The 144,179-nt window shown below is 43.1% G+C and overlaps 2 protein-coding genes across 4 annotated transcripts; both read left to right on the forward strand.

The window, feature by feature from the left end:
* The first annotated feature begins 1,358 nt into the window (after positions 1–1,358).
* On the forward strand, positions 1,359–89,161 carry MAN1B1 (mannosidase alpha class 1B member 1). 3 transcript variants are annotated; one of them, XM_077477262.1, is made up of 14 exons: positions 1,359–1,619; positions 26,111–26,219; positions 39,429–39,562; positions 49,767–49,888; positions 51,435–51,544; positions 53,041–53,121; positions 56,456–56,641; positions 57,733–57,881; positions 58,565–58,753; positions 58,842–59,032; positions 60,138–60,258; positions 71,029–71,226; positions 76,529–76,660; positions 83,372–89,161. In XM_077477262.1, the coding sequence occupies exons 1-14, from the start codon at positions 1,509–1,511 to the stop codon at positions 83,570–83,572; spliced, it is 2,034 nt and encodes a 677-aa protein (XP_077333388.1). In that variant the 5' UTR covers positions 1,359–1,508; the 3' UTR covers positions 83,573–89,161. The 3 variants fall into 3 exon arrangements, with proteins under 3 accessions (XP_077333388.1, XP_077333398.1, XP_077333407.1); XM_077477272.1 differs by lacking the exon at positions 53,041–53,121; XM_077477281.1 differs by lacking the exons at positions 1,359–1,619; positions 26,111–26,219; positions 39,429–39,562 and adding an exon at positions 41,848–41,995.
* Positions 89,162–104,105: 14,944 nt separating this feature from the next.
* Positions 104,106–119,567, forward strand: LOC143975186 (kelch-like protein 9). The gene is made up of 4 exons (XM_077477293.1): positions 104,106–105,345; positions 110,334–110,586; positions 110,955–111,115; positions 117,396–119,567. The coding sequence occupies exons 1-4, from the start codon at positions 104,308–104,310 to the stop codon at positions 117,771–117,773; spliced, it is 1,830 nt and encodes a 609-aa protein (XP_077333419.1). The 5' UTR covers positions 104,106–104,307; the 3' UTR covers positions 117,774–119,567.
* The last annotated feature ends 24,612 nt before the right edge of the window (positions 119,568–144,179 follow it).

A 144,179-nucleotide genomic window follows, 5' to 3' on the forward strand; every position in this document is an offset into this window, starting at 1 on the left:
GTGGCTATTTTTTTAGCTCTGATCGTTGTATAAATGTCAGTGGTCGCAAAAAAGTGTAAAAAAATGTCAGTTAGGTGTGCGATCTGTCTGCCGCAATGTCACAGTCCTGATAAAAATCGCGAATCGCCTCCATTACTAGTAAAAAAAAAAATAATAATAAAAATACCATAAATCTATCCCTTATTGTGTAGATGCCATAACTTTTACGCAAACCAATCAATATACGCTTATTGCAATTTTTTTTGCCAAAAATATGTAAAAAAAATATATATCGGCCTAAACTGAGGAAGACATTTTTTTCTAATTTTTTTTTTTTAATTTGGGATATTTATTTTAGCAAAAAGTATAAAATATTGTTTTTTTTTCCAAAATTGTTGTTCTTTTATTGTTTATAGCACAAAAAAATAAAAACCGCAGAGGTGATTAAATGCCACCAAAAAAGAAAGCTCTATTTGTGGGGGGAAAAAAAGAACGTCAATTTTGTTTGGGTACAATGTCGCACAACCGCACCATTGTCAGTTAACAGCGACGCAGTGCCGTATCGCAAAAAATGGCCTGGTCATTGAGGGGGCAGATCCTTCCGGGGCTGAAGTGGTAAGGTAACTTGGACTATGATGATGTAGAACTTTACAATCTAGGACAGTCCTAGAAATCAGGAGAAGCTGATCAAATTTACAGTGAAACTTCACTCCCTCAATCAACATGGACTATTTTTCATCTATATGCTGCCAGCATTAGTAAATAGATAGGAAAATATATCATATTTACTTGATTTATACTTTTTTTTTTTACTTTCCTTCAGTTACTTCCTGTTTTCCTGCCTAGGCAAATGATGTCATACATCCCAGTAGTCTTCAGGAGGAGAGAGGAGAGTTTTTTTTTAGCTAAGCACACCCTCCTCCCTGCGTGCCTGAGATAAGGGCAGATGGATTCCAGGAATTAATTGCTACATGAATCATTTGCCCTTCCTCAAGATTTCATTTCAAAGTGATTTCTCATCAAAATAAAGCAGGGTGACATGGAAGGATCGGGGAGTTTGCTTTGAGTATTAAAAATAAATTAAATCATTTTTTCAGTTTGTGCCACTCCGATGCAGTGTAGTTCTACTTTAAGTTCAACAGAGAAAAAAAAATCATGTTTTTTTTTTTTCTTAACAGTTATTGAGAATATAATAATTATTTTTATCCATTCTAATATAAACAACTTGTATTTCCCATCATTATTATAGCTGTCACCAAGGCTGAGTCAGCACCAAGCTCTCTTGTAAATGATGATGAGTACTGAGGGCGGGCGCCCTTACGAAAGATGGCGGCGCGGGAGCTCTGACAGCCCTACCTCGGCTTCTCCGAGCCACTGAGTATGCGCAGTGTCCCCCGCGTGGCAGCGCTTGTTTACAGCCAGGGGTAGGCCGCAGCCCCGGGCTGTAGTTCCCGCTCCGCCCTTTCCTCCTCGCTCCTCCTTTGTGGGGGAGGACTGGCATGGGGACCAGATAGAACACAGTGCCGGCCATGTACTCGCCGCAGCGCCGGGACTTTATGTCCGTCACCCTCATCCAGCCGGAGGGGCCCGGGGGAGGATACAACAACAGCAAGAGCTGGAGGAGGCGGTCCTGCTGGAGGGTGAGCGGGGGGGGGGGGGGGTAATGTCATCTGTCACCTCACACCCCCACCACCTGGAGGGGGACACCGGACGAGGGACCCCCCCAAATCGGACCCCAAATATCTGCTAGGACCCCCTACTACCTGAACCCCCCCCCACCTGTAGGATGACACCACAGGAGAGACCCCAAATATCTGCAAGGGACCCCCTACTACCTGAACTCCCCCCACCTGTAGGATGACATCCTAAAGAGGACCCCAAATATCTGCCAGGGACCCTACTACCTGAACTCCCCCCCCCCCCCCACCTGTAGGGTGATGTCCTAAAGAGGGACCCCAAATATCTGCTAGGACCCCCCTACTACCTGAACCCCCCCCCCCCACCTGTAGGGTGACACCACAGGAGAGACCCCAAATATCTGCAAGGGACCCCCCCACTACCTGAACTCCCCCCACCTGTAGGATGACATCCTAAAGAGGACCCCAAATATCTGCCAGGGACCCTACTACCTAAACTCCCCCCCCCCCCACCTGTAGGGTGATGTCCTAAAGGGGACCCCAAATATGTGCCAGGGGCCGCTACTACCTAAACTCCCCACACCTGCAGGGTGACATCCTAAAGGGGACCCCAAATATCTGCCAGGGGCCGTTACTACCTGAACTCCCCCCACCTGTAGGGTGACGTCCTAAAGGGGGGGCCCAAATATCTGCCAGAGACCCCTACTACCTGAGTCTCTCACCCACATGTGGTGTACCTGAACCCCCACATGTGGTGTAAAACCAGAGGAGGGACTCCCAGACTTCTGCCAGGGACCCCCCCACTGCTGGAACTCCTCCCCCACCTGAAGGTGGGACACCAGAGGAGGGACCCCTAAATATCTGCTAGGGACCCCCCACTACTTGAGCCGCTCCCCACCTGTAGTGTCACATTCTGAAGGACCCCAAATAGCTGCCAGGGACCACCCTAATAACTGATCCCCTCCCCACCATATGTAGTGTGACACCAGAGGAGGGACCCCAGATATTCAGGAACCCCCCTACTATAACCTGACCCCTTCCCTAACTCCACTGACATTGCACTCCAAACTTCCCTCAGGTGGGACAATAGACCCCACTCCTCCTGGTACCACAATCTGTAGGGAGACCCCAGACATCTGCCAGAGCCCCTCCTACTACCCGATCCTCTCCACCCCACCTGAGGCCACTTTCTGTAATGACACCCCTAGGGGTCTTATCTAGGGACCCTCATAGTGCCTAAGACCTCCAAGGAGTGATCCCAGGTGTGTCAGAGACCAACCTACTACCTGAGTAATTTGTCCCAGAAGGAACAATACACTTCTCATTGGTCAGCACAGTCATGTGATCACATCACCCATTGGGAGCATTCTAGTGAATCCCTACTCTGAGGCTGTGCATTTTGTGGTACGGTTTACATGCCCCTAATGAGGCAGCATGGCCGCTATGTAGGGCTGCAACTAACGATTATTTTCATAATCGATTAGTTGGGCGATGATTGTTTCCATTAATCGGATAATAACCTTAAAAAAAGTGTGGTGTATAATTTAATTAATATGTAAAGTTTAATAAAAAAGGAAAATTTTGTTCTTGAATATATCTATGCAGTGGTACTGTAAATATAAATAACCAACTATATATAATCTCTAATCCTCTCTGAGAATAACAGACAGAAGAGATATACTGCATATACTAGAGCTGCATGATTAAAGTGGTTGTAAACCCTTACAACCAACTTTGACTTACAGGTAAGCCTAGATTAAGGCTTACCTGTAGGTCCAAGAAATATCTCCTAAACCTACACGGTTTAGGAGATATTTGGCAAAAGACAGGCACCGCTGTCTACGGCGCATGCGCCGTAGACAGCGGCACGCAGGCACTCTGAGCGTGCCGCGGTCAACGGCGATATGCCACGAGTGGCGGCTCGCATGCGCGGGAGTGACGTCATTACGGCTTCGCCGAATGACAGTGGCGGAGCAGCGAGACCCACCGGGAAGATGGATGCGCCGGACTACAGGGGACAGCGGTGACTTTGCTGGCTCCTGTGTCAGGTAAGTGACACTTAATGGGCTACTATGCGATGCATAGTAGTCCATTATGCTTTACCTTTGCAGGGAATGAAAGAGGAAGTAAACCCATCAGGGTTTACTTCCTCTTTAATCGTCAAGAATAGTTATCTTGACTAAATCTTGATCTTGACTAAAGTGTTTCACAGTTCTTTCTATGCAAAGAATTCTCTTTCCTCTTCTGAAGCCACAGCTTCAAAAGAAAGGTAGAGAAAAACTGGGCAGTCTGCCTACAATTAAAACGGAGTTCCCCTTAAAAAAAATAAAAAATAATTAAAAGTCAGCAGCTACAAATACTGCAGCTGCTGACTTTTAACCCCTTCCTGCTGAGCATACGCAGATGTGCGTACTCAGTTTTCGGGGGGGGGGGGGGTTATACTGGGATGATGCCCGCAGCTGCAGGCATCATCCCAGTACCGTTGTTTAGAGCGGGCGATCGGCTTTCCGGGCATAACAACCGATGCGGCTAAAAGCCGTTCGATTGTTATCCCGGAGGAGCTGGAGGGGATGTGCCCCCCCCTCCTCCCGCCGCTCTTCCCGGGCCTCCCGTCCCACCAGAAGGCCCAATCAAACATCCGCCGCTTCTGGCGGCTAGAGACAGAGTGGAATGACGCTGGAAACGCCTTTGTTCCAGTCTCCTGGATGTAAACGCAGAAGCAACGTCACAACGTCACTTCCTGTTTATTCGGCTGCCAATGGCGCCGGCTTTTAAAAAGTATACAATATTCAGAATCACTGTTTTCAGTGATCTGAATACTTTGAAGTGCACAGGAGGGATTGGAGGTCTTTTAGACCCCCTATCCCTCCATAAAGAGGACCTGTCACCACCTATTACTGTCACAAGGGATGTTTACATTCCTTGTGAAAGCAATAAAAGTGATCAATTTTTATTTATTTTTTTAAACGCAATTTAATAATATAAAATGAGAAAAAAAAAAATTCAAATCGCCCCCGTCCCTGCGAGCCCACACAGCAAAGAAAACGCATATGGAAGTTGCGCCCGCATATGTAAACATTGTTAAAATCACACATGTTAGCTATCTCCGCGATCGTCAGAGTGAGAGCAATAATTCTAGCATTAGAACTCCTCTAACTCTAACCCGGTAACCGGAAAAAAATGAAACCGTCGCCTATGGAGATTTTTAGGTACCAAAGTTTGTCGCCATTGCACGAGTGCGTGCAATTATAAAGCGTGACATGTTTGGTATCTAACTCGGCGTAACATCTTCTTTCACATTGCATAAAAAAATTGGGATAACTGTACTGTTTTTTTTTAATTAATTAAAGTGTCCCTTTTCCAAAAAAGTTGCGTTTAAAACACTGCTGCACAAATACCGTGTGACATAAATTATTGCAACAATCGCCATTTTATTCTCTGCTAAAAATATATGTATAATGTTTATATTATAAAATGTTTGGGGGTTCTAAGGAATTTTCTAGCAAAAAATAAGGATTTTAACTTGTAAACACCAAATGTCAGAAATAGGCTTAGTCATGAAAGGGTTAATAATCGGACACTTACCTGTCCCAGGGTCCAGCGATGCAGGGGAATGAAGCCTCGCTCGTCTCCCCCTCCGCTTGGCGGCGCCGGCATTTTAACTGTGGGCGCCCGGCTGTGGCTTCACAGCCGGGCACCCACTGCATGCGCGAGCTGCGCCGCAAGCCGCGACTGGCCGCGCAATCATCTGGGACCTGTCACGTGTCCCAGATGATTGACAGAGTGGGGGGGGGGGGGGGGGAGAGGCGCACTCTCTTCCTGCCCGAGGGAAATTGCATCATGCGCTGAAGGAGGCAGACTATAAGGGACCACATGGCAACAAGCATTATAAGGTAAGTAAAAAAAAAAAAAGTTTCCAAATTTTTTTTTTCCCCAAGCACATTAATGTCATTTTTATTTATTTTTTTGGGGGATGGAACTCCACTTTAAGTATAAATATTGTAACAATTTGTCAATGGAATAGACTTGGTGTGTAAGTGACAAAAGTTTACCCACTTAACCACTTCCCGACCAGCGCACGACGATGTACGTCGACAGAATGGCACGGGCAGGCATATTGGCGTACAGGTACGTCCAATATTCAATGCCGCCCTGCCATCGGGAGCGCGCCGCCGGCGGCGCGCTCCCGCGCTGGTCGGGACCCCCGTGAGTCCGGTCGCGGGACCCGGGGACTCGATCGCCGCTGGCATCCCCGCGATCGTCTCACGGAGCGGCCGAATGGAGGAAATGCCATGTAAACAGCATTTTTCCATTCTGCCTAGCAACTAGTGATGCTGATCTCTGCTCCATGTGATTGGAGCAGAGATCAGTGTTCACTAAATGAAAGCCCAACCCCCCCCACAGTTAGTAACACGCCCCTAGGAACACTTAACCCCTACACTGCCACCCAGTGGTTAACCCCTTCACTGCCAGTGTCATTTACACAGGAATCACTGCATATAGCAGTGATTACTGTATAAATGACAATGGTCCCAAAAATGTGTCAAAAATGTCCGATGGGTCCCCCACAATGTCGCAGTCACAATAAAAAATCGCTGATCGCCGCTATTACTAGTAAAAAAAAAAAATAATAAAAAATTATAAATAAAAATGCTATAAAACTATCCCTATTTTGTAAACGCTATAATTTTTGCGCAAACCAATCAATAATCGCTTATTGCGATTTTTTTTTTTTTTTTTTTTTTTTTTTTTTTTTACCAAAAATATGTAGAAGAATACGTATCGGCCTAAACTGAGGAAAAAAAAGTTTTTTTTTTATATAGTTTTGGGGGATATTTATTATAACAAAAAGTAAAAAATAATGCGTTTTTTTCAAAATTGTCGCTCTATTTTTGTTTATAGCGCAAAAAATAAAAACCGCAGGGGTGATCAAATACCACCAAAAAGCTCTATTTGTAGGAAAAAAAGGACGTAAATTTTGTTTGGGAGCCACGTCGCACGACCGCGCAATTGTCAGTTAAAGCGACGCAGTGCCGAATCGCAAAAAGTGGTCTGGTCTTTGACCAGCAAAATGGTCCGGTCTGCAAGTGGTTAAACACTAAACCTTTTTCTGACATTTGTTGGTTTCAAGTTAAAATATTTTTTTTTTTTGCTAGAAAATTACTTAGAACCCCAAAAATTTTTTATATATTTTAGTAGACATCCTAGAGAATAAAATGGTGGTTGTTGCAATATTTTATGTCACACTGTATTTGCGCAGTGGTCTTTCAAATGCAATTAAAAAAAAAAGAAACGAACCAATAAAGTTAGGGCATTTTTTATATTTATTTTTTTGTATAATGTGAAAGATTTTATGTCACGAGAATCGTAAGAGAATCGTGATCCTTTTTTATTCTAAGTAAAAAAAATTGTGATTCTCGTTTTGGCCACAATATTGCAGCTCTAGTATATACTATTAGAGGTTGAATTTGGTAAATATCATCCGATTCCAAGATCACATTTTTTATTTGAATGAAAAAAAATGGAAAGCCGATTTCCAGACAGAACTGTAAATATATCATGTATGACAGACTCCCTTGTCATAGGCAGGTGGCTTGATAAAAGCTCCCTGCGCTTGCTGTCACTTATGCCGGTCATACAAAAGCGATGTCTTCCTTCAAAAAAATAAAAATAAAAAATAAAATCATTAAGAACGTTGGTTTGATTTTCTAATCGTTAGTGGGGTCAAATCGACGCTCATTCTTTGACCACGGTGACAGGAAAATTTGAAGGAACAGAACAGGAAACTTCTTGGTCAAATGAATCTTCAGACAGTGTATATGGTTTTCGTTCAGAAATTACATTCATTTTAAAACTGAAAGTTAAAAGCAAGTGAATATTTCAAATGACATTCTTTCACTCAGCGAATGTACAAAGATTTTTCGTGTGAATATTCTTGTCTGAAAATCGATAAGTTTATGGCCATCGTAAGGCTTGCTTCACACCTATGCTATTCACACCTATGCTGCAATTTGTGTTTTGCTTTTTTCTTGCCAAATTGTTGATTTAAAAAAAATATGTAATGGGTTTGCACAGAGCAGCCCTGATTCTTCTGGGGTCTCCCACTGACGCTTCTGGCTCCTCCTGCCTTCAGAGTGCCCCAATAGCAAGCTGCAAAGTATAGTATAGAGTTCCCCCTATAGCAAGGTAAAAAAAAACTTCTGCCTTTAGAACTACTCATGTCCTGCCCAGGACTACATGTCCCTTGAGGCATTGCTTCTCACACATTACCATTTACACGTTCTCAGGCACTTACTGAAATGTATGGATGATGTACTGAGCTGTATGTGTGCTTCACTGTATTTCCTGATATGTAAACAAATGCATTCTGTATGCAGGCCGAATAATCGGTTAATCGATTATGAAAATAGTTGGATGTGGGATATTTGGGTCATTGTTTATTAAAAGGCAAACCTGCCCTTTGGTGACAGAAATCCTGGGAAAAGTTTGTATTCCCTGTATTTATAAAATGTTTTATTTTTTTATTTTGCTTTCGATATACACTTTAATTTATTGGATCAGAAAAATAATAATGTAATATGGGAATTGGTCCAGCCCTGCCCCCACCTCTGTGTGAACACAGGGCTCATTGTCTTTGTTCCCAGGGGCTGAATGGAGCAGAAGGGGAGCACATAGCTTGTCCCTGGAACAGAAATAGAGAGGAATCTTTCAATGGGGACACCTGTGACAAATAGATTTTCTCTTTCGTTCACTGACACAGCTCCATTATTCTTGACCATAGGGTTGTTACGCCACCATCAGGAGAGGACTAGGCAAAACATGTTATACATGTGAAAAAAACAGAACTTTCTCGTTTTTGACCAGGGTGCGGTCCCTCTAGTAATAACCCCTCAGCTTGCTTCCTGTAGCTTCAGTTTTTTTTTCTGCCTAGTGAAGAAGATGGCCCTAGGAACCCTACGGGATTGTCAGTCCTGGGATTTTTTTTGCAGAAGTTTGCCTTTTGCGCAAGATTTTTGGATCCTGTGATCTGCTATCAACATCCGGCTGGGTGACAGGCTGAATACCCTTATCCTTGTAGCCTTCCCAGCTTGGCCATCTAGCACGGTGATGACGAACCTTGGCACCCCAGATGTTTTGGAACTACATTTCCCATGATGCTCATGCATTCTTCAGTGTGGCTGAGCATTATGGGAAATGTAGTTCCAAAACATCTGGGGTGTCAAGGTTCGCTTTCACTGATCTAGCGTGTACAGACCATAGCTACGCGCTGGGTCGGCCACGACGTGCCCCTCAGGCTCCAGGAGCGGCCGGTGAGCGCAACGCTCCGGGGCAGACATATGATCGGGCTACTGATGTCCTTGTCACAGTGTGCCGTGGCCAGGAGGCCAGAAGCCACCCCCTACTGATCGGAGAGTGGGTCTGTGATGGGATGTGCCCAGCTCATCTGGATGGTAAGTACAGCTCTCCCTGCCTCGGCGGGGTTGAGCAGCTGGGCATTCCCTGGGAGGTCGATTCGGGGGTCCCTCTCCTTCCTCTCTTCTCTCCCTGTCTCTCCCCCCCCCCCGTGGGGATGCTGAGCGGTGTGTGTGTGCCTATAGCCAGGGGTTCCCCGGGGGGGTTTTGCTGGGTGGCTGTGGCTGTGAATGAATGAAATACACAATGCGAACTGAATCGCCTCTAGGCGCTGTGGCAAGCTTTGATCATCTGCTAAAAGAGGAAGGTCTTGAGTTTTTTCCTAAAAGCCAGGTGATTTTCTTCCAGGCGGATGTTGATTGGTAGAGCATTCCATAGCCTAGGCCCTTGGACAGCGAATCTCCGATCCCCCTTGGATTTGTACCAGGCTTTGGGCACGAGGAGGTTTTTTTTGGCTGATCGAAGACTGCGGTTTGGTGTGTAATGATTTATTTTCTCCATTAGGTATTGCGGAGCTTCTCTATGCACGCATTTGTGGGTGAGGCAAAGGGTCTTGAACGTGATCCGATTTTTTTTTTTTTTTTTTTTTTTTTTTTTTTTTTTACGTTTAGCCAATGTAAGCTCCTCAGCGAAGGAGAGATGGATTCCCAGGGTTTTTTTCCCTTTATCAGCCTTGCCGCCGTGTTTTGGATCAGTTGTAATCGCACAAGTTGATATTGTGGTAATCCTATGTAAAGCAAATTTGCGTAGTCCAGTCGTGAATTAATGATTGTTCCAACTACCACTGCTTTGTCATTCTTTGGGATAAAAGGGATGAGTCTGCGAAGCATGCGCAGCAGATGGTGAGATCCACTGACTACAGATCCTATTCGCGCATCCATTGGCATTTGTGCATCTAAAATAACCCCGAGACTCTTCGCTTTGGTCTTTGGGGAGATAGTCTGCCCAAAGACGGTAGGTGGAGACCAGGAGGTTTTGGTTGCAGACTTATGATTTGGGTGTAAGATAAGAAGCTCTGTCTTTGATTCGTTCAGCTGGAGGGAGTTAGTGGTCATCCAGTCTTCTATTGATTTGAGGCAGTTTTCAAGTTGTTGTTGGTAAACTTTTTTTCCCATTGATCCGGAAATAAAGTTGCGTGTCGTCAGTGTAAGAGTGGAAGCAGAGATCTGATGATTTGAAGGAGTGGGCAAATGTAAATGTTGAAGAGAACGGGTGACAAAGGAGAGCCTTGAGGGACTCTGCAGGTGACTGCCCGAGTTTCGTAAAGGAATTTTCCTAGTTTCACTGTCTGTGACCGATTTTCCTAGGAAGGACGCGAACCATTGGAGATCTATGTCTTGGACTCCGGCTACTTCTGTGAGGCGGACGAGTAGAGTATTGTGATCTACTGTATCAAACGCTGCACTTAGGTCTAGCAGTACGAGGAGACACGGCTCTCCGTCATCTGCTGCTTCGAGGGCGTCGCCCCAAATCTTGAGGAGAGCTGTTTTTGTTCCATGACTCGGGCGGAAGCCTGATTGCAGCGGGTCCAGGAGTTTGTGAGTATCCAGGTGAAGTTGTAGCTGATGTACTACAGCTTTCTCCATGATCTTAGAAATGGTGTTGAGGCCTGTAATTGGCCTACGGTTGTTTGGATCCTGAGGGTCCAGGTTTGGTTTCTTGAGTAGAGGTTTGACGATGCCTTGTTTGAGGATGCTGGGAACAATCCCTTCGTGGAATGATCTGTTTATGAGGTGGGTTATGGTTGGAGCCACGATGTTGGAGCATTCTTTCAGTAGTTTTGTGGGGATGATGTCAATAGGTGAGGTACTGTCACGCAGTTTATTAATGATGTTTTTTGCGGTGTATACGGTAATTGGAGATAGTGAAAATTTCGGCGGTTGCGGTATGTTGGTGCAGACATCCTCTTTATGTATTTGCTGGCTGAGGTTGGATGTTTTCTTCTGACAAATTGTTTCCCTGATGGTTTTGACTTTATCGATGGGAAAAATCTGACAGTTTGTCACAGTAATCCTGGGATTCACTTTCTGGGGGTTCTAGGCACACCGGATTCATTGATTAACCAGTTTAAACAGTTCCCGTGGTTGGTTTGCGGCCGTTGAGATTGTATATGAGAAGTGGTCCTTTTTGGCTTTGAAGATTGCTTTCCGATAATTCTCTGTGAGACCTTTTGTAGTTAAAGTGGTTTTCCTCGGTGGTATTTCTTCTGCGTTCTTGCTTTAGTACGGCGAGGGAGCTATTAAACCATCCAGAGTTTTTCTTCCTGATGAGAGGCCCTGCATTTTGGTGCTACCGAGCCTGCTGATTGCAGCAATGCCCTGTTCAGGGAGTTGAATGTTTCCTCCGTAGAGTGGTTTAAGGTTATTGTAGTTATCTTGTTGGACAGAGTGGATTTGAAGGATTCGGAGTACAGTGTTTTTTTATTCGATCTGGTCCAGTGCGTTGTTACAGTATTCCGTTTTACATTGGTGATGTTGGTAGCTATTTTGAATTTGATGGTGTGGTGATCCGTCCATGGCAATGTTATGTTGACGTCAATGTTCTGTTTGAAAATGAGGTCCAGGGTGTGTCCTGACCCATGCGTGGGAGTCTTTATCTGTGGTCTCCCCGCTTGGTGTCTGGAGGTCTGCATATGCTGATTGCCTTAGCGCTGTTCTGCCTCCGTTTTCACTGTCCTTTCTCTGTGTACAGTTTTTTTTGGCCATGTTTGGTGTGCCTCAACGGAAAGCATGGTCAGGGGCCATTTTGCTGTGATTATGTCCCTTATATTGGGCGGCCGGCGGCTATTTTGTTGTAGCCCAGCACGGTTTTTATGCTCAGCGCTGGTCCCTGCTCCCCAGAACAGCGCAGTTTCTCACTCAGGACACCTGGGAGCTGACACAGGCACTTGTAGCTGAAATGCGCAGAACTCAGTCAGGATGTTGAGTCCTGCGGTGGGGGCCCTTCAGTAGAGGTCGACCGATATATCGGCCGGCCGATATATCGGCCGATATTTGCAGTTTTTTAAATAATCGGCATCGGCAGATTGTGCTGATAAAAAGCCGATTTAGAACTACAGTGGGACTTTGAAATGACTTCTGTATAGAAGTCAGTGTAAGTTGCTGAGTCATCATAGCAACACTTTCCTCCTCTCTGGGCAGACTGCCAAGAAAAGAACAAAATGATACAATGTTTACACTTGAATGAATGAAGTCATCTCTGTGTGTAGAAGTTCTCAGTTTAACCATTTAAAGACTAAATCTTTTCTGACACTTGTTGCTTACAAGTAAAAATCCTGTATTTTCTGCCAGAAAATCACTTAGACCCCCCAAAAATTATATATATTTTTTTAGCAGAGATCCTAGGGAATAAAATAGCGGTTGTTGCAATATTTTATGTCACACGGCATTTGCACAGAGGTCTTTCAAATGCATTTTTTTGGGGAAAAAATACACTATTTAAAAATAAAATAAAAAACAGTAAAGTTAGCCCTTTTTTTTTTTCGTCCAAAAGTTTTGACTACCTGTTTTTATTTAATACATAGGTTTTTTTTTTTTTTTTTTTTTTTTTATCTAAATCATACATACAAGTAAACTGATTGGAGGTTTGTTTTGTTTAATAAATGTTTAAATGTAAGAAATTTTCTGTATCACTTATGAAGGCTGCTTTCACACTGGAGCGTTGATGGTAAAACGCAAGTTTTAGCGTCTCTTTACCATCATTTTAGCGGTGCTATTTGGCTGCTAGTGGGGCACATATAACCCAGCTAGCGGCCAAGGAAGAGGTTAAATGCGCCCATGTAGCACTGCTGCCAAATCGCATTGCATGCGCTTCGGCAGTGGGGCCCATTCATATCAATGGGCAGGAGTGGTGGAGGAGCGGTATACACCACTCCAAACGTGCTGCTTGCAGGACTTTTTTTTAAGATCCTGCCAGCGCATCGCCTCAGTGTGAAAGCACTCTGTCTTTCACACAGACTGCAGGGGAGCCATTTTGCAGGCACTTTACAGGCGCTATTTTTAGCCCAAAAGCGCCTGAAAAATGCCCCAATAGGAAAGGTGTGTTAGATCAAGGGGGATTAAAAAAATAATAATAATAATAAATAAAAAAGGAAAAAAATAAATAAAATAAAAATCGGCCTAACATATCGGCCCAAAAAAATCGGCATCATATATCGGCTATCGGCCGCCATGATTTCTAAATATCGGCATGGGCCAGAGAAAAACCCATATCGGTCGACCTCTACCCTTCAGTCTGCAGCAGCTAGGACAGGTGCACGGTCCCACCCTCCTAAGTCCCTGAGCGTGGCAGACAGGGTGGGTCAGCATGGCTTCAGAAACTGCTGTTTCTTCCCCCGAATTCCCGGCAATTGCAACTGGCTCATCTGCAAACAGTGCAGTGCCTTTGGACACTTTGTAGCCAGTCCTTGATACGTTCATTGCCAAGATGGAGGCGTCCTCTGGGGAGAGCTCTGATGCAGACTTGGACCCCGCTGAGACTGGCAGCCCCTGCTCTGTCATTTCAGATGATGCTGACCAGGTCCGATCGGACATTGAGGATGAGTCCCCGTCCGGGTCCGTGCAAGACAAAGCGCTAGTTGGAGCACTTATCACAGCTGTGCATGATACCCTGAAAATTCAGGATACAGCAGATCCTTCTGCTGAAGTTGCGGTCGCTTTTGGGTCCCGTAAGCCAACCCGTGCACCTAAGGTGTTTTCGTATCTGACTTATTTCGATAAGTTCATATACAAGGGATGGGAAAGACCGGAACTGACCTTTTTGGTCCCAAAAAGAATGGCGGTGCGTTACCCCTTTGAGGAGAGCCTTCTTAAAAAATGGTCGGCTCCTCCGGTCGTGGACCCCCCCCCCCCCCCCCAGTATCCAGGTTAAATAAAGTTACTACGATCCCGGTAGAGGGGACTCCTGCATTCAAGAACCCCAAGGACAGGAAGGCAGAGACATTGGCCTGTTCCTTGTTTACGATTGTGGGGTCAGCAATGCGACCAGTACTGGCCTCAGCACTTGTGTTGCAGACACTTAATAAGTGGGAAAAACGTTTGCACCGTGAGTTGGGGAAGCAACAGGCCTCTCCTTGCAGCACAGTGGTGTAGGGTTGCTGGTTCAAATCCCGATCATGACACTATCTGCCTGGAGTTTGCATGTTCTCCCCGTGCCTGCGTGGGTTTCCTCCGGGTACTCCGGTTTCCTCCCACACTCCAAAGACATGCTGGTAGGTTAATTAGACCCTGTCCAAAAAATTGGCCATAATATGTGTATGTGTATGTCAATGTTGTAAGTGTGTCGGGACTCTACAGGTTATAGAACCATATAAATAGCTGCACATGGACACCGGTGGCAAGAAAAGCGCCCTGAGGCGATTGAGTTCGTATAGGTAGCGCTATACAAGTCATTCATTCATTCTCCTGTCTGCATGGAACTAGCAGACCAGTTAGTGCAAGGCCTTAAGTACGTTTGACGCGGCCCTGAATATGCTTCCTCTCTTATCCATGGCTTCAGTGTCAGCAGTGGTGCTGAGGCGCCTGATTTGGCTGACATGCTGGTCTGCGGACCAAGCATCTAAAAAAAAAGCCCTGACTAATATACCCCTTGGTGAGTGGCTCTTTGGAGCCTTGTTGGATGACATCATTAAGAATGCCCCAGGGGGGAAGAATACCTTACTCCCACAGACCAGGAAGACTAAGGAGCCACGCCGCAGGCAAGGGCCCTCGTTTTCCGCTCAAGAGGCTTTTTCACCCGCTCAGGGCTTTGGCTAAACGCTCTTAGCCCGACTGAACGGCCTCTGAGGGACAAAAGCGTCCCTGGAACTGCAAGCCTGCGAGCAAATGTGCTACAACATGAAGGTTTGCCCCCGCCCATCTCTCAGGTGGGGGGTCGCCTTCGGTAGTTTTCAGACTGGTGGGCGCCTCGGCTGTCCGACCAATGGGTCTGCAAACTGATTTCCTCTGGCTACAAGTAGAGTTCCTCCCTTGGCCACAAAACAGATTCTTCCCCTCCGGCATACCCTTCTCCCAGCTCGCCGGGAGGCCCTAATGGGGGCGGTAAGGGACCTGCTAAGTTGCGGGGTGATGGTGCCTGTTTGGAGTAGAACCCTGGAACCTTTCCGACTCCAGATCTGTTTGTAGTCTCCAAAAAGGAAGGGGTACGTCCAATCTTGGACCTGAAAGCCCTCAATTGCTTTGTAAAAGTACAGAGGTTCAGAATGGAATCAGTTCGCTCACTCCATCAAGGGGACTCCCTGGCATCTTTGGATATCCAGGATATGTACCTGCATATACCCATATGCCTCTGGAATCGGAGGTTTCTGCGATTTGCAGTTGGGGAAGCCCACTACCAGTTTGTGGCTTGGCATCAGCTCCCCGTGTCTTTACCAAGGTATTGATTCCTATTTTGGCGTTGTTGCGACAATGAGGGTTTGCAATCGTAGGCTATGTAGACTATCTCCTCCTGAGAGCATCTTCCGCCTTAAAGGAGGATGTGGTGATCACCATGCAAACCCTGCAAGAATTTGGGTGGCTTTTGAACCTAAAGAAGTCGGTGCTTATACCGACTCAGCGCTTGGAGTACCTAGGCCTACTGCTGGACTCCATGGAAGGGAGAGTTTTTCCCTTCAAACTGCAGACTCTCAGAGCCGTGGTAAAACTATTGATGAACCGTAGGTGGTCGTCGCTACGCTTCTGCATGCGAGTCCTGTGGCTCATGGTGGCCTCCTTCGAGGCAGTGCCGTACGCCCAGTTTCATACCAGAGTCTTGCAGAAGGAGATCTTGACGAAATGGGACAAATCTCAGTTTTATCCCTGGATCGACGGATTCGGGTGAGACAGTCAGGGACTCCCTGCTTTGGTGGCTGAGGTCCCCGGCACTTCGGTCTGGGAAGTTGTTCCTACCTCTACATTGGACGGTGATCACAACGGATACCAGTCTGACCGGCTGGGGTGGAATACTGGGAATACAGTCGACCCAGGGCCTCTGGTAGGGGAAGGAATCCAAGTTGCCGATCAATGTGCTCGAGCTTCGAGCGATCAGACTATGCCTCTTGTGGCAGCAGGCAGGTAAAATCACCTGGTTGTATCCAGGATGGAAAATATGTATGCCCTAGATTCAGGCTTTATGCAGACTTGTACAACTAGAGGGGAATGCTGGGAGTCCTATAGGGGAAGAGTTAATGAGCCCAGCTGAAGTAAGTGGGCTCATTAAGACCTCTACAAAAAACCCCAGCATGCTTAGGGAGATGCTCCATCCTGGAACCAGTTTTGGTGTTTGTATAGACTGGGGAGTGTGACACCTGTTCTGTGTGGTGAGTTAACGCCTGTGTGGCAAACCTCTACAACAGAGACAGACAGGGACTGGTGCAGCACAAGGCTGCACTCAGTTGTTAGACAGGGAATCTGTGTGTAATTGGAGGTCAAGCTGACCAGGATTTATTTTCATGTTTTTTTTTTTTGTTTGGCTGTTATATTTTTCACTGCATGTAGCATAAATAAACCGCACCTTTTGTTTTTTCCACCTACAACGCTGTCTGCTGTGCCTGATTTTGTGTTGTGAACCCATCCAGGGGATCTGAACCTGGTCTTATCGGAACATCGAGGGAAATTCCCTTGTTGACTCTTTCCCAGAAAGTGGTCTTTCTAGTGGCCATTACATCGGCCAGGAGGGTTTCGGAACTGGCAGCCTTGTCTTGTTAGTCGGCCTATCTGGTTATCCATAAGGATAAGGTGGTGTTGCAACCTTCTTTACGAAGGTGGTTTCAGCGTTTCACATCAATGAGGACATTGTGTTACCATCTCTGTGTCCTAAACTGACACATCCTAAGGAGGTGGCCCTCCATTCCCTGGATGTGATCGGGGCTCTAAGGGTGTATTTGTCTGCCATGGCTCCCTTTCGGAAGTCAGACTCTGTTCGTTTCAGTAGCTGGTCCGAAAAAAGGTATGGCGGTCTTGTCGGCCACCATTTCCAGGTGGATCAGACAGATTGTGGTACAGGCCTATGCCTTGAAGGGGCAGATGCCCCCCTTTCCTGTCACGGCCCATTCCAACAGGACAATTGGAACCTCTTGGGCTTTTCGACACCTTTGCCAAATTCTACAAAGTGGATGTAAGCGCATCGTCTGCTGCCTGCTTTGGCCGCAAAGTTTTGCAGCAGGCCGTGTAATGTTGCAATTTGCACTTCTTTAAAAAAAAATAGTTCAAGTATAATGCACTGTTGCATTGTTAACAGCAAGTTCTGATGCGGCTAGATAAGGTGGTGACTCCCCTGATAGGGAGCACTTCTGTTTGTGTGTGTGTGTGTGTGTGTGTGTGTGTGTGTTTTTTTTTTTCCCACCCCTTGTTATGACACTGCTTGGGGGCGTCCCTATGGCCAAGAATAATCGAACTGTGTCAGTTGGTGAACGAAAGAGAAAATAGGATTTTTGTGACACAGCACCCTCACCTCTTATTGATTACATTATACTGCTTGTTGACGTACTAAAGCTGCAGGAAGCAGGCTGAGGGGATGTTATTGAAGAGACTGCCCCTTGGGTGGAACTATAAAGTTATGTCTTTTTCATGTGTGTAACATGTTCTGCCTAGTCCTCCTCCTGAAGGTGGCGTAACAACCCTATGGTCAAGAATAATGGAGCTCTGTCAGTCAGTGAACTACAGAGAAAAGGATTTTACAGTGAGTACAAAAATCCTATTTTTGTCACCTCCTGTTGTCTCTAGGACAGGAAATGAGGGGAAGTCTCAGAAAACAGCAGATATCACTAGAGGTGGGGGGGGAGGGGCACATCCTGCTGGCCCAGCTAGTGAGGGAGTGATTCCATAACTTGCAGGCTGTATCCTAATGATCCTGACACTGGGGATTTGTCACCAATGTTCAGATCACATGTGTGACATCAACCTTCGGGTACATTTACATACCTGTGTCTTCATTTTACATGCATTAACCAGACACCCCGGTGGAAAATGTGCTTTGCTTGAACAATGGAGGCAGGTGAATTTTTATTAAAGACTTTCTTCGCACGGGGTGTACTAAAGTATAGGCCTGTGGAGGGCGGTATTTATCCACACAGGAGTACAGGGCATCCCTTGCACACAGTCCCATTGATGTCATTTAGGATGCAGAGGTGCAGGAACGCAGCCGCTGTTTCCAGTGTGACATCTGTACTAGTACTTTTATTTTTAAGTACAGTGGAACCTCGGATTGCGAGTAATGCGTTTTGCAATACAGGCTTTCTTTTTTTCTTTTTTTTCTTTTAGGCTTGATTCACATCTAAACCAGCCACGGATCGCACTGCAACACTGTGCGTCCCTGTTCTGCATTTCAGTGATGAATCGGGGCAGAATCTGTAAATTTGGCCCTGAAACTGAGTCAAAGACGATGCAGTGCGCTCCGCAGCTGCCCCGGAGCTGAGTAAACCAGCTCCACAGAGAGCCAGCCACGTTCTGCTATCCATATCAAATAGGTGTGAGCCTAAATCCTGACCCACATTGTGAGCGTACTCTCGCAAGACCAGCAGGATTCAAGCAGTTCCGGTTTTGGCCAGAGGTGTGGGGGCGCCTGTGACGCTCAGAAATACTCCATTTACGAGTTGTCTGAGTGTCTCTGGCGCCCCTGTACCTCTGGCCACATGCAGTACTGCATAGACAAGCAGAGGCTGTGGAACAAATTATAATGGTAAATCACGAATGTGCTGTTCATGCACTCTACCCTCGAGTGGTAGCAGCTCATGTGTTGGTGACCAAAGGTCCGGGTACACTGGGATCCAAGAGCTTGCTGGTAAACTCAGACACTCTGGGGCACTGGTAAAGTACCTGGAAGTGATGTCATCGGTGCACCCGAGTGTCTCCAATTTTACTAGGAAGTGCTGGGAGCTACCAGTGCCCCCGGACCTCTGGCCATCAACACACCAGCGGCTACCACGCGAGAGTAGAGCGGATGAACACCACATTCATCGCTTTATGCTGTAATTGTTTTTAACCTTGAGTGTATTTCTTACCTTTTTATACATTAAATTGAGGTCATACTGTACTTAGATGGTGCTGCTCTCACTGTCCTTCAAGACAGGAGGGTAACAGCTGGCGGAAGGGGAAACGTCATTGGTTGTTAAAAACATGGCGACCCCGCGTCCTAACAACCAATATTTGTCGGCATTCCTTTCTTTACATCCCGCTGACAGCTGAAAGAATCGAGGCAGAAGGTATTGGGTATCGGTGCATTTGCACAATTACTGATACTCATGAAAATGGCTAGTATCTGCACTAATACCGCTATCTGTGCAACCCTAGTGCTGATGTTGGTCCCTGAACTCACTGTCTTTATTTGGGTCCATGCACCTGCACCCACATGGATGTCATATTGGGAGCAACAGCTAAGTTCTTGCACCCGCTGCATCCCAATTGACATCTGTGCACCTCTGTGGGTAAACACAGGCATATGCCATAGTACACTCCGTGAGAATGAGATCTAAATCGTGGCATATTTGTGAATGTTGCTTTCTATACTTGTTAGTGAAATGTATTGCTAGTTGAATTCTGACACTTCTGACGCACATGTAAAATTCCACAAATTTTTTTTACTAGAAATGTACTTGGAACCCCCAAGCATCATATATATAATTTTTTTTTTTTTTTAAAGAACAGGCCCTAGGGAATGGTGGGTGTTGCAATTTTTTATTTTACACAGTATTTGCACAGCGGTTTTTCAAATGTAAATTTTTGGTAAAACATACACTTTAATGAATTTCAGTGCACACAAACACCATATAATACCCAATGTGTTGGTAAACGATAATGTTATGCTGAGTAGATACACAACATGACACCTTTTAAAATTGAGCACGCCCATGGAATGACAACAAACGACGATGAGTGAATTATTGCTTTGTTCTGACATTCATGGGGATATCTCACATGTGTGGTGTGATTGCTGTTTACGTTTGCGTGTAGGACCAACTGTACATTTGCCTCTTGCGTGAGTACGGAGGACGGGAGTACTTTTAAATTAAATTGTAATTTCATTTAAAAAAAATTTTTTCACTGTCTCTTTAAAAAAAAAAATGTATTTACTTTATTGCTATCACAATGGATGAACGTGATAGCATGGGCAGTGACAGGTTCTTGTGACCAAGAGATCTGGGGTCTATTAGACCCTAGATCTCTCCTCTGCCCTTTAAAATCATCAGATCGAACCAAGATCTGTTTGATCTGATGCTTTCCCAAAACCGAAAGTGATGAAATATTACTTTTTTTTTAGACTATAGAGATGATTGGTAACGTTCTGGTCCTTGGTCATCTCTATGGTCAGCCTGCGGAACTGCCAGCTTCAATCCTAGCTCCCTGGTAGGATAGGAGAGCCTGGAAAGGAGGAGGAAGGTGTCAGGAGGTGAAGGGGACCCTATAAAAGTGATCCAGTGGCTAATTAGCTGCTAGGATTGCTTTTCATGAAAGCCTATCGCTGGCTGATGAAAAAGATACTGTGATGGTTCCGGTAGCTGCAAGCTGATAATGTACAGGTAAGCCGCGAAGGCTGAAGTGGTTTAACCACATCCCGCACGGACTATAGCAAAATGATGGCCAGGCGGTGGCTCTCCCGTTCTGACTGGACGTCATGATGTTTAGCAGAACTAGCCACTCGTGCACGCCCCCGGGGGGGGGGTGTGCGTGTGCATCGTGGCGATTGGAACAACATGCCTAATCTCCGACCATTGTAAAGAGCCTATTACGTAGGCTTTTTTTTTTTTTTGTAATTGTTTATTTTAAATTTTCAACATCATACAGAAGAAAATATACATGAAATATTAATATTAACATAACGAGATTGCAGGTATACTTTGATTACAAGGCATACAAACTCTAAACATATAGAGGCATAGCGATGTGATTAAAGTAGTGATCTTCTACCGTATCTTTAAGGGGGGTTATAGACAGAAACTGTAAACAGACTATGTAACTTCAAAGAGAGCTGTAAGGAGAAAAAAAAAATAGATTTCAGACCTTCTCTCGGGGACATGTATGTATCCAGGTTTAACTAAATAGGAGCAATCCCATCAGAGCCATATGTAGACTCATCCCATGTTGACCAAATTTTAGAAAATTTCTGCATCTTACCCTCCACTACGGCCGTCAAGTGTTCCATTCTGCGTATGTCAGCTACAGTGGTGATCAATTGCGGAAGTGTAGGTGGAGAGGTGGACAACCATAACCTGGGTATGACCCTTTTAGCAGCCAATAAGATGAAGGACAACAATCTGCGCAAGGCCTTAGAAATACCAGAGAAAGGGAGGCCTAGCAGATAATGCATGGGCGTCAGGGGAATAGGAGTGCCAGCCAGTGTTTCTAACAGATTTTGGACTTGGAGCCAGAACTGGTGGACTAGGGGGCAGTCCCAAAAAATATGGTAGTGAGAGCCGACTTCCCCACCACATCGCCAGCATTGCTTCGAAATTAACCTGTTACGGGCATGTAGAATATCTGGAGTCCTATACCAGTGCATTAGAACTTTGTATGCTGTTTCCTTGTGGGTCACACATCGAGATATTCTGGAAGTGTGCTCCCATATGTTCCCCCAGTCCACCAGGGAAATATCGTGTTGTAGAAGCTGAGACCATTTCCTCATGTAGTGGTGGGTGTTCACCGTCATAGGTATGGCGTCATTTAATATCGTGTAAATAGTAGAGATCAGTCTGGGTTCGTAAGGACCCTTGGCACATAGGCTCTCAAAGTCTGTGGGTTTGTCCAGAGTCAGAGAAGGGGACCTGATAGAGAAAAAGTGTCTGATCTGCAAGTATGAATGTAGAAGCCTTTGGGGGATCTGGTGTTGCTTTTGCAAGGTGGGAAAAGTCAATAAATGGCGTGTCGCCGGGTTAACAAAGTGTCGGAGTTGAAAGAGTCCCGCTTGGGTCCATGGTAGCATACGATCATAGGACAGGCTATCTGGGATGTCTGGGTTAAATAGGATATTTAGAAGCGGTGGACACGGTGAGGATAGGGAAAAGCGGTCATTGCACCTTTTCCAGATATTCAACGTGAACAACATGGGAGCTAGGCATATGCGCCGTAATTGGGGCATATGAAGGGCAGTAGAAGGCCAAAGTATTACGTAGGCTTTTTACCATGTGATCAGCTGTATCTGATCATAGCTTTACCAGGAATTACCGGTTATCGTGGCATTCCTCTATTTACTGCTGACAGTGCAGTGATTATCAGTGATGCCCACCTCCTAGTGCCTGTCAGTGAAGGAGAAAACTTGCTCATTTACAAGATTTTATAACCAAAACCAGGAAAAACTTCTCCCCACAAAATTCTTCTCCCCACTTCTCAAAATTTTCAGTCTATTTTTTGCTAAACAAGAAGAAAAAAACCCCGGTGGTGATCAAATGGCACCAAAATAAAGCTCTATTTGTGGGGAAAAAATGATAAAAATGTCATTTGGGTACAGTGTTGCATGACTGTGCAATTTGTAATTCAAGTGTGACAGCGCTGAAAGCTGTAAATTAGCCTGGGAAAGAAGGGGGTATAAGTGTTTAGTATTGAAGTGGTTAGGGCTAAACTCCAGTGACAAAAAAAACATTCATTTTAATATTCAGTAATCCTTAAAGTGATTGTAAAGTCTGTTTGTTTTTTTTGTTTTTTCATTAAAAATAACAAACATGTTATACTTGCCTCCTCTGTTGCAGTGGATTTGCACAGGGCACCCCAGATCCTCCTCTTCTCGGGTCCCTCTTCTGTGATCCTGGCCCCTCCCTCCTGTTCAGTGCCCCCACAGCAAGCAGCTTGCTATGGGGGCACCCGAGTGGAGTCACAGCTCGCTGTGTCTATTCAGACATGGTGCCCCGCCCCCACACTCCCCTGATTGGCTCATGCTGCTGTCAAAGTAAGTTAGCCAATGGCACTGCTGCTGTGCAGGCAATCAGGAAGGAGAGTCTTGGACGGCTGAGACATCGTTGGTCAGAGAGGGACTTCAGGAAAGTGTGAAGGTGGTTGCTGCACACAAAAGGCATTTTATCTTCATGCATAGAATGCATGAAGATAAACTTTCTGCCTTTTACAAGCCCTTGAATGACCACAAAGGAGTGACATCAGTGGGTTGTACATAGCCTGAGCAGAGCTGTGGGAGGGACCCAGCAGGCTCCACCTACTACAGGCTACCTGCAGGAAACTACAGCAGGGGGCGGAGATGTGACCGATCACTCTGCACAAGGAGAGAGCAGCAGTGGCCGGTCTTTATTACAGGAAGCTCCTACACAGAGACAAAGTACAGGAGTTGTTTCAAGGCAGATTACTGCACATATGTGGAGGAAATACACAAGGGTTACAAACTGACAATACACATGATCTCTTATGCATAAAAATGGCCTCTCGTATCTGGCTGCAACTTTGTTTTGCGCCTGTTGTGATCTATAAAATGTATGAATGTGGGTGAGTCTGCACAGATAAACTTGGGAACTGAACATATTTATTCTCCACACTACTATTACTGTCACTGCAGGCTTAAAGTGTACACAGGCATTACATCATGTGTGACATGGCCCAGTGTGTAATTCATCCCTCCGGTGGGGTTTCCTGAAGCCCAGGCACAGAAGCGGGGAATTTGCATTGGGGGTATAATGTTACCTGTCAGAGCAGGGAGTCTCAGCAGGGAGGGGATTGCAATATATAGAATATATGATTCATTGCTGTCTGCTGGAAGACCGTTCCAGGCTTGTGGTGTTTATCAGCCGATCATATGAATTGATAATGGAGAAGGTAACTCAATTATTGATTTTAAAAGCTCTGTGGGGATTTCATTATTGAAAAGTACTTTTGAATGCTAAAACAAATGCTGAAAATAATTAGTCAGGATGTCCCTGAACATCCTAGAAGCACTTCAGTCTTAACTGGCTGCACCCTCCTTGGTTTGTGTGAGGACGGGGAAAGTAAAACAACTTGGCGTTAGATTGTGGGGGGGTCTTCAATGGTAAATAAAGAAACTTGCTGACACCGTGGGGTTGATTTACTAAACCAGGAGAGTGCAAAATCTGGTGCAACTATGCATGGTATCCAATCATCTTCTAACTTCAGCTTTGACAATAAAACCTGGAAGCTGATTGGTTTTTATGCAGAGCGGCACCAGATTTTTCACTCTTTACCCCATTGTGTAAAGTAAACCCGAGACACCAAAAATATATACATTTTATTTATATAATGTGTGTGTGTGTGTGTATACAATATAATATCTCGATCTCAATCTCGAGTACACCCCTCACGTTTTTGTAAATATTGTATTATATCTTTTCATGTGACAACACTTTGCTACAATGTAAAGTAGTGAGTGTACAGCTTGTATAACAGTGTAATTTGATGTCCCCTCAAAATAACTCAACAACCATTAATGCCGATCAACGGCTCTTCCTGTTTATATCGTGATCAGCTGTGAACACGGCTCATCACGTGGTAAAGAGCCTCCGTTCGAGGCTCTTTACTGAGATTGGTGTAGAGGTGTGTCAGACTGACAACCCCACACCACCGATCAGCACGGGCACGCGTTGGCTGTTATCCTTCTGGATGTCATATGACTCCCAGCCAGGAAAACTGAACCACCACCCAGCCGTCATTCTTCTATAGACCGGGCAGGAAGTGGTTAAAATGAATCGTGGATCGTGAGGGGGGTTGTATCGAGAACTATATATATATATATATATATATATATATATATATATATATATATATATATATATATATATATATATATATATATATATATATATATATATATATATATTATAAAAATTTTTCAGTATCTAGGCGTTTGTTCATAATATTATGGCTGATCAGTGTGTGTGAGAGATATACACCAATGAAAGCGTTTTGTTCAAAAAGTGCAAAAATTATCTGTTGATCCTGCCAGAAATCCAGTAAGCTGAAAATGTTGCACTGAAATTTCAAAGATTGCTGTCAGCCCTATAAAAGTTATTTCTGGACTACAGAACACCTCCCCCACATGTGAAAAAGAAGCAGTGTTCTACAGTCCTAACATGCTTTCCTGTCTTATACCCCTTTCACACTGGAGCATTTTTCTTGCGCTTTTCAGGCCCTTTAGCGTTAAAAAAAGCGCATGTAAAGCGCCTGAAGCCTCATCTGCAATCCCAGTGTGAAAGCCTGAGTGCCCTTTCACACTGCCAGTGCCCGAAAAACGCTGGTAAAGCACCGCTTAAACTAGCGGTGCTTTATGAGTGCTAGCGGGGTGCTTTTAACCCCCGCTAGTGGCCGAATAAAGGGTTAAAAGCGCCTTGCAGTCGCTTCCCATTGATTTCAATGGCAAGGGGCGCTTTAGGAGCTGTTTATTCACCGCTGCAAAGAAGCTGCTTGCAGGACTTTTTTTGACGCCCTGCCAGCGCAGAGCTTCAGTGGGAAAGCACTCGGGCTTTCACATTGGGATTGCAGATGAGGCTTCTTTCAGGTGCTTTACATGCGCTTTTTTTAACACTAAAGCTCCTGATAACACCCCAGTGTGAAAGGGGTCTTAAGGTGACAACACTGATCCACCACAGGTACAGTACAGATGGTGTCCCTGTAGAACACGTTGTGTTTGCAGAATCACCAATTTCACAAATTCTCTAACCTCTACTTATGCATTCCTGTTCATCCTATGCTCAGTTTAGGTTTCTCCGGTTTACTTTAAGCTGCCCAGAGACATGAAAGGGCAGGGTGACCATCTATAATACCAGCAAGTCCCTGCTGGCTGAGACTTTTGGGTTGGATCAGTGAGGTTAGAAAATTGTCCCCTCAATGACACATACATGATAGGAAATGACAGGTGCTCTTTAAGCATTTTATAATCTCATCTAGTAAGCCCTTTACTTAAAGTACTTTTAAACTTGTACATAGTAATTTTTTTTCAAAGAACTGAAAAAAGTTTGTGCAGAAAATCACACCTTTTGTATGTATGTTTATAGCTGACAACCTCTGCTGTGCTCTTGAGGCTAAAAGTTTGTATAAAAGAGTAATTTGTTGTTCCCTAAGCAGGAAGAGCTGGGAATGTCGGAGCCGATATATATGATGACTGTGTGTCTTCTTTTTCCGGTGAATATTTTAGTAATCTGTGTTTCCTGTTTTATCTTATAGAAATGGAAACAGCTTTCCAGGCTGCAGCGCAGTGTCATCCTCTTCCTATGCGCCCTGCTGGCGGTTTGTGGCGTCGTCTCTTTCTCTAACCTGGGAGAGCACTGGAGAAGTATAATGGATTTTTACATTTCATAGTTAATTATAAATCCCTTCTGGGCAAGGTGTGCTGATTGCAGCTGTATGATACATGGCTGTAAGCCCTTGGGGAGGCTTAGAACTATCTGTATCATATGTACTGTGCTCATTATATACCTATAGGAAACCTGTGCATTTTCCTTTTAAAGGATAATTCTACCCTTTGCAAAATAAATAAATGCACCCACATTGATTAAGAAAATAATTGTGCATTATTATTTATTTTTTTGCATTTGAGCCTGTAAAGCATTGCTTCAAGAGCAGTGGATCACTGGTGCAATGCTCCTGCAGACTATTTTTCCAGCCATCTCCATTCTGAGGTATGGACCTTTGGTTGCAAGGCAGAAGGATTTTTTTCAGTGAACTGTAGGTGTGATGTTACTGCACTTGTGCTCCTTTGGGATTAACAAGGTTCCTCTTTTGCAGTGGTAGATGGATGTTTTGGCATTTTCATTCGCAGACCCTGTGAATAACTGATGTGACTGGGCACAGGGCACTCCAGGGAAGGGAGCTCTGAGTTCCGTAAGGTGGATTTGGCCGTATAAAGGAGAAGTATATCCAGTATATCCAAAGTTATTTTGGCTGTACTTTTCCTATGGATCACAGGAGTGCAGTTAGTTCTGTACTCCTGTGACCTGCTTTCAGCCTACCTTAGGCTAAAGCCTGCTATTGGCTGATGTCACAGAACCAGTCCAGGCTCTAAAAAGATCAGGATCCACACACAACCTTGGATCGGCAGATGGCTCAGCCTCTCGGCCAGCCGCTCCCCTCGACAGCTCAGCGTTCCAGTAACAGTTCCAGGCTCCCTGCTCGCAGAATGATGGGAAATGAGAGATCAGCAGTGTTTGATCACTCCGTTCTCAGTGCAGAGTTGGTGGGGGACAGATGCAGCATTGATTGATCCAAAGAAATTTTTTTTATTTTTTCTCTCTACAACTTTTAGGGTTCTTAAAGTGATACTAAAGTCTCCCAATTATTATTTTTTTTTTTTGTTTAAAAATAACACGTTCTTACTTTTCTGTGTAATGGTTTTGCACAGAGCAGCCCAGATCTTCCTCTTCTCTGGTCCCTTTTCAGTGCTCCTGGCCCCTCCCTCCTATTGAGTGCCACCACAGCAAGCAGCTTGCTGTTGGGACACCCGAGCCAAGCTACAGCTCCCTGTGTCTGTTCAGGCACAGAGCCGCAGCCCCGCCTTCCCTTTCTCCTCATTGGTTCACTGACTTTGACAGAAGCAGGAGCCAATGGCGCTTTGCTGATGTCTAATCCAATAAGGCGTGAGAGTCCCCGGCAGCCCAGTCTCCTGCAACATTGCTGGATCGAGAGGGGGCTCAGGTAAGTATTAGAGGGGCTGCTCCACACAGAAGGCATTTTTATCTTAATGCATAGAATGCATTAAGATAAATGTCTGCCTTTACAATCACCTTTTAAGTACTGACTGCTGAACTTAGGCTGGGTACACACTGAAATTTTTTTTTTTTTTTTTTTTTGGATTCAGCCAGCAGGTTGAATGGAAAAAAACTGTCTTATCTCTGTTCCAACACAAGATATGTAGAAGGGATGCTCTCCCCTGTTTGAATTCTGACAGCAGGGAGGTTCTCTTGACCCAGCAAAGGCTTCTCCCTGTGCGTCAGAATTCACAGATCAGCACTTGCAGCCATTGACTGCAAGTGCTGATCAAATGCCGGTGTTATGACATGTTGGCCTGGCTTCTGTCAAAGAGCAGGCGGTATACATGTACTGAAATTCGTCTGGGTTTCGGCCTGTGTGTATTCACTTTAAGGCATATATTTTACGTTATCATTAACTGAAAGCTGTTGGCAGACATGAAACCTGTGACTATTTGAGTTATGTGTTCTTTAAAAAAAAAAAAAAAAAAAAAAGCTTTAAAATACTTTTCAATCATTTCTGCAAAGTATGGGCTTGTTGGCTTGCCTTTTTAAGGCCTCATGCACACTGGGCATAATAAATGCTGCTTATACAGGCTTTAGGCGTTTCTTTTCTTTCTTTTTTTTATTTTTTATTTTTTTCAGCCTGTAGCAGCAACTCCATATTAGCCTATGGGTCCATGCACATTTAGGCGTTTACAGGCATATTTGTAGAGTATCGTTTACAAGCTAAATAATAATAAAAAAAAAAGTCAACAAGTGCATGTTTGTGTGGCGCATTTGGGCAGAAAAAAACGCTTGGCACGCCTAAACGCTGTGTTTAGGTGTACATTGATCTACTGTTTCGGGGGAGAAACACTTAAAAATGCAAACGCACCTAATGGGAATGTTTTTGTGCTATCTGCCAGCAGTTGTGAATTTTTTCCGCTGCCCAGGGTGCATGGACCCTAAATCTACATCTAAATCTATATCTGCTTACCTGGAAATGATGTCTGCACTGTGCGTTTGGTTGCTCATTGTATGCACACATTTGATGTTTATTCATAATGCTCAGAACTCTTCTTCTCTACCTCCTCTCTACTCCCCCTTTCTCTTCTCTTTACCCTATTCTAACTCTTTCCTCACCTGTGTTTGATTTACTGATATCCATTTAATGCTGGCACTCTCATGTGTTGAGATTCACTATGATATCTTGAATATAGCACTTTGGCATTGCACCTTTTTAAACCACTGGTATGCTCCCTTTGATCTCTTTAGCTGGAAAAATGTGCTCACTAAGCAATTTTTATTAAGATCACTCGAATACTAATAATGGGTAGGGTCTCTCTTGCATAGAACTTCAATTCTTTCTGCCATGGATTCCGCAAATCTTCCTGGGGGGGTTTATGCTCACATAATTGTATGACACAATTTCTGCAGATTTGAGCTACACATTCATGCTGCAAAACCCTGTTTCTCCAGTCATCTTCCAGGACGGCACACCTGAGATGACTGGTCTCACCTGACAGTAAACACAATAAACAGTGTTTAAAAGGCCACACCCTTCCCTCTGTCCCTCCAGTTATTGATTGTGTTTCCCACAAAGATGCAGCAAAACCTTTTTTTTTTTTTCCCTCCGGGCCGAGGCCTGGGGCTGAGGTCCCAGGTATGGAGCAGGAGGACAGGCCGAGTGTGGCCACAGAGCCAGAGGAGACCACAGGGGGTGAGTCTACCCGGCTATTGTGGGGGGTAAGGTTAGGGGTGGTCATATTCCCTCAGACCAGTGGTGAATGCAGGGTCTGGTGGGGCTTTGCTTTTCCCAGGGACGATATTGTCCCCAAAGTGTACTCGGGGAGCAGCAGCTAACAGAAGAGTCCCCCTGAGAGCTGGAGTCCCCTGGACACAGTGAAGGTGTGTTCAGAACTCCAGGGACCTCATTCCCACTCTCTCTCCTTACCTGATTAGTGGTGGATGAGATGGAGAAGTAGATCTGCACACCCCTTCTGCCTGGGGGGCGAGAAGCTCCTGGAGGACGAGCCAAACGTGGGTTTCCTGGCATGGCGTCTCCTGGCACTACTGCACAGGTCCGGATGCCGGGCAGAGGGACGGAGCGCTCGCACGGCGTCCACTTCCGCCAGGTCATTTTCGCGGACGGAGGCTCAGGCAAGATGGTGGTGATCGGTGCTGTTAAACAAGCAATCAAGAGGCAGTGGAGTGGGGGGTCCAAGGTCCTGGTACCTTCTAAAGCATACTTCCCCGTGGAAAGCCTAGGAGGGATGGAGGAGGATGGGCTGAGTGTGGCCACAGAGCCTGAGGAGACCGGGGTGGGGGGGGGGGTGTCTACCTGGCTTTTGTTGGGGTAAGGTTAGGGGTGGTCCTATTCCCTCGCCCCCGCAGAACACCTTAAAGAGGCTGACTAAGGGGTAATTATTCTTTGTGTTTCCACAGAAACTGAATGCCCTGCCCAGGGGTCTGCTGGTAGATCCAAGTCCAAGGGCCCTTTAGGTCAAAACGTTGTGGATACTGCAATGAGGAACTCCCGCAGGACCACATCAAGCCCTTTTGCTTTAAGTGCATTCATAAATTAGCTGGCAAGGAAACGCCACAGGCCATGAAAGAGTGCCTTGCTCTGCAATTCGAGATGCTAGCAACTCTCCAGTCATTTAAAGCTACAGTCAGGGCCAGTCGGCAGCCGGAGGCCCCTTCCTGTAGGGAGGACTCCCCCTCTCAGGAGGGAACCTCGAGTAACGCAGGGGGTTCCAAGGAGCACCTGCAGCTTGTTACTCTGATGAGCAGGAAGCAGAGGCCTCAGAGCACAGCTCTCCAGCTCACAGCTCTCCAGAAGAGCGGGACCAGGATAGTCAGAGTGAGGAAGCTAGGCCTGGAAGGCACCTCTTCTCTGCAGATGACATGGAGAGCCTCTTCAAAGCAATTTATGCGTCTGAGGATATTCAACAGCCATCCACGCAGGTCTCAGCTCAGGATAGATTGTATAGAGGGCTGGGCAGACCTCAGGCTAAGTCCTTTCTGGTCCACCAATATCTCAAGGACGTAATCCTGAGAGATCGGAAGGAACCCTAGCGAAAGGTACTTGGGCTCAAGATGTGGGAGCGTAGATGTCCCTTCAGGGAGGAGGAAGAGGAAAGGTTCTTTAAGGTACTGCAGCTGGAAACTTTCCTAGCTCAGGTATCCAAGCACTAGGACCTCTCCTTTTGAAGATTCTGGCAACATCTGGGATCAAATGCATAGGAGATCAGAAACCCTGCTGTGCAGGGCCTGGGACGCCAATACAGCAACTATGGGGCCTGCAATGGCTTTCTCCTGTGTTGCTAGGAATGCAGACGCATGGGTCAGTAAGTTGGTAGACCATGTCTCGTGTGGGTCCAGATCCAAGTAGGTATTGGATTCCTTGGAGGTGATCAGAAAGGCGGTAGCCTATCTGGCAGACGCAGCAGTAGAAACTGTAAGAACAACCACAAAATCTGCAGCCCTCTTGAACTCTGCTAGGAGAGCTCTTTGGGTGAAAACGTGGGATGGAGATTATACCTCTAAGTCCCGTCTTTGTGGTATACCCTTTGAGGGCACTCTGCTCTTTGGAATCGGCTTGGAGCAAATCCTATCCCGGTCGACCGGGAAGGGCAAAAAGTTCCCAGCCAAACCCAAAAAAGATAAGGTTTAAAAAAAAATTGAGGCCCTCCTTCAAAAGACCCTTTTAAGGGTAAGGGAGATGGGTAGGAAGTAGGGGTTTGGGAAGGGCAAAAAAAAGGAGGAATCCTTTTTTCTGGCCCGGACCTTCCAACAAAGAAACAAAATGACACCAGCCTAAAGGTTGGTGGAAGGCTCTCGTGGTTTCTCCCGCAATGGGAGAAGATTACTCAGAGCCCATACATTTATACCTCGTAAAGGAGGGTTACAGTTTGGAATTCCTGTCTATCCCTCCTCCGAGCTTTGTGCTTACTTATCTCCCCAAAGACCCACAAAAAGCAAGGGGCCTGTTGGAGAGCGTCCGGGAGCTGGCGAAACAGGAGGTCATCATCCCTGTTCCAGCAAATCATGTTGGCAGGGGGTTTTATTCCCACATTTGTGGTTCTGAAGTCCTCAGGCAAATTTCGACTGATTATAAACTTATGGAAACTGAACAGGTACTTACAGTACAAGTAATTCCGTATGGAAAGCATTTACACGCTCAGGAGGCATCTCTAAGCGGGGGTCTTCATGGTCACGCTAGATCTGAAGGATGCGTATCTCCATGTCCCCATTGCCCAGAAACACCAGAAGTTTCTTCGGTTCGCGGTTCATTCAGGGCAGGGCGTCCAACACTGGCAATTCAGGGCACTCCCCTTCGGCCTTACCGCCTTTTCAAGAATCTTTACGATTTGGACAATATGCTTATTTACAATCCGGTCCTGCAACAGCTTCAGGCAGACTGGTACAAGATGATGGCCACCCTAGAATCCCTAGGTTGGATGATCAGCCGGGAGAAGTGCTCCCTGGACCCTTCGCAGTCCAAGGTGTACTTGGGGTACCTAGTGAACTTGGTAACTCAAAAGATGTTCCTTCCCCAGGAAAAAATCATAAGGGTGTGGGGGGCTGTGTCCACTCTCCACGAACCCGATGTGTCTTTGAGGTGCATCATATAAATTCTGGGGGTAATGACATCATGCATCCCAGCGGTACCCTGGGCCCAACTCCATTCTCGTGTTCTCCAGGAATTCCTTCTCTCCTGAGATGGGAGAAGGGAGTCCCTGGATGTAAGGGTTTCCTTCCTAGGGGAGGTAAGAGACTCCCTGGATTGTTGGCTCAATCTGAACCGCCTGTCAGGTGGGTCGATCCTGGGCCCAACAAGATCTGTTGAGCATGACAGCCGACGCGAGTGCCTGATGATGGGGAGCTCACTTAGGTGATCTCTGTGCCCAGGGTCCTTGGGACCAAAGTCAGAGCAGGGCCTCTTCCAATTTCAGGGAACTCTTGGCGGTCAAAAGCCTAAGCCCTTGTACACACGGTCGGACATTCTGACAACCAAATCCGTTGGATTTTGTCCGACGGATTTAGTCCGAAACTGTTGCATACGCACGGTCGGACAAATTTGTCGCAAAATCCGATTGTACATAACGTGATGACGTTATTTTGTTACGATGGGGCTACGTTCAGGCTAGTAGCCAATAGCTTTGGTCTAGGAATTTGATCTGAGCATGCGTGGCACTTTGTCCGTCGGAGCATGTTGTCGGAAAATTTTATAGACAAGTTGGAGAACTTGGTCCGTCGTATATTCCGACGGAAACAGTCCGATGGAGACCACACACAGTCGGATTATCCGTCAATACGGTCCGATCGGACACATTCTGTCGGAATCTCCGACCATGTGTACAAGGACTTAGAGGTTTTCGGGGACCAGATCCGAAGGAGAGAAGTACAGGTCTTCTCGGACAGTTCGGTAGTAGTGTCTTACTTAAGCCGCCAGGGAGGAACAAGGTCCCGGGGGCTAATGAGTTTAACCCAGGAGATCCTGGAGGAGGCAGAGAGGGGAATCTCCTCAATTTCAGCGGTCCATATAAGAGGGACCCTCAATATACAGGCGGACTTCCTCAGCAGGCAGCCCATTCATTAGGGAGAGTGGAAACTAAACACCAAGATGTTTTCGCTGGTGAGCGAACACTTTGGCAGACTGGAGATAGGTCTGTTTGCTTGCAGGCAGAACAGAAAGGTCTAGAAGTTCTTCTCTTGCCAGGGAACTGGGCTTCCAGGGGGTGGATGCTTTAGCCCAGAGCTGGAGGTTCGGCCTGGCATACGCGTTCCCTCAATTGGTACTCATCCCCCGGGTGTTACAAAAATTGTCTCAGACAGACTGTTGTCTCATTCTAATCGCATCCTGGTGGCCAAGGAGGGCATGGTTCCCCACCCTAGTGAGGTGGTTGATCGCCCCTCCGTTGCATCTCCTGTCCAAACGTGATCTCCTCTGTCAGGGACCAGGTCTACATCCCGAACCAGGGTTCCTTTCCTCGACAGGCTGGTGCTTGAGAGGGAGATGCTCAGGAATAGGAGGTGTTCGGAAAAGGTGATTGATGCCCTCCTGCTGGGTAGGAAGCCTGTCGCCATGCAGATTTACGCTAAAATTTGGATGGTCATCTCTCGTTGGACTCAAGCTAGAGAAGGCACTCTTCAAGCGATACTGATAGTCCCGGACTTCCTCCAGCATGGAGTTGACCAGGGCTTGGCAGTCAATACTCTCAGGGTTCAGGGCTATCTGTGTTTTTGGATAGTAGACTCGCTCTGTACCCTCTCATTAAAATATTTTTGTTAGCCAGGGAAAAAGAGTAACCCTAGTAAGAACAAACCGGTTTCCACCGTGGGACTTGTCCCTGGTACTGGATGCCCTAACTAAAGCTCCTTTTTAGCCGGTGGCTCAGATTTCATTTAAATTCCTTTGCCTTAAAATGGCCTTCCTTCTGGCAATTACGACAGCCAGGAGGGATGGTGACTTACAGGCTTCTGACAATTAAAGAGCCAATTTGTTGCTCCTAGTGGATAGGGTAATTCTCAGAATCCCTTGTACCTGCCTAAAGTGACCTCAAATTTCCAGGGGTCACAGGAGATTGTACATCCCTCAGTTTGTGAGAACCCCAGGAATGAGAGAGAGAAGGAATTTCATCTGCTAGACGTCAAACGATGTCTATTTGTCTATCTGGAAAGAGTTGAGGCCTTTAGAAGATTCAATCATCTACTGGTTAGCTTCTGTGGCCAGAGAAAGGGTCTGCAGGCCTCCAAGCCGATTATAGCAAGGTGGATAAAACAGGCTATCTCGGTGTTCTACAAGTACTTGGGTAAGCCAATTCCAGCTCACCTTAAAGCTCACTGGAATAGATCACTGGCGACCTCCTGGGCAGAGAGGGCAGGTGCATCAATTGACCAGATCTGCCACATGGGCGAGCCAAAACACCTTTCTGAGGCACTGCAGGGTGGAGCTGTTGTCACCTGTCATTTGGCAGGAAAGTCCTGCAGGCGGTGGTTCCACCCTAAGATAGGCCTGAGCTTCTTGTCCATCCTCTCAGGTGTGCCGTCCTGGAAGATGACGGGGGAAAATTACCAGTTCCACTTACCGGTAAGGCGGCGTACACACGCGGGGACTGTCTGCCGAAACTAAGTTCGTCAAACAGTCCGCTCAAACTTTTGAATGAACGAACACGCCCACACACGGCACTTTTTGAGCGGACAAATACGGCAAACTTTGTTCGTCGTACTAAGCCCGCGCAACTTTTGAAATGAGCGGACTCGCCCACACACGAGGCAACAGTCCACTCATTTCGAGCGCGTGTCAAGGTAGGCGGGGCCCGCGACGGAGACGTCGCGGGCTCCGCCGCCTGGAATGGACTTAAAGGGGAACCCCAACGCCGAAAAAAATCGGCGTGGGGGTCCCCCCAAAGTCCACAACAGACCCTTTTCCGAGCACGCTACCCGGCCGGCCAGGAAAGGGGGGCGAGCGAGCGCGCCCCCCCTCCTGAGCCGTACCAGGCTGCGTGCCCTCAACATGGGGGGTGCCTTGGGGAAGGGGGGGGCCGCGCGCCCCCCCACCCCAAAGCACCTTGTCCCCATGTTGATGAGGACAAGGGCCTCTTCCCGACAACCCTGGCCGTTGGTTGTCGGGGTCTGCGGGCGGGGGGCTTATCGGAATCCGGGAGCCCCCTTTAATAAGGGGGCCCCCGGATAACAGCCCCCCACCCTATGTGAATGAGTATGGGGTACAATGTACCCCTACCCATTCACCTGTAAAATAAAAGTACCCAAAAAAAAACACAACACACGAGATAAAATATTTTATTGCACAGCTCCGGGGGTCTTCCGTCTTCGGGGTTCTTGTCCCCCTCTTCGGTTCTTCTGCCGGGCCACCGCGCCTTCTTATAGCTCTTTTGCAGGCGGTGGCCCGGTCTTCTGTCGCCACCTTCCGTTCTTCTGTCGCCGCCTTCCGTTCTTCTGCCGGGCCACCGCGCCTTCTTATAGCTCTTTTAGAGGCGGTGGCCCGGTCTTCTGTCGCCGCCGCCTTCCGTTCTTGTTCTTCTTCTTGTTCTTCTTGTTCTTCTCCAGGAGATGTTGACACGTCGCTCTCTCCGGCCGCAATGGCAGAGCCGCGCTGAGCGGCCACTTATATAGTGACAATGGGGCGGTGTCACATGGTATATGTCACATGGGTTGGTCACATGGTGACCCCGCCCCCTTACGATGTCATAGTCCCCATGTGACATCAACCCATGTGACCAACCCATGTGACATATACCATGTGACACCGCCCCATTGTCACTATATAAGTGGCCGCACAGCGCGGCTCTGGCATTCCGGCCGGAGAGAGCGACGTGTCAACATCTCCTGGAGAAGAACAAGAAGAACAAGAAGAAGAACAAGAACGGAAGGCGGCGGCGACATCGGCGACAGAAGACCGGGCCACCGCCTGCAAAAGAGCTATAAGAAGGCGCGGTGGCCCGGCAGAAGAACCGAAGAGGGGGACAAGACCCCCGAAGTCGGGAGAAGAGGCCGGCGGCGGGGAGGAAGAAAGCCGGACTCCTCCGCTAGCAAAAGAGCTACAAGAAGATAGCGGAGGAGTCCGGCGAGAAGACCCCCGAAGACGGAAGACCCCCGGAGCTGTGCAATAAAATATTTTATCTCGTGTGTTGTGTTTTTTTTGGGTACTTTTATTTTACAGGTGAATGGGTAGGGGTACATTGTACCCCATACTCATTCACATAGGGTGGGGGGCCGTTATCCGGGGGCCCCCTTATTAAAGGGGGCTCCCGGATTCCGATAAGCCTCCCGCCCGCAGACCCCGACAACCAACGGCCATTGTTGTCGGGAAGAGGCCCTTGTCCTCATCAACATGGGGACAAGGTGCTTTGGGGTGGGGGGGCCGCGCCCCATGTTGAGGGCACGCGGCCTGGTACGGCTCAGGAGGGGGGGCGCGCTCGCTCGCCCCCCTTTCCTGGCCGGCCGGGTAGCGTGCTCGGACAAGGGTCTGTTGTGGACTTTGGGGGGACCCCCACGCCGATTTTTTTCGGCGTTGGGGTTCCCCTTTAAGTCCATTCCAGGCGGCGGAGCCCGCGACGTCTCCGTCGCGGGCCCCGCCTACCTGCACACGCGCTCGAAATGAGCAGACTTCCCTCCGAGCGGGAACAGTTTGCTCATTTCGAAAGTAGCCTACACACGGGCGGACTGTTCGCTCAAACCAAGTTTCAGCGGACAGTTTTTCGGAATTTCCGAAAAACTTTGTTCGTCAAACTGTCCGCTGAAACTGTCCGCTGAAGCCCCACACGCGAGCGGACTGTCCGCTGAAACACTGTTCAGCGGACAAAGTTGAGCCAACAGTCCGCCCGTGTGTACGCGGCCTAACAGTGTTTCTAGGAAATCTTCCAGGATGGTAGGCCTACCTCCCTACCCTTAATTGTTGGTGATGTTCAATTCTCACAGAATGTACCCTCTTGTACTGGTGTGGACTAATACTTTGTCATAACTGAGGGACAGAGGGAAGGGTGGGGCCTTTTAAACTCTGTTGTTTGTGTTTCCTGTCGGGTGAGACCAGTCATCTCAGGTGTGCCGTCCTGGAAGATTTCCTAGAAACACTGTTACCGGTAAGTGAAACTGGTAATTTTTTACCATATCCCAAAAGTGTTCCATGGGATTCAGTTTCTGTGACTGGCTTACCATCTGTACCTCAGCAGAAAATTAGATTCATCAGACCAATCTACATTTTCCAGCCTACAGCTCTCAGGATTTGGTGAGCCTGTACCCACTGCTGGCTCGGTTTTCTAGCTCCTAGTGAACAGGAGTGGAACTTGGTGTGGTCTTCTGCTGTAACCCATTAAAGTGTTGTGCATCAGGAGATGCTTTTCCACTCACGTATACAGAGTGCTTATCTGAGTTCTTGTATTTCTGTGAGCGCCAAATGCTATGGCTATGGCCATTCTCCTGTCTCATCGAGGCATTTCCTTCTGCAGAACTCACTGGATATATTTTGTTTTCCGCATCATTCTTGGTAAATTCAGGAGAATGTCTTGCATGAAAATGCTAAATTTCAAAAATGGCAGAAATACAAAAATACCGCCAACCCATCTGACGCCAACAATCATGCCACAGTCCTAATCGCCAAGATCAGTTTTCCCCATTCTAACTTTGAACCTCCTGACTGGTATCTGCATGATATTATGCTGCTTTCACATGATTGGTTGAGTGGATAATTTGTATGATAAGCAAGTGATCTAATTGCTTGCTGGGTGTATATCGATGTTATATAATCCCCTGTCATACTGTATTTAGTGTAGGACACTTGTAATTACAAGCTTCCAACTTTTATTTTCTACATGAACGGCCCCACAAGTGGTAATTACAAGTCAGATAATTAGGGCTGTAATATGCCAGAAAAGGGCTATGAATGGAACCAGGTAGAACCTTCAGCGCCACATACAACAATCTCATCAATTTGACATCATGTGAATGCATCCTCAAGTCTGGTACACACCATGAGTTGAACGAAAAAAAAAAAAAACTGCTCCATGCAGAGCCACTGTACTAACTATGCAAAGTCAGTACAGCAATCTCTCCTGCTATGCTATTGTGGTCTGATAGGGGGACGGCCCTTGCCAGAACATTCCGATCAGCTGAGTACGCTGATCGGGAGTCGGCCAGTTTGTCAGACAGGGTGGCATACACATGGCATTCAGCCCGTGTATAGTGCTTTACACGGGGAAAGGGCTTTCTCTGCTGGCTAATCAAGCTCTTTCACAGTCACTTACATTGAAAATGTTTGCGTTCCTGACATCTCTGTGTGGTTTCTTGACTTATCTGTATTATTGACCCACAGAAGGAGATTTATCTAAGGCTAGGTTCACATCTGTGCAGGTGGTGCCACTGTGGGACCTGCACAAATACCAGCAGCCGCAACCACCCACGCGAGAAATCCTAATGGCACGCCGCCCGCACTTGAAATCACACCTGTACTGAGAACCTCCGTTCCCGTGCGAGCTGCAATTTAAAAAATAGTGTAGGGACTTCCTTCTAGCGTGTCGCAGGGCACGGCAGCCCATTCAGATGAATCGGGGCTCGTGCCTGCCAAACCGTGCCCTGCACAGGTATGAACCTAGCCTAAAATCTGGTACAGCTGTGCATGTTGGCCAATTGGCTCCTAACTTGAGCTTGTTCAGTTTAAGCTTTGACAATAAAACCTGGAAGCTGATTGGTTTCTATGCAGAGCTGTACCAGTTTTTTAGTAAATCTAAAACCAGAGTTTTAGTAAATCTCACCAAGTACTTAATGTGGAGGAAGAACAACAGATGGCATTTGCAAGCTGGAGATCAGATACATCGGCCCAACTATTTTTATCTATACAAGCTCTCTTGTAGGGTCCTAGAGAATGGTGCTTCCAGTGTGTCAGAGAGGCTTGTAGCACCTGTAGTCCATTGACATTTCCCCCAGCTCTCTCTGAAAGCCCGAAACTGTTTATGGGCAGAGAGGTGGAAGAAGAGTCTGCAGGAGCCTGGCATTGGACTCGCCAGCTATATAACAAAGAATATTTTATTTTAAGCTCTAGATGTATAGCAGGCCACAAAGCATGACATGTTGACCCTTCAGTTGTGCTGTCTCTTGGGGACAAACAGCAGAAGTAACCTACATTCATATATTTGGAAATTGGCCTGTGAGCTTTGGAAAATGTCTGCCCCACCATAGTGTATTCATGGCCACTATTAAATGTTGCTAAGCCACCAAACAAAAATATGGCTTGGGTAAATGGGTTACAAATACTTTATTCTACCTCTGTTTCTTTGCAATTCTTGCTTTTTTAGGTTTTACCAGCCAGTTGGATGGGAATTATGAAGGCCAAGATATACCCGGATTTCATCAAGTACCTCCTGTAGGATTACCGGCTCCCAAAGAAGCTGAGGAACCAGATCTCAAGCTACCAAAGCCCCCTCTGCAGGTGCAGTGACAGCTTTTGGAGGGTGGGATTTTGTTTCAAGAGAATACATTTGCTATATACTGTAAGGCAAGGTTCACATTAATATCAATTTGCATGCGGTTTTAATGTGGCTCTGTGCGGTGTGATTTGAAGGCCATTCATTTTTAATGTCCTTAAGTTGCACTGAACTGCGCCAAAAGTAGTGCATACACTACTTTTAAAACGCACTGTAACAAGATCACATAGTATAAAAGTACCATGCGATCTGGTGTGGGCAAATGCACTTAGTTTGGGGTATCGTTGGCATTTTGACACTCACGGTAATCACAAAAGCAGTGCGTTTTGCATATGGGTTGAATCGCACAGAAACACAGCGTGTTCCTGTACGATTCTAGTGTGGGCATGGTGTGAGCGGGTGCAGACTTTTCGTAGACCAGTCTGTATTTAAAGCCCAATTGATTTCACAGATATAGATATTCGGTTAAATAAACTCTGTACTCATAACCACAACTTCTACATTCCTGTTATAGCAGTTGTGCATAAGGTCTAATTATGACAGTAACTGTATATTGAGCGCTTTTAGGTTGCCATATTGCATTGAATTTTACAGAAAATTTTAGCGCTGAAAAAGAAGTCTGTTTATAAAAAAAAAAAAAAAAAAATTCTTTTACAATATGTAGCAATGGTATACTCTATTGAAAAGTGGAAAGTGAATCTACCCTTAAAGGGAGTAAAAATAAGGCACTTCAATTGGGTTTAACCACTTAACAACTGGCCCATAGCCAAATGACGGCTACAGGGCGGTTGCTTAACTCTGGGAGGCCATCATATGACGTCCTCCCAGAATTCCACTCTCGTGCACCCCCTGGGGCACGCACTCGAGAGCATCCGTGGCCGCCAGGTCCACAGGACCCCGCGCATCACGGTAAACGGCCGCTCATCGTGGCTATTTACCATGTGATCGCTCTGTCAAATGACGGAGCGATCACTTGTAAACAAACTGGCGTCATATTATGACGCCGGTTCCTCCCTCCCCTCTCTGTACCGATCTGTACAGCAGAGGGGGAGAGATCGGTGTCGGCAGCGCTGTGGGCTAGATCTGCAGTGCCCACAGTGCTGCTCACCGACAATTAACCCCTCAATTCCTTGCCAATACTCTGCAATGGCCTGCCAATGCTCTGCAATACCCAGCAATGGCCTGGCAATACTCTGCCGATGATCTGCTAATACTCTGCCATACCCAGCCATAGTCGGTGATACCCTGCAATACCCAGCCATAGTCGGTGATACCCTGCAATACTCAGCCATACTTTGTGATACCCTGAAATACCCAGTGTAGAGGGTCAGCCTGAGGCAGGGTTAGGAGGGGGTTAATTGAAGAAGGCAGGTACTTCCCCTTCAGACCTGCTAATGGTCAGGTGTGCTGAAAGTGTCGGTGTGGAGCTGTTGAGTAGGAGAGAGAGACACAGCAGCACGCTGTGTGGAAACGTCTATTGCTGGATGGTGTACCTGCTGGGTGAGCTTAAACCACAAAAAGACTAGCTCTGTTTGGAGCCATGAACTGTTACCTCTAAGGCCGCGTACACACGGGCGGACTGTTCGCCCAACTAAGTTCGTCAAACAATCCGACAAACAGTCCGTTCAAAATTAGCATGAACGGACTTGACCACACACGATGAACGAACAGTCCGCTGAAAATGTGCGTGATGATGTGTACAGCACGTACGACGGGACTAGAAAAACGACGTCCTATACACTGCAATGCAACCTTCAGCCGTGTAAACCCTTTCTGAGCATGCGCGATACTTAGTCCGTCCAACTTGCCTACACACGAGCGGACTGTCCGCTGAAACCAAGTTTGGACGGACAAAACCAAGTTTGAACGGACTGTCTTACGGAAATTCCGTAAGACTTTGTTCGTCAGACTGTCCGCTGAAACAGTCCGCTGAAGCCCACACACGAGCGGACTGTCCGCTGAAACACTGTTCAGCGGACTAAGTTGGGCGAACAGTCCGCCCGTGTGTACGCGGCCTTAGCCTGTGAGCTGAGGAACTGTGAGCTGTACCTGTGTGCACATCCGTGTGATAAGACAAGTCTGTCTGGTCTTATGTTTTTGTTTTTTTTGCTAAATAAAAGACAATTTTTTATTTTACTGGACTGCCTCTGAGCCAGCTCTTCTTCCCTCTGATCCCCTACACCAGCCATAGTCGGTGATACCCTGCAATACCCAGCCATACTCGGTGATGCTCTGCAATACTCGGCCATGCTCGGCCATACTCGGTGATACCCTGCAATACCCAGCCATACTCGGCGATACCCTGCAATACTCGGTGATACCCAGCCATGCTCGGCTGTACTCAGCCTCTGTATGTTGCCAGGCTATGGAAGTCTCACACACATATTATCGCCGTACTCGGGAGGAGTAGGAGAATCTATTTTGGGGTGTCATTTTTGGTATGTACATGCTATGTGTTAGAAATATTGTATAAATGGACAACTTTGTGTTAAAAAAAATGCATTTTAACCACTTCCTGCCCGCCGGCCATCATATGATGTCCTTGACTTTGTGCGGGGATATCTGAATGATGCCTGTAGCTACAGGCATCATTGAGATATCAGCTTTTTCAGCCGGCGATTCCCTACACCATAAGAACAATCATAGGGGCTGTTCCGCTGCTTGATCGTTCTTACAGGAGGCGAGAGGGGACGTTCCCCCCCCCCCCGCCCTCTGGTGCGTCTAACGTCTCGCCAATACGATCAAAGGCAGAATCGTGTGTGTGTATATATATATATATATATATATATATATATATATATATATAAATTATATACATTTTTTTTTTTTTATTTATTTTATTAATATCTCACTGTAAAAGGGACCTGTCGTGTTATATTCCTATTACAAAGGATGTTTACATTCCTTGTAATAGGAATAAAAGCGATCAAAAAAAAGATTTTTGGTGAAAAAAATATCAAACTAAAGTAAATCTAATAAAAAAAAAATTTAAAGCGCCCCTGTCCCCATGTGCTCGCATGCAGAAGCGAACGCATACGTAAGTCCGGCCCACATATGAAAACGGTGTTTTAAACCACACATGTGAGGTATCGCCGTGAACGTTAGAGCGAGAGCAATAATTCTGGCCCTGGACCTCCTCTGTAACTCAAAACATGTAACCAGTAAAAAATATTAAAGCGTCGCCTATGGGGATTTTTAAGTAGCGACGTTTGGCGCCATTCCACGAGCGTGTGCAGTTTTAAAGGGTGACATGTTGGTTATCTATTTACTCTGTGTAATTTAATCTTTCACATTCTGCAAAAACATTGGGCTAACTTTACTGTTGTGCTTAAAAAAAAACAAAAAAAACACTTTTCTTTCCAAAAAAAATACTGTGCGAGATAAAAAGTTGCAACGTCCACCATTGTATTCTCTAGGGTCTTTGCTAAAAAAAAATATATATAGTGTGTTTTGGGGTTCTATGTAATTTTCTAGCAAATAAATGATGATTTTTACATGTAGGAGAGAAATGTCAGAATTGTCCTGGGTGCTCCAGAACGCATGATGGTGTTCCCTGCGTGTTGGGCCTCTGTATGTGACCGCGCTGTGTAAAAGTCTCACACATGTGGTATCGCCATACTCGGGAGTAATAGCAGAATGTGTTTTGGGGTATAATTTGTGTTATGCATATGCTGTGTGTGAGAAATGACCCGATAATATGAAAATTTTGTGTAAAAAAAAAAAAAAGGAAAAAAAAATCTTGATTTTGCAAAGAATTGTGGGAAAAAATGACAACTTCAAAAAACTCACCATAGCTCTTACTAAATACTTTTGGAATGTCTTCTTTCCAAAAAGGGGTCATTGGGGGGGGGGGGGGGGGATTTATTTGTACTTTTCTGGCATGTTAGGGTCTCATGTTAGGCTGTCAGTCCTTCCGGTGTGATCAATTTTCAGATATTGGCACCATAGCTTGTGGACTCTAGAACTTTCACAAAGACCAAATAATATCCACCAATTTGTACTTATTTTTACCAAAGATATGTAATGGTATACATTTTGGCCAAAATTTATGAAGAAAAATGACTAATCTACTAAATTTTATAACAGAAAGAAAAAATCATTTTTTTATAGCACAAAAAATAAAAAACCCAGCGGTGATTAACCACTTGCCGACCGCCGCACGACGATATACGTCGACAGAATGGCACGGGCAGGCATATGGGCGTACCTGTACGTCCCTGCCTTCCCGCGGGTGGGGGGCCCGATCGGGCCCCCCCCGGTGCCAGCGGCGGTCGGTATCCGTGCAGGGGCGATCCGGGATGAGGGGGCGGCCATTCATTCATGGCCACCCCCTTGCGATCGCTCCTGACGAATGGAAGTGAAGCGTTGCATCACTTCCTCTCCTGTAATGTAAACACAGGCAGAGGAAGTGATGTAATCTCTCCTCCGTGTCGGTATTTTTCGTTCCGGCACCGAGGAGAGAGGATCGGTGAGTTGCACCAACACGACACTACACAGTAGAACATGCCAGGCACACTCACACCCCCCGATCACCCCCCCAATTACCACTGCCCCCCCAGTCACAGTGACACCAATTGCATTTTTTTTTTTTTTTTTTTGCATTGGTGTCATTTGTGACTGTAATAACTGTTAGGGAAGTTAGGGTTAGCCCCCTTTAGTTCTAATGTACCCCCTAACCCCCAATAAAGGTTTAACCCCGTGATCACCCCCCGTCGCCAGTGTCACTAAGGCTGGGTTCACATTGCAGCGGTTTATGAGAACGGATGTGATTCGCACCGCACTGCAGTGCAAATCACATCCGATCTCTGTGCGATTCGAGTTCAGCCATACAGATAGTATGGCTGTATTCGCGCCACACCCACCGCAAATTCGCACGGGACCCTTTTTTTGGTCCGCAGCAGAATCGGATCGCATGGGTGTTCACACCATGCGATCCGAGTTTGCAGATCGCACTGCGATATGCGAACTGATCTGGGGGTGTCATTAACATTTCACTGACACTCCCAGCAGTTCGCATAGGGCAGTTTGAACTGCCGCCGGGAGGCATGCGATGCGGGAACCCGCCGCGGATTCGTGGCATTCCCGCATCGCTCCAGTGTGAACCCAGCCTAATAAGCGATCGTTTTTCTGATCGCTGTATTAGTCTCACAGGTGACGCTAGTTAGGCAGGTAGGTATTTAGGTTCGCCGCAGCTTTTTATAGCGCCAGGGACCCCCATATACTACCGCATAAAGCCCCCTGATTGCCCCCTAGTTAACCCTTTCACCAGTGATCACCATATAACTGTTACAGGTGACGCTGGTTGGTTAGTTATTTTTTTATCGTTTCAGGGCACCCGCCATTTATTACCTAGTCTCACTAGTGTACCCCTAAATTTAGGGGTGTCTACTTTCCAAAATGGGGTAATTTGAGGGGGGTTTGTGCCATCTTGGCATTTTATGGCCTTCAAAACTGTAACGCCCTTAGAAAGCCTGAAGGCGGTGCTTGGTTTTCGGGGCCCCGTACGTGGCTAGGCTCCCAAAAAGTCCCACATATGTGGTATCCCCGTACTCAGGAGAAGCAGCAGAATTATAATAAAAATATTTTGGGGTGTCATTTCACATATGCCCATAGCATGTGTGAGCAATATATCATTTAGTGACAACTTTGTGAAAAAATAAAAATAAAAAGTTTGTAATTTTCCCGCAACTTGTGGCAAAATATAAAATATTCCATGGACTCAACATGCCTCTCAGCAAATAGCTTGGGGTGTCTACTTTCTAAAATGGGGTAATTTGTGGGGGTTTTGTGCCATATTGGCATTTTATGGCCTTCAAAACTGTGATAGGTAGTGAGGAGTGAAATTACAAATGTATGCCCTTAGAAATCCTGAAGGCGGTGTTTGGCTTTCGGGGCCCCGTGCGCGGCTAGGCTTCCAAAAAGTCAACCACATGTGGTATCCCCGTACTCAGGAGAAGCAGCAGAATGTATTTTGGGGTACAATTCCACATATAACCATGGCATGTGTGAGCAATATATCATTTAGTGACAACTTTGTGTAAAAAAAAAAAAAAATATATATATTTTTTGTCATTATTCAATCGCTTGAGGCAAAAAAATAAAATATTCAATGGGCTCAACATGCCTCTTATCAATTTCCTTAGGGTATCTACTTTCCAAAATGGGGTCATTTGGGGGGGTTTTGTACTGCCCTGCCATTTTAGCACCTCAAGAAATGAGATAGGCAGTCATAAACTAAAAGCTGCGTAAATTCCAGAAAACGTACCTTAGTTTGTAGATGTGACGCAAATTTTGTTTGGGTACAACATTGCATGACCGCGCAATTACCAGTTAAAGCAGCGCAGTGCCAAATTGTAAAAAGACCTCTGGTCATTGACCAGCAAAATGGTCCGGTCTGAAAGTGGTTAAATACCACCAAAAGAAAGCTCCATTTGTGTGAAAAAGACAAAAAATTCACATGGGTGCAGTGTTGCATGACTGAGTAATTGTCATTCAAAATGTGAGAGCACCGAAAGCTGAAAATTGCTCTGGTTATTAAGGGGGTTTAAGTGCCCAGTGGTCAAAGAAAATGGGTGTCTTTTTAAGAAAGTGTATTATCTATTCACAAGCAATGATGTCACAAATTTCTTACTGGGTTATATACTGACTTGGCTGACAATTGGAAGTTTCTAATTTATGGAGGCAATAAACAAATATTATTGACTAGGGTTAGAAGCTGGGTAGTTATATTTAACCTGCTTGCTGACCCCCACCATACATATACTGCAGCAGGGTGGCCACTGCGCTTAATCGGGCACCTATTACATGATCCATGTGCCGGGGTAGAGAGCGCACTGAGAGCCTCAGCTGTGCTGACATTCGCTGCAGCACAAGCCAATTAGCAGGTGCCGGCTGTTGACTGGTCTCCGGCACCCGCATTGCCGAAGAGAGCTCTGTTCTTGTAAAGAAACCCGGGGCTCTCTTCTGACGGCAGCAATGTGCTCTTTTTTTTTTTTTTTTTTTTTTTTTTTCTCCCTGTGAAAGCAGGGAGTAAAAAAACAGGACATTGCTTTCTAAACGCAGCACACACATTAACACATTTAACCCCTTGATCAACATTAGATGTTAAACCCTTCCCAGGCAGTGTCATTATTTTATATTATATTATATATTATTATAATATAAAATAATATATAATATTATATATTATATTAATATTATTAGCACTGATGTCAGTGAGTACCCCCCGCTGCACTATCACAGTCCCACTATAAGTCGCTGATCACTTCCATTCCTAGTATAAAAAAATAAAATAAAAATTTGTGTATGTATATGACATATATAATATACACTTTTTTTGAAGACGCTATAACTTTCACGCAAACAAAACCGCATGCAATCATTTGGATTTTTTTTTACCAAAGACATGTAGCAGAATACCATTAGGCCAGGATGTTTGAAAAAAATTAGATTTTTATTTTTTAACAAAATTTTTATTGGATGTTTTAAAGCAGATAGAGTAGTAAAAAAAAATCATGATTTTTTTTTTTTTTCAAAATAGGTATTTTTCCATTGCAAAAATTGTAAAACCCCAGAGGTCATCATCCAGATGTGTTTTTTTTTTTTTTTTTTTCAGCCAGCGATTCCCTCACATTTAAAAGCCATCTTTAGCAGCTTTGCTTGATTGCTTTTACAGGCGAGAGGGGACATCCACACCCCCCCCTCTTGCCGCCTTTCTGTGCTTCTCCAATCTCTCCCCAGCAATTGGGGAGCCAGAGAATGAATCAGCTGCCGGCGGCGGTTTACCATAGAGCTGGTCGTGGACCAGATGGTCCCCAGTGATTGACCCTTGGAGGCCGGAAGCAACCTTGCCCCCGCGCCGACAGATGTAAACACTGTCGGTTTTTTAGCTGGAAAGCCTGAGAACTATTTTTTTTTTCTTAGGCTTTCCAGCATAGAGGAGAAATGCCAGGACTTCTAGATCCCAGATCTTTCTCCATAAAGAGGACCTGTCATGCACTATTCCTATTACAGGGGATGTTATCAATCCTTATAATAGGAATAAAAGTGATCAAAAAATGAAAGGGAAGGTGTTAAAATTGAAAAGAATTTAATAAAGAAAAAATGTTTCTTTAATCGCGCCTCATCCCCCACCCGGTAGAGAGAGCATACATAGGTTGCTCTTGCGTATGTAAATGGCCTTCAAATGACACGTGAGGTATCACCAAGATTGTTCGAGCGAGAGCAATAATTCTAGCACAAGACCTCCTCTGGAACTATGAACTGATTTTTAAAGTGATTTGTAAAGCCTTTGTTTATTTTCATAAAAAAAAAAAAAAAGTTTATACTGCCAAGAGGGGGCGTTTGGGACTTTAAATGAGGCACAAAAAAAAATGTTATACCTACCTGCCTTGTTGCAGTGGATTTCACAGAGCAGCCCAGATCTACCTCTTCTTGGGTCCCTCTTCTGTGCTCCTTGCCCATCCCTTTTTATTGAGCCCCCCGCAGCAAGCGGCTTTCTATGGGGGCACCCAAGCTGAGCTGCATCTCCCTATGTTCTTTCAGACACGGAGCTGTGGTTAGCGCCACCCCCTCTATCTCCTGATTGGCTAACTGTCTGACAGTAACGGGAGCCAATGGCGCCACTGCTCTCAGCCAATCAGGAGGGAGAGTCTGGGACGGCCAAGGCACTGGTGGACGTCACTGGACAGAGATGGGGCTCAGGTAAGTATTAGGGGGTCTGAGGAGGGGCTGCTGCACACAGAAGGCTTTTTATCTTAATGCATAGAATGCATTAAGATAAAAAAAAACTTCTGATTTTACAATTTTGTAGTAAAAAAAGTGTGTATGTGCTAGAATTGGCTTGGACTGGAAGTGGTTAAATGAAAGCCTGCACTTATCTCCTTATCATACACGGAAAGAGATCAGATGACTCCAAACTTGCTTTTCTTATTAACTCAATTTAAATGTAATGTAGAAAAATATTTCCAGTGTGACAAGAATACATACATGGGTTATATATGGTATTAACAATCACAAAATCTGTGTATTTATGTCTGGGAGCCATGTTGGTGCAAGTGCCTCATCATGCTGCACACAGGCTGTTTTCTTACAAAACTTGAAACTACACCTAACGTGGCACTACGGTAAATTCACATTATGGCAGATGGTCTTTATCCATAATGTGCAAGTATGCACAGCTTATTTTCACATTATGGAAGCCTTACCTGCCAAAGAATCCATATAGTGCTGTGGCAGTAGATGGTAGAATTCAAAACCGAAATCTATATGCATCGTTAATACACTGTACAGCGCTGCATTGTTATATTTTATAGTAGATAGAAGAGACTGGGAGTTGCCTTTCTCAGCTGAGTCACTGTGCTGAGTACAGAAAGCTCTGCCGCTCATATGGACACGTATGTGTGAGTGTTAAAGTCCATCTTCTTTGCCGCCACACATATTAACGTGGGGGGGGGGGGGGGGGGGGCTGATTACTTCATGGTACAAGCAACTTTAGAGGTCAGCGGGGGCTTGTTTTAAGTTATATTACTGCTTGTTATGAATATATAAAACTTTTTAATTTTCATAGTTCTGGCACAGGTGCACTTAGCGGACACCATATGATTCCTGCTTTCACCATTTATAAGACAGAAATGTTCTTTGCCCCTCTCTGATTTTGTTTTTACGTTGTTACCAGGGCATGATTTTGCCATGCTTTCCATTTGCCCTCGTGGTCTGCCAGTGTGTGCCACATTTGTATGTGGTTTGGACACATTACAGACAAAAAAAATTGGAAATGCCTGTGTGGAAGTCCGATATCAATTCCAGACTTCTTGAGGTGGAGCACCCCACTCTCCACCAGTACTTCATTATCAGTGTCCACCAGTAAGTAGTTATAGGAGGAGCCCCTTTTATAGTACAGTAAAGCAGGGGAATCTGCAGATAGCACACTTCTCCCATGGTTAAGAAAAGTGGGATTTATCTTTCTATGAATATTGTAGGACCCACTGAAAATGGGGTACTTTGATGCAGTGGTGGGCTTAAGCACAGTATGGCCATATGGTGTGACTAAATCCCCATATTTACTTATTAAGATCATGTGTTTCTAAGTGGCCATGTAAGATTTGAAAGTACCTTTTTTTTTTTTTTTGGTATTTTGTGTGCGCTATTCTCTGTGGTTCTTTTATTTTTATTTGGACACTAAAATGTTAATTATGTTCCTTCATCTAGAAAAATAAGAGACCAAACAAGCGCGGACCACCAATTTTACGTCCACCTCCTACAAAGAGCCAAACACTTGAAGATAATGAGCAGAGACCGGCGGAGGTTGAAAACAAGGAACCTGTCATCAGGTAGACAAGAAGGGTGTGAACTAAAGGCACTGCTGAAATCCAGTTGTGTAGGGGGGGTTTTCCAAACAATCATCTGCTCAGCTCATAACAGACAGTGAGACATCTGTGGGTCTTGTATCTTGGCAGGCAGCAAGACCTGTTGGTGTTATAGTGTGACAGACGGTGAGAACCGTGCTGTTTCTGTATTGCAACAGTTGATGAGACAACTGCTGGTCATGTATTGTGATAGGCAGTGAGACCTCTACTGGTCCAGTATGGCAATGGGTGGGGAGACCTCTGCCGGTGGTGTATGGTGACGGGTGGGGAAACCTTTGGAGGTGGTGTTTTGATCAAAGATTGTATGGCTCAGAGCAATGGGAAACTAAGTCTTACTTTGGAAGTTTGCAGTCAGGGTGTCCAAGCTGAGGTGTCCTCCCACACACCACTAGACAAACGGTCATCGAATAAAAGCAGCCGGAAACTCCATAACATCAAGCGTATTTATTTTCAAGCCTTCACGTTGAGTTCAGTCAGCAGCAGACTAGTTTCGGCGATCGAACAAGGCTTCTCGCCAAAACTATTCTGCTGCTGACTGTACTCACTGTGAAGGCTTGAAAATAAATACGCTTGATGTTATGGAGTTTCCGGCTGCTTTTATTCGATGACCCTATCGAGGTGGTGCATGGCGACGGGCAGGGAGACCTCTGCCCGGGGGGGTGCATGGCGACGGGCGGGGAGACCTCTGCCGGTGGGGTTTTACATTACGCCAATGCTCAAGGGAAAGAATCATTCACTTCAAAAGAGATTTGCCAAGAGATGTCATCTTTTATGGCCATAGAAACAGATTTTATGTTTATGTCTGAAAAGGCATCACATTGAGTTCTTGAACTGGAAGTACCACATGCCAAACTTTAAAATGAACAGGCAGTGAGAGAGGTGCCAGCCCTTACTGGATTCACCAGAACCTGTTCCAGTAATCTGCTCAGTTCTAAATGGAAGCATTGCACAAGCATTGACCTATTGCCTTTGTTTATTTATGACAGAGTTATAATTAACATAATGGATGAAATTTGTGAAGATATGCTTGCTAACCTGTTTTAAACCTGAAGAGCCTGTAATATCAGTCAGCACTTGTGCGGATGAAGCTTGCTTTCTGTTTGATGCACTTTTTAATCACAGTTCTGATGATTTTAGTTTAATTGTGTGGTGTAGGTGACTGTTCTTGGGCTGCATTTGACTTTTTTTCTTTTTTTGAGACATAACTGGTTCCATTGGAATCTGTTTCTGACACTTCAAAAGTTTGTCACTCACCAAAAAACCGGTTGGACACTGCTCCGGTGCTGCGATTTGCTACTGTCACTGCCTGTGGTCGAGTAGTGCTGCATTCCAGCACATGTTCAGAAACATAGTAAATCTACATGAGAAAAGAAAACACTTGATCGAGTTCTGTTACTACTATTGTTCATTGCTGTATTTGTTCTACATGAAGGATTATTTTCTTCTCGGGAATGTTAGGCTTATATGACCAATATGTATTTCTCAGCTTCATGTTTGTGTTTGTATACAGCTGGAGGGGAGCCGTGATTGAACCAGTCCAGACCTCGGCACCGACTCCAAACAAAGCTCCAGAACCCACTAAACCTCCTCCTCAAGACGTAGTAGATCAGAAGGAACCAGGTATTGTCTATGTGAGATACAAGATCACCATTTAGAGCAGAACTTGTGCTAGCCGTGTTTTGTTCAGCTGTGATAGAACTACCAGTCTCAGCATGCCTTACTACTGTCTGAGAACTTAAAGTATAACTAAAAGCAATTTTTTTTTTTTTCGTTTTTAGATTTGGATAACATGGAGAGGGATTAGAACACCTGTAAAGTTTTTATTGCTGTCTGTGTCCCCCATTAGGGAGATTCCACCTTTCTATTGGTCCTTTTTACCAATATCTGTGAAAGTTGGGGGGGGGGGGAAGAGATGTTTTGGGTTAGTACCAGAACAGGAGTAGAGGGGAAATCCTCCAACGGGAGCACTAGTTCTGAAGGCCCTGGTGACAACCTGGGATTCCTTCATTTTGGAGGGATTTCTCACTTCCTGTTTTGGCTATTAGACAGGAAGTGAAGGAAAGTCTCCTGAATGGGGAAACAGTTGGCAAAAATAAAACTGACAGGGGTTATAACAATCCCTTACTCTATCTGAAATGAAAAATAAAAATGGCCTTTAGTTCTAATTTTAAAGGATAGGTTCACTTTTTACCAAAAAATAAAGGCACATTTTTTTACAGATTAAAAAAAAAGTGCATTTAATATGTTTTGTTGCAGGAGCCTGTATAGCATTGTAGATTGCTTGTGCCATGCAGATCTTTCAGTGTATCGGCTTCCTCGTATGAGGACACCGATATATTCTGACAGAATCAATGAACTACAACAGTGCTCACAGCGCCATGGCAATTCGTTGAAGACTACAAGCCAACAGCCGCAAAGGCTGCCTGACCTTGTCTTCCATTCAGAGAACTGTAAAAAGATGCGGGGCTCCGCCCACATTTTTTTTTAATTCTGCTAGCAGGCAAGGGGAGAATATCCCCAGTCTGCTTTCACAGCTGGGATTGAGGGGGTGCGGGGGCCAGTGCATTCATTACATGTTACATCCTGAATATGGGTGTAGCATGTTGTGGAAGTATCCTTTAACTCCTCTGCAGCTGAATGATTGGCACCGTTTGCTGCACATTTTTGTCCTTTAGTAGCTGAAGTTCTTTGCACTGAGGTTTGTGTACCTAATGTAGGCTGTTGATTATATACAGTGGAGAGCTGTGATGTAAGGCAGCAACCAATCAGATTTTTGCTTTGTGTAGTTATTCAGGCTTACTTTTAAGAAAAAAAAAAAAGTGATAGCTGTGAATTCTCTATGCTTTCATCTTTACCTTAGTAGGCAATTGTGTGTTGCTAGGAACTGCCTAGTGATCTTAATGTGAAACATTGGTGCAGAAAAAAAGAATTTGTAGTGAAAGGGCTTTTATTGCTGAAGAGTATCTGTATGTATGTCTCTTTTGCAGTTGTTTCCACCTGCCTGCATACAATTATTATTTTTTTTTTTTAATTGTGCACTGAACTGCGCATAAGGTCTTTACTATGGAACCGTTATGCATTAGCAGGCCATACATTGTGCAATTTTCTTTCCACAGGACGAAGGAAAGAAAATTGCACCAGTTGCACAGCTCCTGATGTACACAGGACAATGTCTTTTGGCAAACTGACTTACAAAGGTTGGTGCTCCCTGTGACTGTGCATGCAGCCTTCTGCTCTCATCTGTTGGCGTGCTACAAAACTGGTCTCAAAACATTTTGATATCACCTCGTACTGCTCAAATGTTTGCTCTTTAATCAGCCGGTTTAAAAAGAAATATACAAAGCATTTATGAATTTCAGACTTTTGTCTTATTCATCATTTTGTTATATATACAGTGGTGTGAAAAAGTGTTTGCCCCCTTCCTCATTTCCTGTTCCTTTGCATGTTTGTCACACTTAAGTGTTTCGGAACATCAAACCAATTTAAACAATAGTCAAGGACAACACAAGTAAACACAAAATGCAATTTGTAAATGAAGGTGTTTGTTATTAAAGGTGAAAAAAAATCCAAACCATCATGGCCCTGTGTGAAAAAGTGATTGCCCCCTAAACCTAATAACTGGTTGGGCCACCCTTAGCAGCAACAACTGCAACCAAGCGTTTGCGATAACGTGCAATGAGGCTTTTACAGCGTCCTGGAGGAATTTTGGCCCACTCATCTTTGCAGAATTGTCCTAATTCAGTTACATTAGAGGGTTTTCGAGCATGAATGGCCTTTTTAAGGTCATACCACAACATCTCAATAGGATTCAGGTCAGGACTTTGGCTAGGCCACTCCAAAGTCTTCATTTTGTTTTTCTTCAGCCATTCGGTGGTGGACTTGCTGGTGTGTTTAGGATCATTGTCCTGCTGCAGAACCCAAGTTCGTTTCAGCTTGAGTACACGAACAGATGGTCGGACATTCTCCTTCAGGATCTCTTGGTAGACAGCAGAATTCATAGTTCCTTTTATCACGGCAAGTCTTCCAGGTCCTGAAGCAGCAAAACAGCCCCAGACCATCACACTACCACCACCATATTTTACTGTTGGTATAATGTTCTTTTTATGAAATGCAGTGTTCCTTCTACGCCAGATATACTTGGACACACACCTTCCAAAGAGTTCCACTTTTGTCTCATCGGTCCACAGAATGTTGTCCCAAAAGTCTTGGGGATCATCAAGATGTGTTGTGGAGAAATTGAGACGAGCTTTGATGTTCTTTTTGCTCAGCAGTGGTTTTCTCCTTGGAACTCTGCCATGCAGGCCATTTTTGCCCAGTCTTTTCCTGATGGTGGAGGCATGAACGCTGACCTTAACTGAGGCAAGTGAGGCCTGCAGTTCCTTGGACGTTGTTGTGGGGTCTTTTGTGACCTCTTGGATGAGTCGTCGCTGCGCTCTTGGGGTAATTTTGGGCGGCCGGCCACTCCTGGGAAGGTTCACCACTGTTCCATGTCTTCGCCATTTGTGGATAATGGCTCTCACTGTGGTTCGCTGGATTCCCAAAGCTTTGGAAATGGCTTTACAACCCTTTCCAGACTGATAGATCTCAATTACTTTCTTTCTCAATTGTTCCTGAATTTCTTTGGGTCTCGGCATGATGTGTAGCTTTTAAGGATCTTCTGGTGGACCTTACTGTGTCAAGCAGCTCCTATTTAAGTGATGCCTTGATTGTGAACAGGTGTGGCAATAATCAGGCCTGGGTGTGGCTAGAGAAATTGAACTCAGGTGTGGACAACCACAGTTATGGTATGTTTTAACAAGGGGGGCAATCACTTTTTCACACAGGGCCATGATGGTTTGGATTTTTTTTCACCTTTAATAATCACCTTCATTTACAAATTGCATTTTGTGTTTACTTGTGTTGTCCTTGACTATTGTTTAAATTGGTTTGATGTTCCGAAACACTTAAGTGTGACAAACATGCAAAGGAACAGGAAATGAGGAAGGGGGCAAACACTTTTTCACACCACTGTATCTGTAGTAAAAATACGAAATAATAATAAAAATTACATCTAAGGACCGCCTGTTCTAATATATAGTAACTATACAATGTTGAATTTCCCTCCCCAAAAAATAAAACAAATTTGTAGTGTGCTAAGGGTTTTTTTTTATTTTTTTCCATCAGTGCCCTACTGAAAAGATTTCCCTTCCCTTCCTGCCCCATGACCAAAACAGGAATTGAGAAGAAATCTCTCCAAATTGAGGGAATACCTGTGTGTCACCAGAACTAGTGTCCCCATTGGAAGATTTCCCCTCTTGCTGTTCACGTTAACCCAAAATTTGTGATTTTTCTTTTACTTTCACATTAGATATTAATGGTAAATGGGACAATTGGGAGAAGGTTATTATCCCTACAAGGGACACAGACCACAATAAAACCTGACCTGTGCTCTAATCCCGCTACGCTCTATCCAAAACAAACAAACAAAAAAAAGTTTTGCCTTTAGTGACACCTTTAAAGTGGTTGCAAAAAAAAAAAAAAAAAACCTGCAAGACAAAGGCATAATGAGTATGCACAGCATACTAGCCCATTATGTATTACTTACCTTAGATCAAAGCCCCTGCAGCGATCCTCGTTTACCACTTCGGCTTGCAAAATCTCTCCCAGATTTACTTCCGGGTATTGCGGGCTCCAGTGCTGTGATTGGCCGGATCCACGATGAATTCACTCCGGCGTGTGTGTCCACGGGAGCCGCCGGTAACGGCACAGTCTGATACGTGCCGTTGCTTCAGTGCGCATGTGCCAATGACATTGGCACATGGAAATACAGGCGATATCTCCAAAACAGTTTAGGAGATATCCAGGGTAGCTACAGGTAAGCTTTTTTATAGGTCTACCTGTAGCAAAAAGTATGTTGTAACGGTTTACAACCACTTAAAGTGGTTGTAAACCCTTACAAACCACTTTGACCTACAGATAAGCCTAGATTAAGGCTTACCTGTAGGTCCAAGAAATATCTCCCAAACCTATACGGTTTAGGAGATATTTGCCCGAAGACGGGCACCGCTGTCTGCGGCGCATGCGCCGTAGACAGCGGTGCGCAGGCGCACTGTGCGTGGCATTCTCGATAACGAAGATACCGCGCGTCTCGGCTCCTGTGCGCATGCGCGGGAGTGACGTCATCGCGGCTTCGGCGAATGACAGCGGCGGAACTGCGAGACCCACCGAGAAGATGGATGCGCCAGACTACAGGGGACAGCAGTGACTTCGCTGGCTCCTGTGTCAGGTAAGTGACACATAATGGGCTACTATGCGATGCATAGTAGTCCATTATGCTTTGCCTTTGCAGGGAATGAAAGAGGAAGTAAACTCATCAGGGTTTACTTCCTCTTTAAAGTGCATTGCAATTATTGCTTTAGTTGGACACACACAATATAAAATATTTTGTACTGAATTGTTCTGCTCCAAAAAAAAAAAATCATACTAATAAACGCCTTAGGAATGTAGATGTAAATGTGACCAGTGAATTGCTAACTTGTTATCTCCTTCTAGTTCCCATCAGTGAGCGCCAGGAGGCAGTGATCGAAGCATTCCAACATGCCTGGAAGGGTTACAAGCAGTTTGCGTGGGGTCATGACGAACTGAAGCCGATATCCAAGGCGTACAGTGAATGGTTTGGACTTGGGCTCACTCTCATAGATGCTCTTGACACCATGTGGATATTAGGGCTAAAAGAAGGTGAGTGCAGTCAGTGATTGTTGGATAGCCAGAGTGCCAAAATTTCTCTTTTATTTTCCTTACCGGGGCAACGTTTTGTGCAATATTTTTTTTATTTTATTTTGCGAAGTAGAGAAGACTCCTCACTCCTGTCTTAGAATTACAATGGGTTACCTGATGAGTTTTTCCCAACCCAACTGATAGCTTTTTGTTTGGTGTAAGTCCGTCTTTGTTATACCACGTGGACACCCCTATTATTTTCTTATTCTGACAAATCTGCAGGGCTTGGGAAATAGTCATCTACCTTTACTTTGTAGAAATGGGATGTTTTTTGACTGTAGTTGGGGATAAGCTGACCACACACTGATTATACAACCATTGTTTTGATAAATCTATGTAGTAGAAGCCCAATGTACACAATCCATTTGTGACCAGTCAGGCAGACTTTCATACTACATGTTGGTAAATCTAAAGGAGATCATACCACATTGGATCTTAAAAGAAAGAAGCTTAGAGCTTCCGTGCTGGTCACCCTTTCTGGACATACTCATTTTGGCCCTTTTAAGTAAAATGTCTTAAGACACCCACAGTTGTTGCTGCTTTGCAGAATGTTGGTTGCCTGGCTGTTATGTTGACCCGCTGTCTGTCTAGGAGTTACTGACCTGGAGCAAGTAAATTAAAGCAAATTGAGCAAGTCGGTGAAAGTGTGTCAGTGTGGCAGCCAAGACTACATGTTTTTTGAAATAACGGTGTTTTAAATAAACCCTTAAGCCGGCCATAGACTGTTCAAATCTCGATTTGAACCAATAATGGGCAGGCTGAATGTACCCAAGTTGATCGCTCAATCAACTTGGGTACACCCAGCCTGCCAGATTTTACATGTGATTATTGCTAGCAACAGGATCGGTTCCCCAGCTGTGAGAACACGATGGCTTCGCAGGAGGGATTCCCCTGTCAACACTGTCTGTATTATAGTTAAAATCGCTCCATCTATGGCCGGCCTGGTACACTACCTTGTTTGGAAGCAATGCATTACTGAATGTTTGTATCATATTTTGGGTACTGTTTGAGATCAGTGTACTGTTAGCTTTACTGGTTTTCTGTGGTCTCAGAGTTTCAGGAAGCCCGAGCATGGGTGGCCAGCGAGCTGACGTTTGATAAGAATGTTGATGTCAATCTGTTCGAGAGTACGATTCGGATTTTGGGAGGACTGCTGAGCACTTATCACTTGACCCAGGACCCTCTTTTCCTGGATAAAGCGGTACTGTTCTATTCCATTGCTTGTCACATTTTTCCTAAATTGTCATGATGTCTGTGTCAGGTCAGTGTCTAGTACAGTGTAATGATATACTTTTGTGTTTGCCCCCTGGCCCATTTCCTTTCACCTTTCTAGCTTTCCACCAAATGCAATGAATGGCCTTGTGGGTCAATAGGAAGCACAGAGTTTGGAAGGAAGCAGGCCAGAGTGTAACCACAGGGGTTGTAAAGGTATCTGCAGAGGGAGGTGCGAACCAGCACTTGAGATGCCCGCTGTTGATGAAGGGAACACTTTAAGACGTGAAAACTCCCAACTTGTTCACTTTAAATACCTGTTTACAGGGTATGTCTCTTTATTATATCTGCATGCTGGGCTTTCTGTTCAGAAAGCACAGCAGTTCCTGCAAGTTTGGAGGTAACCACTTCTGGTAGCTATTAGCAAGTTGGGTTAAATCTGTGGGCTTTTGTGAGAAGAGACCCGAGAAATGTTTTTGAGACTGCAGGCAATTCATTTCTGGTGAGACTTGCCACTTTCGGGTGATTGTAGGTATATATGGAACATTAGATTTAAAGGGGTCCTAAATAGATGCAGATTTATGCTCAGCATTTCAGAATGAGCAAAAAGTCTTAATATGTTCAGACTTCTTCACCTATTCTCATTATAATCCATCTTCTGTGTAATTTTAGAAAGACATTGGCACACGCCTGCTGCCAGCTTTTAACACCCCATCCAAGGTGCCTTACTCTGACGTGAACATTGGGAAAGGAACCGCCCATCCACCACGTTGGACCTCGGACAGCACAGTGGCTGAAGTCACCAGTGTGCAGCTGGAGTTTCGAGAGTTGTCCCGACTGACAGGAGATGAAACATTTAAGGTACATTTTGCATTTTTATTTTTTTTAAAGCGATCATCTTTTTTCGGTGATGGTTTAAAGTGGTATCTAATATGCATTTCATCTCTAGAAAGTGGTGGACCATGTCACCCAGCATGTTCATACTCTCTCTGGAAAACGGGAAGGTCTGGTACCCATGTTTATTAACACAAACAGTGGGCAGTTCAGCCACCTTGGAGTCTTTACTTTGGGAGCCCGAGCTGACAGCTATTATGAGTACTTATTGAAGCAGTGGCTCCAGAGTGGGAAGAAGGAGACGACGTAAGCATCCTATAGAAAGAAAGCTAACAATTATGTTGTCTTGCTATGTTTATTGGGGACAGCACAGTAAATGTTCTCACCTCAGATGGGAATACAGGTTATCCTTTTTGCTTAGTGTCTATTAGGAGACGACCTTGGGCATAGAGCCCGTCAAACTTTGTAAACAAAGGACAAAATGTCCCTGTATCATTAGGGGTAAACATGCCCATGCTTTGAGAGTAAATCATACCCTTCACACTGGAAATAAAAAATAAAAAAATACCCCACTGTCAGTTGAGGGAAAAAATATAGGCTCCTGTATTGTTTGTCAGTGGCAGTAAAAAACAAAACAAAAAACACTCCATTGTCAGTGGGAGGGATGGTACCCCTCTTGAATACGGGGCTTTCTCACTGCAGGTGCCAGTTTACAGCAAGCTGCAGACCATAACCAGCCAGTGGGCTGTAGTCTGAGGACTGCTGCTGTAGACATGGTATACCTCCTATGACCAACACACTCCACTCCTCACACACAGAAATGTGAATGTAGCCTTAAAGTGTCAGATTAATAAAGGAACCCCAGCCGTTAATTTGTTTGTTTGGGGGACATGATAATTCACTGTATTAAATCTCCAAAGGCTGTCTTTGAGACAGTTGAAAAATTAATTGGGCATCAACCATGGTCCACCAAAAGCTCACATCCGTACTTACACCCTTGGCAAATTTCTAAAGATTTGGCATTCTTGGATAGCCTAGATTCCCCCTTCTCTCTTTTTTGCTTCTCTTTGCTGTCTGCTTTATTCTTCTCTCCCACCTTTCAGCCCCTCTTAGCTTCTACAATGCCCCATTCCTTCTACTGCTCCCGCCTGTGTGTGCCCCCCATATGTAGTAGTGTTACTGATAGAGCTTACAGTCTCCATTTAAGTTGTGTACCGTTCACTGTGACTTTACAGTTTGTGGTGTCACTTGCACTTTTTTGTGCAATAAAACATTGGGCATCATGTCATATTGCTGTCTTGTCTAGCCTTTTAAAATAACGATGTAAGGCATCTCTATCATGGTTAGTCTGTGTTTCTGGTAAGATTATAATTCCTTTACATCTGTTTACAGTCTGGGTATTTATTTGCAGGTTCTTGGAGGACTATATGCAGGCCATTGAGGGGGTTAAGAAGAATTTGCTCCGGAAGTCGCAGCCCAGCGGATTGACTTTTGTGGGCGAACTGTCTCATGGCCACTTCAGCCCGAAAATGGTATGTTCTTGTGTTTATGTAAATCGCTTGTTTGAGTCGCTACCTTTTTTTTTTTAAGTTCTGGGAACTATAGGTATTATACAGGAAGAACTACAGTACTGCTCCTATTTTGATCCTTACAATTAATGAGCTATATATATATCACTGTTGGGGGTGTATTTTTTTTCCCCAGTCAACACTATTCTTAATGTTTTCTTCATTGGAACGGACATTGTGAGGATAGCCTGGAAATGACCTTACAGGTACTGAGTTCTGCATAGGGCAATTTCCAGACTCCATTCCGGTAAATGTTAGCTTTCTAGGTCCAGTGACAATTGCCATGACTTAGAATTTGCAAGAAAAAAATGTGGGGGACTTAATGGACTTTATAGGCACTAAGAGGAAGTCAAATATTTCATTAATAATTTTATTACAAACAAACAATACAAAATTATGTTAAACACGCATAGAAGAAAATACTTCAGAGCACCATAAACAGCATATCAAGTCCATAAATGCAAGCACAAGATACCAGGCCTTGACTAATTAACCATAGTCATATTATAAGTTGGAATATGGTGTGTATCCAAGTCGATAAGAGGCTGTTATTAATCCTGTGCCCGACATGTTTCGCGTCAGATGAACACTTCTTCAGGGGCTTAATGAAATTGATTCTTAAGAGAAAATATACATAATTATACAAAACATATAAAACAATTACAGATGGTATATAAAAAAAGACACATCAGCCTGGAAATTGAGACCAAGGGGGAGTTAGGTGAAAGATACACCATAGGGATGGTCATATGAAACACTGTGGGGACACATAGCCATATAGTAAGAGAAAAGAAGAAACATTCATAATATATGTATAATAGTAATAATAAATTTACCCTTTCTGTATGGAGTGTACGAGCGAATAAATGAATGTAGAGAGCTCAGACAATGTATAAAAATTGTATAAAATCTGTACATAACTGCGAAGGAGGAAATAAAAATATTCAGAATGCTGTGTATATATAATATGCGGGAAAAAACAAAACAAACAAAAAAAAAAAGGGAAAGGCTCACCAAGATTACTTGTTTTGGCAAAATTCACAGAAAGGGTAGCTGATGACAAAGGTAATATACAATCAATCCTTCCATAAGGGATACTTTGAGGGTACAGGCAGGTAAATGAAATCATGCCAAGCCTTATTGTTAAGAAGAGTCTAAAAGGAAGAGTCAATGGGATATCCATTGTAAAGTAGCATGGATAAAGAAGGTAGAAGCTAGGGCTCCAACAACATGTATTGAATTGGCTGGGCATGGCCTTACCTGTTGAAAGTAGAATGTCAAATGGAGGTATTTCAGGAAGTATCTCGGCGGAAGGAAGGGAGCAGTATGCCGGTACTCCAACAATGAGGGGACGCCAGTATGCCACTTAGTGTTTGCTGATATCCCTCCCTCCAATCCCTATTTTCAATGACTTAGAATTTGTCTTGTATCTGAAGTAAGATTGGACCAAGCACCAGGGGGTGCTTTTTTTTTTTTTTTTTTTTGGTCTTGATGTTTTAAGGCTATGGAACGGGTTAATGCTGTGGGACAGAGTGCTGACATTGTCCTTGGTGTCATACAGCATTAAGGAATCATCTGATTTTATACATATGGGTGAAACTGTCCTGCCGTTTCAGGTGCCCCCACCTCATCTTATACTAATCGCACCAGATCTGCTTGCAGCATACAGCATTGCCCTCTACTTACATAGTCTACTCTGTCCTTAGAGTCCTCTTCTTTTGTCAGGTGTGGCTTGGTCCTCTGCACATTCTGCTTAGGTCTTCACAATGGTTATTGCCCAAATAACCCAGTTATATGCAGATTCTTATTGCAGAGGCCACGAACATGCTCCCATGCCTTCTCCAGAATCTATTTCTGATTTACCCGTGGCTCTATTGGCTTCTAAACCATTTGATGCAGAGGCAGTCTGATTCTGAGTTGTTCCTGCTCTTGACTGAGCTTGTCCCAGAGAAGTCGCAGTCTATTGCAATTGTAGTGTGCAGTTGTGCACCACTCGAGTATCAGCCTGTTGCTTCTACCAGTGCTGTCTCCAGCTTCAAATCTGCAAAGCCTTTCTCTGTCTACTTTTCCAACTATTCTTTATAGAAGCATCCTGGTCAGTAATTTGCTCCCCTCAGTCACTTAGTCTTGTATATGTGTGTGTTTGAGGATTTCCCACTGTGGATCCAGACTTGTCCTATCCTAACAAGATGCTTACGAAACCAGCGGAGAATGTACTTGTCTTAAAGCATTTGTTAAACCAAATAAAAAAATAATAATCCTGTCCTGTACAGTCCGATTCTGCCTGGCTAGCCCTTCCCCCCTGTAAACTGACTACGATAATCAGGGCTGCTGAGCCCTGAAACCGTGGTCAGTTTACATACCTCCGTCATCTGCAGCCTGCTATCTGTAGCTCTCCTCTCTGCTCCTGTGTCCTCCTTCTCCCCCCTCCCCTCTCTCCCTGTCAGCGCTGTGTGTGATTGTGAGCCACCCCTCCCCTTCTATCACTGTCCTGAGTAGCTCACACATTACTGCTCCTAATCACTGCCAGCCCCTCTGCTAGGATTACATGATGTATATACTATATGCCATTTTCTAAAATTCTTCTTATAAATACCGGTTTTCTTATGCCCGATCAGCGGTAGGTTGGTCGCCTGGCGCTGTCTTCCTCTGATGTTTTCTATTAGAGGGAGGTCATGTGACCTCTCGGCAGATGTCAGAGGGAGTGCTCAGCCCCCCACATACATCGGAGGAAGTCAGCGCCAGGCGGTCACCTGCCTGTTGATCAGGGATAAGAAAAACTGTATTTATAAGAAGAATTTTAGAAAATGTCATATAGTGTATATACATCATGTAATCCTAGCAGAGGGGCTGGCAGTGGCGTTGTGCACTGCCTTGGCAAACACTTTAAAGGACCCAACCAGTTAGTGTTTGGAAGCCCATTTTAAAGCTCTGTTCTACCTGGCAGGTCTTATCCTTCACTTAATCATGAATATGATGGTTGTACAACTGTATCTGGTCAAAATCCACTAAGAGATCCAACTACTGTTTTTGTTGATCCTTTGCTTAATGAAAGTGTGGCACATATGGATATAGCGTTTAGTCTTCTGTTTGCTGAAAGTATCTAGATAGACTTTATTAGGGATAAACTGATTTAGAAAATACCAGTCTCTGGACAAACAGGTTTGTTTGTTGCAGAGGACCAGGTTGTCCCTGGCTTGGTGGCTCAGTAATCTGTCTCTAAAAACGTTAAGCTGTCACCTGCGTATAACGATATCTTGTCTTCGCCTGTGGATCTCTGAAACCCCATAATTTCTGGGGAATTACGAATAGCCACTGCCAACGGTTCAGTAATCTCGTTTAACTCGTTTTTATTGATTTAAAAGTTTTTTAAACAGAATTAACAAATCATTCTAATATGAACAATTAACAAATAGAAACATGACATTATACATCATATAATATGGACTGTTATACAAATAAACAGGATTGTACAAAAAGGACATCTTTCTTAGATTTCGTTTACTTTATCATTAGGTCATCAATAAACTTTACAAACGATCGTTCTGTACTCATGTGTTTCAAGGGCCTTCTCTCACTCTGACATGTATAATATTTGAAAGATATAAATCATTCGAAAAGCAAATTATTAGATGCTACAGAAGAGCTAAGTGACATTCTTACTATCGTGCTGTGGAAGTATAGACATATAGTTTCGCTAGAATCCTCCTTTAAACGATATCCAAGGGGACCAGTTATCAAATTTCTCTATGTTACCATCTCTATAGGCCAGAATTTTTTCGTATTCCCTTACAGTATTCAATCTTGCTACAAGGTGTGCAATAGAGGGAGGATCCGGTGTTTTCCAATTGCTCAATATCAGTGATCTGGCTGCTAGTAGGATATGCATGACTACTGGTCTAAATTTGGATGGGAATGCATTTAGACCTATATTTAAGAGAGCTAATTCTGTCTTAGGGGGTACCTGTTTCCTCAAGATTTGTGATATCATCGAAAACACCTCTAACCAGAAGGGTTGTAAGCTTGGGCATGCCCACAGCATGTGCACCAAACTCCCAACCCTCCCGCAACCCCGCCAACATAAATTTGAAGCGCTTTTAGAAAACTTCGCTACAATATACGGAGTATAGTACCAACGCAACGTAATCTTTTGCATTAATTCGTCGTAATTCAAACATTTGGAGTACATGTGGGTGTGTTTTTTTTATTGCTGTTTTCCATTGAAGATAGCCCAATTCCCTTTCGCAACCAATAAAGTACGTAGATTTCGTAAAGGCATCCTTGGAATTTAAAGAGCTATAAAGCACCGAGATACCCTTTGGTTTTGGAGAGTTTGAGTGCAAGTGGAGCCAAATTCTTTCCAAAACTGGAATACTCAACAATTGAAACGTTTGAAAGTATGAGGCTAGTTGTGTGTATGTCAAAAATTCAGAGTTGGGGAGATGGCATCGCTGTTGTAAAACATAGAATGGAACAATTTTACCCTCTGAGGTTATGTCTGACCAGTCTCTCAGCTTGCGAGATACCCAGTTTGATAATCTAATATTTGGTATGGTCCATTTCGTAACTTCCAGGGGAATTGGTACATTTTTTGATGGATAGAAGTCATTGCCTTTAATTGCTATTTCTTTCCAGGCTACCACCGAAGCTTGGATGGTGGGGTGGTTAGGGATTTCAGTACGTTTGTCAATACATGCTGCAATTAGGAGTGCCACCGGAGACGAATCACGCAGCCAAAGCTTCTCCAACTTGCACCATGGCCTGATCTCCGCATCTGTAAACCAGTATCTCAATTGGTCTAATAAAAATGCAGTATAGTAGTCTTTCAAAACTGGGATTCCCATACCCCCTGTGGATTTATGTCTATATTGCATATGCGGGGAGCACCTAGATTTCTTACCATCCCAAATGAAGTGCGTCAGTTGTTTTTGCAGCCTTACGAAAAAGGAACTCGGGAGAGGGATGGGCAGGGCTCGGAAATAATAGGTTAATTTTGGGAGCACAAACATTTTGTACGCTGCAATGCGGCCTGACCATGAAAGATAAAATTTCTGCAGTCTGCTGAGATCCTGTTGGAAGTTGTTCAGCAGAGGTGCATAATTTTCTTTGTAGAGTGAGTCGGTAGGGAATGTAAGATTCACTCCCAAGTATTTAACCGAGGTATCAGTCCATGGGTATGGGAATTTACTTTTAAGATGCATTTCCATCGACGGTTTAATGTTCATTCCTAAGATGAGAGATTTTGCTAAACTCGGTTAAGACTGAATGCGCTGCTGGTAAAGAGACTGTTGGATTGGAAAGGGACAATATAACGTCATCTGCAAGTAAGGAGACTTTGTACTGATTCTCACCCGCGTGAATGCCCTCAATAAGTTGGTCTTTCCTTAGGTTCTCCGCTAGCGGCTCCATGATGAGAGCAAAAATAATAGGAGAAAGGGGGCAACCTTGCCTAGTCCCGTTCGTTATAGCAAAAGGCTTGGAGTACAGGCCTTCCGTGTATACGTGCGCTGATGGGTGTGAATAGAGGGCTAGTACTGCATTTCGTATCGCCCTGTCCATTCCAAATTTAGCAAGGACCCCCCCGTAGATATCCCCAATGAATCCTATCAAAAGCCTTCTCTGCATCTAGTGAAAGAAGCAGAGAAGGCTCCTTTTTTTGCTCGACTAGGGAAAGAAGATTTAATCATACGTCTGGTAGCGTCAGTAGTGTGGCGCCCTGAAACAAAGCCCACCTGGTCATAGTTAACTTGGGAAGGATGTTTTTTAATCTATTTGCAATTAATTTGGCATGGAGTTTCACATCCACATTTAGGAGTGAAATCGGACGAAAATTTTGCCGTACATTGGGCTCTTTCCCCGGTTTAGGGAGGGTAATAATCGTCCGCATAAGCATCTCTTGGGGAAATGATGCCGTGGCAGTAGCTGCATCAAATACCTGTGACAAGTGTGGAACTAAAATAGAACTGAATAGTTGATAATATTCTGATGAAAAGCCATCAGGGCCTGGAGCTTTATTTCGAGGGAGGTTGGTGATAGCCTTTGTGATTTCTTGTTGCGTAAATTGTACATTCAACTGGGTAAGGTCATCTTTGGAGATTCTGGGCAATTCGATCGATTCTAAAAATGCGTTAATAGAGGACTCGTGGGTTGAGGTGTGTCCGCATCTACTTGTAGATTATACAATGACTCATAGTAGTCACTGGAAATATCTGCTATTTCTTTTGGGTTGGTGTGTTTTTTGTTAAATCTAGGGTCCATTAAAAAGGGCAGTTTTTGCTGGATAATTTTGTCTCTGACCTGATCCGCCAATAATTTACTTGCCTTATTACCGTATCTATACATCCGGGCTTTTAGAGCTCTGTACTGTTTGTCATGTTGTGCAAGCAACAAAGTTCTCAATTCCTGCCTGGCCGTAAAGAGAGTCTCTTTGAGGAACCAAGAAGGCTGGTGCTTATTTTCAGTTTCTAACTTGTGTATTTTATCTAATAAACCATCAAATTTTTCTGTCCTTTGTTTCTTAATTTTACTGCTCAATTGTATAAGTAAACCCCTAATAAAGGCCTTGTGGGAGTTCCACAAGATAAAGGGATCTGACACAGAAGGTACATTGCGAGTAAAGTAGTCAGTTAGTTCTTTTTCAATGAATTGCTTGTGGCAAGGCTGCGATAGAGTATAGATATCGTTCCTCCATCTGTTCGCTTTTGTTTCCAGGCGGCGATCCACCACATCAATCGATTATTGGAGCATGGTCAGACCATAAAATGCAATGCATCTCCGACCTGGAAATTTGCTGCAAAGTAAACTTATCGACCAAAAACATATCTATTCGAGAATAGCTTTGATGAACATTAGAATAAAATGTAAAATCAGTTTCGGAAGCGTGCTGGCAACGCCACACATCAAACAATTCAGATTGGACAATGAATCTCTCCAATGACACCCTGCTAGTCTGTGGTCTACCGTGTCTGGAAACATCCATTGCCCCTCCCGCAATCGCATTGAAATCACCACACCACATCACTCGACCTTGTTGCACCTTAGACACTCTCTTTCTCATTTTGTTCATAAAGGATACTTGTTTGGTATTGGGAGCATATACAAAATATTAATCAGGGTGAATCTTGCGTTATTAATTTCACATATCAATATGATATAGCGACCTAGTACATCCAAATGCGTTTCTATACATTTTAAATTGCACCGTGTTTTTTATGGCAAAAGCCACACCTCTTTTTTTTGGATGAAAAGCTGGCCAGATATACATGGGGTAATTGCCTATCGTGGAACACAGGAGTTTTGCTGACTGCAAAGTGAGTTTCTTGGAAACATACTATGTCACTACGTAGCCGTTTGGCTTCTTTCCAAGCTAGTTGCCGTTTGAAAGGGCTATTAAGGCCCTTTACGTTAAGGGAAGTTATACGGAAGGGCATGTCAATAGGGAAATCCTTATGCCTACTTTAATTGGAATACTTAGAGCAGAGAACTGCTTGGTTGTCAAAGCAGAAGGGATCACCTATACGCCCCGGGCGTCAAAACTTTTAGGTGAGAGGTATGATTGGTTATGATCTGTAAGGAATCCCTAGAAAAAAGAAAAGTATTCAGCTCAGAAACTTGAAACCAGTAGAGAACCGTGTTAGAGTGGAAACGGGATAAGCCTCAGTACCACCAAGGGAAGACGGATATAAACAGAAATCTGGAAACAACCGAACCGTAATGAACAAATAAATCAAATCGGTCGGTAGAGACAATTCGCTACGATGACAAGCAAATCGCTTTTAAACCTGTGCGGTGAGATCACCGCTCTACTCAGGGGGGGTAGTGAGGTAACAGCTATATTCTGGTAAGGTTGACAAAAATTGTAAATGGCTATATAACGGCCGGGCACTTAAGGGGGGGAGGGGTGTAACCCCCTTGTAACAAACTTGCTCGTGTCCATGGCTTGAGCCCATGGAAGGACGCAAAGTCATCCTTGGTCTGAGTCGTCTTCAGGCTCTGGGTTTAGGATCTTCCAATCTTGCAGAAGTCGCATACCTTCCTTCTGGGTAGAAATGAGATGTGTAGCATCCTCTTTAACGATTTGCAGTCTTGCAGGGTATATCCACCGATAAGTAATTTGATGATTGTTTAGCACTTTTGTGATTGTGGAAAGCTGCCTGCGTTGTTGCATTGTAAACGCTGATAAGTCAGCAAAAAAGGATAGGTCCTGAAGGTCCTCCGGTAAGGAATCTCTGCGTCTGGTCCCTGCCATAAACTGATCCTTAATGTGATAAAAGTGGATGCGAGCGATTGTGTCCCTGGGAAGATGAGCCGCCACATGTTTGGGTTTGGGGAGCCTGTGGATGTGATCCACTACAAGATCTTCCAGCGGTGCATCCGGTAAAACCGCTTTTACTATTTGCAAAAAATGCTGCTTCAGATCTGGAGGTTTAACTGACTCAGGTATACCCCGGATTTTGACATTATTTCTCCTAGATCTGTCCTCCAAATTTTCCAGTTTAAGCTTCATAAGCATCATCTCCTCTTCCCTGTCATTATGGGCATCTACCAGATCATTAAAAGGCATTGCAAGCTCCCCCATTTTGGTCTCCACATGTGTCACTCTGTTAGAAACTGAAGCTATTTCTGACTTAAAGTTTCTAGTAAGAGCCTGAATATCAGAATGAATAGTGGATTTCAGGGACACTAGCATGTCCTTTAAGGTTGTGTCCAGAATAGGGGCATTAGTAGTGGGGAACTCTGATAGAGAATCCTGCAGTTCTCTAGTGTCCTCCAGCGAGGAGTCTAGGCTTACCTCAGCCTCATCTTTGTCCGTGCTGTCCAGTCTGGGCTTGCTTTTTGCTGGGCTGTTCCCTCCTGATGGTGGAGGAGTGCTGGTGGTCTTCCCCATATAGCGGTGGGGAAGATTAGTAGAGTGTGAGACAGGTTGTTTGCTGGGTATGTTGCGCTCACCCTGCTCTCCTCCGCCGCGTGCCGCTGTGTGAGGAAGTAATCCGGGAGTTTGTTAGGTTTGCCACCGCTTTTCCTTTTACAATGAGGCATCCTCAGGCTTACCCGCACCCTCTGGTATCAGGTGCGCCAGGAAACGAGGCTTGTAGGCTGTAAATTATCCCCCTTTCGGCCCGTAGCTGAGAGAGCTCTTCACTGAGCGTCCATCTGCTCTGCCGGCTAGCCATGCCCCTCAACGGTTCAGTAATCTATCTTTGGAGTTAATGAAGTCCTTCCTGTCTTTTGGGGGGGCCTTATGATGTATGACAGCCAGTTTGGCTGGGGATACTCGTACGGTATAGAGGATTTGTTATTGCAGAAGTCTTGTCTCCTGATAAACATCCTGGAACTATAGGCAATTTGGCTGTCTCTACAGTGTTGGACTATCCTTCTGGAGTGTCTCTGGCAGGATCAGATCCTTTCCTGAGCAGAACTTCACGTTCCAGTCTTGTCAACCATCTGAATCCAAGACAATTGAGAAGCAGATTTCCTTAGCCGACAGTGCCTGGACCTGGGGTAGTGTTCACTAGTCCCAAAGGTGCTCTAGGACTTGTGTTTGAGGCTTGGTGACAATGGATGTGGACCTTTTTAGGTCTCCAGGTTTAACAACAAACTAGACCGGTTAGTCTCCAGGTACAGGGATCCTCCAGAAGAAAGAGTAGATGGCTCTTTTCTATGTATCTATGCCTTTTATGCCGCTGAAACCTCTCTCGCCTGCTTCGCAGGATCGTGGAGGGCATGCTGGTGAACCTCACTGCTCCAGACCCACTCAGGTAATGTCTTCAGCAAGCTTGGTAAGACTCCTGGCAGACTTTGGGCACTGTCAGGATCATCTGTCCGAAGGACCAATTTGCCATCCTGCTTCACGGTATTTGTCTTTAATGGCATGGCTGTTAAAGCCCAGGATCTAAGAAATAGGGGCATCTCTGAGGATCGGGTTCACCCTTACCAGTCAAAGCACTCTCTACTAGATCTGTAAAGGCTTCTTGAGCTTTTTGGCATCATGTAACGGTTTCCAAGATCTGTAAGGCTGCCGCTTGGACTTCTGTTCACATTTTCATTTTCAGTTCTACCAGGTGGATGTTGGGTCATTCAGGTGGATGAAGGCAGTCCCCAGTTCTCTGTTGTGTTCTTGGGCCTACTAACATTTGTTGGCTGTTACCCACCCTGCAGTTGGACTGCTTTTGGAAGTACTGAATTTTGACTTTGTTTCCTTCAAGGGATAAGAAAGAAAATCAGATTTTTGTGCGGACTGTAACATTTTTATTTTTGAAGTCAAAATCAAGGCATGCTGTTAGTGGGAGGCGGTTATCCTGGGCTGGCCTGCAATATTTTTTCAGTTGCCAGTCTACAATCCTTCTGTAGCGTGGCAGCATAACCCCAAAATTAAACATTTTCTGTCTCCCGATTGCATTCCAAGAAAGGGATTTTACTATGAGTTAAAAAAAGAAAAAACTGTGCTAATATGCGTTATTCAGGTAGGTGTGAAATAATGCATATGCCTTGCATATCTTGTGCTCCTTTGAAAATCTATAATGCATTGGCAAATATTTGCAATGATTGCACTCTGTTAAAAATGTGGGGGGGGGGACACAGTTTATAAACAAGTGACCTAAAACCATTAAAGTTTCCCTTTAGAGCATGCTCTGTCCATTCCCAGTGATTTCATGTATGCTGTGTAATTGTCTTTGTACGATTATTTAAACTGTATGACAACTGCTGTGTAATTCCAATGTTTTCTGCTCACAGGATCATCTGGTGTGTTTCCTTCCTGGTACTTTGGCATTAGGTGCCCACAATGGCATCACTAGTGATCACATGGAAACCGCTGTGGCCTTAATGGAGACCTGCTACCAGATGTACAAACAAATGGATACAGGCCTAAGCCCAGAGATCTCTCACTTCTTCCTGCATGGGTCAACAGGGGGAAAAGACATTGATGTCAAGGTGAGAGCTCCTCTGATTTTCAGATTTTGATTTACTGGTGCTTCTGTTCTGTTTGGATTTAGTACTTTCTGAAAGCCTGGACAGGAACTGGTATGCAGATCAGGAAGGTCTGGATAAAGTTTGATTTTATGTTTATAAAATGTAATGAGACATCACATCAGTGAATCGTCTCTTATCAGACTGCTCACTTCTTCATGCAAACTAACAGTGATACTTAGCAAGCTTTGTTTGCTGTGCTGTCTTTTTTTTAGATCATCCATCATGCTTTGCAAATCCTTTTGTTGTATATAGTTTTCCTTTAACACTAAACCACCACTCCTTATTCTTAAAGTGGTTGTATATAGGTTTTTTTTGTTTTTTGTTTTTTTTGTTTAATAACAAACATTTTATACATACCTCCACTGTGCAGTTCGTTTTGCACAGAGTGCCCCCGATCCTGCTGTTCTGGGGTCCCACGGTGGCTGTCTCGGCTCCTCCCCGCAATAGATAACCCCCTCGGGAAGCTCTCTCCCGAGGGGGTTACCTTGCAGGCGAGCTCTTTCTCATACACTCTGCGTCCATAGACACAGTGTATGACTCGGTCCCTAGGATACATTAAGGTGAAAAAAACAATTGAAGGTTTACAACCCCTTTAAAGCAGAATGTCTGATTAGAAAAATATGTGCTGTAACACTTAAAAGCGCATCTGAACTCCTAGTCCCTCTGAAAACGTAAATAATTACTTGTTCATCTTACCAGTGAAGTCTGCCTGTTACAGATTCCATTGATGGTGTTTGACAATGCTCCTAAATTCATAGCAGAGTTGCCACTCTTGTGCCTGCTTGAATTACAGTTGGGTGACTGTCAGCATTGTAACTACTGAGTCCTAAGCCTCTAGCTTGTCAATCTGCGCCTGCCCACACATTTTGGGATCAGTAATGCTGCTTTCTGGATAGAAAGCCTTGCCACTGTAAGCTGCAGTGTCATGGGTTGAGGAAAATGTGAAGCACACCTATAGGAAAAATTGATTAATACAGGGGGAAGGTGAAGAGGGTTTTTTTTATTTATTTATTTTTTCCAGGAGGTTGTGCATCACATAGTAATGTGCTTTAATCCACCCCTTAACTTGATCCTTAACCACTTGCCAACTGCAATATGTAAATATATGTTGCGGCTTTCCTGAGGTTATGGCTGATGCTGTCAGCCATAACCCCCGCTTTTTTTTTTTTTTTTCAGTTGGCAATTCTATTTCTCATAAGTGATCTGAGCAGCTGATTAGCCTCTGGTTTGCTTTCAAAAGCTCACTCGTGTTTCTAGGTCTTACTGCTCTTATCGGCGAGCCAGAGGAAGAATCCAACTTTCCACGTAGCTGGCCATAGAGGTGAACAAACACCAGATAGTCTTTGATCACCTCTATGATCTAGGAGGACCGGAGAAACCTTGTGAAGTTACTTAGAGTCTAGAAAACAATTTCTTTTTTCTTTGCTTTCAAAAGTAGAGGAGAGATTTGGGGGCTTATAGACCCCAGATCTTTCCATGAAGAGGACCTGTCATCCCTTATTTCTATTACAAGAGATTAGGAGGGAGGCAGTTCCCCTAATCGCCTAGCTCGGTACCTCAGACACATGAAGTAAAATAAAAGGGTGTTTTTTTTTTTGTTTTGTTTTGTTTTTATACAAAAGGATAAAAACAAGCTATGAAAATACAATGAGAGCCGCTTGACACAGGGGTGACTCAGATCCGACTTCAGGTCACCCCTAGTCGCCTCAGGTCGGACAACATGTAAAAATCAATGTAAGTGAATGAGAGCCGTCTTAATGCACACTACTGAAGTCGCTCCAACTTCAGAAAAGGTTCCTGTACTACTTCAATCCAACTTGTAGGCGACTGGTACCCATTGATTTCAATGGAGGTCGCCTACAAGTCGGATCTCCGTCTATACGGAGGCGACTCTGACAGAATTTTCAGCTCTCGAGAGGGAAATTTTTAAAATAAATTTGGCGTGGGTTCCCCCTCCGCGAGCATAGCAGGCCCTTAGGTCTGGTATGGATTCTAAGGGGAATCCCCCTACGCCGTTTTTCCTTCGCTATCTTCTGCTAGCTCTTTTTTACTAGCGGAGGAGCCCGGCTTTCTTCACCGCCGCCGCCCCCTTCTTCTGACTTCGGGGTTCTTCTTGCCGGGCCACCGCGCCTTCTTCTAGCTCTTTTTACAAGCGGTGGCCTGGTCTTCTGTCGCCATCTTCTGTTCAGGAGATGTTGCCTCGTCGCTGTCTCCACTCACTATGACACAACACGCGGCGTGCGGCGACTTGTATAGGGACATCACCGGATGATGTCCCCGCCCATTATGATGTCCCAGTCCCAGCATCCTCTGGGACTGTGACATCATAATGGGCGGGGACATCATCCGGGATGTCCCTATGTAAGACGCCACGTCCCTGTCATTGTGAGCAGAGACAGCGACGAGGCAACATCTCCACAAGAGAAGAACAGAAGACTGCGGCAGTGGCGACAGAAGACCGGGCCACCACTTGTAAAAGAGCTAGAAGAAGGCGAGGGGGGGCGGCGAAGAAGAAAGCGGGGCTCCTCCGCTAGTAAAAGAGCTAGCAGAAGATAGCGGAGAAGACCCCCAAAGCTGTGCAATAAACTATTTTAACCCTCATGTGTTGTGCTTTTGTAAAATTATTTTTTTCACAGGTGAATGGGTAGGGGTACATTGTACCCCATACTCATTCACATAGGGTGAGGGGCCGGGATCTGGGGGCCCCTTAATAAAGGGGGCTCCCGGATTCCGATAAGCCCCCCGCCCGCAGACAACCAATGGCCAGGGTTGTCGGGAAGAGGCCCTTGTCCTTATCAACATGGAGACAAGGTGCTTTGGGGTGGGGGGGGGCACCCCCCATGTTGAGGGCACGCGGCCTGGTACGGATCAGGAGGGGGGGTGCTCGCTCGTTCCCACCCCCTTTCCTGGCCGGCCGGGTAGCATGCTTAGATAAGGGTCTGGTATGGATCTGGGGGGGACCCCCATGTCGTTTTTCGGCGTAGGGGGGTTCCCTTTAGAATCCATACCGGACCTAAGGGCCTGGTATGCTCTCGGAGGGGGAACCCATGCCATTTTATTTTTATTTGGCGTGGAGTTCCCCCTTCAGAGCTTATTCTATGATTGGCCACGGCAAAAGTCGCCTGGCCTGGGGCGACAAAGTCGTGTTGTAAGTTGCCCCAAGCCATGCCCAAGTCGTGTTCAAGTTGCCTCCAAAAGTCTTGTTGAAAGCCTTGTCGCCCCTGTGTGAACCGGCTCTCAAGGGAACACATAAATTAAAATTCGAGAAGATGTATTGAATGTTTACATTCCTTGTAATAGGAATAAAGGCTGGTTCACAGTGCTGCGATGCGGGAACCCTGCAAATCCACTGCGGGTTCAGGCATCACGTCTCCCGGCGGCAGTTGACACTGCGCTATGCGAACTGCTGGGAGTGTCAATTAAAAGTTAATAATGCCCCCAAATCAGTTTGTATATCGCAGTGCAATCTGCAAATTTGGACAGGAATCTGATCGCATGGGTGTCAACACCCATGCAATCTGATTCTGCTGTGGATCAAAAAAAGGGTCCAGTGCAAATTTGGTCTGAATGCGATGCAATTTCAGCCATACTGTCTGGCTGGAATCGCATCGCATATCGATCGCATGTGATTTTCAGTGCGGTGAGAATTGCATCCGATCTTGGACAACACTGCAGTGTAAACCTGCTGTAAAAATGAAAAAATAATTAAAGGAACAGTGTAAAAATAAAATAAATACATTTTAAAGCGCCCTGTCCTGCACACGCATGTGTAAATGGTGTTCGCACCACACGTGAGGTATCTCCACAAACATAAAAGTGAGAGCATGTCTAGCTATAGATCTCTGTAACTCTAAACAGGTAACCTGTAAAAAGGTTTGAAGTGCCGCCTATGGTGATTAAGTATCGTAGTTTGTCGCCATTCTATAAGTGTGCGCAATTTTAAAGCGTGGCATGTTTGGTATCTATTTACTCGGCGTAACATCTTCTTTTATATTTTACCCAAACTTGAGTAATATATTTTTAACTTTTTTTCATCAAACATTGGCTAAAGTGTGGTTTTCTTTTTCATAAAATTGTGTAACCGTTGAGCAAATACCGTGTGACATCATTGCAACTATTACCATTTCTTTCTCTAGGGTCTCTGTTAAACGTATGTATATATAATGTTTGGGGGATCTGAGTAATTTTCTAGTAAAAAAAAATACAGATTTTTACTTGTAAACAAAAAGTGCCAGAAGAGGCTTGGTCTGTGGTTAAAGTGGTTGTAAAGGCTCAAGATTTTTAATGTTCATGCATGAAGGTAAAAATCCTTCTGCTGCAGAACCCCCCCCCCCAATACTTACCTGAGCCCCATCTAAATCCAGCGATGTGCACAAGAGCAGCTAGGTCTCTTCCTCCTCACTGGTTGAGAAAGCCATTGGCTCCTGCTACTATCAATTGCAGTAGGTGAGCCAATGAGGAGAGACCCAATCCGTGTGTGAATGGACACGCAGAGTAGCGGCTTGGGAGTAAGCTTGCTCGGGTGCCCCCATAGCGCTTCCTATGGGGACACTCGGGAGGGAGGGGCCAGGAGCTCTGACTGGGGGCCCAAGAAGAAAAAAAATTCTGAGCTCCTCTGTGTAAAACTACTGCACAGAGCAGGGAAGTATACAACATATTTATTATTTCTTAAATAAAAATTTTACCTTTTTAATATCACTGTAAAACTTTGTAATCCCTGACCCTAACCATATATATTTTTTTTAAGCCCTAAAATTATACCCAACACCAACAAGCCCTGTTTTGCATACTTGCTATGCCCTGCACCAGAGGCAGCACTGCTGGATCCAAACGGGGTCTGACTGCATGCTCCAAGGGCAACTGATAAAAATGACCCTTCTGCCTTGTCATATTATTGTAATACTGATCCTAGAGCTAGTCTCATACAGGAAGGTTTGATCTGTTTGCAGCAGCAGCAGCGGTGTAGTCGGGTTCCTATGCCAACATTGAGAAGATTTGAACGCAGTGTTTCGATTGATCCTGCGTCATATGCTGTTGGTAAATTAAGACAGACCAACAGTCCATTTTACTGATAACTATGGTGCAAGGCCCCAGCTAAACCAATGTTTTTCAGTTATCTCTAATCAACAGGCTCTCATAGTTATTGGTAAATTTGCCTGATCGATCAGATCTGCAGAGCATCTAATTGGGGTGTGGGCAGTTAATGTTGGTGATCTTGCTTTGAATTTCTGTCTTGTACAAATGTCCTTTTTTATATTTGCAGACAGCAGACCGGCACAACCTGCTAAGACCAGAAACCGTGGAAAGCCTCTTCTATCTCTATCGGTTTACTGGTGACACCAAATACCAGGACTGGGGCTGGGAAATTCTCCAGAACTTCAACAAGTTCACACGGGTAATTAAAGCCACATGGTTTTCTTTCCTCCGTTTATACTGTACATAGCATTGTGAGCACATGCGTGTTATATAACGCCAAATTTTGCCACGTTTTTACTACTGCTATAAATAAGTATTTTGGAATCTTTTATTCCCTTGCCTTTCTTATCCACAATCCTGTGCACACTAGAACTCTAAAGCCTCATACACACGATCAGACTTCCATTGGACTTTCCTGTGGATTTTGGTCGAATGGCGTTGGCCGTGAACTTGTTCTGCATACAAACAGCAGAACATTTTCAGGCAACTTTCACCAAATCACGTGGTTTTTCAGCTTTTTACCGCCACCCTTTGGGCAACTTCTGCTACTGTTGTCTGATCTTTATCATTGGTTCTGAGCATGCGTGTTTGTACTTTGGACTTTAGCCCTTTGGACTTGTGTACATCGGCTTATCCTTAGTCGGACATTTGTTGTTTGAAAAGTTTGAGAGCATGCACAGCGAACATTTTGTCCCTTGAAAAACAATTGTCTGATGGAGCATAAATATGGTCGGATTGTCCGATAAAACAGGTCCGTCGGACCGTTGTTGTCAAAAAGTCCGACCGTGTGTATGGGCCTTAAAGCGGTAATTGGGGGCAGGGTAGATGGGTGAGCCATTTGGGTTCTGTTGCTTTGCATAGTGCTGTCAGTGCGGAAGCAGGTGAGCACAGGATTCAATACTTTTTGCTATAGGACCGCACCCTCATTATCCAAGCAGTTCACTTCTGTGCATTGAATTGTGAAGTCACCAATCTGGTTAAGGTGTGTTAATCATAAGACAAACCAAACAATTACAGTTCACCTATTACCAGTATTACTTGTCAGCAAATACCCAAGCTTAACTGCACATTTAGTTTCTAGTGGCTGAGGACCGGTGCTCTGGCTGTAGTGCTCCGGAACTTCAACGAACAGATCCAAAGTAACCTCAAGCTGGCAACTTGGTGTAATCCATAAAATCCAATTTTTTATTGGCTACATACTAAAACACACTGGTAGCAAACTAACGCTTTTCGGCTGTGAGGAAAACTGTTGCAACCGAAAAGCGTTGGCTTGTTACAAGTGTGTTTTTAGTATGTAGCCAGTAAAGATTTTGGTTTTATTACTGTCTGCCCTCTGCAAATATAAAAAGGGCTGAGCTTTCACCGCTTGCCGACCAGCCAGCGTCATTATACTGCGGCAGGGCGACTCGTTCCCACGAATGGCTGTTGCTGTACGTCGGTTCCTTTTAACGGCTGTATCAGCCAGGCACGCACTGCACAGCCAGGGAGCTGATGCGCGTGGTTGTGCTCTCCGGAGGCCACCCACAATCATTTCACAGAGAGCCAGAACGGGTATCTATCAATGTAAACAAGCAGATCCCTGTTCTGACAGGGAAGTATAGAGCGATCGTCTGTTTCTAGTGATTAGGAATGGTGATCTCTCTGTACTCCCCAGTCAATCCCCTCCCCCCACAGTTAGAAACACCTGCCAGGAAACACATTGCATCCCTTGATCGCCGCTAGTGTTAACCCCTTCCAGTGTAATTTTATACAGTAATCTGTGCATTTTTATAGCACTGATTGCTGTGTATAAATGTCACTGGTCCCAAAAAAGTGTCCGATCTGTGCACCACAATGTTGCAGTCCTGCTAAACGCTGATCACCGCTATTACTAAAAAAAAAAAATTCATAACAAAAATGCCATTAACCACTTCAGCCCTGGAAGATTTGGATGCTCAATGACCAGGCCATTTTTTGTGATACTGTACTGCGACGCTTTAACTGACATTGTGACGTTGTACCCAAACAAATTTGAAGTCCTTTTTAATTTTCCCTCACAAGTAGAGCTTTCTTTTGGTGGTATTTGATAATTTCTGCTGCTTTTTATTTTTTGCGCTGTAAACAAAAAAGCAACCATTTTGAAAAAAAACACAATATTTTGTTCTTTTTGCTCTAATCAATATCCCTAATTTTTTTTTAAAAAAGCAAATTTTTTCCTCAGTTTAGGCTGATATGTATTCTACATATTTTTGGTAATAAAAATCGCAATAAGAGCATATTGATTGGTTTGCAAAAAAGTTATTGCGTCTACAAAATAGGGGATAGATTTATGGCATAATTTTAGTTTTTTTCGGGACTGTGATATTGTGGCGGACAAATTGGACACTTTTGACACATTTTTGGGACCATTGACAATTGTGCAGCGATCAGTGCTATAGAAACGCATTGATTACTGTATAAATGTCAATGGCAGGGAAGGGGTTAACACTAGGGGGGATCAAGGGGTTAACTGTTCCCTTGTGTGTTCTAACGGTAGGGGGATGGGACTATCTAGGAGGAGAGAGATCAATGTTCATACTTTGTACTTATCTGTCTCTACTCCCCCTGAAAGAATTGGGATTTGTGTGGGTCATTGCGCCTGCCGGGCACTCGCATCTGCTGTGGGCGCGAGCTCGCCCCTTGTGGCCAAAAGGTGAAGCGACATAAGGTTAACGTTTCGCCCAGCTGTGCCATTCTGCCACAGTAGAACTGTGGCGGCTGGTTGGCAAGCAGTTAATCTATCCCCTAAATATACGCTTATAGAGATAGATATATCTATCTATATATCTTCGTTTTTTTTTAATAATAAAAAAAAAATGAAGAATACATAATGAAGAATTTTATTATAGCAATTTTTTTTTGTTTTTTTCTATTGAAAAAACCCGCAGAGGTGATCAAATACCACCAAAAGAAAGCTTTATTTGGGGGGGGGGGGAGATGTATTTTTTGGGTACAGAGTCACACGATTGCGAAATTGTCAGTTAAAGCGATGCAGCTCCGTGCTGCAAAAAAATGGCCTGGTCATTAAGGGGGAAAATCTTCCGGGGCTGAAATACTTAAACCACTAAAGAAGTTTTGGATAGAGTGGAGAGGGATTAGAACCCCTGTCAGTTTATATTAGCTGTGCCCCTAGTAGGGAGATTCATGCTCTCTCTTTTGCCCTGTTTAATTTCACTTATAATGATAATGTTCAAGAAAATCCCAAATTTTGGGTTGTCCTTAGAAAAGTAGTGGGGGAAATCTTCCAATAGGGACACTAGTCCCCAAAGAATTCCCTTAATTTGCAGGGATTTTCTCTTACTTATGGTTTGTCTATGGGACAGGAAGTGGAGGGAAATCTCTCCAATGGTACACAGATGGAGAGAAAAAACTGACGGTTTATAACCCTCCCTTGCTATCCAAAAAAGGAAAAAAAAAAGTATTTTACCGAAAGTTCTACTTTTAATATGCTGCAATAATAATAATTAAAGATGCCGACATTACGCAAATGAGCGGTCTCTCGCGGCATGTGGCTTTAGCGCAGAATGGCCGCATATTTGCGTACCGTTTAGCCAACACATTTGGGCTTAGACCACTCCTGGCACAGTTACTGCTGGCAAACGGAAATCTCCCAATTGCTGCTTGCGATCGGGCTTTCCAATCATGTGATCGCAGTGACAGCCAATCGTTGTCACATGATCATCGGCATCTGAAACCTCTTAAAGCACTGGGAGGCACTGATGGACAGTGGTTAAAGTGAGCTTGTCAGTACAGAGTCACTTTTGAATAGTGACTCTGATTGCCTTTTTTCTGGCAGCCCATTTGTTAAAATGCTGATCCCTGGCCGCTGCAAGTATTCTCCGCACTGGGTGTGTTTAATGCCTGCTGTCGCTGGAGTATACAAGTCAGCAGGAAGAATCACATCATGTGTCGGGTAGCAATCCTGGAATCATTGAAAACATTTGGGGGTGTTTAAAAACACAGACCGCCAGAATAGTATTCATTCAATACTTGGTTGGGGCTCCTTTTGCATGAATCACTGCATCAATGAAGCATGGCATGGAGGCGATCGGCCTGTGGCACTTCTGAGGTGTTATGGAAACCAAGGTTGCTTTGATAGCGGCCTTTAGCTCGTCTGCATTGTTGGGTCTGGTGTCTCTCATCTTACTCTTGACAATATCCCACAGATTTTCTATGGGGGTTTAGGTCAGGACAGATTGGCCAATTTTCCAAGTCCTGCTGGAAAATAAATCCGCATCTCCATAAAGTTGGCCAGCAGAGGTCTAGAATTTCCTGGTAGAGGGCTGTGCTGACTTTGGACTTGACAAAACGCAGTGGACCAACACCAGCGTATGACATGGCTCCCCACATCATCACGCACTGTGGAAACTTTACACTGGACCTCATGCAACTTGGAGTCCATAGCCTGACCTAAGTCCCATAGAGGACTCACAGGCTGATCGCCTCCATGCCATGCCTCATGGATGCAGTAATTCATGCAAAACCAAGCCCCAACCAAGTATTGAGTGCATACTATACTGTACAAGGCCATACTTTTCAGTAAGCCAATATCTCTGTAGTATAAATACTCTTCTCTTTTTTGATCCCCATTAATTTGGGGTTTTTACTAGCTGTAAGCCATAATCATCAAAAATGAAAAAGACAAATGCTAGAAATTAGGGATTAGCTTCGAGTCGAACTCATGTTCGACTCGAACATTGCCTGTTCAGCGAACAGTGAACAATTTGGGGTGTTCGCTGCAATTTCGAAAAGCCGGGAACACCCTGTACAAGTCTATGGGAGAAATCTAAAGTGCTAATTTTAAAGGCTAATATGCAAGCTATTGTCCTAAAAAGTGTTTGGGGACCCGGGGTCCTGCCTCAGGGAACATGGATCAATGCAAAAAAAAGTTTTAAAAACTGCCATTTTTTCGGGAGCAGTGATTTTAATAATGATTAGAGTGAAACAATAAAAGTGTAATATTCCTTTAAATTTCTTACCTGGGGGGTGTCTATAGTATGCCTGTGAAGGGGCACATGTTTCCCGTGCTTAGAACTGTACCTGCACAAAGTGTCATTTCTACAGGAAAAAAGTCTTTTAAAATCACTTGAATTGTCGGCTCCCATAATACAGAGAACACTCATTGAAAGTCATTGATAAAAAAAAAAAAAGCGTGGGGTTCCCCCAAATTCAGTTACCAGGCCCTTCAGGTCTGGTATGGATATTAAGGAGAACCCATTGCGTCAAATAAAAAAAAAATTGACGTGGGGATCCCCCTAAAAATCCACACCAGAGCCTTTATCCGAGCACACATCCTTTATCCGTTTGGGGACAGTAGAAGGAAGATGAGAGAAGACAGGCTCAAACAGCCATTTTACACACTGCAGAGGATTAAACCCTTGGGTTCCACAGTGAGTATAACGAGCATGCTTTTAGGACTGAAACAACTAATCGATCGACAACTAATCAATTATGAAATCGATTACGGTTTTCATAATCGATAAATCAGCCAGTAATGGGGTTAAAAAATAAAATGAGCCCTTAATAGTACAAAAAGGCAAATCGTTACTGTAAATATTACTTTCACTGTTATACTGTAAAAAAATTAACCCCTTACAGTAGCGATTTGCTCTTTTTGTACTATAAAGGCCTAATTTTCATTTTTTTTTAACCCCATTATGTTACTAAACTTCTTAGGCCTGGTTCACACCTATGTGTGTTTTGCAGAAACGCACAACAGTTCATTTAACATGGTTTCCTATGGGACATGTTCACATCTATGCTTTTTTATTTATTTATTTTTTTCAGCTGCTGAGTATTTGGAAAAGGGTCAAGTACTTTTTTCAATGCAAAACGGTGCTTTTTGGGGTCAATATACTTTAATGGAGAAGCTGCAAAAAAGCATGTAGTATGTTTTTGCAGCAATTTGTTTTCTTTTTTTTTTTTTTTCTTTATCTGCCCAACAACAAATAGGCCAAATAAAGCATTAAAAAAAAATTGAACACGCATATCGCAGCAAAATCACATTTGCAAAAATCAAAATACACAGTAAAAAGCACTGCAGAAACAGATCAAAAGCAAACTGCATGGGTGTGTACCGAGCCTTATGATGGTCACACCGATCAGTTTTCAGATGAGAATATTCAGACGAAAAATCTTTGTAAATTCGCTGAATGAAAGAATTTTGTTTGAATTTCACTTGCTTTTAACATTCTGTTTTAAAATGAATGTAATTTCTGAAAGAAAACCACATACTGTCTGAAAATTCCTTTGATCAAGAAGTTTTCTATTTTTAAATTTTCCCGTCACTGGGGTTGAAAACAAATGTCTATTTGACCCCACCAATGATTAGAAAATCGAACGAACGTTCTTAAAATTCATTTATTTTTTTTATTTTTATTTTTTTGAACGAAGAAATTGTTTTTGTATGGGCAGCATATAATATATATAGAGATATAATTTTTTATTTTTTTTCCTCTTTAAATAAAAAAACTTTGATCTCTGAGCCTGATATTTACCAGCTTCAACTTCTAATAATTTATACAGTATATCTCTTCTGCCTGTAATTCTGAGTGGATTAGAGATTTTGCACCCTAACCATATAACTGGTTCTTTTATATTTACATCTGCATACAGATATTGAAGAATAAATTGCCTTTTTATTTTTAAACTTTACATATTAACTAAATTATACACCACACTTTTTTTAAGGTTATGAACCAATTAATCGAAACAATAATCGGCCAACTAATCCAATTATGAAAATAATCATTAGTTGCAACCCTACATGCTTTACTGCATATACAGTACACAATTATTTTACTGTTGTGGGTTTAGTAATAGTTTAACAGAACAGTGTTTTTCTTCCTGGAGACTTGTTCCTTGTACTATATATGATCTTATTCTTTACCAGGTTCCATCTGGTGGCTACACCTCCATCAACAATGTGCAAAATCCCAGCAACCCTGAGCCTCGGGACAAGATGGAGAGTTTTTTCCTGGGGGAGACCCTCAAGTATTTGTTCCTTCTTTTCTCTGACGATGTGGACCTCTTGAACTTGGACAAGTTCGTCTTCAATACAGAGGCTCATCCCCTTCCAATCTGGACTTCCTAGCACAAGATCAGTGTAAGGTCTTTGACTGAGCAAGTGCTCCCCCTGGTGGTCAAAGTGAGATGTTTTTATCCGCTAGAGCTGCTGTAGATAAAAGGCCGTTCATCTTGAAGCTGTGCAATGAGCTGATAATTTTATCTGGAATATGAATAGTGTTCTACAAGAGGCAGATTTTTCCTGTCTGTCTCATCCAGCGCTCGCTTCTAATGAATCTTCCAGTGTATGGACTCATGAAGTGACCATTGGGGAGGGCTCTATGAAAGTTGTATAAGTTTACTTTTTTTAATGTGATTTATATCTCAGGAAGGGGAAGCACATGTCTCCAATTGTCACTATAAACAAATTGGAAGAAAATGACCTGCTACCCCAAACTGGACATATATGGTCCCACAAGCCGTCCCTTTGATTTATATGGGAACACTGTGAGCAAACCCTTTCAAAGCTGTCAATATATCTTGCTTGCTTAAAGGGTTAGCCTGCTTCTAACTGATGTTTAAGTTTGTAGTTGGAGGTTGTTTGGATGACCCGTCCTCGGAATTTTTAGATTTTAATTTGTATGATGTTACCACCTTTGCTCGCTGTACCATCAAGTCTTACTCCAGGAGGTAGAAGACAACTCCTCTGAAATGGCTGTGGCCTCAGGCAAAGCTGGGAACTTAAAAGTATGGTCTCCCTGTTAGAATTGCTGAGACACAAAGTTCTGAATGGTGATTGAACCCAATGGCACTCGCCAAAGCTGGGAAAATCTGCTTTTGATGGATCGAGCCATTAAATTTTAACAAGCAATTTACATTTTCCCTGTGTGCTTTACAGAAAATTGCAGCTCACCTACTGATAAGGCAGTGCTTTATTTTACTTTTTAATTAATGGTTGTATAATGTGATTTACAGTCATTCATGCGATACTGCTGCCCAGTGATTTTTTTTTTTTTTTTATATCGCATTTTGTTTGGTGCAGATTAAAGCTGATTTCCATGTTTCCTGTCACTTTTAATAGTTTGTTTGGGTCAAGCCGGTCCAAACAAACCATTTCCTTCACTAAGTGCTGCACTGAAATTTTCCATATGTCTAATAGTAAAAGGTTCAATTCAAACTCTGGCTTGTCAAGCAGCAACAGTGACCTAATTAAAACCTTTTACTAACATGTTGCTAATAAAAGGTATTCAGGCTCTGCCAGATCTCCTCTCACACGGTACCAGTACCACTATGCGTAATTCAGACCAAACTATTTGTGATGATGTGATGCCAATCTTGGCTGCCATATTGAGTGATGGCAAGCCCTAATAACTTGATTCTTGGGAGGAAACAGTTCAGGGAACTGGTAAAGATTGCAATTGATTTATGTTATGTATTACAGAAAGCTGATATAATATATACAAATTTATTATATATTTTTAAGTTTTATTTGCAGTTAGAGGAGGGTTATATATTTTGGTGTGTGAAATGTATATATGTGTGTATATATAAATATTTGGGGTATTGTCCATGTTCTTGGGCCAGTAATGGGAAGCCTTTGTGGTACTTGGGACACTTTATGTACTCCTGTTGAGTATATTTAAACAAAAAAAATAAATAAAAATTAAATACTTTCCACTCAAGGTCAAATATATGCATTTCAGGGATTTTCATAAATGTCATTACAGATTTTTGCCTGCTTCTGTTGTGTAGATTTGGAGATGGGCCATGGCTGTACACCTGCTGAAAATAGGTGGGGGAGGGGTAATCATGTTCGTCTCCGTTTCGTAATAAAATAAATTGTACTCCCCATGGCCCTGTAGAATAGCAGCCAACTCCCTGTATCTCACCAAAGATTAAATCTGTAATGCAGTGCTCACCTGGGGATGCCTTTTCATTTGATGTCTGGTGAAAGCAGTGAGCCACATACAGAAACAGTGGTGGAAATATATAGTTTGGTCCATATATACATGGACACAGGCACAATTTCCATGCTTTTGTCTCTGTATGCCACCAGAATAAAACTTAAAATGAAACAATCCAAATGAATTTGAAGAGCAGCCTTCTCAGCTTTAATTCAAGGGGTCAAATATAAAGTACAAATTTTAGGAACTGCAACCATTTTCAGGGGCTCAAATGTAATTGGACAAATGAAGATAATTATACATGTTCCCTTTTTAACATTTCATTGTTGTCTGGAACCCATGGACATTACCAAAGACTGGGTTTCCTCCTTTCTGATGCTTTGCCAGGCTCCAACTGCAGCTGTATTCAGTTTGTTCTTTGTTTGTGGGTCTTTCTTCAGCAAGTGAAATGCATACTCAATTGGGTTGAGATCAAGTGATTGACTCAGCCATTGCAGAATATTCCACTTATTTTCCTTTAAGCTACTGGGATGCTTTTGCAGCGTGTTTTGTATCATTGTCCATCTGTACTATTAAGTGTCGTCCAATCAACTTTTGCTGCATTTGGCTGAATCTGACACTGCAGAATTCATCCGACTGCTTCAGTCTTCTGTCACATCAACAAACGCCAATGACCGAGTGCAACTGGAAGCCGTGCATGCCCATGCCATCACACTGCCCTCCACCATGTTTTACAAATGACGTTGTGTGCTTTGCATCGTAAGCTGGTCTAAGCCTTCTCCACACTTTTTTTTTTTTTTTTCCGGTCATTCTGGTACAGATTACTCTTAGTTTTATCCGTTCAAAGAATGCTTTTCCAGAACTGGTCTGATTTTTATTTTTTTGGCTTTCTTCTTTCCTCAATGTACCAAACTGTTGATTTGGCCACTCCTAATGTTGCTGCTATCTCTCTGATGGTTTTGTTTAGTTTTTGAAGCTTTACAATTGCCTATTTCACCTGCATGGACAGCTCCTTGAACGCATGATGTAGGTTCACAGCAATAGATTCCAAATGCAAATACCACACTTAGAATCAACTGCAGACCTTTTACCTGCTTAATTGATGAAGAAATAACGGAGTAGCCCACACCTGACCATGAAACGGCTTTTGATTCAATTGTTCAAATACTTTTGGTTCCTTGGAAGAAAAAAAAGGGGGGGGATGGCTATTAGAGCTGTAATTCCTAAACCCTTTCTCCAATGTGGATTATACATACCCCCAAATTAAACCTGAGTGTGCACTTTCAGCTCATATCCATTATATAACTTGAATATGTTTTGGTAAATACCTGAAAAAAACTAAAATTGTGCCTGTGTCCAAATATATATGCACCTAATTGTAAATTAATGTTTTATGAGAAGACTGCAGACATGATCATTTATAACCCCCCCCCCCCCCACACAGTGACACTACTTCTCATAGTCATGAAATCCTCCTCATCATTATCTCTCCAGTGTTTTGCTTGTGGTCTAAGCAGCTTCACCAGAGTCCTATGGGAAGCCCATGCTTCAACTTTTCAGAAATGTTAATTTGCACATGACTTTGGGGTGTGGTTTCAGGTTCTTAGTCACACAGAGCTTTGCTTTATGGGGTACCTGTGATATCCCAGCTAGGAAAATCAGTGGTACTGGAAGGGGGAAGGAGGTTGTGGCTTAGTGACGCTTTTGGGGTGGGCAGCCCCATAGTGAAATGTAAGGCACAGTCTGGCACTGTCTCTTTTTTTTTTTTTATGTACAGGAATACTGTGTTACAAAAATATGTAGGGACATGTTCATTTTCTAAGCTGTGGTGGGAGGTATAATAGTGCCCTTTGGGAACCGTCACGTTTTTAAAGCCCTTTTGTTTTTTTTGTGATATTTGCATTCAGCTTCTGTATACACCGTATTTACTGAACAGTTCATTCCTTCATACTAATCTATAATAACTGGAGCAAAGACCATGAAGCCTCATAAAGATGTTGTGTGTTTTTTTTTTTCTTTAATGTGCTCCTAAATTACACATTGTTTGCAATGCTGTACACAACACCATTGATGGTTGTCCGTCTGTCTTCTTCACATCATGGTTGAGTGTAGAGCTACCACAGAGCAAACCAATAAATACTTGCATTGGCCCATGGGGGGCTGAAAAATATGCATCTTGAGAGTCATGGGGGGGGGGGGGGTCACCATAAGATGTATTATGAGATTGTTATATTGTTTTTGTGCCTAATTTAGGGGGCTACAAAATTTTTCAGAGTTCTGAAGCCAGGGAACTTGTATTCCTAGATCGTAGAAAAATATAGTAGAAAAGGCTTAGAAAGAAAAAGTTTTTTTTTTTTTTTAGGCCTCAGGGTAGCTGTACCTTTATGACATGGCTACAATAACACCTCCCATTTAAAGGACTGTATAGCATTCAGCTGTGCAACCTTCCAACAGGTCCTGCAGCTTGTGCTCCATTTTTATGTACAAATTTTAATGGGAGCTCTACAGCATGCACGGGTCAAAGCTAGGATCTGTGATAGAGTACAGAGCTAATGCCCCATGTCCTTGTGTTTTTTTTTTTGTTTGTTTTTATTCTGAACCGCTTTGCTTTTGGTAGGAAAAAAACTGCTTAAAAAATGTGTCTAAATCTGCAATTTGCACACATTTTCAGGTGCATCAAGCATTTTAGTGTTCATGGATTTCATTGGCCATTAATTTATTCTGGCCATTGATGTGAATGGAACGCTCATGTGCTAAACACGTTCAGAATTTAGGCTTAGCTGCACCAAGCCTTTTTTTCTGCCCAAAAATGCACTGGTAACTGTTTTTCTTTTTAGGACTCTTCTAATATGCCTGTAAACGCCTATGGGTTTGTGGCCACATAGGTCATAGAGGTATGTTTTACAGGTTGAAAATAAGTCAATGCCTGCACACAGGGCTCAAAAAATACAGCTGTTGCATGAGGCCTTATGCAGAATGGAGTGCAAGCTGCGACAGCTGTGAGTAAGTTGTGCACCTGACCACTGACTGAATAAGCTAAAGTATTTTTTAGGCATTTTATAAAGTCTGCGGTGGGGGGGGGGGCACTTTTGTGAGCATCCATATAAAGGAACAGCTACTCTATAAGGGAAGGTTTACATTCAAACACACCTTAGCACCTTTTATAATCCATTCAGATCCAGCACGCTCATAAAGTTGTTTGCAGAGACATTGCTCTCTGCACTAGAGTTTATCAAAGAAAGCAAGTGTGTAATCTTTTCATATGCAGGCTCCCTGAGCTATCATCCTTGACCTCCAGGGATGAGCAAGCAGTATCATAAAGATGCCAGGGATGCATCCTGTCATATGACACTGGAAACGTCTACAACTAGGCACATAGTCTAGCAGTATAACGATAGTGACTGTTGGCACTGAATGGGCTAGTGAGGAGAACTGGACTTAAGCTGGACTTTGTTCAGGTATGTTCCTTATGGCTACCAATCAAGTCTTTGCTTTCATTCTCTAACCTGCACTGAAGAATGAGAGCTGATATCCAATTGGTTTGTCTGAGAAAGGCTTTCCCTTTTCTTTGCTCCAGTTTTTCTTGAAAATGCATAACCTATTCCATTACTCAAACCTTATTCAAGCTCAAAACTGTGAAACATTTTTCTTTCTATTGTATTTTTCTGATATGCAGCCTATAATAATATATCCTGTATAATACTGGAATAGCCTTGATGATCAAATCATGTAAAATATAAAATTGCCGATCTTAATAAAAAACATTTAAAGTATCTATTGTGTGGGGTTTTTTGTTTTGTTATTGGGTCTTTGTTGGCCCACCTTCCTGCAAACAGCCACACTTATTTGTAAATCAAGACACTACAATCAAATTATAAAGTGCAGAGACAGTTTTAAAGCTTAGCAAACCGTAGAAGAAAAACATATCCTATATATTGCAGATTACCAGTTTCTAACTGGTATCATTTAGTTTTGGACAGTGATTTTGCTAGTAACATACATCCATTGTAGGGTGACAACATTTACTTGGTGGCCTAATATATAGGAGCCGTATTGTCACCCTAGGCTGTTCTGATTTAAACTAAAAACGCCTTCCCTTAACTTTTACACATAGACCAAATTTCAGGTGGCATCAGCTGGTTCAATGAAAGCTGGCTGACATTCGGCCTTTGTGTATGGTAGCCGGTCTGACAGAAGCCATAAGTTCGACAAGCTTCTGTCGAAGGCTCATGACCCAGAAAGGTCTGCCAATGGCTGAGAGTGCTGATCTGAGCATTCTGCCATGGGGACAGTCCCCCTGTCAGAACACAGTAGCGCAGATACTAATGTCAGATCATTAGCACAGCGGCTCTGACCTGAACTGTCAGTTTGTTTTTTAAACAAAATAAATAGTGGTGTGTACCAGGCTTTATATACTCTTCTTCATAACATAGGAGGTGGATGTTCTGTAATTTGAAGCACAGAAGAGAATGACAAAGGCCGATAACATTGAGATTTCAGTTTAATACACAGGAGGGTACAAGGCGACCGCATTGGCTGATATCTTTCAGGATTTAAAGAAATGTCCTTAGGCTAAACAAGGAAACCGCATCAATATTATAGGATTTTTGTTCTTAGTTAAATGATTTTTTTTTATTTTTTTTTTGGAGTCCATTGCGGGACACCTTTTTAACCTTTAAATCGTACTGAAGCTTAAAGGAAGATTGGACACTGGCAAACAGAAAACCTGTAGGTTAGCCCAGGATAACCCCCCTCTCTCACTATCATCGGGCCTCAATTTTGTAGCAAAGGAGTACTGAGAGCATGATCAAAAACTGAGAGTTAGATCTGTGTCCCTCAATGGACTCCAGGAACATTATTAAATGGCGAGTACAAAAATCCCATATTTTTACAATTTTTAGACTTAAATCTTTACTTTTTTGGATATTCTAAATACAGCCCAAATGAGGGGTGAGTAACAAGTAAATGTTAAGTGACTCGAGAAAACAGCAGAGAACTGTTGACTGTTTGCAGCTGAAATGATCACCTATCATCAACGAAAAGGGCTCCTTGCAGGACAAGGTTACCAGCTCAGTCACTTGCCTAATGGGTTCAGACAGCTGTTTCTGAAGGACAAACAGAACCAGATTTAGGTCCCACAGCATCAGAGGAACCTATTGGGTAAACGGTGAACAACCATCCTACTATATGGATTCTGAGGGCACCTTGATCCACAAGACCCGAGAAAGCTTGATGGAGATTTACATACACACGACCGGACTTTCCGGCAGATGACCCTGAAGGGTCTGGTATTGATATTTGGGGGGACCCCACTTTTTTTTTTTTTGACGCGGGGTTCACCTTAATATCCATACCAGACCTGAAGGGCGTGGTAATTGAATTTGGGGGAACCGCACGCTTTTTTTTTTTTTTTTTTAATCAATGACTGTTCTCTGTATTACGGGGAGCTGACAGTTCATTATAGCCGCAAATGCTTTTAATTTACTTTTTTCCCTGCAGAAATTATACTTTGTGGAGGGACAGTTCTAAGCACAGTAAACATGCGCCCCTTTACAGGCATACTATACACACCCCCAGGTACAAAATATAAAGGAATATTGCACTTTTATTGTTTCGCTTTAAGCATTATTAAAATCACTGCTCCCACAAAAACGGCCGTTTTTAAAACTTTTTTTTTTTTGCATTGATACATATCCCCGGGGCAGGACCCAGGGCCCCAAACCCCTTTTTTTTTTTTTTTTTTTTTACAATAACTTGCATATAAGCTTTTAAAATTAGCACTTTAGATTTCTCCCATAGACTTGTACAGGGTGTTCTGCGGCTTTTCGAATTTGCCACAAACACCCCAAATTGTTCGGCGAACAGGCAATGTTCGACTCAAACTCCATCCCTAGTGTGGGACTTTTACGCAGCCTGGCCACACAGAGAGGTCCAACATGCAGGGAGCATCATCAGGGGTTCTAGGAGCATAAATTTCACCTCTAATTTCTTATCAACCTATTACATTTGTAAAGGCCCTGGAGAACAAGGACAGTGGAATTACCCACAAAATTATCCCATTTTGGAAAGCAAACACCCCAATGTCTATTCTATGAGGCAAAATTAGTCTTTTGAACAGTTCATTTTTTTCCCCACAAGTCTTCAGAAAATGTGGAAAGAAAATGAAAACGTATTTTTTTTTTCACAAAGTAGTCAGTTTATAAGATATTTCTAACTCAAAGCATGTATATAGCAAAAATGACACCCCAAAATACATTCTGCTACTCATCCTGACTATGGCGATGCCACTTGTGTGTGACTTTTACACAGCCTGGCCACATACAAAGGCCCAACATGCAGGGAGCACCGTCAGGCGTTCTAGCACCTCTAATTTCCTAACGACCTATCACACTTTTGAAGGCCCTGGAGCACCAGGACAAGGGAATTACCCACAAAATGACCCCATTTTGGAAAACAAACACCCCAAAGTATATTCTATGAAGCATTATGAGTCTTTTGAACGGTTAGGTTTTTTTTTTTAACCCAAGTCTTCAGAAAATGGAAAGAATTTTTTTTACACAATGTTGTCGTTTTATAAGAGATTTCTAACATATAGCATGTATATAGTAAAAATTACACCCCAAAACACATTCTTCTACTCCTCTTGAGTATGGCAATACCACATGTGTGAGACTTTTACACAGCCTGCCATATACTGAGGCCCAACATTTAAGTAGTACCTTCAGGTGTTCTAGGAGCATAAATTACACATCTCATTTCATTCCTACCTATCACACTTTTGAAGGTCCTGGAGCACCAGGACGATGGAATTACCCACAAATGACCCCATTTTGGAAAGCAAAACACACCAACGTGTATTCTATGGGGCATGGGCTGCAAATAGGTACTCGGGTACTCAGATGGACTGTGATCCAAAGGAACAATATATACGGTGGGTAGCGAATGATGCAAATATAAAATAATTAACACTCAAATTAGTCCGAGTCCATATAAGAATATATGCTCATATGAAGTCCACTTCTCAATAATAAAATATCAAGACCAAACTTCCTTCTATGCTGGTGTCAGGAACCATGAATCAGACTGAGACAGAAGTACAATCAAATCACACTTGCTTATTAATAAAAATAAAAAGGTAGTTAAGCATAGCCAGAGTCCAGTAGCCAGTCAGTCCAAAGTTCATTAACCAGATCGGGTAATGAGCCAGGCCTGAAGTCAGGCGGGATGTTGGCAAGCCAGTCTTGAAACAAACAGCAGGAGATGGTTCCTTGTGATGTGACCAACGTGAAGGCAATGAAGAAATGAGCTGGAAGGCTTTAAATATGCAGGTCAGATGAGCATCATCTGGAACAGCTGGTACCTGTGGAAAGAGAAGAGAGCTGGCAATTAGCCGACAGCTAAGCGGCCAGCCCAGAGGATGAAGGGCTAAGCCAGCCCTGACAGTTGGGTATCCAATAGGAACTGAGCTCCCAGAACTCTCACCTCAAGCATCAACACCAGGCCACTATCCTTCATCTTTCAATATGGCGTCGTCGTCCAGGAATAGTACAGGACGTGGACGCCATATTGAAGGATGAATGAAGAGAAGGAAAATTATAAAAATGTCATTTGGGTACAGTGTAGCATGACCGCTCAATTGTCATTCAAAGTGCAAAAGCGCTGAAAAATGGCCTTGGCAGGAAGGGGGTGCAAGTGCCCCGTAGGCAAGTGGTTAAACTATCCTGTGGAAACTGGGCATGAAAAGTATTAAAAAACAGTAACTAACTAACTAAATTAAAAATTGAGGTAATTTTAGAGAAAGTAGATCAGGGATCACTTGAGAAAGTAATTTATTCTATTTAGTCCATGCAATAGGCTCTGGTAGTTTAAAAAATTGAGGAAGAGTAGGATTAAACCATAGAGGGCCACTTGGAGAGATTGCACCCTTGGGATAATGCTCACATCTTAGACCAGCCTCCCAAGCTTGAATAGTATTGAGCACTGAAGCAGTTAACTGGTAGGGTGCCCTTCGGCCCCTACATAAAAGTACCTTAAGAGTTTCTATAGAGCATGCCACTGCTGCCTATAGACAAGTAGAGAAATTGTATAAGTCTGGGCTCAGCCACCATGTGGCCATGACCATCCAAGTAGCTAAAAAAGTACTTATAAAAATCCGGAAAAGCTAAACCTCCCTGTTTGAAAGGTGCATCAGGGTGGTTAATTTATACCTAGGGTTCTCCGATCACCATAAAAAAGATGAAAAAAAGTTGATTTAATCTGGTAAAAAAGGATACAGGGAGCCACTGAGGAGAGTGTTTAGACAGATATATAAATTTTTGGTATAATTTTAATCTTTAACCACTTGACCACTGGGCACTTAAACACCCTTAATAACCAGACCAATTTTCAGCTTTCGGTACTCTCACATTTTGAATGACAATTACTCAGTCATGCAACACTGTACCCATATGAAATGTTTGTCCTTTTTTCACACAAATAGAGCTTTCTTTTGGTGTTATTTAATCACCGCTGGGTTTTTTTTTTTTGTGCTATAAAAGAAAAAAAAAAACAAATTCTGTAAAAAAAAAAATGAATTTTTCTTTGTTTCTGTTATAAAATTTATCAGATTAGTAATTTTTATTCATAAATTTTGGCCAAAATTTATACTACTACATGTCTTTGGTAAAAATAAGTACCAATTGGTGTATATTATTTGGTTTTTGTGAAAGTTATAGAGTCCACAAGCTATGGTGCCAATATCTGAAAATAGGCCGTCAGTCCTTCGGGTGTGATCAATCTCATTTCTTGAGACCCTAACATGCCAGAAAAGTACAAATACCCCCCAAATGACCCCTTTTTGGAAAGAAGACATTCCAAGGTATTTAGTAAGAGGCATGGTGAGGTTTTTGAAGTTGTCATTTTTTCCTACAATTCTTTGTAATCACAAAATTGTCATATTATCAGGTTATTTCTCACACACAGCATATGCATACCACAAATTACACCCCAAAACACATTCTGCTATTACTCCCGAGTATGGAGATAACACATGTGTGAGACTTTTATACAGCGTGGCCACATACAGAGGCCCAACATGCAGGGAGCACCATCAGGCGTTCTGGAGCACCCAGGACAATTCTGACATTTTTCTCCTACATGTAAAAATCATCATTTATTTGCTAGAAAATTACATAGAACCCCAAAACATGATATATGTTTGTTTTTTTTTGTTTGTTTTTTTAGCAAAGACCCTAGAGAATACAATGGTGGTCGTTGCAACTTTTTATCACGCACAGTATTTGCGCAGCAATTTTTCGAACGCGTTTAAAAAAAAAACAGTTTTATGCTTAAAAAAAAAATAAAAACAGTAAGGTTAGCCCAATGTTTTTGCATAATGTGAAAGATGAAGTTACGCTGAGTAAATAGATACCCAACATGTCACCCTTCAAAATTGCACACGCTTGTGGAATGGCGCCAAACGTCGCTACTTAAAAATCCCCATAGGCGACGCTTTACATTTTTTTACTGGTTACATGTTTTGAGTTGCAGAGGAGGTCTAGGGCCAAAATTATTGCTCTCGCTTTAACGTTCACAGCGATACCTCACATGTATGGTTTGAACACAGTTTTCATATGTGGGCGGGACTTACGTATGTGTTCACTTCTGCATGCGAGCACATGGGGACAGGGACGCTTTAAAAAAAAATATATATTTTTTATTGTTCATTTTACTTTATTTTAGTTTTACATTTTTTTTATATAAATAAAATTTTCGATCACTTTTATTCCTATTACAAGGAATGTAAACAGGCATGATAGGTCCTCTTTACAGTGAGATATGGGGTCAATAAGACCCCACATCTCACCTCTAGGCTGGGAAGCCTGAAATAAAAAAATAAAAAAAAAGGCAGGGTATTGCAGAGTATTGGCAGGGAATTGAGGGGTTCAATTTTAGTGAGCGATGATGCAGCCCACAGCGCTGCTGACACTGATCTCTTCCCTCCTCCGCTGTACCAATCGGTACAGAGAGGGGTGGGAGGAACCGCCGTCATAACATGACGCCGGTTTGTTTACAAGTCAAATGACAGAGCGATCACGTGGTAAACGGCCTGCGATGGGCCCGGGTCCTGTGCGCGCCACAGGGGGCGCGCGAGAGTGGAATTCTGAGAGTTAAACAACCGCCCTGTAGCCGTTAATTGGCTATGGGCCGGTTGTTAAGTGGTTAAAAGATTAATACGTCCCAGTAAAGACAATAGTAGAGACTTCCACGCTTTAAACTTTTGCCCCATATCTCCTAGGATCGGTGTCAAATTCAGGGAAATAAATTCAGAAGCTTGACGTGAAATTACAACTTCTAAAATACTTGAAATTCTCTACCCACTGCAATGGAATATAATTTGAAGCCGTACTTCGAGCCTCCATATCTATTGGGCACAACAAGGACTTGGTCCAATTTACCTTCAGCCCTGTAACCGTTGAAAAGAGTCCAATATCTTTAAGGCCCTTTGGAGAGAGGGTCCAGCGTCATTCAAAAATAATAAGAGGGCGTCTGCATACAAGGCTACCCTCTCCTCCACGCCACTCCGCAAGCCCTTAATCTGGGGGGAAGTACGTAGGGCCTCTGCCACAGGCTCCATAGCAATGGAAAAAAGTGACGGGGGGACAGAGGACAGCCCTGCCGAGGTTCCCCTAAACAGCAAGAAAGGAGTTGACAACCCTCCCCCCATTTTCACTGCGGCAGTAGGATTTCTATATAAGACCTGCAACCATTTTATAAATACCATTAGAAAGCCCATTCTGCGAAGCACCTCCCACAAGAAGGGCCACTCCAGAGTATCAAAAGCCTTCTCTATATCTAGGGAGGCAATGACTCTAGATCCTATCGTAAGATTTGAAGCATTAATAATAGTATATAATCTCCTCAAATTCACATCAGTAGCCCTGCCAGACACAAACCCCGCCTGATCTGAGTCAGTAATATTAGACATCGTAGGCTCCAATCGTCGGGAGATGAGCTTTGTCAAAATCTTAAAGTCTACATTAAAAAGAGCAATAGGCCTGTATGAGGCACAAGGAGGATGGATATTTTGGATGCTTGTATATTAAAACTATATGGGCACGACTAATTGAATCCGACAAAGCTCCCTCCTTCAGACAATCAGAATAAAGAGAAGCCAATACAGGAGCTAATAGGTCTCCATGGGCCTTATAGAATTCAATAGGAATGCCATCCGGTCTCGGTGAATGTCCCCAAGAATTTAAACCACACAGAAAAGGTATTTTTATATCCAACTACAGGATTGGTTCTTTATTTTTAAAGCCATGAAAATGTGTAATGGTCTTCAAGAAGGCTTGGTTCAGATTTTGTGGATTGTTTTAAAAAAAAAAAAAAGTAAAATAGTCCTAAACAGGGGCGTAAGTACAGGGGTCGCAATTGTGACCCAGCCCCATCCTTCAGAGGGCTCATGTGGCTCCCCTGTATATCTGGATAGGAGGGGCAGCGGGGGTAGCATAAAAAGGAACTGATGACCTCTGTGTTCCTCCTCCAGCTGATGCATGCCCCATAAGTCCTCCTCTCCTGCCAAAAGTCCTCAGTTTCCATTCTCTGTCTCAAAGGGGGACCATCAGAGGTCTGTTTAGACCCCTGATATTTTGCCAATGTCTCCCAACAGGGCTGCTTAAAAAATTGGAAAAAAAATAATAAAATAAAATGAAAAACCACCGAATTACCGGCGCAAAAGGTTTCAACAGATTATATGTTAGTTTGCTGCAATCAGGTATAAATGTCACTATATGAGTAGACAAATTTAATATAAAATATGCGTGTAATATGGATTGCGCTATCACCACAATTATTTAGTGTCGGATATAACTTCCACAGTGTTTTATACAAAACCACATAAAGTGCCGGGCCTCAATTAAATTCCTTGCTTTACTCTCATCCCCCTATATAAAGTGCAATTGATATAGACAATATGGATAGAAAATACAAGCATAAAAAATGCACATTAAAGTGCATCTTCTATTCACCAATCAAGTGACTTCACTACCACCTGCCAAAATGGCCACTCACCAGATTGAGTCTGTGTACGCGCCTTTGGTTCATTTAGGATAACCACTCCGTTAAAGGTTTCACCAACAGCCTTTCCAAGCAGTATATGGGGGCCTCTTGCACTAATTATTTCTCATAGAGATGTACGAATAGCCATCATAGTGTAGTATATAGTAAAAAGTTTATTTAAAATGTAAAAAAAAATTTAAACTCACATGTGCCTGTGCCTATGCCGGCACCAGGCATGTCCAGCCGTATTTGTGGGGGGATGGTGCTCAGACCAGTCTCGCTAATGCTCCAATCCCATGCCAGCGGTGGCGTATGTCCCACAGTCTGCGAGTGCGTTCCGAGTCGCGTTTTCCCGTGGTACCAGAAGTGACAAAAACTGAGTTCCCAGCAGCCTCTACGCATTTCGCAAAATGTATTGCGTCATCAGGAAAGCTGCCATATGCCTCCATCTCCCCTATTTTATATTCTACTGTGTCATTAACTACACTAATTGCTATTGTTACACCCATTCCCTGGAAGCCACGCTAGACCGGAAGTAACCTACCGGAAGTCTCCCGTTCACCATCTTTGATTCTGTATTGCCGTACTCAATACCTGAAGTCCTCTCCGGAAGTCTCCTGTTCGCCATCTTTGATTCTGTATTACCCTACTTAATACCGCAAGTCCTCCACCGGAAGTCTCCCATTTACCATCTTTGTCTCTGTATTTTTCCTTTTGCATTGTTCCCATGTTGCCAAGAAACCGCGTGATCATCATTATAGTCGCTCATTTTATATTACTATTTTTCCCTCGCTAAAGACCTCCCCCTATATCCAGATGGTATATAAAAAAAAAGTCTCCCTGTACATACCGCTGGGCAGCTTTTACAATTTATTTAATCAAGCTATAATCTTAAAACAATAAAACACAAACACTATATCAATTCAAAGTACAACCAGTCTACAATAATTAATTTTTGGTTAAATTTATTCTTCAAGAAACATTTAAATATTAAAATTGGAATATTACTATATTTACTTATTTTTTATTTATTTTTCTATGTTAGTTTTAGCCTTAAACATTTCCCCACTCATCTATTCTCTAAAATAAAATAAAATTAAATTAAATTAAAGATAAAAATAAATAAAATAAAATAAAAATAATAAAAATAAAATGAGCATAGTTCGAAACAGGTGGGTGGATCAATCATTTTCTATGATGCAATTTATGTCAAGTTCCACGTTCATTCCCAGGGGCCTCATTGTATTTAATTAAAAAATCCAACATGTTTCATTGCGTGATATTTCTCTGCGTGAATTTACATTTCTCCAATTTTGTTCTATTTTATCAATTGCATAAAATTTGAGCTCTCGTGGGTCCCTATTGTGTGTCCCTAAAATGCTTTGCGACACTGTGATATTTATATCCTTTTTTAATGTTTCTCACATGTTCACCGATGCGTGTTGTTAAAGTTCTGGTGGTTCTACCCACGTACTGGAGTCCACAGCTGCACTCCAGCACGTAGGTAACGTGTGTACTACCACATGTAATGATTGTCAATCACAAATTCCTGTCCTGTAGTGTATGACTGAAATTGTGGAATTTTTTTCACCCATTAGTGAGCCTGCAAGGTTTGCATTTTCCGCACCTGTAAAAACCTTTATGATCGAAAAATGCAATTTTTTTGGGTGGATCTGGAACGTTTTTTTACAACAGCATCCCTTGTTCTTTTTGTTCTCCTATAAATGAATTTCGGCTTTCGTGGAAGAATTTTGCTCAGATGTTGGTCATTGCAAATTATGGGCCAATTCTTTGCTATGAGCCCTTCTAATATTTTATATTGGCTATTAAATCCTGTGATAAATGGTATCTTGTCCCCCATGGTAGGTTTATTTTTACTTTCTAATAGTTTATCCCTATCGAGATGTCCTATTTTCTCTCTGATCTTTTCCAATTCCTTTCTTTTGTAGCCTTTTTCCACAAACCTTTCTATTAATACATCTGTTTGTATCTGATAATCCGTCATTAAATTACAGTTGCGTTTAATCCTGATGAATTTCCCTTTTGGGATTGCCCTTTTCCATTGAGGGTGATGACAGCTACTGAACAGGATATATCCGTTCCTGTCTGTCTCTTTGAAATAGGTTCTAGTATTCAATTTGTTGCCATTTTTGAATATTTCAAGGTCCAAAAAATGTATGATTTTCTGATGTATATTCACCGTGAATTTAATCCCATATTGGTTCTCGCCTATATATTGGACAAATTCATCTAGTTCTTTCCGACTACCCTCCCAAACCATTATATCATCTATAAATCTTTTATAGACCACCACGTGTGGCCAACATTTTCTGAATATCTCCTCTGCCTCCCATTTATTCAGGAAAATGCTGGCCACACTAGGGGCATATTTATTCCCCATTCCTACCCCCCTAATTTGTCTATAAAATTTGTGATTATGCCAGAAAAAGTTACTGCCCATAGCCATCCTTAGTCCCTCCAAAATGAACCTTCTCTGCTTTAGTCTTAAATCAGAGAAGTTAAATCAGAGAAGGCCCATGCCACTGCAGCCAAGGCATCAATTTGCCTAATATTGGTGTATAAAGACTCCACGTCGATGGTCACCAGCAACGTGGAGTCATCCACCTCAACAGTCCTCAATAATTGGATGATATCCTTGCTGTCCTTAATAAAGGCTCCTCCCTTTCCTGCCAGGGGTTGCAAAAACACATCTAGATATTCTCCTAATCTAGAGTGTACTGACCCTATACCGCTGATTATGGGCATTCCTGGTGGTTTGGTTTTAGGTTTATGAACTTTGGGTACCTGGTCAATACCTGGTCAATAACCTGAGCAATAACTGGTATTTTTGGTGCATCGGGTAATAAATAGCGACCCTCTTTTTTATTCAGTATTTTGTCTGCAATCCCTTTAGTTAAAAATTCTTTTAATTTAGATCTAAATTCTCTATTGGGATTTTTCTTCAAGACTTGATATGTTGTATTATCCCTCACTAATCTTTCAGGTTCTGCTCCATAGTTTTCTTTGGTCAGAACTACCAACCCCCCACCCCCCCCTCCCCTTTGTCTGCGGGTCTTATCACTATATTTTTTAGTTTCTCCAATTTCTTTATACCTTGCCATACTCTGTCAATTTTCTTTGTTTTTTCTGGTACTATATTTTTTATTTCCTTTTCTACCATTTTTTTTGAAAACCTCAATATGTTGATTAGAACTCGATTTCGGATTGAACGTGGATTTGTTCTTTAAGCCGCTATGGGTGTACACAAAATCAACTGGTTGTACTTTACTCTCTCCTTTTTCTAAATATGCCCCTAGTGGGGCCAACATTTTCCAGAATAAATGGGAGGCAGAGGAGATAGTCGGAAAATGTTGACCACACATGGTTGTCTATAAAAAATTTATAGATGATATAATGGTTTGGAAGGGTAGTCGGAAAGAACTAGATGAATTTGTCCAATACATAGGTGAGAACCAATATGGGATTAAATTCACTTTGAATATACATCAGGAAATCATACATTTTTTGGACCTTGAAATATTCAAAAATGGCAACAAATTGAATACTAGAACCTATTTCAAAGGAGACAGACAGGAACGGATATATCCTGTTCAGTAGCTGTCATCACCCTCAATGGAAAAGGGCAATCCTGAAAGGGAAATTCATCAGGATTAAATGTAACTGTAATTGTAATAATGATGGATTATCAGATACAAACAGATGTATTAATAGAGAGGTTTGTGGAAAAAGGCTACAAAAGAAAGGAATTGGAAAAGATCAGAGAGAAAATAGGACATCTTGATAGGGATAAACTATTAGAAAGTAAAAATAAACCTACCATGGGGGACAAGATACCATTTATCACAGGATTTAATAGCCAGTATAAACTATTAGAAGGGATCATAGCAAAGAATTGGCCCATAATTTGCAATGACCAACATCTGAGCAAAATTCTTCCACGAAAGCCGGAATTCATTTATAGGAGAGCAAAAAGAATAAGGGATGCTGTTGTAAAAAACGTTCTAGATCCGCCCAAAAAAATTTCATTTTTCGATCATAAAGGTTTTTACAGGTCCGGAAAATGCAAACTTTGCAGGCTCACTAATGGGAGAAAAAAATTCCACAATTTCAGTCATACACTACAGGACAGGAATTTGTGATTGACAAACTCATTACATGTGGTAGTACACACGTTACCTACGTGCTGGAGTACAGCTGTGGACTCCAGTACGTGGGTAGAACCACCAGAACTTTAACAACACGCATCGGTGAACATGTGAGAAACATTAAAAAAGGATATAAATATCAGTGTCTCAAAGCATTTTAGGGACACTCACAATAGGGACCCATGAGAGCTCAAATTTTATGCAATTAATAAAATAGAACAAAATTAGAGAAATGTAAATTTACACAGAGAAATACCACGCAATAAAACATATTGGATTTTTCAATTAAATACAATGAGACCCCTGGGAATGAACATGGAACTTGACATAAATTGCTTCATAGAAAATTATTGACCCACCCACCTGTTCCCTGTTTCGGACTACGCTCATTTTATTTTTTATTTTTATATTTATTTTTATTTTATTTTCATTTTATTTTTTTTTACTTTTATTTTTATCTTTATTTTTATTTTAGAGAATAGATGAGTGGCGAAATATTTAAGGCTAAAGCTAACATAGAAAAATAAATAAAAATAAGTAAATATAGTAATATTCCAATTTAATGTTTAATGTTTCTTGAAGAATAAATTTAACCAAAAATGTATTATTGTATTGGTTGTACTAAGAAAATTGATATAGTGTTTGAGTTTTATTGTTTTAAAATTATGGTTTGATTAAATAACTTGTAAAAATCAACCAGCGGTATGTACAGGGAGACTTTTATATACCATCTGGATATAGGGGGAGGTCTTTAGCGAGGGAAAAATAGTAATATATAATGAGGGACTATAATGATGATTACGCTGTTTCCTGGCAACATGGGAACAATGCAAAAGGGAAAATACAGAGACAAAGATGGTAAATGGGAGACTTCCGGTGGAGGACTTCTGGTATTAAGTAGGGTAATACAGAATTAAAGATGGTGAACGGGAGACTTCCAGTGGAGGACATCCGGTATTGAGTAAGGCAATACAGAATCAAAGATGGCGAACGGGAGACTTCCGGTAGGTCACTTGCGGTCTAGCGTGGCTTCTGGGGAATGGGTGTAACAGTAGCAATTAGTGTACTTAATGGCACAGTAGAATATAAAATAGGGGAGATGGAGGCGTATGGCAGCTTTTCTGATGACGCAATACATTTTGCGAAACGCGTAGAGGCTGCTGGGAACTCAGTTTTTGTCACTTCTGGTACCATGGGAAAACGAGGTTCGGAACGCACTCACAGACTGTGGGACATATGCCGCCACTGGCAGGGGATTGGAGCATTAGTGAGACAGGTCTGAACACCATCCCAACACATACGGCTGGACATGCTTGGTGCCGGCATAGGCACAGGCACATGTGAGTTTAAATTTTTGCTTTTTACATTTTAAATAAACTTTTTACTATATACTACATTATGATGGCTATTCATACATCTCTATGAGAAATAATTAGTGCAAGAGGCCCCCATATACTGCTTGGAAAGGCTGTTGGTGAAACCTTTAACGGAGTGGTTATCCTAAATGAACCAAAGGCGCATACACAGACTCAATCTGGTGAGTGGCCATTTTGGCCATCACTTGATTGGTGAATAGAAGAAGCACTTTATAGAAGAAGCACTTTAAATAAGAGGAATTTAGTGGCACTGAAGTGATCACTCACTTAGGACATTCATGTGGCACTGGAATTGTTTTTCTTTTTTCTATTTTCATATGTTGTTTACATATTTTTTATGCTGGTATTTTCCCATCCATATTGTCTATATCAATTGCACTTTATATAGGGGGGTGAGAGTAAAGTGAGGAATTTAATTGAGGCACTGCACTTTATGTGGTTTTGTATAAAACACTGTGGAAGTTATATCTGACACTAAATAATAAAATAAAATGGTTAAAAATGACAAAAACAAAAAAACTACTGACATCAGTGGCAGAACTCCTAGGGTTGCAAAGGTTGCACTTGTGACCGGCCCCTTGCTTTCAAACACCAAGCTTGGAGGTCAGGGGGCCCTTTGTGGTTTTTTGCACTGGGGCCCTGAAGGTTCTAGTTACGCCTCTGGTCCTAAAGTAAAATATAAAGGGTACTAAGCATGTTAAAGGATTTATCAGATTACCATTATAGGGAAACAATTGCATTTTCCCTGACAAAGCAAACAGTTCCGTGTTTAAGTATTATTTTTCTTCTGTCTTAGCGGTTTCTGAGGATGCAAAGTGATTTTTCTGGTTGAACTTGATCGACTTTTTTTTTTGGTTAACGAAAAGACAGCAAAAGAGGAAGTAAAACAAACCCTGTTGCATTGAATGCATTCCTGTTTAGATCTATTGCACATACCCAGGATTGCCAAGCGATTATAGCTAACCTGTACTTCTGAAACATTCCTTAAGCCCTTTGTTTAACTATGCAAGTCTGGGCTTGCTAGGTTTACCTGACCTCGCTCAGCCAACTGGGCGTTAAACAAGAAGCTCCAGGGGTAAATTGTGTTTCTTTTGTCAATTATACTATATGGGACATTGCCAAGTGCTCTGGAGACAGGGTGGGTGTGTTGTAACCCAACACTAAAGCTAGTAAATATTTCTCTGATGTTCTGGCTTCTTGTTGGTAAGGCTCTGCTGGTCATTTGGTGACAGCTAACATACTCGACAGCCACTTGGAAGATAGCTATGTAACAAGATTGAAAAATAATGCAAATGTGAGCCAATATTTGGAGGGGGCTTTAATAAATTAATCTTCAGAATGCAGAACGGTGAAGATATCTGCACCTTTGCCTCGGATAACTATCACGAAAAGCTGCTGGAGAGGATATGGCAGTTTCGATCCAACCGGGACCTATGTGATGTAACACTTGAAGCTGAAGGGGTCTTCTTCCCAGCTCATAAAGTCATCCTAGCTTCTGCCAGTTCATATTGTAAATTACTGTTTGGGGACTCCAGAACTGACAACACCATCAGACTCAAGGGAGTTAGTGCTAAAGGGCTCCGCAATGTCCTAGATTTCATCTACTCCAGCAAGCTTTCCCTGTCGTTGTCCAATATTGAAGATACTTTAAAAGCAGCAGAAGTCTTGCTGGTTCGGGAGGCGGTAAAGTTGTGTTTCCAGTTTCTAGAGAATGGTTTAAACCAGGACACATGTTTGGGCATCCTAAATATTGTCAGAAAACATGGTCCTGAAGAGCTGAAAGTGAAAGCCAGTGGGTACATTGGCCATCACTACAGATATATTCCAGGACATTCTGGAGATCTGAACCTATTAGACAAGAGGACACTCTGTGAAATACTAGAAAGGGAGGATGACCCAGGTTGCAGTGAGCTTGAACTGTTCCGTTTGGTAGTTTCGTGGCTGCAACATGACAACTCCAGGCTAAAAGAGGCAGGAGATGTCCTCAGGCGGATCCGTTTTCCACTAATCCCTCTAGAGGATCTCCAGACATATGTAAAAGAGACTTCAATAATGAAAACAGAGTCCAACTGTTTCAGATACCTACAAGAAGCTTTAAGATACCATTCCCAAGTATATGCTCAACCTATTCTTCACTGTGAAGGTGCAACCATAAGGTCCAACACAGAAAGCCTCCTAGTTTTGGGTGGCAGGACAACTGATAACCAAGTGTGCAACAGTATCTGGGTTCAAAATCAAGATGGCAGCTCCTGGTCTGAACTTGGACAGATGTATGCTCCTGTGTACAATCACTGTGTGGCAGTCATCAATGACTTCCTTTTCGTCATTGGAGGGCAAACCATGTTTGACCCCTCAGGCAAGCATCCATCGAATGAGGTAGGAGTGTCATATTGTAATCTTAATATGTGGGCTGGCCTTTTAAACCACGCTGCTTAAAAGTGAAAATTTGAACACATTTTTTTCCCCATAACGGAAAGCATGCTATAGGCTAGGTTGTCTACAGGTTGATATTGTTGTGTCATCATTGGAATAATTTTGGTACTTATCCTGATAACTAAACCAGAAGCACAGACAGCAGTAAAAACCTGGCAGAGGTTTTTCTATTGCAACTTGTGATGTTTGGTAACTACTGCCTTCCATTTGGTTAATAAACGTTCGATGTTCAGCAAGTTACTGTGGAACCATTTATTTGTTTTCTGTACTTGATGCGGCACGATTAGGCACTTTTGGAAAAACTGGTCATTGCCTTTGCCACAATGGATAAAAAAGCTAGTTTACCTGGCAGGAGCAGATTTCAAATGACTGTATATATATATATTATATATATATATATATTATATATATATATATATATATATATAAAACTGTATTTATTAAAGCTGAACACTAGGTATGAATTTTATTACAAGCTTGGACCAATGTAATTATGCATGTACCATAACTGGGACTATTGTGGAAGCAGAGCCACTACAATAATCCCTGTGTTTTCTGGGGCATGTGCTGCCATGCTGTATAGTAACCGCAGGCGGTTGCTTGCTTAGCTCAGACGACATTCCCGAAACAATTTGCACTTTTTCTCAATGATTGCAAGGTGTTCTCTGATTGAATGGACAAGGTGAAGACTGTTATGTCACCACCTCGGTCATATCAGAGAATGTTTGAGACCCGGAAGACTGTAGCATTCACGTATATTAATGCTGACCTCTACAGTCATTGTCTGCTTCCCCAGTGGTCCCACGGGTATAGACTGTATAATTACATTGACCCAAGCTAGGCCAGTGTAACTATGCAATAAATTCCATACCTGGAGTTCAGCTTTAACTGTTTATCTATGATACAGAATTCACCTGAGATGGGCTCGGTCACTATTTTGACCACTTAAGTTCTGGGGCTTTTTTTTCCCTAGATCAGTGGTCATCAACCTCAACCTCAGTCCTCAAGTACCCCCAACAGGCTATGTTTTTAGGTTTTGCTTTACTTTGCACAGCTGCTTTAAATCAATATCAATGACATGGCATTGATGAGAGCTATTCTATCTATGAGAAATTCCCAAAACATTGGGGGGTACTTTAGGGCAGTGGTTCTCAACCTCTGTCCTCGAGGACCCTCGAGTCCCAGAGCATTTTTTTTTTCTTGTCTTGATTCTGCACCTTAGATCTTTTAACCATTGTAGTCATCCCTTACATATCATATCACACATCCTTTGTGCATATTTGATACATATGGTTTTACTTTCTAGTTTTAATTAGGAAGAAAGTGAAATATAAGAAAATATTTTTAAAAGTATTTTCCTGTAAATCTTCCCAACACAACTTTTAGTTTAGCCATCAATGGTTACTGTAGCAGAGCGCTATTCCACTCTTGAAACTACATTGTGATACACTGCAATTTCCGTAAAGTTTAAGCATAATATTCAGATAAAATCAAGTCTAGCTGGTGAGAACATAAATTTGAATATTTTATTTTATTTTATAGACTTTAGCCACTAAAATTCTGAATGACATTCTGTTTGCTAACATAATTGACACCTTATGCCAGCCTTTCTCAACCTTTTCAACACAGAAGAACCCTTGAAATCACTTTCCAGTCTCAGGGAACCCTTTCTAAAAATGACCATATCTACAACTCGTGATACTTTAGTGTGATGGTCAGTGTGAAGACTGCTCCTTACACTTGTGATCATTGGGAAGAATCACCCTCTTACAGATAGTTAACAAGATCAATGGTGTCAGTATGAACTTATCTAAAAGGGAGAAATCGCTCATTGCTCAAGGAACCCAAGGGGAACCTCTGGAGCAGGGGTCTCAAACTGGTGGCCCTCCAGCTGTTGTGAAACTACAAGTCCCATCATGCCACTGCCTGTGGGAGTCATGCTTGTAATGGTTAGCCTTGCAATGCCTCATGGGAATTGTAGTTTTGCAACAGCTGGAGGGCCACCAGTTTGAGAACCTTGCTCTGGAGGAACCCTAGGGTTCCATGCAACCCTGGTTGAGAAACTCTGCCTTATGCAGTAAATGCTAATGTCAACCGTGTGATCAGATATCATGTCACTTCCTTTCAAACGTAAAGCCAGGAGATGATCCTTTGAGATCCTGAAATTACTGCTAGATGCCAGTTGTCACCAACAGCCAGCATTTCCAGGCTACATACCACTTTGTACCCACTGGAGCTACTGAGTGTCAATGCTACTAAAATGGCACTGAGACACACAGACGCTGTTTTCCTGCTGTTTTAAAATGGCACCCAAGACTCAAGTGCTTAAAAACAGAAAAATAGCCTCTCTTTCACCTCTAATGTTTTCTCAGTTGCAATGCTATGGTGGATGAGTACTTAGTATCTATCACACTTCCAGGAGTATCAGAAGCCAGATCTTTCTCTGTGCTCTGTGGTTTCATCTATGGAGGAGGTTGGCGGGTGAACCACAGAGCACAGAGATGGACCAGGAATGGAATACCCCTTGAAGTGTGACGGATACTAAGCGGTGTATTTATTAAAAAAAAAAAAAATTACAGAGCAATTGTCTCCGTTAAAGTGCAAGTACATTTGTTCTGTCAGAATGGGCAAAAATTAAATTATTAGGCTATTTTCTGTGCTAGTAGAATATTTTTTCATTTATTTAAAATGGAGAATATCACATTTGTTCACTACATGGCGATAAATATAATAGGAATTTCCTACGATATGTAGTGCCATCTAGTGGCCAAATAAGATTTTCTGTCTTAAATCAATGCAGCAGGAAAAAGCCTAATAACATTTATTATTTGACCTATTCTCAAACAAATCTACCTGATGTTTTGGGCCAACTGCTATGCAAATACTTTATAAAACACACCACAGACAGTGCAATAGGTTTTCCTTCTCTTTGCAGGAAGGCAATTTCTAGTTTTTTACAACAGCAACAGAAATGCATTAAAGTGTAAGCTCACCTTTACCAAAAAGCACACTATGCTGTCCCATATGGGTATAGCAGCATACTGAGCTAGACCTACCCTCCAGCCAGGGCTCCCTTTCTGTTTATAGAATGTAGTCCAAAAATACATTTAAAAGAAGCCTTTGTAAAATTTTCTGCAGCCTGTTATGGCTCCAACTCAGGTTAATGTTAGATAGAGCAGCCAATGGGACCAGCGCACTGCAGTGCCAAGGTAGGGAACCGCAATCGTTGTTTTTTTTTTTGGCCACACATGCTCAGTGTGTACTCTTTTGCAGCCACTGAACACATCATAGGCAACAGGAGGAGTCGAGGTGTAAGGTTAGACAGCAGTGGTGGCTGCCGGATTATTTTTTTTTTGGGGAGGGCCCACAAACACAGTGGTCTCGTGGTTGGTCAGTCATCCACTTACTCCATCTAGGTTCAGGGTGGGCAGCCCTGCAACAGGCGGGCGTCTTCTCCTCCTCTGCATCACAACGGCTTCTGCCAGGCGTCTCCTCCCTCCCCCTAGGTGTTCAATAGGATTGCCTGTCCTTTCAGCCAATCGGGTGATGGGTCTCAGGACCCGCTTCCTGATTGGCTGGGAGGAGAATCAGTATGAGAATAGCGAATTTGCTATTCTCACACAACTGGGTGGGCTCAGAGCGCAGTGCTCTGCTCCCCAAGCCCACCCATTTTTGAAGCCTATTAGAGCCTCTGGCCCTACATCCATGCATGGATGGGGGGTGGCGCTCGTGCACCCATAATGGTCGGGCCACTGTTAGCCCTTGTACACACGGTCGGACATTCAGACGGAAAATGTCTGATCGGACCGTGTTATCGGATAATCCGACTGTGTGTGGGCTCCATCGGACTGTCCGTCGGAATATCCGACCGACAAAGTTTTAGAGCTGGGCCATAAAATTTTCTGACAACATGGTCCGATGGGACTTTGTCCTATCGTTTGTAGGGAATTTCGATCGGACAAAGTGCCACGCATGTTCAGATCAAATTCCTAGACCAAAGCTATTGGCTACTAGCCTGAACGTAGTCCCGTCGTAACGAAATAACGTCACCACGTTCTGAACGATCAGATTGTCCGACAACTTTGTCCAACCGTGTGTATGCAACAGAAGTTTCAGACAAAATCCGATGGATTTTGTTGTCGGAATGTCTGACTGTGTGTACAAGGGCTTAGACAGTTTTGCAGGACATCAACTGCAAAGATAAATAAGTGGAAACGTACACACCTTTCACAGGCAAGTCTGCACATTTATAATGCTATAAGGCTGGTCATACATTATACAATTTTTCTTGTACAATTTTCCTGTAGATTTTCCAAAACCATAGGTCACACCTAAACACATCCAATTTGTGTGCAATCAAGCAGGCTCTTGCATTAAATAGATGAAGGTAAATCTAAAGGAAATTTAACAAGAAAATTGTATAATGCATTGCCAGCTTAAATGTTCAGATTCTTGCATAAGTCTAATCAATACAGATTTACTTTAAAGTGGCCATAAAAAGTCCTGGTTGCTATGGTTTCAACATAACAAATGCTCCTTGTATTGTCTTCTTCAACACACCTGTGCATTCTTTTTATGATTAGCACAATTCAAGCTTTCCTGTAGCACCACCTAATGGTACAGCTTTATTACTGCAGTGATTTTTTTCTACTGAATACTATGGCTGGCCATACATTAATCAGGTTTTTCAATTAACCAATGGGCTAATAAGAAAAAAAAAAAAAGATTCCTCCATCCATGAAAGTGAGGTGGGTGGAGGAATCCTCCACGCTGTGTTATTGTATAGTAACACAGCCTGTCAGAATACACTGATCAGCGCAGCAGCTTTTTGGCTGCAGTGCTGATCAAAGGAAAGTCCTCCAACAAGCCGTGCGAGAAAAGTCGAGCAATTCTTAAAAAACGTGCTGTTACTCATCATGTTGTTCCTACAGGTTTTCCGTTTTGATCCACGCACTGGAACTTGGTTGCAAGCTGCAGCAATGTTAGAAAGGAGAACACGATTTCATACCGAGGTGATTGGGGAACGCATTATTGCTGTAGGTGGAGGATCTTTACTGGGTCACCTGAGCCAGAGTGTGGAAGAATACAACCCTGCAGATAACAAGTGGGAATATACCTCCCCCTTCCCAATTGCAGTGGCAGATCATGCCGGCACTACTCACAAGGGTATCTTGTACGTTTCAGGTGAGTGTGGCTACTTAACATGCTATTATAGTTTTAGGTTGAGCGCAAGGCACGGAGTCAACCCCTGGATTCTTATATGTCTTGATTGTTCCAACAATTATGGATTATTCCAACTGTAAAGATCAATAATTCTCTACTTTATTCCTGTCTACATGAGAGATTTGTGTGTTCCCACCTTTGTGTGTTCTGGCTCCTCTTATTACAGTCTCCATCTTATAAAGTAACTGGGAGAGGGAGAGTAGGGGCCCCTCATAGGCATAGCACATGTGCAGAACCAATAATTCAGTATAAAGTCCATAGATGATTGGCAAACAACTTACCGATTCTTTTCCTGTCAAATTTCATGGCATTGTTTTTTCCACATACAGGAGGCTATTCCACAAGTAAAACCCTGAATGACGTATACAGTTATTTGCCGAGGCTCAAGCGCTGGGTTGTGAACCGTGCTATGATGTACGCTCGATGTGACCATGGTATGGCCACTATCGGAGACAAGATCTTCTGCATTGGTGGACGTACACTGAATGCGGTAAGACCCCAACAAACCCACCCCCCCCCCCCCCCCCTTCTCAAGAAAAATGAAAGGAAACCTATACTGAGAAAAATATGTAGGCTGCTATTGCTGTGACCCTTTGGAAATGATAGCTGCCTGGCCATGGATTTAATAGATCTCAAACAAGCATGCAGATCAGGAAATTCAAAGTAAAGTCGGAGATTCCTATCTTATTCTTTGTACCATACAAACCAAAGGACAGTGTGCCGCAGTCTAGAGTATGTGATGCTGATGATGTGCCGATTCAAATGCAGTATTGTGTACAGAACCCAGTATCAGTGGGAGGAAAACATACCCAAATGTCATTGGTCAGTTAGAGGGAAAAATGCTCTACGCTATTGACCACTTTGGTATCAGCAGCTAGTAGGAGAAAAAAAAACACCCCAGCATCATTAGTCAATAGCTGAGAAAAATACAGCAGTATCGGTGGTCAGTACCTGGGAAAAATATCCCAGCATTAGTGGTCAATAGCAGGGAAAAATACCCCGGCATCATTGGTCAGTAACAGGGGGAAAAAAACCCCGCCATCAGTGTTCATTAGCTGGGAAAACTACCCTGGCATCAGTGGTCAGTAGCTGGGAAAACTACCCTGGCATCATTGGTCAGTAACGGGGGAAAAAAAACCCGCCATCAGTGTTCATTAGCTGGGAAAACTACCCTGGCATCAGTGGTCAGTAGCTGGGAAAACTACCCTGGCATCATTGGTCAGTAGTAAGGAAAAATACCCCGGAATCTTTGGTCAGTGGCTGGGAAAACTACCCCAGTGTCAGTGGTCAGTATTAGGGAAAAATACCCTGGCATCAGTGGTCAATAGGGTATTTTTCTCAGCTATCAGTGGTCAGTAGCAGGGAAAAATTAGCTCAGTGGCTGAGAGTAAAACCCTGGCATCATTGGTTAGTGGCCAGGAAAACTACCTTGGCATCAGTGGTAAGTAGCTGGTAAAAACAGCCCAGCGTCAGTGGTCAGTAGTAGGGAAAAATACCCCAGAATCATTGGTCAGTGGCTGGGAAAACTACCTTGGCATCAGTAGTAGGGAAAAATACCCCGGCATCATTGGTTAGGAGCTGGTAAAACTACCCTGGCGTCAGTGGTATGTAGCTGGTTAAAACAGCCCAGCATCAGTTGTCAGTAGTAGGGAAAAATACACCGGAATCATTAGTCAGTGGCTGGGAAAACTACCCCGGCGTCAGTAGCTGGTAAAAACAGCCCAGCATCAGTGTTCAGTAGTAGGGAAAACTACCTTGGCATCAGTGGTCAGTAGCAGGGAAAAATAACCTGGCATTATTGGTCAGTAGCAGGGAAAAAGCCTGGCATCAGTGGTCAGTAACAGGGAAAAATACCCCAGCATCAAAGGTCAGTAGCAGGGAAAAATAGCATGGTATCAATGGTCAGTAGTAAAGAAAAATACCCTGAAATCAGTGTTTAGTAGTAAGGATAAATACCCCGACATCAGTGTTCAGTAGTAAGGAAAAATAGCCCGGTATTAGTGGTCAGTAGTAGGGGAAAATACCTCAGCATTAATGTTCAGCAGCAGGAAAAAAATAGCCCATCAGTGGTCAGTAGCAGGGAAAACTAGCTCATCATCAGTGGTCAGTAGTAGGGAAAATTAGCCCATTATCAGAGGTCAAAAGCAGGGACAAATAGCCCGACATTGAAGGTCAGCAGCAGGGAAAAATACCCCAGCATCAGTGGTGAGTGCCTGGGGTAAATACCGCAAAATGTGTCGGTGGTCAGTAGGAGGAGGAATGCCCTGGTGGTCAGTTTGAGGAACAACTCCATGGCATCAGTGGGAGAAATAAAAATATATAGAGAGGATTTTGAGGTGTGCGTGGGACTTGTGTTACTGGGCTTAGACTAGGGTGCAACGGTCTGTGCCTGGTGCTGGAGCACTCAGCTTCTGGTGCAGGGTTCTCAGCTGCTGCCACTGTGCAGGATCCCAAACTCTTGAAGCCCTATGACTCGTACTGTCCACGGTGACAGTGGGACACAACCTATGTGGGGAAATCCAACAAAAACCAGCACGTGATTCAACTTAACGGCAACTCCTTCCTGTAGGAGTGTAACAGTAGGTAAGTGTTTATCTCAGGTAATACATGAAATGAGATCAGGGTCTGTTTTACCATGTACCAAACACCTTAAGGACCAGAGGTCTTTTTCCAATTTCGCACTGCGCTGCTTTAACTGGTAATTGCGCGGTCATGCAATATTGCACCCAAACAAAATTTGCGTCCTTTTCTTCCCACAAATAGAGCTTTCTTTTGATGGTATTTGATTGCCTCTGTTTTTTTTTTTTTTTTTTTTGCGATATAAATGGAAAAAGAGCGAAAATTTTGAAAAAAAAAAAGATATTTTCTTCTTTTTGTTATAAGAAAAATCGAATAAACTAAATTTTAGTCATACATTGAGGGCAAAATTTATTCAGCCACATGTCTTTAGTAAAAAAAATGTCAATAAGCGTATATTTTTTGGTTTGCGCAAAAGTTATAGCGTCTACAAACTAGAGTAAATTTTCTGGAATTTACACAGCTTTTAATTTATGACTGCCTATCTCATTTCTTGAGGTGCTAAAATGGCAGGGCAGTACAAACCCCCCCAAATGACCCCATTTTGGAAAGTAGACACCCCAAGCTATTTGCTGAGGGCCATGTTGAGACCATTGAATATTTTTTTTTTTTTGTCCCAAGGGATTGAATAATGACAAAAAATAAAAAAACATTTTTTTTTACAAAAAGTTGTCACTAAATGATATATTGCTCACACATGCCATGGTTATATGTGGAATTGCACCCCCAAAATATATTCCGCTACTTCTCCCGAGTATGGGGATACCACATGTGTGGGACTTTTTGGGAGTCTAGTCGCGCACGGCACCCCGAAAACCAATCACCACCTTCAGGATTTCTAAGGGTGCAAATTTTTGATTTAACTCCTCACTACCTATCACAGTTTCGAAGGCCATAAAATGCCAAAATAGCACAAAACCCCCCAAAATGACCCCATTTTGGAAAGTAGACACCCCAAGCTATTTACTGAGAGGCATGTTGAGTCCATGGAATATTTTATATTTTGCCAAAAGTTGCGGGAATATTACAAACTTTTTTTTTTTTGCACAAAGTTGTCACTAAATGATATATTGCTCACACATGCTATGGGCAATTATGGGTAATTGCGCGGTCATGCAATATTGCACCCAAACAAAATTTGCGTCCTTTTCTTCCCACAAATAGAGCTTTCTTTTGATGGTATTTGATTGCCTCTGTTTTTTTTTTTTTTTTGCGATCTAAATGGAAAAAGAGCGAAAATTTTGAAAAAAAAAAGATATTTTCTTCTTTTTGTTATAAGAAAAATCGAATAAACTAAATTTTAGTCATACATTGAGGGCAAAATTTATTCAGCCACATGTCTTTAGTAAAAAAAATGTCAATAAGCGTATATTTTTTGGTTTGCGCAAAAGTTATAGCGTCTACAAACTAGAGTAAATTTTCTGGAATTTACACAGCTTTTAATTTATGACTGCCTATCTCATTTCTTGAGGTGCTAAAATGGCAGGGCAGTACAAACCCCCCCCAAATGACCCCATTTTGGAAAGTAGACACCCCAAGCTATTTGCTGAGGGCCATGTTGAAACCATTGAATATTTTTTTTTTGTCCTAAGGGATTGAATAATGACAAAAAAAAAAATAATATTTTTACAAAAAGTTGTCACTTAATGATATATTGCTCACACATGCCATGGTTATATGTGGAATTGCACCCCAAAATATATTCCGCTACTTCTCCCGAGTATGGGGATACCACATGTGTGGGACTTTTTGGGAGTCTAGTCGCGCACGGCACCCCGAAAACCAATCACCACCTTCAGGATTTCTAAGGGTGCAAATTTTTGATTTAACTCCTCACTACCTATCACAGTTTCGAAGGCCATAAAATGCCAAAATAGCACAAAACCCCCCAAAATGACCCCATTTTGGAAAGTAGACACCCCAAGCTATTTACTGAGAGGCATGTTGAGTCCATGGAATATTTTATATTTTGCCAAAAGTTGCGGGAATATTACAAACTTTTTTTTTTTGCACAAAGTTGTCACTAAATGATATATTGCTCACACATGCTATGGGCATAAGTCAAATTACACCCCAAAATAAATTCTGCTGCTTCTCCCGAGTACGGGGATACCACATGTGGGGGACTTTTTGGGAGCCTAGCCACGTACGGGACCCCGAAAACCAAGCACTGCCTTCCGGATTTAAATATAAAATGCTACCAAAAAAACTGTTAGCGATCGCAGGGATCAGGCCTGACTCTGCGATCGCTGCAGTTATGTGTTTAGTGTTTTGTAAGTGACAGTGATCGATCGATACTGCACTTGGGTGGGCTGGGCAGAGGGGCAAAACGCAGGTGCTAGCAGGTATCTGGGCTGATCCCGCTAACAATGCGTTTTTTTGGAACCCTGAACTGCTGGGGACGCTAGTATAGATCTGATCAGATCAGATATTGATCTGTTCAGATTCTATACCACTACGGGAGGTGTATGCTTTGCGCGTGGCTGTTAGCGGTACTGGCACTAACCTAGCGCTGCCTGGGGCGACGCAGACCCTGACCCTAAAACCTAACTGATATCACCCGCCGGGTGATCAGGGGGTTAAACCTTTATTGGGTAATAAATGGTGGGTGCCCTGATGCTATAAAAAGCAAACTAACCAGAGTCACCCGTAACACTTATACGGTGATCAGTGGTGAAAGGGTTAACTAGGGGCAATCAGGGGGTTCAAATTTTTATTAGGTAGTATATGGGGGTCCCTGGCGCTATATAAAAACCTGACGGGGAACCTAAATAACTAACTGGCTAACCAGCGTCACCAGTGACACTTATACTGTGATCGCTGGTGAAAGGGTTAACTAGGGGCAATCAGGGGGTTAAAACCATTATTGGGTAGTATATCGGGGTACCTAGCGCTATAAAAACCTGGCGGTGAACCTAAAAAAATAACTAGCTATCTAGCGACAGTAGCGACACTGATGCAGCGATCAGAAAAATGATCGCTTAGTGACACTGGCAAAAGGGGGTGAAAGGGTTAACTAGGGGCAATCAGGATGTTAAAACCATTATTGGGTAGTATATCGGGGTACCTAGCGCTATAAAAACCTGGCGGTGAACCTAAAAAAATTACTAGCTACCTAGCAACAGTAGCGACACTAATGCAGCGATCAGAAAAATGATCGCTTAGTGACACTGGCAAAAGGGGGTGAAAGGGTTAACTAGGGGTAATCAGGATGTTAAAACCATTATTGGGTAGTATATCGGGGTACCTAGCGCTATAAAAACCTGGCGGTGAACCTAAAAAATAAATAGCTACCTAGCGACACTGATGCAGCGATCAGAAAAATGATCGCTTAGTGACAGTGGCAAAAGGGGGTGAAAGGGTTAACTAGGGGCAATCAGGATGTTAAAACCATTATTGGGTAGTATATCGGGGTACCTAGCGATATAAAAACCTGGCGGTGAACCTAAAAAAATAACTAGCTACCTAGCGACACTGATGCAGCGATCAGAAAAATTATCGCTTAGTGACACTGGCAAAAGGGGGTGAAAGGGTTAACTCTAGGGGCAATCAGGGGGTTAAATCTTTATTGGGGGGTGATAGGGGGCTACCCTGGACCTAACACTAACTGCCCTGACAGTTTTTACTTTTACAACTGACACTGAATGCATTGATCAGTAAAGAAATGATCAATGCAATCAGTGACACTGTGACTGGGGGGGGAGGGGGGGCGGGAGGCGATCGGGGGGGGGGATCGGGGGGGGTTTGTGTGCCTGTGTGTGCCTACATGTCAGTGTAGTGTTGGTGCACACTTACTTTTAGTTTTCTCCTCGTAGTCCGGTCAAAAAGACAGCCCCGAGGAGAATGACATCACTTCCTCCTTCCTGTGTAAACAATACACAGTGGGAGGAAGTTCGTCATTGGCCAGGAGCGATGGAGAGGGGCTGGCCAGAAACCAACGGCCATCCCCTCATCACGGATCGCTCCCGGAGGGAAACGGACCGCCGTATCCAGCGGGAGGGGGTCCGATCGGACCCCCCACCCGCTGGAAGGCAGGCACGTACATGTACGTGCTTGTGCCTGCCTGTGCCATTGTGATGACGTACATTGGCAATACGGCGGTCCTTAAGTGGTTAATTAGAGGTAATAAAGCTTTCTTTATTCTACCCAAAACCAACAAAAAAGTTTAATCTGCACCTTCTACATTATTCTAGGCCAAGGAATGGATCCATGTGAATGAAACAGAGTTCTACTGTCCCACGGCTGATCAATGGAGCTCCCTGAAGCTTTCTCCTTTTGATTGCTGCCAGTTCAGTATCGTCACCCACCAGTCAAAGCTCTACATCACTGGAGGGGGTTCCCTAAGACGCATGAACAAAGAGGACGGTGTCTTCATATACGACCCAGAGACCAAGGCATGGAAGAAGACAGGGTCACTACCCAGGCCTTTGGTAGACCATGCTTCCTGCGCCATTAGGCTCCCTCAGGGAATAATAGAAAAGCAGCAAGTGAAGGAAGAGGAAAGGCCTTCCACCCCCAACAAGAAGAGATCAACTCTCAACTTATTTATTACTGGCAAAAAAGACATATAAGAGGCACATTTAAAGGACTAGTAATCCCCAAATATTAATTTCACATTGTAGTGATGTAGTAGTGGGATGTGTATATACACACATAAAATGTACTACACACATTAGGGAAAAGATCATTCACAATGTAGTTTCCCATACCTGTACACAAAGGAAAAAGGTGCACCAGTCTAGTGCATTACTGTATAACTGTTTAATATATTGTAAAAAGAAATATATTCCTCTATATGGGAGATCTAAAGGACTCCACCTATGACACTGGTTCAGAAACGCAGGATCTTCCATTCTATGGATAGCGTAGGACCCACTAATCATGGGGTACTTTGTCACAGTAAGTGGGCTTAAGCACCATATAGCAATATGGTGTGACCAAATCCCCATATTTTTGGAAAATATCTAGGTGTTTTAAATATACTTGCAGGAGGTAAATGTAATTTTTTGCATGTGTGCGCTGTAATATTTTGTTCTGTTTTATGGTCTTATGGCTGCACCATCTTTTTTTGCATTTTTTAGGGTGTACCCCCCAAATATTTTGTTTGTCTATCCAATGGTCATGCGTCTGGAGGGGTCTTGTACAATTTAATGCCTGTGTCTATTCTTCTTTTGTGAGTACAATGTTTTTTTTTTACAATTTGTTAAACAGTTATACAGTAATGCACTAGACTGGTGCGTCCTGTTCCTTTGTTTGCATTCTAGTTTTAGTTTCCCTGAACCGAGGAGGGCACCAAGGTTTCATGCATATATCGATGGTTCCAGTTGGTGGAATCCTATAGTGGCCCTACTGTTTCACCAAGGTAGAATACTGTCCATTTGGGATCCGTGAAGATTGGACTGCCAAGAAGAGTATCGCACCCTTAGGCCGCGTACACACGGGCGGACTGTTCGCCCAACTTTGTCCGCTGAACAGTGTTTGGGCGGACAGTCCGCTCGTGTGTGGGCTTTCAGCGGACAGTTTCAGCGGACAGTTTGACGAACAAGGTTTTACGGAATTTCCGAAAAACTGTCCGCTGAAACAAGGTTTCAGCGAACAGTCCGCCCGTGTGTAGGCTTGTTCGTCAAACTAAGTTCCGCGCATGCTCAGAAAGGATTTACACGCCGAAAGTTATAATGCAGTGTATAGGACGTCGTATTTTTCGTCCCGTCGTACGTGCCGTTCACGTCATCGCGCACGGTTTCAGCAAACTGTTCGTTCGTCGTGTGTGGCCATGTCCGTCCATGCTAATTTTGAGCGGACTGTTTGCCGAAACTGTTTGACGAACAAGGTTGGGCGAACAGTCCGCGCGTGTGTACGCGGCCTTACAGTGGACATTGCTTTCACTTATCTGTTTTCCTATACCTGCACCAATATGGAAATATTTGGGTTTTCATTTTCTTAAAGCAGTCCTTGGCTCTATGTTATCGGCTATCTTGGGCCACAGAAGGCTACCAGTTGAATCTGGCAGGTGGCGTCTGACAGTCATCAAGAACCTGCGTACAGCTTCTGATTAGCTTCTACATTTTTTTACATATACATCTTGAAAATTTCTTAAAGTGTATGTATAGCCAAAACTGTTTGTTTAGTTTTAGAGGTGATTACAACTATTCCAGTCAAAGCTGACCTTCTTTTATGATCAGTGTTGCATGCTTGGTCCAGCTTGGAAAAAAAGAGGGGATTACAGGCCGACAAACCCGGACTGTAAAGGGGTTGCTATTGGCACCAATAGATAGTTCAATATAAAGTGATTACGTTTAAATTGTATTTAATATTATTCATATTTAATAATTTATCATAAATAAATTCAATCAAATTAAAATCAAGTACAATTCATAAAGAAATTCCTACTATTAGACAATCAAAATCACAGACAGATTAACTCACAGGACATACACAAATAACATATAACAATACACAGAACAACAGAGGTCCGGACCAGTTGCTGTAGATTACTATAACCACCAAAACATATCATCTTATAGTGTCTGTTAAATTTAATTTAAAAAAATCCCAGTTGTTCATTAATTGGTTATCCAGCAATCTACAGCAAGCTAGAAGGGGGAGTAGTAAGATAAAGTAAAAATTATTATCAGAATAGCCTGAGAAATGCTAAAAGGCTATTATTTAATACTAAGGTGCTGGTCCAGCTTGGCACAATGTAAGTATTCATATCTCATACCTGGGGAAGCTGACAATAACTGTAGTAGTCGGCACTACTACAGTGATAGCCATGATCTTCTGAGTCCTGCTGTGGTTCTACATATATATATATATATACGTAGGGGTACGTGGTAGGAGGTGTGCATGCGTGCAACTGGTGGCTCTCACTATCACTCTCACTGTGATCATGCACAACAGGAGCACAGTGGCGGGTACCACTGTCTCGATGTTCTGCCGCCACCTGCTGTTCATCGAGCAGAGTGTCAGAACAGTAGTCTGCCTATGTAAACAGGGCTGATCACTGTACTGACTGGAGGGAAGGCATGGATCCTGTGTCTCTGCAAAGCAGGGACTAGGATCCACATCTTCCCCTAGTAAAAGTACCTCCCACAGTTTAGTAAAACTCGTTACTTAAATCCGCAAGGGCTTTTTTTTTACCACTACTATTCCTTTAATTTGGCTTTTAAAATTTACAATTTAGAATTTGGGTGAAATGTTTAGCACTGGGAAACACTTTTTGAAAGATAAATAGTGCATTTTATATCCAACTATATAGAGCAGACCAAAATGACGAACAAATGAGGGGGGAAGAGGGACAGAGGGACATTGCTCCAAATCAGGGACAGTCCCTCGAAACCAGGGACAGTTGGGAGCTATGGCTATAACTTTTGCGCAAATCAATAAATATACGCTTATTGGGATTTTTTTTTTTCTACCAAAAATATGTAGCAAAATACATATTGACCTACATTTATTAAGAAATTTAATTGTTTTAATTTTTTTTTATTAGATATGTATTATAGCAGAAAGTAAAAAATATTGTTATTTTTTTTTTCAAAATCGTCAGCCTTTTTTGGTTTATAGTGAAAAAAAAATGAAAAAATGCAGAGGTGTTCAAAAGAAAGCTATTTTTGTGGGAGAAAAAAAAAGGACATACATTTTATTTGAGTACAGCGTTGCACAGCTGCTCAATTGTCAGTTAAAGTAATGCAGAGCCGTTATGCAAAAAATTGCCTGGTCATGAAGGGGGTAAATCTTCCAGAGGTCAAGTGGTTAAAAAAAAAATAGACACAGGATTCGGAACATTGTGCTATTACTGTGGTAGCATGGATGACAGCGATTGTCTCCAGCGACCCCTCAGGTATGAGCTATGCATACTTACATAGTACAAGCGGGACTAATGTACGTATGCAATACAGATCATACCTGGAGTTCAGCTTCTCCTTTTGGGGAGATTTCTTTTCACTTCCTGTCATTGGGGTGCAGCAGGAAACAATAGGAAATCTCTACAAAGTTGAAGAGTGTCTACAAAAATGGGCAGTTGTCATTGAAACGGATGCCCCCATTGGAAGATTTACTCTTAGCTCTGGTGACAACTGAAATACTTGGGAATTCCCATTCCTTTTGGCTAGGTCTCCATGGTAGATTGCTTTTTAGATGTGTTTAACAGGCGGCGAAGAGGCGATATGTCGCCTCCTCACCACCTGCTTTAACATGGTAAATGCATTACATGCAGTTGCAGGGCAGCTCTACCACCTGTTTTTACCACCCTCCAACATCAAATGTAAATGAGCCCATTGTGTCTGGAGGACAGTGGTCACCCAGATCAACAGAGAGGATGAATCTACCCAGTGGGGACACAGACAGCAATAACAACCTGACAGGGGATCTTATCTTTACTTCCTTTTTTCAAAAGAAAACAAGAAGCTTTGACTATGCATACAGCTTAATCCTTATGTTAGGCAAATCACCTGTCCTTAACTGTCTGCCAGGTATGCACAGTGCAGCTCAATAGCACCTTAGGAAGAAGAGCAGAGCATGCAAGCCCCCACCACTACCACATCCAGGGAAATCTACATTGAAATTTATGGATGGATCAGAAATGTGGAAAATGAAGCATAGATTTAAATTACAATATATTAGCACATATAATGCAGCTGCGATTTATTTATTTGAGGTGCGACAATGAGTTTTCTAAAATAGTAAATGACATAAGTAGTGAGATATTACATAACTGCAATAAATGGGCCAGAGAATGATGAAAAGTCACTCCAATGGGGTCACACACAAAAAAAACTGAATTTATTTTTAATAGCCTGGGGAAGGGTCAGAACTTATTGCTGTCTTCATGTTCCTGCCTTAGTATTAACTGCTCCCCTGTTTCTTGTATGAGCATCACAGAGACAGAAAATGGGGGTACAGCTCACCAATGGGATCACAGACAGAAATAAAAACCAGACAAATTTTAAAGCTAAAGTGTAGTCCTTTATTAACTCAGAAAATTGGCGACCTCTAGTGGCAGAGAAAATGTACTACAGACGACAGCTCTGGAATGAAGGTGAGTACTGTGGTAAAAGTTACATTATTTTTACATGCCTTGGGACCTTTGCTGTAATTTTAAAGAGGAATTCCAGGTAACAATACTCTTGAATATGTACCGCTGCCCCTGAAGGAGCTATTGGAGATATATATGGGTTCTTTTTTCCAGTAATTGCCCGACAGCCAGGCACATGATCACAATCGCTCTTTTGCCCTGTACACACGGTCGGAAATTCCCATTAAAAAAAGTCCGATCGGATTATGTTGTCAGAAAATCCGATCATGTGTGGGCTCTATTGTACTTTTTCTGACGGATTTTCTGACGCACAAAGTTTGAGAGCAGGATCTAAAACTGTCCGACAACAAAATCCAATTGCATAAATTAGGATCGTGCATAGACAATTCCGACGGACAAAGTGCCACGCATGCTCAGAATAAACTAAGAGACAAAAGCTATTGGCTACTGGCCCGTTTATTGTCCCGACGCGCGTGTTTGACGTCACCTCGCTCAGAACGATCAGATTTTCCAACAACTTTGTGCGACCGTGTGTGTGCAACACAAGTTTTGGACAAAATCCGTCCGGAAAAATCCAACGGATTTTGTGGTCGGAATGTCTGACCGTGTGTACAAGGCATTAGGCTCAATGACAAGTCCAGGGGTGTCGTTTTTGGGGTTTTTATTTTGGGATAATTTTGACATGGTTGGGTAACTGAATGGGATACTCAAAAAAAAAAAAAACGATGTAAAAGCCACCTCCTTTGAACAATTAGAGCAGAGTCCCTTTAAAGAGAATTAGATAGACAGAGCTCTTCAGGACACCAGCTGATGTCCCCTTTATTTACTCACACAGCTGACTCTCTAGCACCCGAGGGGTGGTAGCAGCCCACAGTCTCTCCCAAAAGTCTGTACTCACAAAATGTCAAAAAAGGTGGTTGCCTCCTTCCAACATCCATGCAACACCCTTTTCCTTTGATACCAGACTAGATCGTCAGACAACAGCCACTCGGTCAGGTCTCAGAATTTTCAGCAAAGGAGCCCCTCAGATCGCCCACCTAAGGCCTTAGTGGCACGCAAGCATATGTAAGGATAGTCTAAAGGGGCAAGAAGCCCCCCTTATGCGTGTGTTCCTCTCCTACAGGTAAAGACCTTGAAGCTCTGTGTCTAAAAGTATTTATTCAGACTCCCAGCAGCCATCTAGGCCATCCTCCTAGGGATTGGCCAGGAATGTATAAATGCTCATACTACTATTTGCATTGCTCCATACCTATGTTCCAGAGAGATACAGAGATCTCTAGAAAGCGGAGAGGGCAATAAAATCTACAACAGGTAAAACACTGACCAGACAAGAATAATCAAACGCGGCTACACTGATTATAGTGAGCAACACTAAATTTGCCTAACAACAAAACAGAAGCTCCACTGGACACAGTGAGCTACAACTAAATCGACCTAATCCTAGCACCTGTCTAGGAGGATGCTACACAGTTATGTTGTTTAAACTTGGGTCAATGTAACTATGCATATACCATACCTTCTTGATCCCTCGGGAAGCTGGAAATCACTGAAGTAGGCACTGCTACTCCAGCAATTGCCCCTGCTTCTGGGTTCCCTGCTGCTTATTGAATACAGGAGGTTGCCTGCTCAGCACTCTCCACCTCATCCAATCAGAGAATGCTTTTCATTCATTGCGAAAATACAAAGCAATCTGTGAATGATACCCATACTCTCTTAGTTTCTCCGGCGCCCCCCCCCCTCTGGCCACATGCAGTACTGCATAGACAAGCAGTGGTTGTGGAACAAAATATCAGTTTCTATTGATTCCTGTGGGGAAGCTCGCTTTGATATACGAGTGCTTTGGATTACAAGCATTCTTCTGGAACAGATTATGCTTGTAATCCAAGGTACTACTGTATAACAAATAGAACATAGATGTTTCTAACCCTTGCCTTCTCTTTTCAATGTGGAGTCCTACTTAACCTACACCCTAGTTAGGAAACAATATATTTTACCTTGCTTAGATCTATGTGCTAATACACTGACTGATCCTTGTGTGCATTACAGAGATGTGAAGATTATATTATAATTGTAAAATATGTGTGATTATAAAATTAAAATGTTATTAAAATGATGCATATAGATAAGCTTCCCGTGTTTCTATACATATAAATTGGGAAATGCTTTAAAGCTGAACTCCAGTCAAAGAGCTAAGCACTTAGCCTGAAATATATATATATACTCTCTTTTTTACATTACATTGCCAAAGGATTTGCAGTTCTATCCAGCCACCTTTGAAACTCATACCCCCCTGCTACACAGTACAACCAGGAAGGTGACAACACTTTCTCTGTAAGCCCTTGTACACACGGTCAAACATTCCAACGGAAAATGTCCGATCGGAATGTGTTGTTGGATAATCCGACCGTGTGTGGGCTTCATCTGACTTTTTCCGTCGGAACGTCTGACCAACAAAGTTTGAGAGCTGGATATAAAAATTTTCCGACAACACGATCCGATCAGACTTTGTTCGATCGTTTGTAGAGAATTCCATTCGGACAAAGTGCCACGCATGCTCAGATCAGATTCCTAGACCAAAGCTATTGGCTACTAGCCTCAACATAGTCCCGTCGTAATGAAATAACGTCACCGCGTTCCGAACGATCGGATTTCCAAAAACTTTGTCCGACCGTGTGTATGCAACACCAGTTTCGGACTGAAAAAATCAGACGGATTTTGTTGTCGGAGTGTCCGACCATGTGTACAAGGGCTTAGAGTTCAGAATATATTGGTGTCACCACCCCACCCACAGCTTGCTGGTTGGACAATGATCAGCAACACACCATCTACTTTGGTCTCTTTGTTCTGAATCTCATCACTCTTTTGAATAGAACCCCCAACTGGGGAGATTTGTCTTCACTTCCATTTCTGATAGAAACTAAGCAAAGGCAATAAGGAAAACCTAAGAGAGACACTAACATTTGCGCCCTCTTGTCTAAAGAAAAACACTGAACAAAAAGGTTTTGGATGGAATTAGGCTATAAAAATAGCCCAGAGTAGGTTCGTAATCTAGTCAAAAACAGCAAAAATCTTAAAGTGGTAATAAACCGCAGCAGTTAAAAAGAAAAAAGATCCCCTGTAAGGCAATTGCATAATGTGCTAGTATGTATCGCATGAAGCCCTTCAACAACGCGGTGTCACTGCTGACAGGTAGACATGTGCAATTCCTTTCGTTCCAAATTCGAATTTCAACAAATTAATTCATTCGGAAATATCCGAATTAACGAAAACCCATTGAACAAATTTTTCCGAATATTCGTAAATTCGTACATTCACACATTCAAAAATTCATACATTCGTAAATTCTTAAATTTGTACATTCATATATTGGTAAATTCTGAAATCTGAAATAATTAACTAATAATAACTTTACTATTACTAACTATTAAATTATAGGTATTGTAATTTTCTTTCAAATTTGGCTGTTAGTGAATGTAACAAATACGAATTTATCCGAAGTTACTAATTATCCAAAATTTAGCCGTCTCTAAAGGAATGGAACGTAATGAATTAATAATAATAAATAACAATAATAATAATAATACAAACTTTTTATTATTAATTTGTTCAATTCCATTTGTTTAGATGCGGCATTCGTTATTTTGGATAATTAGTAACTTTGGATAAATTCGTATTTGTTACGTTCACTAACAGACAAATTTGAAAGGAAATTACAATAGTTATAATTTAAGAGTTAGTTACCATTTCATATTTTATATTTTTCTCATTTCAAAATTTTCAAATTTTCTAGGTTACGAATTTTCGAATTTACGAATGTTCGAATTTTACGAATTGCGATCATAATGAATGACCCGAAAAAAAAAAAAAAAAAAACGAGTGAAAAGAAAACTAAACACATTTTTTTGTTAGTGCACATGTCTAGCCTTCCATCTTTCCCGGGTCTTCCATCAGGGTTCACAGGCTACAGCTGTATGGGCGGCCAAATGGCGTCACCCCTTGCATGCACGTGGCAGCCCTCCGCTCCGGCACAGTATGCTGCACCTTCAGAGCGCATGTGTCGGTGATGTCATCGGCTGCATCCTGTGTGAATATCTCCTAATCAGTGCATGTTTAGGAGATATTTATTCTACCTACAGGTAAGCCTTATTATATTATCACAAAGCAGACTTTACTACCGCTTTTAGTAAAATTAACAAAAGCTCCATTCCTGCTACTTCAAAGTGTCATTCTGCATGTCGAGTATAGGGCATGCAGATATATGCCCTATACACGGGCATGAACTGTTCACTTAATTGGGCTTCCCCATGTTCATATGATGCCCAAAAGAAGCTCTTGCTTCATGCGACTTTCAAAGGTTGGTTTTGCGATTCCCATGTGATCCTGTTGCGTGACAGAATCGCATTGCATTTAGGGTGCCATTAAAGGATAATGGCACCCAAACATGTGTCGCACGTTTTGCAGCGATTGCCCCGTGCTTCAGAATCGCAAGGCAGAATTGCAATGAATCTGTTCATGATTCCAAATCGCAAAGTGTAAATGGGAACTAAAGAATGTGAATGTGTAAAAATTAGCCCATTTATAACTATTTCTGTTTTTAGAAATATAGACATCATTCATCTTGTGAAATATCAGAGCAGAGACTACTAAAATTACAGTGCGTTAAAAATAAAGTGTTTTTAAACCTTAAAAAAACACGTGTTTATTTCCAAACCTTGACAGCCACAAGGACAAGGTTACAGGAGGTAACGCGTTTCACACTGATATATATATATATATATATAATATTAGCAGAGACCCTAGGGAATAAAATGGCAATTGCTGCAATATTTTATGTCACACTGTATTTGCCAGCGGTCTTTCAAATGCAATTTTTACACTTCAATAAATAAATAAAAAATAAAACAGAAAAGTTAGCACAATTTTTTTTGTTTTAATGTGAAAGATGATACGCCGCGAGAATCGTGAGAGAATCGTGATCTATCTTCTAAGCCCAAAAAATTGCGATTCTCATTTTAGCCAGAATCGTGCAGCTCTAGAACACAGTGCTTCTTCAAACCGTCTACCTGCCTGTCAGTATTAATATACACTGAACTACGCATGCGCAGATTAGCATACACTTACGGCACAACTCTATACCATGATGATGCGACTCACGTGCCCATGTGCGGGACTCACTTCATCATGGCCCAGCTTAGCAAGTGGCTGAAAAGTGAAAAGCTGAAAGGAAAACCAGCAGAAGGTGTCAGTGCCCGAAACTGATGGAAGCACTGACAGCACAGTGCTGGAGGGAATCACTTGCAATGTAATCTACTATAATGTGATAATATGCTGTGTATACTAGCACAATATGGATAAAAGCTTCTGGGCCCAATAAAAAAAATCATATTGAGGGAGGTTTACTTTTACTTTAAGACAAATTAAGTTGACTTGCTGACTCAAACAGGGTGAAAGTTTTTCTGCCTGGTACTAGCAATGCACTAAAATGGTAACTGAAGCCTTGAAAAAAACATCTTTGTGATTAATGATTGCACAATTTATTGCAATGCATCACCACAAGATGGCGCTATGATACACTGCAATAAAAATCAAGCTGTCAAAAGGCTCCTTCTAAGATCTTCCCCTAGCCTGCCATAGCTCCCATATTCCCCTCTCCACAGGTTTCCTTTAAATGGTCAATGTAGATTTTTATGCTACTTCTGGTAGCATTTGACCATTTTATTGGGGATTCTGTGTGAAAAGTATGCCATCAAGGACATTTCCTTTTGCCTGCAGCAATCACACAGGCCCACCATTCACTTTACTGATACAGAGATGATTGTACCATGAACATCATGTGGCTTCCTGAGTTTATCTATAACTGGAAGGCAAAGAGTGATGAGCAAGTGAGTGGGCAGATTTTTTTAAAAATTTTTTCCCCCGATTTTTGTTTGTTCATCCAATCGAACATTTATCACACAAAAAAACAAAACAAAAAAAAAAAACCCATGCATGGCCAGACTAAGTTATTTATAATATTATAATATAATATTTATAATATTAGCCAGCCAAGAGCCAGTCTAACTAAATCTGGTATATATTCCGAGACAGATTGGGAAATGGGGGCAACCACAGGGGAAAGGTGGACCCACAGCGCTCAGCAGCAAAAATGGTTAGATAGAGTTTGTGCGTACTCACAGCACACATGTGATGTCTCTAACTAATGCCGCGTACACACGTAGCAGACTATCCGGCGGACTTTCCGAACGAGCTACTTGCCCACACGGCACTTTTTCAGCAGACTAATATGGCGTACTAAGTCCACCGGACTATCTGCCGTACTTTTGAAATGAACGGACTCGCCCACACACGTGGAGAAATGTCCGCTCATTTTGAGTGCGTCTCCAGGTAGCCGGGGCCAGCGAGGGAGGCGTTGCTGGCCCGTCACCTAGTATGGACTTAAAGGGGAACCCCTATGCCGAAAAATCGGCGTGGGGGTCCCCCCTAGGTCCATATCAGACCCTTATCCAAGCACGCTACCCGGCCACCTAGGAAAGGGGGTGGGGACGAGCGAGCGCCCCCCCTCCTGAGCCGTACCAGGCCGCATGCCCTCAAAATGGGGGGTGCCTTGGGGCATGGCCCCCCCCACCCCAAAGCACCTTGTTCCCATGTTGATGAGGACAAGGGCCTCTTCCCGACGACCCTGGCCGTTGGTTGTCGGGGTCTGCAGGCGGGGGCTTATCGGAATCCGGGAGCCCCCTTTAATAAGGGGGCCCCCGGATACCGGCCCCCCACCCTATGTGAATGAGTATGGGGTACAATGTACCCCTACCCATTCACCTGTAAAACAAAGTAAACAAAAACACAACACACAAGGGTTTAAATAGTTTATTGCACAGCTTCCGGGGTCTTCTGTCCGTCTTCGGGGGTCTTCTCGCCGGACTCCTCCGCTATCTTCTGCTAGCTCTTTTGCTAGCGTAGTAGCCCGGCTTACTTCTTCGCCGCCGCCCTCTTCTTCCGACTTCGGGGTCTTGTCCCACCCTCTTCGGGGGGCTTCTCCCCCTCTTCGGTTCTTCTTGCCGGGCCACCGCGCCTTCTTTTAGCTCTTCTGTCGCTGTCTTCTGTTCTTCTCTTCTCTTCAGATGTTGCCTCGTCGCTGCCTCCGCTCACAATGGCAGGGATGCAGCGCGCGGCGACTTATATAGGGACATCACTGGATGATGTCCCCGCCCATTATGTCACAGTCCCAGAGGATAGTGGGACCCAAAAAAATGACATGCCAAATGTGGCATGTCAGAGGGGTCACCTACACTTAAAGAAGAAGTTCCATTTTTGGGTGGGACTTCTGCTTTAATAGCAATCCTCAATTAAAAGAAAATACATAAAAAAGGAACTTCACTGGTCACATCAGGGAACCGTAGCTCTCAGGTCCACCTGCCCTCTGCAGCCAAAGTGGCAAAGTTTACCCAACATGTGCCGAACGCTACACACTCAAGCACCTGGAGAAGTATTACAGATGCCAAGAAACCGCATACAATGCACACCTTTATGGTACGTTTGTCCAGAGAAATGGGGTTAAAACAGGAGGGGGTTTCTCATTGCTTCCTCACTGCCTGTCAGAAGCCAAACGCAATCTGAATGTGTCTAAATCTACCCTTATCTTGCATGATTGCGCCATGTTCCAGTTGTATGAAGCTGATCTTTACCACATGCTACCAGTGTAGCCTATACAATAGGGAGTCGATTAACAGAGCCCGGGACAAGGTTATGGCTCACCCCCCAAGCATAAATTCCCCCTTCACCCAATACAAATCCACCCCCTGCTGAAATCCCCCACCCCACCACAAATCTTTGCCCCCCCCCCCCCACACTCCCCCCCTCCAACACAAATCCCCTTCCCCCAATTCCCCATCCTAGCACAAACACCCCCCCCCCCACAAAATTTCCCCTCCCAACACAAATAACCCCCAATCATCCCTATTAGCACAAATTCCCCTGCCCCAAAAAATTATTTCCCCTCTACCATGTTACTTTTATAGCAAAAAAAAAAAAAAAACCCTCCTAGCACAAATCCTCTTCCCCCATCCCCCCTCCCATCACAAATCTCCAAATCACCACTCCAAGCACACCTCCCCAAGTTTGTCCTCCTAGAACAATTCTTACCTCCTGCCCCCATCCCCAAATTCCTCTTCTCAGCACAAATCCCCCCCCCCCAGCCTCATGATACCCCAGTGCCTAGGACAGCCTCCCCTCCTGCCCACCCCTTGCCCTGGCCTGATTATTATAATTATTGTAATTTTTATTGAGAGAATATTTTACAGAATATGAAAAGATACAGAACTGACAATAGACAAAGAAAGCAGTCAAAGAATAAAAATAAATAACTAAAAGAAATCACAGCAAAACAAAACGCATAAAGGAAAAAAACAACAGAAAAGTATTACGTAAAACAATATTAGAATAAAAAGAAAGACTGAGAGACATCGTATATGTCGTAATGCAGAGGTTGGGGTCTTGAACTGGTGCTTCAATAACATGACTAATATCTGACAAAAGAGGGCTACATACCACTATAAAGTTCCTCAAGAGATAACGTAAGCTTCGAGTAGCTGTTGGGCCAGCAGAATAAGACTTAAAGTACCGACACGATACAAAACATTGGGGAGCGAGAAGGTCAGGGAACACTAGGAGATGGACACCGACCGGGTGGCTAGGGGTACCAAGGGCACCTGTGGGAGCCCAAAGATCGAGGTATCCCAGGGAGCCCAAATCACACCCAACTGGTCAGTCCCATCTTCCACCATAGCCGTCAAATGTTCCATCCTGCGTATGTCCTTGATGGTTTGTATCAGCTGAGTCTGGGTTGGGGGCTGAGTAGACAACCAATTAGAGGGGATAGCTCTTTTAGCAGCAAGCAGCACATAGGAGGCTAATTTATTAGCTGCCTTCCCCAACTCCGGGAAGGGAAGGCCTAGGAGAAGGTGGACAGGATCCAATGGAATGGGGGTGTCAAAAATCTGCTGGAGCATGTGAGATACCATGGACCAGAAAGGAGTAATTAGAGTACATTGCCAAAAAATATGATAATATGTTCCCTTGGTCCTCCCACACCTCCAGCACATGGGAGAAAGAGAGGGGTCATACCAATGAATAACTTCGCGGGTCCTATACCAGAACAGTAGGACTTTATATGCTGTCTCTCTCTGTGCCACGCATCTGGAAATTTTAGAGGTGGAGGACCAAATTCTGGACCATTGCGGGAGAGTGATTTGTTGATTAAGGAGCTGCGTCCATTTGTCCATGTAGGAGTGGGATAGGGCAGTGAGAGAGGACCTCTGCTGAAGTATATGGTAAATATTAGAGATAAGCTTTGCTTGGTAGGGGCCCTGGGAGCAGAGCAGCTCAAAAGGCGTGGGTGTGGTGAGGGAGAGAGAGGGAGAAAGAGTTGAACAGTAGTGAGTTATCTGGAGGTACGAATACCGCATGTGGTTTGGAAGTTGACTGTCAGTTTGGAGGGCCGAAAAGGGTTTAAGTTTACGCGTGACAGGGTGAACGAAGTGGCGGAGTTGGAACAGTCCCTCTTTAGCCCAGGGAAACATACGAACATGCAATAGACTGTCAGGAACTAAAGGATTAAACAGCACATTAGAGAGGGGGGGACAGGGTGATGACAATGCAAATTTGGAAGAGCAGGAACGCCACAGTCTAAGCGTGAACAACATGGGACCCAGGCAGAGTTCCAGAAGGCCGGGGTCCCCCATTGTCCCCGGTGACCACGTCAAGGAGCAAGGATGGGTCGGATATAGGGAACCCATCTCAATCTCCGTCCAGCGATTCGGAGGTCTCAGGCAAGACCAAGACACTATCGGGCGCAAATGAGATGCCAGATAGTATTTGTAGACGTCCGGGGCACCCATGCCCCCCTGATCCTTGGGGGCAAAAACCACCGAACCGGCCACTCTATGGGCCCTGCCATTCCAAATAAATTTCAAGAACCAGCGCTTAAGCAACTTAATCTGTGACATCGGGATGGGGACAGGTAGGGTTTCAAAATAATATAACAGTTTTGGCATGATCATTTTTAGCACATTAATTCGGCCTATCCAGGACAGAGGAAGGGAGGTCCATCGAGATAACATACTGTTGATAGACTTAAACAAAGGGATGTAATTGGTTGGGTAAAGGGAGGAGTAGGAAGTCGTTAGCTGAACCCCAAGATATTTGAGGGACGATGTGCACCATCGGTAGGGGAATGTATTTTGCAGACGCAGAAGTTCCTCCGGGGAACATGGAGGGGGAGGGCCTCCGTCTTTGCCGTGTTGACCTTATAGCCTGATAGGGAACTGAATTGAGTGAGTAGGGCGTGCAGCGAAGGGAGGGAAATGTGCGGACTGGTCAGAGTAAGGAGGACGTCATCCGCAAATAAGGATAATTTATACTCCCTTTGCCACATGGGTACCCCCTTGATATCAGGGTGAGATCTGATAGCCTCTGCCAGGGGTTCTAGGCAGAGTATAAAGAGGAGCGGGGAGAGAGGGCAACCCTGTCTCGTCCCGTTTGTCATAGGGAATGAATGGGAGGTGAAGGACACTAGTCGGACCTGGGAAGAGGGGTTGGAGTATAGGGATTGTAGTGCGGAGAGAAAGGGTCCCCGTAAGCCAAATCTAGTGAGGGTTGCGAACATGTAGGGCCAGCTTAACCTGTCAAATGCCTTTTGGGCGTCCAGACTGAGAATCAGGGCTGGGCGTCGAACCCTGTTCAGCATGTCAATTAGGTCTATAGTTCGCCGGGTGTTGTCACCCGCATGTCTGGTAGGAACGAAGCCCACCTGGTCTCTGTCTATGAGCTTCGTCAGGAATTGGGATAAGCGGTTGGCGAGGATTTTTGTAAATAATTTGTAGTCTGAATTTAAAATCGCTATAGGTCTGTAGTTGTCTGGAAGGGTCGGGTCCTTGTCCTGTTTAGGTATGACCTTGATGAAGAAGTGAAGAAAATGTTGGTGAGGGGACTTACCTAGAAGTAGCGAGTTATACAGGGTCACTAGATGAGGCGACAGGATGGGGAGGAAGTGTTTGTAATAGGAGTATGGGAGGCCATCCGGACCTGGAGCTTTGTGGGAGGGGAGAGCCTTAACGGTGTTGTCCACCTCATCCTCTGTAACGGGCGAGTTTAGTATATGCAGATCTGAATCTGACAACTGGGGGAGCTTTGTCTGGGGGCAGAAAGTGGGGGACCCGTCAGGGAGTTTGATGTGGTCCGGGAAGGCGTGATAAGGCCTAGGGTTAAGTCTAGAAACCAGCATCCTGTGGGGCTTATTCGAGTACTCATAGAACTTTTGTTTAGCCCACAGGATTGATTTGTCTATGTGAGACATGTCTAGGGATTTTATACGGTTCCGCAGGCCAGTGACCGTGCGCAGCCGATCCACCGTGGGGGAGCGCAGCAGAGCCCTTTCTGCTCTGTGAAGCTCTAGGAGCAAACAAGTTTTCAAGAGAGCCACATCTTTTTTCTTTCGAGAACCGAGGGCAATACATTGCCCCCGGAAGAAGGCCTTGTGAGCCTCCCAGAGGGTAGATGGGCTGGGCACGGGCCTTTGTTCAGGAGAAATATTCGGTCAGGGCCGCCTCGAGTTTAGCATTGGTTTCAGGATGCTTGAGCAGGGACTCGTTGAGTCTACAGTGACATTTCCTGGGGAAAGCAGCAGAGAGGCATAAATCTAGAGTCAAGGGGGCATGGTCCGACCAGGTTATCGCACCCAGGTCAGATGACACTGCGTGAGATATCAAGGGGGCCGTAATAAAAAAATAATCCAGTCGAGAGAACATCTTGTGAGGAGGGGAGTAAAATGAGTAAATGAGTAAAATTGCCTACCCGAGGGTTGTTTCAGCCGCCAAGCGTCGAACAAGTGGTGTGTACGAATAAGTTTCCTAAAGGAGGTAGCCAGGGTGTGAGAGGCCGGGGGTGGAGTGAGATTAAATAGAGATCGTCTGTCCCGGGCGGCAGAGAGCACAGCATTAAAGCGGGAGTCCACCGGGACTCCACGTTTTTTTGTTTTTTTTTTAAAGCCAGCAGCTACAAATACTGCAGCAACTGACTTTTAAAATAGTGACACTTACCTGTCCAGCGCGCCCGTGATGTCGGCACCCGAAGCCGATCGCTAGGTCGTCTGTCGGGTTCTGCCGCCGCCATCTTGGGTATGGGAATCAGGAAATGGAGCCTTTCGGCTTCATTTCCCGGTTCCCTACTGCGCATGTGCGAGCCGCGCGGCGCAATCCGGACGGTCCCCGCTGCCTCTGGGAACTGTGTGTTTCCCAGCAGGCAGCGGGGCACTTGCGCAAAGGGGCGGGCAGTTGCGGAAAGGGGCGTAATCTACGCCCCTTTCCGCAGACAGCTATCCCGGAAGTGGGTGCAGTTACCTGGATTATCCAGGTAACTGCACCCCCCTCCCCCCTGAAAGGTGCCGATTGTGGCGCCGGAGGGGGGGGATTCCGATGAGCGGAGGTCCATTTTAGGGTGGACCTCCGCTTTAAAGTCCCCCTCTAGAACTGTAAAGGGAGAAGAAAGCTTATGCAGACGCGCCAAGGCATCTGTGAGAAATTTCACCTGACCTGAATTGGGGGCGTAGACGTTCATGATTGTCATAGGGTTAGAGAGATAGGATCCCTGCAATATAATATAACGACCATGAGGATCCACTTGAGATGACCTAACCTGGAGAGGACATGAGTTTTTTATTAAAATTGCTACTCCAGCTTTACCCGAGAGATCCGATGCCACATAAGACACCGGAAAATGTTTAGATGCGAATCTAAAGGAGCCCCCGGCCCGGAAGTGCGTCTCTTGGACTAATATCACATCCGCGCCGGAGGCCCTAAACTCCCTCAAGGCCAGCCATCTCTTCCTGACGGAGCTCAGGCCCTTTACGTTATAGGAGACCAGTTTCAAAGCCATGTCGCGTCGGGTCAGTCAGGCCAGTGAACATGCAGGTCAAAGGGCGGAGGCCCAGACACAACACGGCTGAATAGGGGGCCAGGGAGGGGGCCCAACCTGCCTATCAGTACATTATAATTAAAACAGATATTGCTAACAATAGAGTTAGTTGCAACATGGAAAGAAAAACCTAAGGACATATGTAGACATAAAATGCACATAACAGTTACCGGCAAATGCATTAGAGGAAAAACCCCAATAAAAGCAATAAAATCAAAATCAAAAAAATAAAAAAATAAAAATAAAAACCAAAATACCAAGAAAACATCAAAACAATAGTATGAAAAAGAGAAGACACATATCAGTCCCCCAAAAAGGGGGTATGCGTGCAGGCCCAAAAAGGGGGCCACTGAATATAGTGATGCAGAGCAACCATAAGGCCAGGGCGGCCTAAAAAAAACAAAAAAGGTCAGTGTTAAAAGTGATTGTAGAGAGTAAAATACAAATGTAGTGCAATGGAAACTCTACATACTCACTCACAGGGGCGTTTCTTAATGAATAGCAAAGTCTTTGTGTAATATGTGAATCAGTAAAATCTGTCTTCCTTCCAAGGCATTTCAAACGTACTTTCAGGAGTAGAAATTGAAGAATCCTTCGTTCATCCAATAGTTCGTTTATTATTCAGAAAGACAAGCAAAGACAAGATTGACATCTGGTAACATATGGCATGGTGATGGCTTCAGAAGGAGGAATGGGTCATCTGATCTACATTCTCCAAAGTGTAGAATCCTTTCTCTTCCCACCAATCCTCCCTTCTCTATAACCCTAGTCCATTCTTATACTGTTTCAAGATGTTATGTCAGCATATCCTAATAACACCCACATTTGCATATATACCCAATATGGTTCAGTCTATAGATAAGTAGCATAACTCCACCCATTGTTCTGACATAGTAACTCAAAATATAAATACCTACTCAGCAAATCCACTCCTCCCTATATGATCTGCTGTTGTGTGACCTTCAGAAACCATCACTTACCACGGAACATATAACTTACATATATTTTCAGAAACCCTTATCACTTTAAAATATTAATTACCTCAAAAACTTCTAACATATTCCCCCTCAATGCACTTTAATCAACAAATAATAAGTGCATTCATCTTAAATAATAAATGTCTCCGATTTTCTTTTTTTTTTCCAATACAAACAGTACAATAAACATTAATACAATACACATTAATACATTTTAGTGAGTCAGAATTTGTACATAAACATTTTCAAAAATTCTGAGATGTTTCTATGAAAAATATTTAAATATTTCATTCCATTGAGAAAGTATAAACTATTATATTTAATTTTAATTAATTCTCCATCTAAATCATGTAATATTAAATATTTTCTTCTTTCAACTTTATAAATGTATTTAACTTCTTGTGAAACTCTTATAACTTTAACCATATCATATAAATATTTTATGGATAATCTATGATCTTACTTTAAAAATGATCTTCTTTTCAAGTATATTGTTCCATTATATGACACACTCTCTATGTGTTTTCTTATCTGTGAAACCACTGACCTACTGACCTTTAGTCATAAACTCTGAACATAGAGAACAACTGGTTCCAAAATGACATTCACACAACTTAAATATTACCTAAATCACTCACACTTCATTTATGGCACCCTTTCATACACATTTTGAATCAATTGCTCCAGATGTACCATAGCTAATCACTGGATCAGATAAACCAGAAGTAATTTTCCGACTAAAAATACCTGTCATAATTTTTTCATCTTTTTTTTCATTTCTTCCTTAATCAATTTATAAAATTGTTTCATTCTAACCTTAATACAGATTTGAAACAAAATACATAAAAACTTTCCCATTAGTTGATAGTCATATTTTATATATTCTATCTATCATTCTATTTATTTTTCGATTTATTTATCTATCTATCCATGACCAGCAAGCAACTTTTTCTATTTTTTTTTTTTTTTTTTTAAACATTCCAAAATTATTTAAATTCAACAATAACTTTGTTTAGACACATTAAAATCCTTTTCTTCATATACTTCTAATTATACATTTTTGTCTTTCCTATTATCTTATTACTATCATCATTATTCAGATAACTCATAAAAAAATTCTTATGAGAAGCACATCCTAACTCCCCCTCACATAATGATCGACCGATCAATATGTCGCTTTTGATGCAAGTCCATATGAATAAATCATTGAAATTCACCAAAAAAATGATAGTCCTTGATAGCATAATCAAAAAATAATAATTTTTTTGAAAAAACAAGAAATAGTAACAAATAGAAATGTAGTTATGCTGTTGCATTGTCATGGAAGATTTTTAAAAAACGAAATAAAAAAAATAAAAATAAAATCGTTTTCTTTACATTTAGAAACGAAAGATATATCTATAAAAGAAAATGAAAACAAGTATCAAATTCTTTTAAAAATTATGTTTTCCTAAATAATTTTTATTAATCAATTTAAACCATTTTAGAATGATAATCCTTTCTGTGTTTACCCATTTTATTCTTATTTTTACCAATTATTTTTATTTTTACCAATTATTTTTATTTTTACCAATACTTTTGAAACAAAAACTATAATCCCAATGTACCTTAAAAATAACAAAATAATCTTCCCAATTAATATCCCAGTTGACATTTCTGTTGACATCCTTGGTACCTTCAGATCTAGAATTATTAACCATAACTTTAGCTACTGGAATAAATTACTAAACATACTCATTAGAAGTAGAAATCTCATTCAAGACATCATTTCTTTTTAAATTTAGCAAAGGCCTAGCCATGTTTTGTGAACAAACTTCTGAAATACCTATTCTTGTTTGCAAAATTTGCAACCACACTACTTTCTATACAACAGATAATATAAAAAACTAAGTATGCTGATCTCAAAAGACTGTCATTAACTCAAAAAGTTAACAAACCCTATGTTTAGAAAATAATAAAGTTATTAAACTAAAACTATAGCAGGTAAATACGTCACCCAATATTTACCTTTATCATCTTAACCAATACTATTCATACATTCTACAAAACCTGAGTACTTAAGATAAGAAACAAAAACTTTATTAAACCTAAAATTGCATACATGTCCTTTACTACCTGTCCTATAAAATGTTAAATCATTAACTGATTCCATGGTTTGAAAACCAACCCCAATGGAATATGACATAAGTTCACAACATCTTAGCTTTTATAAAAAATATTATTTTTTCTAGAATTACCTCAATTAATTTATCAAAAAGAAACATTAACTAAAAAAACAATATCCTTGTAATCCTCCTGTAGCAAGTGAAAAAAACTAATATAAATCAATCTATATAGATTTGCCAAATCCCTCAATACTTTGTAGTAAATAAAACAATTTTCAGAAGTTTGATGACAAAGTGTTCTAAAATGAGTAGTTCAGAACCTTTTCATAAGCTAAAACAAAAATCAATCAATCAGGTACCTGGATATGTAAAAATAAATATTTTCATTTAAAAATAACTCCATTATTATTGAAATCCAATTATTTTTACAATAAATTTTCTCCTTTATCAGTCTGTACTGATTCTAACTAAGACAACATTTCATAGTCCCCCTCTTTATCCTGTGACTAATATTAAATCTTGTAAAAGAATAATCTTGCCAGATTACTGTTTTTCTCTACACTGACAATTTATTTTAATTTTGTAAAAGAACATTAATTTAGGTTGGGCTTTCCTAAATATTCTGTTTCTGACAGAAATTTGATCATTTTGAAGTTTCTTTTCAGAACCCAGCATTCTCCTCATACAATATGATTGAATGAACCACACCTGCTCTGTCACTGACTGCAAAACCAACACGTCAGTCTTAAATTCAGCTTTCAATGCGTCCACTAAAAGTTGAAAAAGTGACAAAGTGACATTCTCATGATTAATTTACACAACTGTGGCTCTGTCACTCACACTACAACTGATCTTTTTAACATCCAATTGCCATTAGACAAAGTTGTGTGTATTGACACCTCCTGTTTTCCTTGAAATAACACCTTTAGTGTAACATAAGATGTTTTTCAAAACAAATGGTGCTAAACCCACAATGTCTCAGATCTGTAGCATTGGACAATGCACTCCTAACACATTTATTTATAAATACCAATGAAATTGTCTCATAATCCACATAAACTTAAATGTAAAATGACTGAGAGGTTTCTATATTTACCAAAAATACAAAATGTATAAGGGCTTTCTTCAGATCTTCAAATGTTTGTATATAAGTTATCTTTTGTTATTAAAAATATATTTGCCCTACAGTAAGCCTATATAATTCATTAAAATTTACTCAGACAGATACTTTGTCTGCAAAAATCTCAATGAACTCTCGAAAAAGTTATTAAGGCCTAAAAAATCTTATTTTTCAAAAACAATTACTTTTAGTAAGTAATGATACCTTTTAAATATATATTTTCCTCATCAGTGAACCCTCTTCCAAGTATCTGGAAAATTTAACACAAAAATGTATTGTGCTTTGATCATTAAAGTGAAAAATGTCATGGCATTACTGACCAGTCTGTACTTGATCTGCATCTCTCTGTTGGTAATACACGCCTCACATGTCACATACTCTTCAGAGAATGATCTGTTACTGACAGTCTTGGCTACCATGCTTTGTACACCCTACACTGTACAATTCGGTAACAATCTCGTTTCTCGTTTGTTAAAATGTTTAACCTTTTTAACACTTTTTAAACATATTTTGTTTGTACATCTACAAAAAATCATGTACACTATGTTAGATGACTTTCCTGATTATAATAATGACAAAAAATTGTTAGAAGACAATCTCGTGAAACTCACAGATTGGATCCTACCCAATGACCTGCGATTGACCATTTCCCCGAGAAAACTCCTCCCGCAACCAAAGTCCTTACTTTTACTAGAAATACTCATTTAAAAAACTTTTAACAATAGTTATTTTTACAATTTTTTAGATTGAACAAAAACTTTCATATTTTAATATTTTCTCTGGGTAACCTTAAGTAAATTAGAACAATTTACTACTTTTAATTTAATAACTAAATCCAAGTTTGTAAAAATTGCTCAATCCTTAACTTATTATATCCTTCAACCAAATCTTTAGAATTTTTGTAAAACACTAAACATCATATTTTTTTCCAAAATCTCAATTTCATACAGTTCTTTCCACATTTTAATCAATAATTTTTCTCTTAAAACTTTGTTCAGGGCTTAATAAATAAAGATATACATGCAGCATTAAACTTAATTTTCTTCTTAATGAACTTCTTTACACTCTGGCATAAATTAATTAATTACCTTACTACTGCATGTATTCCTATACTCCATACATATGAAATATATCAATTTCCCGATCGTACTGAGACTTACTTCTGAGCCTAGAGATGTTAACCATTGCCATATTACCCTTTTATATAGACAAACACACTCACCCCTTGTTAGTATGATAGTCCTGTGTGTACTTAAAATAAAACAAGAGATGAATAATGTCCCTTTAACTTTGTTGTTCGTTTCTTTATCTTTCTTTTTCCGTTCTTTTCTTGTAGCTCTTTGCCTTTGCTCTTTGCCTTGTGCTGTAGTGTCTTGCCTTGTTTCTTGAATTATGTGCTGTAGTGTGCTGTAGTGTCTTGCCTGTTGATCTATTCTTTGCCTTTGTGCTTGGACCTTCCATCTTCAAACATCAAAATCCGACTTCCATATTAGCTCACCCAAAGTGTACATTTGCCTTTGTACCAACAATGGTGACTTTTTCAAATAACGTGAAGTCTTTGGTTCCTATTTCAACACTTTTTTCTTCTTGGGTAACAACCCAATATTTTCTTATGTGAGACTCTCTCACCTTCTTAGGAACTAACCTTGGCAGATATCTTCACGAACTTAACTAAATTACGTCTTCACAAAGTCCTGGATTTTCCAAAAATAACTTGAAGTATACCGTCCAACTGGCCTTGTCAATCAACTTTGTAGGCTGTATCTTTTTTTTTTTAATTAATTCTGTGTACAGAGAGGTGAGAAAACAAAGAGAAAAAACTCACCCTCCTTTGTTTTCTCTTCTGGATCATTTGTACGCATCTGACGCAAACGCCTCCTTCTAGGTTCTTTGATCATTTGTTCCCAAAACTTGACAAATTTGTGTGCACATTCCTCCTTTTTCAAGGAGTAGGGAAAACAATTGATCATTTTGGCTGGCACGACAATGTTAAAAGTGATTGTAGAGAGTAAAATACAAATGTAGTGCAATGGAAACTCTACATACTCACTCACAGGGGAGGTTTCTTAATGAATAGCAAAGTCTTTGTGTAATATGTGAATCAGTAAAATCTGTCTTCCTTCCAAGGCATTTCAAAACGTACTTTCAGGAGTAGAAATTGAAGAATCCTTCGTTCATCCAATAGTTCGTTTATTATTCAGAAAGACAAGCAAAGACAAGATTGACATCTGGTAACATATGGCATGGTGATGGCTTCAGAAGGAGGAATGGGTCATCTGATCTACATTCTCCAAAGTGTAGAATCCTTTCTCTTCCCACCAATCCTCCCTTCTCTATAACCCTAGTCCATTCTTATACTGTTTCAAGATGTTATGTCAGCATATCCCAATAACACCCACATTTGCATATATACCCAATATGGTTCAGTCTATAGATAAGTAGCATAACTCCACCCATTGTTCTGACATAGTAACTCAAAATATAAATACCTACTCAGCAAATCCACTCCTCCCTATATGATCTGCTGTTGTGTGACATTCAGAAACCATCACTTACCACGGAACATATAACTTACATATATTTTCAGAAACCCTTATCACTTTAAAATATTAATTACCTCAAAAACTTCTAACAGTCAGCAAGAAAAAACCTGAGAGAGTCAAACCCCCCAGGGGTCCTTGGCCGCAGCCCAAGGACTTGGTGGGGAGCATGGCAGTTCCCAACATGGAAGGGGGTCCGTGACGTCCCGCCCGACGATCCAGAGAGGTCGATGGCGTTGTAGGGGCTCCCCATGTTCTCCGTAACAAAGTCAGTAGCCGAGGGAAGCAACCATAAACTTAAGTATATAGCAGAACCTTAGAAAAAACAGCCCAACTGGGATCTCTGAACTAGCGGTGGAACCGCGCAGGGCCGAAAACCAACTGTAGAGGCATACCTCACTCCACGGGGGGAACCATCAAAAAGGTTGCAACCCCCTGCGTGAGGCAACAAGAAAAAAAAGGGCAAATTCCGAGGGGACCCCAACAGGTCCTCAGGTGGGGGGTCTGGAGCGTTGAGAGAGTTGGGGTGTGGAGTAGGCCCTCGATCCTCTTCCTCTCACCGGAGTCCAGATCCTGGGAGGAAGAGAGTTGTGTCTTGGGGTAGTCGGAGGTGCTTGGTCAAACTCTGCAGGGAGCGGGGGAAGGTCCAGCTTCTTGAGGTAAGCCTCCCCTCCCTGGGGGTCCCGCAGGGTGTGCTGGGCCCCCTCCATGGTGACACTCAAACGGAAGGGAAAGCCCCAATAATAAGGGACCTTGTGCTCCTGAAGGTGGGATGTGATGGGTCTCAGAGAGCGACGCTTGGCCAATGTGATGGGAGAAAGGTCACTAAACAGTTGAATTTTATCCCCCTTGTACTCAATGCTGGACCTGTTGCGCGTAGCCTTGGTCAGGGCCTCCTTGCTTTCATAGAAGTGGAAAGGCTCCACTATATCCCAGGGCCTGGCCCCCGCAGGGGATTTAGGAGCCAGGGACCTGTGGGCCCTGTCCAGGCGCCAGTCTATGTCCACTATGTCCGGGGCCAGGGTGTTGAAGAGACCTAGAAGATATGGCCTGATGTTATTGTCAGCTATCTTCTCAGAAACACAGCGGATCCTGAGGTTTTGGCGTTGTTCTCTGTTCTCGAGATCCTCCAGTTGGAGTTGTAGTTGGGAGACAGAACTTTTAAGAGTAGCGTTTTCCTCTTCAAGGGCCTGCACATAATGCAGAGTCTCGTCAAATTTTGTTTCCAGGGTCGCCGTGCGTTCCCCTAGGGCATCTATTTCCCCCCTAAGTTCTCTGGAGATCCTTCCCATCTCCTGGGCTATGTCCCTGGTAACTTGCTGCGCCAGGGACTGGAGTTTGAGATCCATCAACTTCGGTGTGAGGGCCTGCGGAGGGGGGGGCTGTCGGGGTGACCGCTGCGAGGAATCCTCCGCCATAAGTGCACTGACATAGTCCTTCGGATCCCCCTGTGTGATCGGGGCCGGGGATGAGGGCCTAGTTAGAAAGCGATCCATATTGGAGGAGGGCTGCGGGGGACGATATGCCGATCGCTGATCCCCGATTTTTCCCATGAAGTGCCTGGGAGGGATGAGGAGAGTCGGAGGCTTGCCCCTGGATCAATCTGTGCTAGCGTTAGCGTTACAGGGGCCGCGGATCGCGGGCGACGGGACCGGAGCTCACGGATTACACATCTGCCATCTTGGAGAGCCGCGCATGCGACCTAGTAGAGAGGTTTAAGACATAAATCGGGTTGGGAGAAGGGCGAATGAAGGCCTTTGGGTGTAGAGGAAGGGTTTGGGTGGTCCAAGATGGCCGCCGGCTAGGCCTCAGTCTCAAAGTGTGGAGGTGACCGTGAGGCGGGTAGGAAACCTTCCTGGGGTGCCCAGTCCCCGCTGTGGCGGGGTAATATGTCCTTTCCCTGGGAACAATAGTATTGGCGCTGTAGGGGAGCCAGACAGGAGATCCTCGGCTGGCCCTGGGTGTAGCAAGATGGCCGCCGGAGCACACTTCACTAACCTGTGTTCCGATTGCCTCTCCGATGTCCTTTGCTAGGCTCCCGTCCTCCAGCGGGGGGGACCGAGCGGTGCTGCGTGGTGCCGAGATGGCCGAAGGGTTGCGGGGACAGAGCAGGCCGCAAGATGGCCGTGCCCGGCCTGATGCGTAGCTCGTGGCCGCGGGCCGGTTCACGGTGCCGAGGCCGGCCAAAAACCGCCCCAGCCCAGAGCAGATGTGTCCCGCAAGGGAGATGGG

Source organism: Lithobates pipiens, unplaced genomic scaffold (assembly GCF_037356315.1).
Source record: "Lithobates pipiens isolate NorthernLeopardFrog02 unplaced genomic scaffold, aLitPip1_a1.2 Scaffold_1, whole genome shotgun sequence".
Lineage (NCBI taxonomy): Eukaryota > Metazoa > Chordata > Amphibia > Anura > Ranidae > Lithobates > Lithobates pipiens.

Coding starts and splice junctions, on each gene's coding strand:
- LOC143975186 (XM_077477293.1), top strand. CDS start 104,308: ATGCAGAACGGTGAAGATATCTGCACCTTTGCCTCGGATAACTATCAC. Junction 105,346..110,333: donor GCAAGCATCCATCGAATGAG/GTAGGAGTGTCA, acceptor TTGTTCCTACAG/GTTTTCCGTTTTGATCCACG. Junction 110,587..110,954: donor GGGTATCTTGTACGTTTCAG/GTGAGTGTGGCT, acceptor TTCCACATACAG/GAGGCTATTCCACAAGTAAA.
- MAN1B1 (XM_077477262.1), top strand. CDS start 1,509: ATGTACTCGCCGCAGCGCCGGGACTTTATGTCCGTCACCCTCATCCAG. Junction 1,620..26,110: donor GGAGGCGGTCCTGCTGGAGG/GTGAGCGGGGGG, acceptor TTTATCTTATAG/AAATGGAAACAGCTTTCCAG. Junction 57,882..58,564: donor CTCTTTTCCTGGATAAAGCG/GTACTGTTCTAT, acceptor GTGTAATTTTAG/AAAGACATTGGCACACGCCT.